Consider the following 144,179-nt stretch of genomic DNA (forward strand, 5'->3'; position numbering starts at 1 on the left):
AGGATGATCATGTGAGCAGGCACATGGTAGGAGGATGAGGGAGGGTTAAATGACATTTCAAGAAATGCTGCTCCCTTTCTGCAGATTTCTGGTGGGGGCCCTGCTGTACTGACCTATGGAAGCAGTATGAAATCAGAATCCCGACGTTCAGAATCCCGACGCCGGAATCCCGACCGCCGAAATCCCGACAAGGGGGGGACGTGGATCGCCCCCCCTTGCGGGCTCGCTGTGCTCGCCACGCAGCAGGCCCGGTGCCTCGCTACGCTTGGCACACTAATTTATTCTCCCTCCAGGGGTGTCGTGGACACCCACGGAGGGAGAAAGTGTCGGGATTTCGGCGGTCGGGATTCCGGCGTCGGGATTCTGAGCGCCGGGATTTTAACTGCATCCCTGACCTATCTGGTTACATTTGGTTTTGACCAGGTCAAATAACGCACAGCCTGGTGTGGTTCCAAAAAAGGAGTCCATGCCAGAGGCAAGTGGTTAAGAGTACTTTTTGCACCATAAAAAAGAAACTTTAACCCCTTCCCGACATATGACGTACATTTACGTCATATGTCGGTTGCGGGGGAATCAAGCCAGCTCACGGAGTGAGCTGGCTTGAAAGAGAGCAGGTAATGGCTGTATATTACAGCCAGGCACCTGCTCTCACGGCCACGAGCGGCGAGTTCGCCGATCGTGGCCGTTTAACCCTTTAAGCACCGCGGGCAAAGCGCCCGCAGTGCTTAAATAGCTGATCGGAGGGGGGGCGCCCCCCTCCGGCGCCGATCGCGGCGAGATCGGAGGGTGCCGATCGGTTGCCATGGTAGCCAGGGGTCTAATGTAGACCCCTGTGCTGGCCGTGTCAGCATTCCTATTACATCCTGCCTGAGGCAGGATGTAATAGAAAGTGCTGAAAATCACTATGTTCAGCCATAGAGCTCTATGGCTGAACCTAGTACAGGCGATCGCGCCCCCTAGTGGTCAAGTACACTAGGGGGCCTTGTAGAAAAAGTAAAAAAAATAAATAAATAAAGTTTAAAAATAAAAAATAAATAAAAAAATATTAAAAGTTCAAATCACCCCCCTTTCCCCATTTCACAAATAAAAATAAATAAAAAAAATAAACATATTTGGTATCGCCGCGTTCCTAAAAGTCCGATCTATTAAAATATAACATTAGTTATCCCGCACGGTTAAAGGCGTGAACGGAAAATAATTCCCAACGCCAAAACTACGTTTTTTGGTCGCATCGCCTACCCAAAAAAAAATAACTAAAAGAGATCAGAAAGTCGCCCATATCCCATAATGGTATTAATTAAAAAGTACACTTCAGCCCGCAAAAAATGAGCCCTCACCCAGGTCCGTAGGTGGAAAAATAAAAAAGTTATAAGCCGCAGAACATGGCGACGCGACGCAAATTAGAAAAACCGTAAAAGTTGCTATTTTTTTTTTTTGTGGTAAAACATAACGAAAACTATATAAGTTTGGTATCACCAGAATCGTAACGACCCATAGAATAAAGATAACCCATCATTTTAAACGAACTATGAACTCCAAAAAAAGCGTAACCAGCGCAAAATTGTGGAATGGCGTTTTTTTTTTTTTTTTTACCCCACATTGAATTATTTCCTGATTCCCCAGAATATTATACGGTATAGTAAATGGTACCATTACAAAGTACAACTTGTCCCGCAAAAAAAAAGCCCTCATGTGTCTATATAGCCGGAAAATTAAAAAAGTTACGCTTATTTGAACGCAAGGAGGAAAAAAAAAAAAAAATTAACAAAAAAGGCAATGTCGGGAAGGGGTTAAACAACCACCAGTCCAGCTCTACCCAGCAACTAATACTAGTATACACTATGTTGATTCTGTAAATTCTCTCCTGAGTATTCCTAAGGCTTGGCTGCTAAATAATGCACAGTATTTACAGTACATACAACATCGCATTTAGCACCAGCTCAGAGCACTTTTCTGTAAATTTAAGCTCAACCTATATCAATACACAATAAAACATCTACTAAAATTAATTGTAAAATAGTTTTAATTTGGAGACAAAATAAATCACAGATTAAACACTTAATGGGATACAATAGAATTGGAACACATTCATGGCTATAAGCCTGATATTCAGGATACATTAAAAAAAAAATTCACACAACTTAAGAGAATGTTTCAGGAATGTAAACAAATCATTTGCTTATTTTTAACTTTGCATATCAAAATCACGGTGCATTTATACAGTATGAAACACAAGGATAGGCATGACATTTTTACTGCATGTAGATTAAACATGGAACCCCACCCCTCACCAACTGGCTTACAGAAAATAGAGAGAAAAATATCTTTTTTTTGGCTTTTTCACCTGCCCTTTGAGTTCAAACATTCTGCAGAAAGTGTGTAAACGGTGGTAACAATCGTTGCATCTGAGATTCAGCAGTGTTCGAGTTGTCCCTGAGTGGTGTGAAGCTGTCCGCTTCCAGAAGACCTACTGTAGATTTGTTACTTCCAAATGGAACCCAGTTAACAGGTCAAATGTTCAGCAAACTGAATTCACTACATTATAAAAAGTGTGTAGAACAGGTTCAGAAAGTCATAATTCAGCAATGTAAATGCTCATGGTAAAAAAGGTGATTATGAAACATAACAATCTCAACCTACTGCACACTCCCTCACTCCACACAAAGCAATGAGGAAGCCATTCATAAAATTTAGATGGAACCTGTACCCATTGGGAAGAGTCTCTGTTTAAATGAATCAGTGAAATACGTGCTTTGGAGGGCTGAAACCATTTTGTCGGTTGAATCATTATTCAGAAATACTGCATTTATTATCATCTTCTTGATATAACTAACACAATCAGTGGTTGGTTATATTTTAGAGAACACTAGTTCAACCTACAAAATGGTTACTTCCACAGCTCTTAGGAATATTCATCATCACACAGTATACTTTCCCAAGTTTATTAGAATACATTAATCTTTTTTTGGCATAAACATATTATATTGGAAACCTCAGAACATGAAATACTTGATAGTCTATGTAAACTATTATAATATCAATTTAAAAAAAATGTGTTCGGCGCCTTCTAAATAAACTTGGATGATGATTTAATGATGAACTTGATGACCTACAAACTCAGCCAATGACGGAGGCTGTGATGGGTGTGTTTCAAAATAAGCAGTGCTAAGCTGGCAAATAAATGTAGGTTATGCTAAAAAGTTTTTTTTTGTAACCAGCATATTAAATAAAAGGGCAATAAAAAGTTGTTCGCATATTAATTAGGGAATTAACCATCTGCTGCATATAATGTCACTTTTTTACCCTCCATGCTGATGGTTTGAAATCCAGGAATATGGCAGTGTCCACTGAGAAACTAAGTATTTAAGCATTCGATTAAAGCAAGATATCAAATCAATGATATTATACTCAGCAAAATCATTTTTATAGTTTAGATCCACTTTAAAATACACACTTTAAAGGGGCGATCTAATTAGAACACCTGTGCTCCCCATTAAGCACTCGCTGAAATCATGAAAGACTTGTTATAGCAAGAGCAAACTGCAAAAATCACCACCACAGCGAGAAGGAATTCCATCCAAAGTACAGTAGGGAGACACAAATTGCCATTCCAGTTCAGAATATATAGTCATCCATTACTACATTAATGCTTTGATATTTCTGTGTCCATTCATTCTTTAACAGCTTACACAATGCCAATGTTATACTTAAGGTGCCCATACACCTTACAATTATTGTATACAATATCGCATCTCATTGCATCTTGGTTTTGCGATGAGATGAGATCTAGTACAAAAAGTATGTGCTGCACATACTTTTTATACTAGATCTTATCTCATCGCAAAACTGAGATGCGATATTGTATACAATAATTGATACAATAATTGTAAGGTGTATGGGCACCTTTAACTGATAATATACTTCTAAAGAACTGAATAACTCCCAACTGGACCCATTCCATACCTCCCAACTGTCCCACAGCTAATTTTCATATGTTACACCCTAATTAGCATAGACCACACCCCCTTTTCAGACGCACACACAGCTACGCCGCTCGAGTGTCCCAGTTTACAATCTTCAGAAGTTGGGAGGTATGCCATTCCAGGAGGGACAAACTGCTTTATTCCTAAAATCCCTCTTATTTTAAAATTGCGGTCACCTGCAGTGCACCACTTTTCTTATCAAGTAACTAGTTCAACACAGGTAGGGGCAATTGTACAATAAGAGGGAAGTCGAGGAACGAAGCATTTTGTCCCTCCTGTAATGGGTAATTTAGGGAGGTATGGAATTGTGACGTGGCAAGAACAGGGGGAAAAAAGTGGTTTGATTCTCCTTCAAAATATATATTTGACCCATACATCTATTTTATCTGAAATCCTAAGCGTATCTGTCATCTTCAGCAGGTGCTGTTCACGTGCTAGGGACCCGAAAGCCTAAAATCCTGGGATGGACCCCACAATGTCAGAGGCCTGGAAGCAGGAAGAATTTTCCTGGTGCACTGGGATGAGTAAACCAATTGGATATGTGTGCCCTGGAGGCATCCTGGATGTCGGTAACAGTGTAGAGTTGGACCCAGAGTCGACTTGTAAGCAGAATAGCCAGAGTACATTACGGGACCGCTGAATAAATTGGTCCTGGAGGCCGGTAACTGTGTGTGGAGTCTGGCCCAATGTTTGAGGCCTGGAAGCAGGGAGAATAGTCATGGCGCACTGAGAGGGCCAGGTCAGGTATCTTGGGCCTGGATGTCTGTCTTACTGCAGTGCACTGAAGGGAAAGGGTTACAGTTCTTCCTTCTTCTTCCCGAGCTTGACGTGGTCTTTTTCTCTGAGCGATCGTATGAAACCAACAAATCCTGACTCCTGATTTCACAGAAACAAAACAAGAATTACTGACCCTCCCCTCACAATTACCAGCTGTCCAAATGTTAAGCTGTGTACACACACACACACACACACACACACACACACTTCGATTTTTCCCTGTTTTCGATTCGATTTTGCTTATAGAAGCAAAATCGCAATGAAACCTAATCAAAATCGAATAGTTTTAGGACACTCTCGACTGGCATTCGATTTGATGCACGCTCCCGTTTTCTCTATATCGAAAATGCAGCCAAGGAAATATCGAATACAATCCAGTAAATCGAATGTGTACACTGAAATTGATATAGAATCGAATGTAAAAGAACAGATCTAATGGAAAGAACTAATGCCAGATCTAATAGAAAAACTAACCTAATATCGAATCTAAAGCAAATTGAAGTGTGTATACACAACTTTAACACTTACCGCTCGTTCTCCATTATATTTTTCAATAAATTTCCCATAGTTGTAGTAGTTAAAGGTGGGAAACCCTTCTACACCTTCCTGCTTGCACAGTTCCTGGTTCTTCTCTTTGGTGCAATCAACAGATCCATAAGCAATCTGCAAAACAACAAATGAGGGAAGGGTCAGAGGACTGCTATCCTGTCTCCAGTCCGACGTCAGCGTAAAGAAAGAGTCATTCACATCCTACAGTATTAAGAAAAATTGTCTGAATCTGCAAACACAACATCCATAAAATTTACTGGATCAAGGTTTCAGGGCTTGGCTGCTCCTTATTTCCAATCAATTTGCAGAGTAATAAATCATAAATATGGTATATTTGGACCAGTGGCAATGCATAGCAACAAGTGATATTTAAATCCATGCCCAGACATCTCGGAACATAATAGTGTATAATCTGGTATACAGATGGAGCCACACTCATCCATGAGATCACTCTTTACATAGGACTCGTGAGCCTAGGTCGCTATCACCAGATGTAGTAGGCTAGTGGATGAGTGTGCCGCTGTCCATGCTCGGAGACCCAGGTTTGATTCTCTAAGTGACAATGTGTTATATATATATATATATATATATATATATATATATATATATATATATATATATTTTTTTTTTTTTTTTTAATCCAGCATTCATACATACTACTTTACTGTACAGTACTGTATGTTAAATAGACATTTTTTTCTCAAAAAATGCTATTGCATAGGTTATGCATGTACTGTGTATGGGCACTTCTGTACATGCATCTCATTACAGTATTTAAAACACATAGTGGCTATGGGCATAGAGTGAGCAAACAGTCATCATACTGTCCTTAGCAGTCCAGATTCAAGCACCAAGCGGGTTAATAAAATAGTTACCAAGCCTAAACTAAGGCTTCGTTGAAGCCCACATCTATGGAGTGAGCAATGGCATAGGTTTTACATGTCTAAGGGGAATTCTGAAGGTGCATCTCATTATGCTAGTTAAAACACAGGGGCTGCTGACAAAAGGCACAGATGCTGCAGTGATCAACCCTTACCCACACCGCTGTCCAGTTTTGGACAAACCTGCTGTACAATAGGAAGCTGAGCACCTGCAAGCTGGATGGACAATTGGAGCCCCTGTGTGTTTTAAATAGCTTAATGTGTCGCACCTTCAGCATTCCGCTTAGGCATGTAAAACCTAGGAGGTCATTCTTGTTGATTCGAACAGTTTTGAATTTGCAACAGGGACTGATGGTGAAGGTCTTGGTGCAGGCAGCATTTAATTTGCTCGCACAGCAGCGAAATGAGCTGCTTTGAAAGTCAACCAGAATGACCTCCCGATGCCATTGCTCGCTCCATTGATGTGGCCTTTCGTGAAGCCCTGGTTCACTCTGGATAGCCATTTTGTTAACCCGCTCGTACTGTAGGTCATTCATACTGTAGCATAATTCTGTGTATAACCAGTGTAACATAATACTCACGTACAGCAGTGCCCTTACACAAGTGCCTATGCTTTCGATAGCTCCATAGATGTGGGCTACCATGAACCCTGGCTTAAACCCAGTAACCATTTTGTTAAGCTGCTCAAGTCTGCCCTGCTCATACTGTATGTCATTCATACTGTAGTGTAATTCTGTGTTTAACCAGTGAAGCATAATGAGATGCATGTACAGCAGTGCCCTTACACAAGTGGAACCTATACCGTTGCTAGCTCCATATTGTGGGCTCCCTCCCCCCATGAAGCCTTGAATGACACCCAGCAGCCATTTTGTTAACCCCCCTGGCGCTCGAGTCTAGCATGCTCGTACTGTATGACATTCTTACTGTAGCATAAATCTGTGTTTAACCAGTGTATTGTAGTAAGATGCACGGACAGCAGTGCCCTTACACAAGTGGAACCTACAATATGAATCCACAGGTGTCTCTGCTGCTTTTGCGCCGCAGTGACCCATCTCGGGGGAACCGTTTGCGGAGGATAGGAAGCACGAGCATCTCACATGCACCCCATTCTCTGCGAAATTGCTGTATGTATACTTGCTTACTTACAGTATGCCCATAGTCTGTTATAAATAGCATAATGAGATGGAAGTCTATGCAATAGTTTTTTTTGGGAAAAAAAGTGTCTGATATACTAAAATGTACAGTTATGTACAGTACAGTACTTCTTGCACTATATTGCATTTCAATGGACACCGCGCATGCACACGCATTCCGGATTCTTTCGCTATAGCTTTGCATTAGACATCGGACGTATGCGCAGTGGTGATTTTAAAAAGCGACATCGGGTGGATGATTACTGGTATTGCACTCATCCAGTAATGCCATATGCCAGCTGTGCTACTAGGTACAATGTGGCGAGTTAGTGGGCCAAACTGGGCAGGCTAGATGAGCGTGGCTGTTTGTACAGTGAAGCACGCTGGATTCTCCATATTTACAAAGAACAGCATATGGCTTGTGTGCTTGCAGCAAAATGTCTGCTTCAGACAATCACACACAAAAAGGCATTTATACACTCCGACACATTGCAAGATGGGTACAGCTCTGCAGGACCTCCACATGAGAAGCATATACTCCAGGTAATAGTAGAGCAAATCTTCAATTAATGCCAGAGGGTTAAATATCCCAGAAAAGAGGTACCAAGCTCTTCGCTCCTTTCAAACTGAGAGAGCTGATATAGGGGGATATTCAATCTTCAGGTCACGGCAGGCGAGCTTGCTCGCCCGTCGTGACCCAGTCCCGTTCTCGGTCAGCTCGACCGAGAACACGCAGGCGGGATTCAATGTCCCGCCTGCCGGGGAGCGAAAAGGGGGCGTGGCCGCGAGTTGCGGCCGGGAAGTGACGAGATGCAGCCGGCAGCTCCTCACTTCCCGGCTGTTCTCGGCAGAACGAGCCCGACAGCTAGAGATGTCGGGCTCGTTCTGCCAGGAAACCCTGTTCAATGCTGTCGGGGAAGACAGCATTGAATAGGGCCCGTCGAGCATCTCTCCACGGGAGATGCTCGACGGAGATTGAATATCCCCCATAGTCTTGGTGCAAGAAACGCACTTTCGACACTCTGAGACGGTGCCCAAATTTAGTAATCACTTTGTTCCTACCGCCTTTTATTATAACTACCCACACTCCAAGTCCAAGGGAGTGGCAATTCTTTGTACTAAACACCAGACCCCAGAGGTCTCCAAACTTACGATTTGGGAGGCACATAAATGCATTCTGAGGGGGAAGTGTATCCAATGAGCTCTTCATGAAACTGACAAAATTGCGGAGGCATTCTGCTCTTATTATTCTTCCCTATACAACCTCCCCTCTATGGGATGCTTTTACGATGTTACAGAGAAGCGACGTGTGGTTGGTGATTATCTCACTAAGATTGGGTTCCCAAAAAAACTTACCTCACTCGATATTGAGGTCCTAGAGAAGCCTTTAACAATGCCTGAGCTGGCCCAGATGGCTTCACCATTGCTAATTACAAGGCCTTTAAGGATAAGCTACTCCCTTTACTTTTGGAGGCCTTTAACTTGATCTCTGACCTGGCCCTATTTCTCTAGCCAGTCCTTAGAAGCCCACATTACAGTGATACCTAAGAAGGGCAAGGACCCTTCCCTCTGTCCCAGTTACCGCCCCATCTCACTCCTCAACTCGGATGTCAAACTGTTTGCCAAACGTTTGGCTAATAGACTGAAAACCTTCCTCCCGGCCATTATACACAGCGACCAGGTGGGGGTTATTCTGGGCCGCGAGGCTCGAGACAATACCTCTAAAGTCCTTGCCCTCATCCACCAGATATCCAAGACAAAGGCCCCTGCAATTCTATTCATCCACCGATGCTGAAAAAGCGTTCCATAGGATTGACTGGAGCTTCATGTCCAGTGTGCTACAACACATGGGACTAGGCCCTATCTACTATCAACATATTCTCTCCCTTTACCGCAAGCCATCAGCCAAAGTCAGAGTTAACGGCTCCCTCTCTAGCCCCTTCACCATTAGGAACGGCACCAGACAGGGTTGCCCCCTATTACCACTGATTTTTATCCTGTGTAAGGAAGCTCTATCCCTCTCTATTAGATCGAACCCGCATATTTCCGGCTATACCCTTCACAAACGGCAGTATAAACTGGCCCTCTTTGCCGATGATCTACTAGCCACTCTAACTTCCACGACCACTTCCCTCCCCAACCTGTTAGTAGAGTTCCGCTTGTTCGGAGACCTCTCTAATTTCAAGGTTAACTACTCAAAGTCAATTGCCCTCAATATCACTACTCCTCCCCAAATGCTTACTGGACTTAAATCTGCATTTTCCTTCACCTGGCATGACTCCCAACTGAAATACCTTGGTGTAGCCATCACTAGACACCCCACCCCGCGCAACTATTTGAGGCCAACTTCACCCCTCTCTTGACTAAGTTGTGAAACGACCTGCATTCTTGAAGAGCTCGGCTCTTTTCATGGTTTGGGAGACTGGGAGTCCTCAAAATGAACTTCCTTCCTAGAATCCTGTACCTTCTACAAACCTTGCCCATTAGGATCCCCAGTGTTGCTTCCGAGACGTTCAGATTATCATCCGGGATTTTGTATGGGGAGGTAAATGACCGCGCCTGAGACTAGATATACTGCATAGAACAACGTCCAGGGGAGGCCTTAGACTCCTAAATATCCAGGGGTACTACCAGGCATGCTCATTATCTAGAGTCCTTGAGTGGTAAAGGAGAGGTACGCTGAAGCAGTGGGTCCAGATTGAAAAACAGGAGGTGCCTATGCCGTCTACATAGCCCCATGGCTCCCCTCCTAGTCTGGAGCCCACCCTGAATTCCTGGAAGTCCCTGCAGAAATCCCCCTCATCTAGGTCCTCTCCGTATATGTCCTTTCTGGCACACAGTAGCTTCTCCCCTGGGTTGGATCTCAAGGCCTATAGATGTTGGCTGAATGGGGGCCTCTTCAGGGTCAGACAGCTGGTGAGTGGGGGACCAAATCTTGTCCTTTGCTAAGGTTCAGGCAGACTGGAACCTACCTGATGCTGAATATTGGCGTTAACTTCAGGTCTGCCCTATCTCCAATCCCTGGGCCCCTCCAGGTCTGCCCTATCTCCAATCCCTGGGCCCCTCCAGCACTTTCTCTAATTCCCTTACGCCCTTTGAACACCTCTGTGACTGCACATCCCTTCTCTCCCATACGATCTCCATACTTTACAATTTCCTCTTGGACACCAGCAGCAAAATCACCCACTTTACTGTTACTTGGGATCAGTATTTGGGTGAGAAAGTGAAACCAATTGGGAAAAAAAAATTCTGCCTGGCACATGCGTGCTTCCCTAGTGTGGGGGTACACGAGACTCAAAACAAATTACTGTCCCATTGGTACCGATGCCCGGATGTTCTCTCTAAGATGGGTATCGGGGTTCCCAATGTCTGCTGGTGATGCTCTGGGGCTCCGGGCAACCCATTCCACATATGGTGGCAATGTCCCTTCATACTACCCTTCTGGTCTCAGATTTTTAAACTCTGTAGGTCTATACTAGGAGACCCGGTTCCCACAGATCCACTGTTCTGGTTGTTCCACCTCTCCCCCACTCCTCTTTCAAGATACAAAAATCCCTGCGATGCCACTTAAATAATGCCGCTAAGTTGGTCATCGTCCTCCAACGATTAAGGACTGGTTTAAGAAAATAGACTTCTATATGGATATAATTTTGGTTTCTTAGTGCTGCGCTCTGCCTTTCTGAGTATATTGTAATAATTATTGTGCAGCTATATAAATGATATTTGTTGTGCAGTTATCAATAATGGTGCTGTTTATTTACACTAAATTGGAAATCAGGTAAAATACAGATAATTGGTCATAAAGCAAAAATCACAATCAAAATCAAAACAAGCGCTGTAAATTATCTGTATTTTACCTGATTTCCAATTTCCAAACAGCACCATTATTGATAACTGCACAGCAAATATAATTTATATAGCTGCACAATAATTATTACTATATACCCATAAAAGGCAGAGCCCAGCACTAAGAAACCAAAATTACATTTGACTGCACGGATTAGTCATCCGTAAGTGCGGCAGCTAGCCTATGCTAACTCAGTGCGCAGGTACAACAAACCAATACCTTCTATATGGATATGGAAGATATCCTATCCTCAGTGGACGATAGACACACCCAGTTCAGGGATACTTGGACCCGCTGCCTAGTCTTCCGGAACCTATAAAGATGTCATGGTGTCCCAATCCTTTTGAATCCTCCCTCTCCCTGTGACTTGCTAGTCCTTCTTCCCTCTGTTGTTTATTTGTTTATTTTCTATATGTATGTGGTATACTCACTCTATTCCCACCTAGAGCGATCCGGAGTGTTCCCTCCTCTACCCCCCGCCCCCTCCCTCTTCTCTTATCTATACTTTCATTTTACAAATTATTTTCAAATTATACTGGTACAATTTGGTACGCAGATATTTCGACTGCATGACAGTGAAACCAAAGAATGTTTATGTTCTTGTATTTAAAATTTAATTTGCAAAAAAAAGTAGAGCAAATCCAAAATATTAATGAAATACAAAACACTTGTTATTAGCCTCGTTCAGAACAAAATTAGATTATTTTCTATTGCAAAGAGACAGACGCAGCTTCATAAAACATTGCACACTAATAATGTAAGTAATATCAATTCACAAACACAGAACTTTCTTTCTTAATTATTGTTACTTGATTGGTTTCAGATAAGTACATAAAACTCATTTGTTCAGCAATTGCAATGTAACAAGTTGGATATAAATGTGTCAGTGGGTACATTTAAAGTTTTAGACGGTAAAAAAAAGCAATAGTTTTTGCATGTAATCGTCAGATCATATCACCCCAATAACTCAAAAGCTAATGTAATTAAACCTCCAACAAATGATCCTAAGAACACATTATTCTTGGCTATTTGCTGACTGAAATTAATTTCCAAAGCAGCCACTTATCAAAAGAGCAAACACAGATATTATTCTCTATACAGAAAAGTATGTTTGTATTTTATTTCAATTTGCCTGGAGAGGGAATTTACATTTAAAATATTGGTACTTGTGTATTATCAGGGCACCCATTACGTATTTTACCTAGTGGTGTATTGAGAATACCAATACAGCACTATGCTGGCTACATAAACTACGTAAGTGGCTCTGGAGCCCTAAAAATACACAATGCTTAATATCCCCACTATACAAGTCATACCCCCAGTATCAACGTTGGCGTGGAGCGGATTTTATAAAGTGTGGCGAGCGCAGCGAGCCCCGCTGACTCCCCAGCAGTCGCATTCAGTCCCCCTGCTCCAGCACTCGCCATGGACTCTGTATGCAATTAGTGTAGTGCCACTGGGGGGAGCAGGGAAACCATGTGATGTGGCACTACACTAAATTACGTACAGCGTCCGCTGCGAGTGCCAGAGCAGGGGGACTGAATGCGACTGCCGGGGAGTTACCGTGTATCCCGTAGATCGACGTGGTGCCCAGGCCGGAGTAAAGTAAGTATAAACCACACCACCCTGCTGCCTCACCACCCTGCTGCCTCACCACCCTGCTGCCTCATGTATTATCACAACGCCGGCTACGCTGACAACGTTGTTAAATGTTAAGATGATTCCAGATAATTGTACCCAGTTTGTGAGCCCATACTAAGGACCTACCTTTCGATCTTCTTTGAATTCCTCAGCTGCTGTAGTGAAATCAGGAATTGAGGTCTTGCAATGAGGACACCCTGCAAAGTAACAAGTGACGGACACGTCAGAAGATTTTCTACTTGCTGAATTCACATAATGGGAGGTCAGTATATTAATCAACTGTATTGCAACTTGTGGTATATAGAAGTAACCAAGATATATTAGATGGGAAGTGAAAACACATACATATAAAATATATATATATATATATTAGATATATATATATATATATATATATATATATATATATATATATATATATATATATCTATCTATCTATCTGAGTGCCGCTACACAAATGTATATTGTGTCTGGACGGCGGGGCACCGGGACCAAGTTAACCAGGCTTTGAAGAGTGCTGGCTCCATTTGTGTGTATATATATATATATATATATATATATATATATATATATATACAGTATATATCCCCACAAGATAGATTATATATATAGATTATATATATATATATATATATAGGCTGTCAAGACGATGTCTAGAAATCGTGGTGCCTTCCTTAAACAAGACTGTGACCATACAGCTTGTGTAATAGTGTGTGTTTGTAGCGGCAGCACTCACATAATAAATCAGTCAGGAGACTGAGCTGTGACCGTTCAGTCTCCTGACTGATTTATTGCGTGAGTGCCGCTGCTACAAACACATATATATATATATATACATACATACACACACATACATACATACATACATACATACATACACACACACACATACACATATATACACACACATACATATATACACACACATACATACATACATACATACATATATACACACACACTACGTACATCCGGCGCTGTTCAGTCAGCTTTATACATACAGTACTGTAGGCATTCTAACACATCACATAATGAAGTTCCTCATATGACAATTGTTCAGACTAAAAACCCCTCTGTAATATACATATACCAGTAAAGCCCCAAATAAACCAGAAGTGTTTGGGGATTTCAGTGTAATTGACATACTGAAATCACATAGGGGCTATAACAAATAACTAGATCCTGCCATTAATTTGTAAAAAAAAAAAAAAAAAAACCACCCAAATATATAGGTATATCCTGTAAAAATCCTCACTTGCCACAGCTGCAATTGGCAGTGAGGTTTGAATGTGTATCAGCTTTATGCAGGAGATTCCATACTCTTAACCCTTTGAGGGCAAAGTTGCAAAATATCATCTAAATATGCCAGGGTCATAGTTGAGGAATATGAATCACATTAGTTTATTGCCATAAAATGATCTGAAGTCAATATACAGTATTAAAGTTTAGTTAAATATTGTACCAAAAAAAGACCAAATCGTGGGAGCGACGCTAGCATTTTTAGTGGTGACAGCCCGGAAAATCCATTGGAGCTGAACGGGAGCCAGACCGACCGCGAGGAGAGGGTAAGTAGGAGGCTGTGAGTGAATAGAGAGGCAGGAGGGATCCCAGACAGTTTAAGTGGGACGGCACTTATGGCAATACTGTTAGCCAGAACACCCACTTCAGTAACCGGAGTCCCTGAAACCGCCGGAGATCAGCAGCGGTCGGCTCACGCAGTCTCCACACACGTGCAGCACCAGAGTAAAACATTTCTAAAATTGTTTCTCTCCCTTTCGTCTGTTTGCTAGCACAGGGTAACAATAAGACATCAGGGAGCACAATTTATTAAGGGACAGCATGCAGCCCGTTGCATGATCTCCATACCACATCTCTTCTGTTTCACACAATTAAGCTTCAATGTGAGATAAAGCTAGAAGATACTGTATGCAAACAGCAATGAATGATATATACAGATGGTGGAAGGATTATAGGGTCTGTGTTCAGATGTTTGGGATTTGCAGCAAAATGCAGTATATGGATTATGCAGTATAAGCAAATAAAAAGAGAAATAGGGGGTCCTAATGAAATGAGGAAACCAATGTAATCAGAAAGGAAATAAAAATATGTTGTTTGTGGAAAGCATGGAAAACTCCTTTAATGATCAACGTCATTTCTTATCAGACAACTTTAATTGGTTTGTATTTTGCCTCCTGTATACCAAAGATAGTTCAGGTCTATGAATGAAATAAATGTTTACAGTAAGGGCTGCCATCAGAAATGGTGGGGCGGGGAGTGACAAAATTGGCAAGCCCCCCTCCCCTTTCTCAACACCTGGAATGCCTGGTGAGACCTGTGTCGGCAGCACTGGTCGCACTACTCAACCTCCACATTGCTTCAAGGGACAAGTTAACTTTCTTTATGATAAAATATGCTTTGGGTCACCACCAAGTAGGTTGACAAGCATTAGGTCGACATGATTTTAGGTCGACATGGGTTAGGTTGACATGGGTCATTAGGGCGACATGGGTTTTATTTACTGTTTTTTTGAGCCAATATGTGCCGACAGGCAGTATTTCATGCTCTACCATCCACTAGGGCGTGGTGAGAGAATAAAACAGTGTGCCGAGCGTAGTGAGGCACCGTGCCCAAAGCATGGCGAGCGCAGCAAGCCATGCGAGGGGACGTGGTGGTACGTTTCGGTGTCCATGTGGACACAACATGTGCCGATAGGTGGTATTTCATGCCCTACCATCCACTAGGACATAAGGGGAAAAAAAAATGTAAACCCCATGCCCATGTCGACCTTATGACCCTGTCGACCTTACCCATGTCTACCTAGTGACTCTGTCGACCTAACCCATGTCGACCTTCCTGCATGTCGACTTAGACACATGTAAACCTAATGACTGTCTAACAACTTGCTGGTGACCAAATGATCCGACTGGAGTCCCCCCTGCGTACACTATTACAGAGCAGTTTTGTGATGTATCAGTAGGATACACACTGGCGGATATTTCTGGCTTTCAAATGAATGGCCGATATAAGATGCACATGTTGGCAGGGGCTAAACAATGTAATTCCCAGATACTGTAGAACGTATAGGTTCTGCAGCACGGCCAAAGGCTGATATATCTGCAGATATACGGGCAGACTTGCTGCAGAGATTTTCAGTGACTGACATCACAGCTGGGTGGGCACATGTATATGCCTGCCTAGATTGCGCCAATGATCAGTAAGTGTGTATGATTATCAGATGGGTCAGGGAATAGTCAGTACCATCAATCTGTTGTCCTATTGTGTGTCCAGCATAAGGGTAACATGCCTATACTAAAGTCATCTGAGCATGGAACCCTTATCTAGAAAAAAAGAGTTATGTTAGGCTTACCATGGTTAACACCTTTTCCTCTTGGTCCACAGAATTCAAATTCGGATGTTCGCATTAGGATGACCGAACACCAAAAGTTAATCTTCTTAGTCCTAGGATGCTCCGGTCCTACATCCCATTCTCTGACCCTAGGACTGCCGTTTTGTACAGACGCTCAAGGCAAGAGCCAGATAGGAGAAAAAGACTGGTATATAAGACTGGTATATAAAAGTACCAATTCTCACACCAACATAGAGATAGGAGAAGCTTGTGACTAAGAGGAACTGAACTACAGAAGCCAGGTGTGTTCATGGATCCTATGGACCTGGAGGAAAGGGGGTTAACCATGGTAAGTCTACCATAACTTCATTGTTCCTCAGCAGGGTCCATTGGAGGAATCCAAAGGATTCATATTGGGGATATCTCTAAGTAGTAATTTAGGCCAGGGTATGCTCCTTAGCAGAGAGGAGAACCATGTGACCACAGGACGCATCATGAGAAGAAAAGGCATAAAACCTTGAAATTTAGTAATCAAGGACTGAGTGGCAGTTTTACGGAGTGGTCCCACAGAAGCGCCATGGTGTGCTGCCTATAAAAGGACCTACAGATCGAGTGTGCAGAATCAAAATCCGGGACTGGAAGATTTGCTCTCCTATAGGACTTGGAAATAGACATGCGTAGCCATCTAACCTGGGTCTGTTTAGTGGCTGGCCATCTACGGCTATGGAGTCCAAACAGTACAAACAGGAAATCTGTACATCTAATAGAATGAGTGTGTTGTATGTAGATCTGAAGGGCCCATACAATAAGGAAGCTTCTCCATCCGAGATGCCAGAGGACTGAAAGGCCGGAACTACCTATTTCCTATTGGAGGTGGAATTTAGAGACAAATTTTGGATATCCCTGTTTAGTCAGAAGAACTAAATTAATGTTGTCCTTGATTTTAATGGAAAATCAAGGACAACGGCAGGTCAGATCGTCTAGATCTGAAACCATACGGGCAGAGGCAATAACCAACAGAAACAATGTTTTTGCTGTGAAACATTTTAAATCAACTCACTGCAAAGGCTGGAATGGTGGACTCTATAATGAGTTGTGTACCACACTAAGGGGCCCCATACAGGACTGATCCCTGGGCTGCGAATCTTCGGAGCCCAGCGATCAGGTAAACGCTGCCATGCACAGCCGAATTCCCACCCATGTGCATGCCCGTATTTTTTTTTGCAGCCATGCACATGATGGGAAAACCATTGGCAATCACTCACCATTTAATGGTTTTCACCTCTGTTCGCAGTACTGAGTAAGTCAGGGCTTAAGCGGCGCTGCAATGGCTATAAGGAGAAGAAAGCTACTGCTGACGTCAGCGGCCCTCCCTCCCAAAGGCTGGGAATGCTTGAGTTTTATGGGGCACTTCCAGAAACTGCTGGGATACCGCTCCCAAACAGTCGCAGGGATGGCTCACACATGCGCAAACCTTCCCACCCTGGTCTCATCTGCAGCCCTGAGTTCAGATGTACAAAAAGGAAAAAGAACTGACTGCGCTTACATAAATACTGTGGTGATAAATTTCTAATTCTAAAGAATGGTGAAAGTAACCTTCAAAAGATATTAAACATATTTTTTTATAATTTGAGAGTGAATATACTAAAATACATTAGCAGCACATATTAAAAAAGGTTTTGTAACCTGAAAATCATGGCAAAACATTATAAAGGGAAAATTAGTTAGAAGAAATAAGTAAAGTGACTGAAAAAAAAAAAGTGTCCATACGGTACCATATAAAAAATTACCAGCTGGATGTATGATCTATTGTGAGCCGTTTGGATCCGTTCCTATTATGCCTCAATTTGAAATGACCTGGATGGCAGGGAGGTATTCCAGCTTGGCTTTGTGGAGTATTAGGCCTCCTGCTGTTCCTTGACGCCAAATGTATTTATCATGGGCTGGAGTGGAGTGGTCTCCCAGTATAGTGGCCAATGTTCGGTCTGGAGGCTGGTCCGGTCTCTCAGGGCATCAAGCAGCTTTTTAGTAGGAGTCTGGTACAGTTCCGATGTAAATTGGGTCATAAGATGCCACAGTCACAGGAGGAACAAACAGAGGCTGTATGCGAAGCTCGGCAAGAAAGTGTGCACATCTGGAAAAGAGGCGTTTTGATGTTGGAGTGGGGAGTGTGGAAACCGGGACTTTTAGTGAGGCCAAACACAGGACCTTATTCTAGTTCACTCTTAGAAGCAAATTCCTTCTTAGCTGGACAAAACCATGTGCACTGTAGGTGGGGCAGATGTAACATGTGCAGAGAGAATTAGATTTGGGTGGGGTTTTAGTTCAAAGTGAGATCTATATTGCAGTGTAAAAATAAAGCAGTCAGTATTTTCCCTGCACAGAAACAAAATAGCTCACCCAAATCTAATTCTCTCTGCACATGTTACATCTGCCCCCCTGCAGTGCACATGGTTTTGTCCATCTAAGAAGGATTTTGTGAGAAAGCGTGAACTAGAATAAGGCCCATAGTCCCAAGTCCAAACCGGAAGTGAAGCCAAATGTGGGTATTGAATGTTCTGGCAGTAGGCATACCATATTCGATAGTAAAGACAGGAAACAACAGGTTCTTTACCTAATCATTGTCCGAACAACCACCGTAGAGACACCCTTAGACAGTCAAGCTAGATCTGGGTGTAGACAAGGCCCTTGAGTTAGTAGGTCTGGACATAGAGGCAGTGGAAAAAGGATGGTCTACTGCGAGTCTCTGCAGGTCTGCGTAACAAAATGTACCTGGGCCAACCGTCTCTATGAGAATCAGCAGTCCGCCATAATGTTTGAATCTGCGGATGACACTGGGTAGCAGAGAACACGGAGGGAAGAGATATGCCAGCCTGAAGTTTCATTTAATTTTAGAGTATCTGCAAATGCTTTTTGGGGGTTTCTTGTTCTGTATGCGAACATGGAACCTTTTTGTTGTGACTTGAGGACATGAGGTCCACATATAAAAGGCCCCTATCACCACTCATTCCTCATTGTGCTGCTGGGACAGGAATGATGCCCCCTGCGGTTAGAAAAGTCTGGACTGTGGCTTTAAGGCCCCTGCTTTGCCAGAAACTGTAGCGAGTCCTGTGCAAAAGAATTGTTAAGGAGGAATCTACGGAAGGTGATGGCGTACCCGCAGGACACCCGTTCTTGAACCTATGCCTCTGTGGTGAATTGGGTCCATTGAGCTACAAATTGAAGAAGTCTGTCTCCCATCTTGAGATCCCCCAAGGAGAGACCCGATCCTTTAGGCAAAGGGTTTGTCATCAGAATATTGAGCTGGAGGTCAAGCAGACAAGGATAGCTTGGGCTTGGATGCCTTGCCAGAAGACTGCTGTCTAGAAAAGGATGGTACCTTTGCCTTGCCCTGGGAGTGGAAAGACCGAAAGGAACCGTGTCTTTTTTTCGTTTAGAAGGCAAGAAAGCATATTTGGATGCCGCTACTGTGGCCACCATTTTGTCCAACTAAGAGCCAAACAAGATCTCTACCCCAAAGGGCAAGCCCTCCAGAGCCTTCTTAGAACTGGTGTCTGCCTTCCAGTCTGGTGCACCACTATTACACTGCAATACACAATTGAGCTAGGGAGGTGCCCCTTCAAAAGTCTAAATTGGTCCACATAATAATTTTACTGCTGCTCCAGTACATTATAGACTGTACATAGATACATACATACATACATACATACATACATTTTACCAAGATTAAAAAAAAAATCTACCTCTTAACCAAACTAGTTGCACCTTATTTTTTACCTGAGCCTTATAGTGGAATTCAATCAAAAGCTGGAAATGGAAAAAACACTGCTGTGCAGGGCTTTTCCCACAACGGTACATGCTCTGGCACACCAACTAAAGTTTCCAATTACTGTAGCTTAATTAGTCGGTAATTACTCACCTTCCGAAGTTGTGCTTTCTGCAGCTTCGGAAGATGATCTTCTGCAGCAGTGGTGAGTATGGGAGTATTGCATGTTTGTGCTTCCCTCGTGTGTGGGTGTGAAGGAGAACATAATTTCCCAGCACCCCCCTCCCAGTGTGAATGTGGAGGGAAGACCACCAGCAGCCCCGGGGACTAATGGATAAGTACCATTATTATTTCTTTACTTGCGTCGCTGAGTTTTCAGAGCTAAAATACCAATTTAGTTTTTAATTATATATTCGTGCTCCCAATACCCATAGTAATCCAAATAAGGCCAACAAAGTTTTTACCTTGCAAAACCTTGCCCACAATTAAACTTCCTCTTTCATTTTTTTCACCCATTGGTAACATCAGACCCTTGGTATTGCCTTCCACACACAAGTCAACAGCAAAATAAAAAGTTATCTATCATTACATGTTCTGGAGGGAGCACAAGTAATGTAAGCCAGTAGAGCTATACAAGTAGGTTCCCAAGTTTACAACACGCTCTACTAGCACTCCCCATCCCTTCAGTACGTGAGAAGCTCAGTTAACCGCTGTATTTGCTATGTACATCTAACTAATCCAGTACACTTATCTTCCATGAGACCACATGCCAATGCTTTTTACTCACACCTCTTCCAGCTCTGAAAGATTGCTCACATTATAATGCAGTCAAAAAGTTAGCATGGGGATAACCATCCTGGTTCTTTGTGGGTTAAACTCTCCAGTGCTTTCTCTTCCAATCACAAAAATGTTGTCTTAATCACCAAATAATCAGGTTTGGCTCATTAATTAAATGCCACTTTCCCAATCACTTCTGACAGTTAATAGTAACACAAATTGTGCTGTATGGTTTATCTTGTGACAGTGTCTAATATACCAGAAGCCACCATACAGGAGCCATCACAATTCATTAGGAACTGTCGTAATTAATTGCCAAAACTGCAGCCTTCATGCCACAATTAAATGTAATTACACTGCTGTTGGTCTACAGTGAAAGAAGGACTTAAACACTAATTGGAAATATATCAGCGAACAAAAGGGAAATTCAAGCCGCATGTTTTTGTACATTAAGTTTATGTAATTACATTGTTTATTAGAAGAGAAGTAGGTGCCAGGGGGCTTGGGGCCACTGTAAGGTTAATAAACTTTTGTATATGGAATAAATTACCATAAAGGGTATTGAACAGTCACAAATAACACTCAGTTCTATTAAATATCAAAATAAAGAGAACAAGAGCTTAGAGAGAACTATTATCTTCTTCAACATTTAGATTTCCTTGAACGAAAACCAAAAAGGACTCACAATCCAATGTTTAAAAATAAGCCAAATAATATATTGCACCTTGGGACTTAAAAACCAAATGCATGTATATATAACTTATAAATATAACTTTCAATATGGGTTATTAACCCATTAATCATCCAGTTTCACATGTGCAAACTGGGCTGCCTAATCTCCACTTCAAAGCAGATGAAATGGTTTAATCATAACTCAGGATAAAGAACACTGCCACAAATTCGCTTTACCAGAAAAGGGGCAACTAGATTAAACAACAAGGTACAGAAAAGCATTTGCACAAGCCTTGGAGATGCAGCACAGACTGTCGGAAGAGCTACTGTCACACAGTTGGTTCCACAGTTTCTTCCTTGCTTTGCTTGAGGTTTTTAATCTGCTTTTCAAAAATCCTTTGGCAGATGTGTGATGAATATATGTGGAATGCCATTTGCTAAGTCAGATCAAAAGTGAATCCATAAAGAAGTACAACAAACTCAACATGTTACAAGAAGCCATAACCACTTGTCAGGAACTGGAGTAGTAGGTCTTCCCGGCTGTGACCTTGGCGAACCAGTGGAGGGCACTGGGACCAGGAACTTGGGGTTTTGATTTAACTGGAGTTCATGCACAGGAATGAGCAGTAACTGGACACAAGGGCACAGATGAAACAGGGTATTGACCAATATCAGGAGCATAGGCATGGTGCATAACGCGGCATTGGTCTTCGCAATGGAACCACGCAAAGAGCTTTGCACCCGACAAACAGGTCACAGCCCTCTGTCACAGTCCCCTGATCTAAGCTTTTATTGACTGAGGATCTCTACACGCAGTGAATGATTATTGCAGGTAGGAAGATTTGGAATAAACGTGATAACTAACCATGATTGGAAACTGATGGTGGCAGCTATTGGTCAGGTAAGTGATGCTGGTAATTATCAGTCTGGGAGCGGATGCTGGTGACTGTAGATTCTAGAAACATATGTTGATATTCCGGCCTGGGAGCCGATGCTGGGAGTTATCATTCTGGGAAACGCTGCAGGTCTGGGTACCGATGGTGAGGTTCTTCGTCTTGGGAGCCCGTAGTAGAGGTAATTGGTTTGGGAACCAATGGTGCGGCCTGGGAGGCGATAGTAGAGTCGGACTGGGAACCAATGACATGGCCTGGGAGCCGATACCAGAGATCGTCTGGGAACCAATGGAGGGATCTAGCCTCGGAGCTGCTAATAGGCTTTTGGCCTGGAAGCCAATGGTGACCTCTGCTGAAGATATCCTGGACCGAGCGCAGACTACTTCAGGTAGAACACTGGAGCTGGTATAGCTTGAAGAGAATCTGGTAGCCTTAGAACGCTGGCTCTGGAGAGTATTACAGGGAACAGACTAGTTGTTCAGGGATATTTGGAATGCTGTGAGCCTAGCTTATATCCCTCAAGATAGCTGGTGATTGGCTACCTGCTGCAGAAGCAATTAGGTTAGAACCAGGAAGTGGAATTACATGGATTAACCAGGATCATGTGACCTATGCTGGAGTCAGAGTGTCAGGAATCACCTGATGGTCTTCAACATGGATGAGCCCAGTATGCAGACAACCCAAAGTAGTTTGTCCGCTGCAGGGGTTAAGACTCGCCGCGAGTGGCGGCCAGTCTTAACCACATTGAATAGTGGTAGCAGGAGTGGCAGCGAGCCCTCCGGAATAGGGCGAGTGCATGGCGAGAGAAAAAATCTCTGAGAATTATTCTTATTTAATACTGCCCTTAATGTCAGGTTTCAGTTAGGCCTGTCAAAACCACTCCAAAACGGGAAAACTTTTGTATTTGTAGTGTCTTTTATTGAAATGCAATGCTCAGGTCACATGCATATGATTTATGCATTATGACAAGGTGAGTAATGCATGTATGGGATTGGGTTAACAGAAAATAGTGTGGTGGTAACGTCTGCTCAAATGTATAGAGTGAAGGTGCCCATACACTGGTGAGAAGTATCTCAGCAATTGGTTGCATGCAATTTGCTTGCAATGTGGGTGGGACCTTCCGTGGACGGGATCGCATAGGATACATTGTATGAGGTCCTTTTGCATACAATATATATCATGCGATCCTATTAGAGTTGAACGGGCTGCAATAGATCTTTGCGGCAGCCTGTGAGATCTGCAATTGAGATGTGAGGCTCACGGGAGCGCGCATTGCAATTGCACCAAAACCACCTGCGATGTGCCAGTTTTCATGGCATCCGTCACAGTCGCATGAAAACTGGCCATATCGGACCAGTGTATGGGCACCTTGAGTCTTAAATAGTATAGTAAAAGTTTCTTAGGACTCTTCTGAAGTGTCTTGTTCTGGGATGCCGACAATACAACCTGCCAGGTACAATAACAATAACCAATGCAGAGTTATGTTTCTCACCTCCAGGCGAGTGTCATAGTGTGTGCTTTTTCCTTGCCACAGCTCCATGCCACTGTCCCTGACAGTGGCGATCTAAAATATGTTGGTATTGGTCACTTGCGGATTACCATGGAGCATGGTCCCATGCCAACAGAGAAGCAGCACTTCTGGTGAGGTTACACTACTGAGCAAAAAAACACCTTTTGTTCCGCACAGGATTAATCCACCGCAAATGGTCATGTATTGTAAGTTTTGGGGTCAGAATAATGTATTCTCTGTGTGTGAATTCTCTGAACTAAATGACAGTCACTTTTATCACTGAAAGATTTTATCTATCCATGTAGAGGTAGAGACAAATTATAGCAACAGGGAAAGGAAAGAATGTCACTATGCGGTGCACAAAGAGGTTGACTTAATCTAAAATCTAACTTTTATTAGGAATTTCTAAAATAGTAGCGAAGTATGAGACATAAACATCACAGAACATGAAACATAGAGTGACTTTAAAAAGGATAATATATCCTAATAGGTGTGACTGCAATACTTTTCTCCCCTTATTGGACTGGTTTATTTGATATCAGTCCCCACGTCTGTATAAATTCAATCGGTGACTGGAGACTGTTATAGCCGAGTCTGCCCACTCACTCCAAGCTGTAATTAGCTGTATGGAGTGTGCGCCCGCTTGTCAATCAGTGGCGGGTCCCGGGTTGGGGATCTGCTCTCCAGTGCTGGTATGCGGGCGGTGTCCGATGTGAGCTGCCACTATCACATTCAGACCACCATTTTGCTGCAACTGCACGGAGCCGCGGATCGCCTCCCAATGTGGTACAGGTTAAGCCGCGGCGTCTAGGAGTAGTACGCCGGGGGTTAGAGCCCGTTTGAGCAGTACCAGGATAGTGCTGACGTCAGGCACTGCGTTCCTGGCCGGGCGTGTCCAGTGGCGACTGGCACACGCTGGTGAGGCAGAGATGCGGCTGTAGATAAATTACAATAATATATACATTGGTATGGGGGAAGGGAGTAGGGAGTCACAACAAGTTGCTGACGGGTCAGCGTACGCTTCGCTTATGGGAGCTTCATCAGGACCCACCTGGTCTGCACCGGTTAGGCCCCTTTTATACCTGTTTCTCATACATATTCATAAGAATTGCCGGATGTAGGCGTGTGCATCCTATTATTCCCTAGGTTAATTGGATCATCCTGAAAGGAGAAAAATTACGGGCATGGTGCCATATGTAAGCCTCCCCGCCTGCCCCAGAATTTTTGTGGGGGAGAAGGAGGGCTTAAGGGGACACAGGCAGCAGAAGCTGCCCCCCCCCCCCCCCGATAGCTGGCAGGGGACATTCAGCGAATATCATTCAGCGGGGCATTTGCCGAAAAAATACCCGTGAATCAGGAGCATTGAATACTGGCCAAGGCAATGAAAACTTTACATTAAAGATTATATATACTGTATTTAATGTAATGTACCCACTAATAAACCATAGACCCGAGTCCAGCTACAGTTTCCAGATTATAGACGGTTGGTAAAATGAAAAGCATATCAGGAGATAATTTCAGGGGGGGGGTTATGGGGATGCAAAGACTTCAAGTGCCTAGGAGACTACACAGGGTTTAATCTAGCAATGCAGGTAAGGGAGGTGGGAACACAATACATTTATAGAGACATAGGTTGTGGTTTAATGGAAATTTGCAACTCAAAGATGTAATAAAGATGTTAAGTGGGAGCAGGAGAAATTTGGTGAGCCCAATTGTTGTGGGTATGGATCATTGGACAGACAGCAACTAACTCGACAAGCATTAGGTCGACATGCATGAAGGTCTCGACCTTCCCATAACCCCCGTCGACCTAGTGGTGTTGACCTAATGTTTGTGTTTGTCGACCCAATGCTTGTAGACATAGTGACTGTATCCCATTGTTGTTGCACCAGGAAGTGTCACATCAAATCTACCTTTTGCAGCTAATAACTTCTGCAGTGCAGTGACCACTATAGACATTTCTGTGAAAAGCTCTTAGCGAGTCTTTACCATCACTTCAATTTACTGCAACTTTAATGGACAAGTGCGTTGGAAGGAGAGGACAGCTGCGACCAGACATTTTCTCTGAAGCTCCAAGCTGTAGCTTCTTTTTGTCACTAGAGTTCCTAGACACTGCCAGACAAATTACTGTATAACCGTAGCCCAAAGCCCTTCTTCCTAACTGCAAGCTATTAGCAAATCATTGCAAACTGCAAGGTCAGGAGAACACTTAAAACCAAAATGAATAAAGTAACAGGATTATTAGGAGTAACTAAAGTACCTGCAATTTATTGTAGCCAGTTTATTATGGAAAATGTTATGGCTATATACAAATGATTACCTTACCAGAATGTACCGTTTATGAAATTTAATTGTATTGTTATTTAATATTTTGCTGCAACATATAAAAGTTCAAATGAGACAGACTATTCCCATCTGCAACATGAGTCCACACAGCCCAGGATATGAATGCATTATCTGTGATGACTTAAAGAATCACTAAAACCTTAAATTGAAGCTTTAAATTAGAAAAAAAAACGCTAGTAAAGATAAAGGTTTACAAGATGTTCACGTACATCTAGCCTCCTTTTGTATTAAACTGCCCTTCTAGTAGCACCATGACTCAGTAGCTATATTCAGTGTGTGAATCCGGCTGTATCTGCATACAAAATGCTACGTTACATGGTTTTCCAGGTAAACACTGTAACTAGGGCTAATCCTAGATATTTTTCCATCCTGGGATTCCTAAAATACCTGGGATTGACTCCTCCCCCCCCACACCCCACAGTTTTACTTGGAGCAGCCTGGTCCAGAGCAGTGCAGGAGCCAGGAGTGTGGAGAGGGGCAACCGGCATGTGAAGAGGGGCAGTAAGGTGTGGGAGGAGAAGGGCTGCCAGGCAGAGATGTGCGGCTGAGCTCTAATCCCAGTAATGAAATCCCGGTAATTTTGGGCACTGATCCCGCCTATTTTGGGATTGACCACCCTAACTGTAACATTCCATTTCCTATGCAAATACAGCCGCAGTCACACACTAAATATAGGCATGTAGCATAGTGTTCATTCTGACACCCGCTATCTTTGAAAACCCATGCAGTTCCTCCTCCCTGCCTGGGGTGTCACTGTCTGCTGTAGTGCTTCTAGCACTGTGTGGTCTGTATATCAGCACTGATAAGCAAACCAGACCTGTGCTAGAAACACCACAGTAGACAGCGACACCCCAGGCAGGGAGGAGGAACTGCATGGGTTATCAAAGATAACGGGTGCTAGAATGAACACTATATTGTATCATTTTAATCAACAGAAGCTGCTTATTTTGCTAATAGTACACTCCATTTTGCATATAGTATGCTATTTAATGTAAAAAGATGCTACTGAGTCACACAGAGCTCACGCGTTATGTATAACGTGACATTTATCACATGGAGGATAGATGTTTGTGGACACATCTGTATGACAAGATGGAGGAAAGCCTAGCCAGTAAGGTGAAACATTCCAAAACAGAAATGAAACCAGAGAACAGCAGCTTGCTTGTAAGAAGGTAATAGGTTATGTACTTGTCACACATTTTATACACACCTCACAACTTTACCTGGTCCCCCCAGGGACAAAATTAGGTGGCATCACCTTGTGGAAAGTGCAAGCTATGCCCCGCTTCACCAATGTGCAGGCTTCTAGTCGCTGCTGCTCTGCATAGAAGTGCAGCAAGTGAGAGGGGGCCTACCAAAAGCAGGTCACTGTGGCCTGTCGGCAGGAGAGTGCTCAACAAAAATGGGACTGTCCTGCCAGTTGGGAGGTATGTGTTACCACCTGTGTGTGTGTCATAAAACCTCTTTTCATATTGGTACAACTTTAGTTATCTTTGCAACTATTAAAAATTTAACAGAAAAAGTGGAGGAACTTACAAGGGGCGTAGAACATGATCAGTGCATGTTTCTTCTTCTTTAGGGTCTCCCGAAAATCATCACCCAGGAGGTGGAGTACGCTGGATGGTTTCTCTTCCCACGAAGGTTCTGGGGGTGGTGGGGCCTCGGGACTGTAAGAGGAGGAGTACGTGGGTAAACGGAAGGTTACATGGTTACAGTGGCTGCATTAGGTACAATGCTTACTTGTGCATCCACTCCACAATCTTCTGTTCGGAACGCAGGTGAGGCAAAGTGTACTTTTCCTCTCCATTCTCAAAATACTTCAAAGTTGGGAACCCAGAGATTTGGAACTTTTCTGACAGTGCTCTGTGTACTGTTCCATCCACTGCTGCAAGGACCCCCACATCCTGAAACATCAAATAAGAATGCTCAGCACTGAAAATCTTGGGCCAGAGAAGGAGTGTTGAGGCCCATACACACTATGCCATTTTGAGATCAAAAGTAGCTCAGGTTTCCCATTTTTAGCTACTTTCGGTTTAAAATCTTCAAGTATGTATGGCCGGGTGATGAGTGTTGAGTGCTGATGCATCATCGCCGGACATGGCCCTGTTTTACTGTGGAAAGCGGTTACCCACCAGTGAAAAACACTGGGCCGGATGAAAATCGCTTAGCAGGGGCAATGTTGCAGCCAGCAATTTTCACATGATCGCTCGACATATACACTGGGCAAAAACGCCTAGTGTGTATGCACCATTATTTGTGCTTCAATAAGTCTCTGTACCCTATTACAGCCCCAGTCATTCTTTCTGCATAAATATAAAAACAATAATCATCAGCAGTGATCTGTCCACTGTAGCCATCCTGTTTTGCAGCAATCAAACTCAAATATCAAAGAATAGAAATCAGAGAAAGCAAGTAAAGCATATTTATACTGAGATACTGTACAATAAAGCATATGCAAAAATGTATCTGAGGACGTTACTGGCCAATCCTGATATTCTAATTATTATTTTTTTTTTAATTAATGGAATAAGATATCCCTTTCTTCTCTGCTTACCACTAACTGCATTTCTGTCCTACTTCCCCACCCCCAATATTTGTCTCACCTGGTCTCTCAATTTTGTATGTGCTTCATCTGGTATCCCCTGAATATCACAAATACCCCTACCTGTTCTTAGTGGAGCCCAGAAAACATCCCAGACATTGTTACACCCGCAGATAGCAACCACTTCTGTCCCGGTTACAGATGTAACAATTGATATAGATGGGTGCCAGATTTAAGCCCCAGACACACGGGGTGACAGGAGCCCCATGCTGAGTGAGGTACTTAAGCACAGATCGCTCAGCACACATGCGATTCTCCTGCGATGTGTGCTGAGCAACGTTTTGCCTATGCGTATAGGAAATCTTAGCAGGATAGACAATGCATGCACTGTCTATCTGAGCAGGCTATGCCGATGCATGGGACCATCACTATAGGGTGTACACACTAAGTGATCCGTGCTTACTTTTTAGACTATCTAAACCAGCCATGTCAAACTCGCGGCCCGCGGGCAGCATGCGGCCCCGGCTGCCTACTTTTGTGGCCCACAGGATCAAAGGCAAAGCCCCTTTCCAAATGCTGAAGCCAGGAGCGGTAATACTGCACATTTTCTTCTGAAGCCTCTCCTGGCTTCAGCGTTCCCAGTAGTGCATTGCGCGGGTGCACGTGTGACGTCACCGCCCAGTGCAGGATTAAGGTGCTTGGAGGCGGGAAGGCAGGGTAGCGGAGGGTGGCGAGCGGCTGCAGTGAGGGGGCAGAGCAGCCTGCAGTTACCCCCTGCCAGAGGCAGCAACAGGGAGCAGAGCAGTGCCTCCCCGTCAGCACGGGAATGAAGTAACCCTCCATGTGCCTGCCAGCGGTAAGATGCCTTTTTTGTGTGTGTTATCTGGCACCGTGGGGGCATATGTGTTATCTGGCACCGTGGGGGCATGTGTGTTATCTGGCACCGTGGGGGCATGTGTGTTATCTGGCACCGTGGGTCAGAATGTGAATTTTTACTCATTCCCTGTGTCACAATGTGAATTTTGGCTTATTTTCTGTGTCAGAACTTGAATGTCGGCTTATTTCTGTGTCAGAATGTGAATTTGCAGTTGTGTGATCAGTTCTGAATATAACCCTTATTTTAGAGTGTCACGTGCCCACAGAATGATTTATTGAAACTTTCAAGTTAAACCTTATTCTAAAGTTTTGAGCCAGACCGGATTTCAATAAACAGATACAGTATTAAAGGCTTATACTACTCAAATGATCTCATATTGGGCAATTGTTTTCACATGGAGAACAGATATTTATACAAAAGACATGGGAGGATCTGGGTCTGAAATGCAGTAGCAGAATGACGGTGCAATCAGTGCATTGCAGCAGGGCTTGCAGCTGGTGCTTTTATAATAAGTCAGCCTGACTCAATAGTACCATGACACTTCACCATAAGAAAATGCGGTATGGCCTAGAGAGGAGATGTATACCCTTCACCTCTTCCTGACTCCTCCTCGTTGATTCAGAGTGACTAGGGCTGGGTACTGGGGGAGAGACGGTCCTGCTCATGCCTCCGGGAATATTATCATAATGTCATGACCTTTTTCAGTCCAAAAACTTTGGTATGGCAGATATGGAGGCCCTCTGTCTCTGCCTGCAGTGCTAGTCATCTCAGACTGAGCCGAGTCAGCCATTTTGCGCTGGCATGAGCCCTGGCCCCCAGCAGTAAGCAAACCTAACAGAGTGGCTCTGTTTGCCAGCCTCCTCACAGCAAAGCCACTCATGCAGTTCTGGCAAGTTACCACCATCATCTCCCATTGCTCTAGGAAATGAGCCCTCCTAATTCATTCAACCCATAATAATGGGACTGGAAACATATAGATGGTAGTTTAATCTAATGGGACTAGATAGATTACAGCTAGCACTAGTTATGGTGACCCACTGCCACCGTTTGCCTCCCTAGACTTACCCCTGCCTTTCCTCAACACCCACTGCCTCTTCCCAGTCACTGCTTGCCTCCATGTTTCCCCTGGTCTCTTTCCAGGGGGCGGAGGAGGGGGAGAACAAAGCATATTTTTTAATCTGGGCCCACCACTTGCACATTCCACCACTGCCACATAGCGACATTAGGTAAAATGATTTACCCTTTGTTTAAAACTAAATGAAATTGGGTCAACATTTTTTCAAATATCTTACCCACAGTCTACACACTTTCAGTTCTCCTGGGGCCCGCCGACGGTCTGTACATGCGGGCCTCTTCTGGAGGGATTGCGCAACCTCCTCTAGCTGCAGGCTCTCAGTGAAGCTAGGAGAGTGTCCGTGTGAGTACTTCTAAACGGTGCCCGGCTTCTAAGCTCCTGCAGCACACCTGATCCGGCTACAGGACCAGTACTGCACTTACAATCTAGCTACCACAATACGTTTGTAAATGTTATCTTCTATTTGTATGTGTTTGTGTGACCAGTATATGCATTTGTGTAGGTGTTCAATGTATTATGTGTGGAAACCACCCCCCCCCCCCCCCCGACACCCACTCCACGATCCTCTGAGTTTGCCCCTTCTCTCCCTCCCACTATGTCTTCTGCTATAAACTCTCCCTTCCTCAAGTTAGTCCCCACTTTCCTCATTTCTGTGACACTAGTATCATTATACAGTATATACTTTTCTGATAGTCTAGAGTCCTGGGTATGTTTTTTCATATGGGGACCAATATGTTTTTTATTTTTAACCTCTCGTGCCAGAAGGGTGAGGGTGCGGGGCCTCTTAAGATTTTGCTATGGGGCCCTCAAAGTTCTAGTTACGCCCTGCCTACTGCAGCTCTCCTTGCTCTGTATTTTCCAGTGTGCGGTGGTCACCAGGTGTATGGTAGGAAGGAAAATGCGGCACCTGGGAGGACCCATGTGTGTATCAGTTTAGACAATGAGAGAATAGATAATGTGCATCAGTGGTGGGTGTGCGCAAAAATAAGATTTATGAGTATTTTCCAATATGGAAAGCAGACCTGGTCCCGACTGTGCCCCAGGAAATGCCATACTTCTACAGCCTCCAGAGTGCCACTCGCGTCTTTCTCCGGCTCCCCGCTATGTACAAGTTTTCTGTGCTGCTATGCGAAAATGGCTGCTCGGTAATTTTTTATAAGATTCCCCAACCCATTTTTTTCAATTTAATACCGCAGATATCGGGAGCGCACAAACCCGTGGTATTTCAAACTTGGTTGAGATACCCAAGTTATTTTCACTCTGGAAAACTAGGCGCCTATTTGAATTTGGCCCAATAATTTATAGTTATTTACAGTAAAAAGAAAACCGACATGTATGTTATAACATTAGTAAAAGGAATATTGTATTAATATAACAGTTGTTGTGCACTAATAATGTATATACTAAAGCAATAGACTGATGTTTGCAGTTTGGAAAGATGTTCGCTATCTTTTTGAACTACAACGCCAGCTATCCTTAAATGTGCACCAAGAATCTCATGGCTTAGGATCATTTTTAAAACATCGTGACCAACTGTGTTAATGCAGTAGAGTCTCATAAATTATTTATTGCTCTGATTAGAATTTATGTGATTAACGCTGGAATGTATATCACCGCAGAGAGTGGAATATCATAAAAAAATTATGCTATTTTCCGATAAAACAGCATATTTCTCTGTTTTCTTTAAACATGACAAGTTTAATTAATCCTAATGGTAAACACTTCTCCTAATAAACAAGTCTCTCAGGCTGTCACTGTAATGTTCTTAGACAGAGTGCTTGGGCTTTGGCAAGAAGCGTGAATTAGCAATCAGTCTGTTCTCAGACGAAACTCCTTGGGGACCAGTAGAAGACAACGCGTTTTGTTTTCATTACACACTCTGCATTAGTATTAGAATTCCACCATGCCCCAAAAATACAATAAACATTATTACATGTTTATGCAACATTACAGAAGATTTGGAATAATGTAGAGAGCAGACTCAAGGTGCGTACACCCAGCATTGCCTAGAGCAAGGAGTTTCAAACTTTTTCAACTTGTGGTACACCAAACAAAATTAAAAAAAATGCTAAGGCACACCATTAGACCCCCACAGGGAAAACAACCCAAACCCATTGGCCCCCAAATGAAAAATCAATCACACTGGTCCCCACAGGTGACAAAAATAAGATACATTGCCCAGACCCCCTTTTCTCATACCTTCTTACCCATCTTTCCCCCTTTGTTGCTTACCCTAACTGGTCTGGCAACTCGCTCTAGACCCTTTTCTTTCACAGTTGCGATTAAAATCTGAATATGTCTTTATTATTTACAGGTTAGTACACCTATACCTAACAAATATTCAACTGCTATGTCTAGTAAAGAATCGGTTATGAACTTTCTTATGCAAAGCCCGACTGCGTTGGTTGTTTTTTTTTTTATCATTCAACCCGTAATAATGGGACTGGAAACATATTGATGGTAGTTTAATCTAATGGGACTAGATAGATTAGAGCTAGCACTAGTTATGGTGACCCACTGCCACTGTTTGCCTCCCCAGACTTACCCCTGCCAACCACTGCCTTTCCTCAACACCCAACAATGCAAGAAATTAAGATACATTGACCCTCACATGAATGCTGTCATTTTTATTAGAGAAAAATGTAGACCGGAGATGTAGATGGCGAATGAGGTCTTCACTTTAGTATATTTAACAGAGGAGACCAGAGGTTAGTAAGATAATATTGGAAGAAGCCAACAGAACAAAGAAAACCTAATCATTGGTACTGTACTCACGCTTTTTGCATGCAGTGTTTCAGCTGCCTTCTCATAGTCCGGCTTCATTTTCTTACAGTGTCCACACCCTGTGCAGAATTGAATATACCAGTCATCATAAACACAGATCTTATAAATAGGTTTCAATTACCTTAAATCTGTGGTGACTTCATTGAATGGAACTCATCAGTATCAACATTAAAACACAAGGATGTTATAAACCATTTGCTGTTGATTGGGCCTCGTAGTGAAAAAAAAGGGTACTTGTTTCCTAGAATGGCCACTATCGGGGGTAATCGTGTACCTTAACTTAAGGTACACGATTACCCCCGATGGACCAGATTTCCCTTGAAATCAGGTCCATTTTGCCGGCAAAGGCAAAATCGGGTCCATAGCGTCGGTCGGGTGCATTAACATGGCACACGACGCGACCGACGCGATGCACCCGATTTTGCCATAGGGTCCAATGTTAAAATATTTTTAACATCGTAATCGGGAAAAAAATGGGAAATGGGCCAATATGGCCCATTTCTCATTGTATATGCCCCCCCCCCCATTGTGAACGTCACCCCACGATTGACGCCAACCCGAAGCGTGGCAAGCGTAGCGAGCCCGCGAGGGGCGGTGGTACGCGTCCTCCGACCTCTTCTTACCCCTACTATCCACGTCGGCGTGGAGTTGAGAATATAAAGTGTGGTGAGCGCATCGAGCCACCGAGCCCGAAGCGTGGCGAGCCCCGCGAGGGGACGCGTATACCTGTGAAGTTATACGCGTCCGCTCGCCACGCTTCGGTGACTCGCTGCACTCGCCACACTTTATATTCTTAACTCCACGCTGACGTGGATAGTAGGGGTATGAAAAGGTCGGAGGACGCGGACTCGCTACGCTCGCCACGCTTCGGGTTGGCGTCAATTGTGGGGTGCCGTTGAGGGGGTTAAAATTGGGGTCTGGGGAGACTTTTACATTGAATCCAATGTAAAATAGGGTCCCAGGGACCCTATTCACATTTCAATCAATGTAAAAATCGGGACCATTGCGTCGGTCGCATCGCATGCGATTTGGTCGCATGCGATGCAATGCGACCGACCCGATCAACATCGGTGTGGCCATTCTAGGAAACAAGTACCACAAAAAGACTTTGGTCCCTTTCACAAGTGACTAGGCCAGGGATAACCAACTCCAGTCCTCGAGAGCTACTAACAGTTAACGTTTTCCAGGTTTCCTCACAGAATCATAAGTGAAGTAATTAGCTCCACTTGTGGATCATTTATAATGTGTCAGTCAGTAATGAGTGCATCTGTGCCCCAGCCAGGTGATCCAGAAAACGTGAACTGTTGGTAGCTATCAAGGACTGGAGTTGGCAACCACTGGACTAGGCAGTAGGTAATGCTCAATGCTCAGTCTCTGCAATGGGAGTGTCATGCACTGACTGAGAGCTAATGATCAGCGTTCTTAGCAAACTTTTTTTGTACCTGAGCCCAAGTGGAATGATTTTTTTTCTTTCTTTGTATGAAGTTTTTTACCCTCTCTAAAATTCATAGAGGGCAGTTTAAACCAGTTTTTTTTACAAAGATAACGTATACTGTAAATGCAAAATAGTTTTAACAAGAAAAACATTTATACACAAATTAAAACAAAGTTGTATAAATATTTTCCTACATTAGCAATACAGGAGTATCACATGACTGTTGTATGCTGCTGGCAGACCATACTCCTTCCATTATATAGAACTCTCAGGCTGTGGATTCCTGCTAGTTTCATGTCCCTCCAAATATCATGCAACTGTAGCCCTATCTTCATTAACACGCCCCTCATCTAAATGATATATGTGCTGCTTGAGAAGCCTGATCCTACTACTATAATATCAGTCTGTGTACAGTATTCCTGCTGCCTCAATACCCCGCCTTAAATCTTGACACAACCCCTGTCTCATGCAACGTGGTCTTCTCGAACAAGTCAGTCATCTGCTAATATACTCTGTGCTGCTCCGGCCCCTATATAATGCTTGATCTGTGGCTTTCTGCTGTCCTTACAAACACATCGCTCACCTAATGATAGACAATACTCCTTCCAGTTTAACCTTCTTGTCAGCTTCTTTCTGCGGCCTCCATTCCCCTCTAACACATCACTCATCTACTGATAGATGTGCTGCTGAAGACCCTACGCCTTTCTCTAGAACACTCTTGTTCTACTGGTCACACAGAATTTCCTCATGTACACTGTGCTACTGTGAGCATTCCAATGATCTAACTGGCAACAGGTTCCCATCTCCTTTAAAACTTTGGAGATCCAGATAAGTGGGAGAGGATAACTGATAGTATGAGGCTATTTCACCCTCAACAAAATAAACTGTTTTTCTACTATGACAATAAGAGGAAGAGGAGTAATTAACCTGAGAGGCCCTGGAAAGCTGAATATGGGTGAAAGGTACAGAGACAATGACAAAAAAAATGAAATGACAAGAATAAGCTCTTCTGACAGTCTCATGTAGGTCACTGCCTCCTACTGTGACAGTTACCTGAATCCGTCACTTCTTCTTACAGAGAAATCTTTCATTACACAGAATGATCTGGCGGCAGAGAGCAAAGCTAGTGGGACGCCAGGAGCAGGAGGACGCCTGGGAGCAGCATAATGCTGTCTCTTGTGGATACACAATCTCCTGCAGTTTACAGACACACAACGCCTACATTTCCTACGGTGCTTTAGATGACTTTCATGGAGTCAACTTTAGGGTGGAATATCAGCAGTATAAATGTAGTTAAATTACAATTAGCATAATTATTGTTCTCCTAGACCAGTGGGGAAGGTGCACCAATTTAATTCCACAGAAAGCGGAAGGCTGGCTTTAATAATTTCATTCAGTCTATCCCCTGTACAGAAACTGATCTAAAAACTGCGACCACATGCCAGGCTATTCTCCAGCATACCATTTCCCAGAACAAAATGATGCTTTAAATCAATGAAATAAATAGTGTGTCCAATTCTAGAGCTCCGCTTGGAGATGTGCGATTGCTGCAAAATCAACTGTCAGTTGTAGGTACAGCTGTGCAGCAGGCTGGGTCTCCAATCACATTTACACTTTTTGCTCCAACTATAAATTAATGATGAAGCATTTCAAGGGTACAATACATCAGCAATGTGCCAGTCACTGGGGCTCAAAACCCTCTGAAGGGAGGAGTTAGGTCTTGCCTTTTCCCAGGTGACAGCATCTATTTCCCTAGTGTTACACAACAAAGGGCAAAAATATTTAATGACGGCTCAATGCAGATTACCTAATTTACTATTCTTACTTTATTCTTTTATTTATTAAATGTTGTGTACACACGATGAGATTTGACATTAGATTTTGACTAATGCAAATCTAATGCAGATTGTATGAATTGTATGTAAATAGTACAGAGTTAGCAAAGATTGCATAGCACTCTAATCTTAAGTTGAATAGCAAGGGAATCTCACACATGACAGGCATACAAGCATGGCTTTGTTCCGCTACTGGACAGGCACTGAGTTGCCTAGTTACCAATCACCCTATACTGTACTCTGCCCAGTAGACCCTGTGACAGTTCGCAGGAAGCTGAGGGGATGGTGGTGCGTTCCAGAAGTCGCATACAGGGGAACGTCTACTGCAGGGTCCCGCAGCTTGTTGTGGATGCCTGGGACTCTGCATGCATTTAGGATGGCCACGAGTGACAGGCTGCAGGGGAGGCTGAGTGTCTACATGATGGAGCTTGTTGCTGGTGTTAACGCTGTGACAGCGGACAGATGATACCGGAAGAGCGTTCCACATGCGTCTAAAGACACACTTTCCTGTGGCCAAACATTTCTGCAGCCCAGGACACAATCAGGATCATATGAAAGTGATTATACTAAAAGGAAATTTCAAATCACAAAGAGACAGGAGGGTCTGGGAATACAAATTAATGACAACGTTTGACACCCTTAACACAGGACTGAATCTATCCGAGGGATTTATGGCCCACTACAACATCTGAGGAATCTGGCCCAGAGAGAGTGAGGGCATCGGAGCTCTAACTCTGGTCTGTCATCAACTTAGAGACAATAAAACTTTCACACTACTTATCTACAAACCAATTAAGGACTCAATTTACAAGCTCATTCTGTTATTTTGTTTTGTTTTGATCTTAAGAATGTCCATCTATCACATCTTGTTCCTACTCTGCTGTGTATATATATGTGGTTCTTCACACACCTTGTTATACCATGCCTGAGGAAGAGACCTAAGAAGTCTCGAAAGCTTGCATTTTAACAACATTTATTTTTGTTAGCCATTAAAAGGTATCATATTTGCTAGATTGCTATTTTGTTTTTCTCACTGAGGAACAATAAAACTTTTCACATGCGTCTAAATGCATACCTGAGTCACTGAGGTAATACCGCATAGGGATTGGTCTATGTACATGTAAGATGTTTTACATTTGATTTTGGCGGGCATCCGGGTCCCGATTTAGATAGCATATTCTGTCCGTATGTGTAAGTGCTCTTGATGAAGGTGGTCACATATATATACACACACACACACACACACACACACTAGTATGCCCGCTCAAAGCAAAAGCTTGAAAAGCTAGTCTGCTACCTTCTGTGTTTGTGCATGTGTAATATAGAGATGTAGTGTCACTCTCTGCCAGCAGATGGCTGTGTAGTGTCCGTGAGTCTCCAAAACACTTATATACATATATATGGCAGACTATATCTGCCACAATAACATATCCCAATTAAAGGCAGCCATTTATGGGCAGAGCAAGTATGCAATATATAAACTTGCTAGCAAGTGACATCGTTCATGAGGTACTGGTTCCCAGCTAGATTGTTATATTCACTAATCCCAGAAATGTTGGCTTCTCCAGTTGACAGGTCCTCTTTAAAAAAAAAAAAAAAAAGCTCATAAAGACTGGAACTTACATGGAGCATAGAACATAACAAGCACAGATGGGTGATTCTTTACAAAAAGGTCGAAATCAGCATCAGTCAGATGATGGACTGCACTTTCCTGCTCAGCCCACGCCACCTCCGGTGCTTCAGCGGCTGGTGCCTGGGGGCTGATATCAAAAGAGACCACATGATAACACAGACTTAGGGTATCATACATGGCAGGTACTGTATATATTTGTGTTTATTACAAATTTATGAAGGAAGAGAGCAGTTATGTATCCTCTTGAGATGTGCTTGGTTGCAACAATGGATAGAAAGTCTGTAAAAAATGTTGGTACCCCTGGTGGCTGATTGAGATATGGTTGAAGGTGCAGCGTACAGAACATAGCACAAGTACCTCTATGTTCAGTACTTTGCACGTGCAGCAGACCTGTAATGCACAATGCAATAAGTGGCCAGCATCATAGAGTGCAAAACAGCTGCAGGTTGCAGTGTTTCAAAATCGCGACGTGTCGCCTCTGTTTTGGGGGAATGGAAAGGCCAGGATCTCCATCAGAAGATGGAGCATTCCCGGCCTCTTTGTAAGAATTAAGGTGGGTCATGCAGCTGGCCAATGGTGTAGCAGATGTTTAGATGCTGCTGGGATGCAGCAGAGATTACCAATGCAAGCAGGAGCATCGACTTAGATCAGACACCTCAGGTTGCATTAACATACTAATGTAGCTCCAACCACATACAGTATGAAGCAGGCCCCTGATGCATGTATGCTACAGTACACAAAACGGAGTGCATTTTGGTGGAGTATGAGGAATTGAGCTTGTACTAAGTCTACGGTGAACCCACAACCACTCAAAAATCAGATGATGGTTTGCCATATGAAGCTGGACACTTACATGTCATAGTTACATTGGAGTTGGGGAAACTGAGGGCATATTAAACTTGTGGTGCAAAATTAGAATCAGCACTACTACAATGATATGTAACAGTTATAAATCCACACAACTAACATTAACTAATTTGCATGTGTTCATCATCATGTTATACAGTGTCCATGTAGGATAACCAATAAAAACACTACTACCACTACTACTACTGTTCTCTGCCTAAGACAGGTCACCTCTGAGCTCCTTAATAATGGACGGTATAATACAGTACAGAGCCTTCCCGATGGACAGGACAGAGTTGTACACAATGCAGCTGGCTGGAATTCCTTATGGGTTTAAAGAAACCTTTTGAAGGCTGTCCTGCATTAGGTAATTTAAACAATCTGATTTTTTACAAACAGGGAACAGGGTACAGCTGTACATACAGTACACAAGATGGCCAATGTAATGCCCCTTTTGCACTGCCATAAATATCCTGGGTTATTGTACATGAACACACAGCAGCCCTGGATATTGTGCAGTGCAAAAGCACCCTATTGAAATTACCTGGAGCAAGTGAACTGGCATTTCCACCCAGGTAGCAAGCAGGGTTGAACATTTATTCGACCCAGTTTGCGGGTTACACAGGTCAATGTACCCCAGGAGCTGTTCACAGAAATAAATCAGCCAACCCTGGAAGATAATCTCATCTCCAAGTGCCAGCTCGGTACCCACCTTCAGTGACATCACCCACCTGGCATCATAGGGCCGCCAGGATAAAAGGAGCCTCAAGCCGGGTACGAAACCCTGGATGTGACCCAGCTCAGCAGTATAAAAGTGGTACAGTATGTGTGTCATAGTGGTGGGGCTCATGTTACACTACTCACTTCTCCAACCATTCTGCAATGTCTTTGGCGGTTGCTCCATATTTCTCAAAATTGAACATATACTTTCCTTTCCTGAAAAAAAACAACAAAAAAAAATGAATTTTATTACAAGAAAAATGAAAAAAAAAAAAAAAAAACTTCAGCAACATAAAAGTTAAATCATATATAACATATATATAAAAAAAGCATCAATGGCACAGTGGCTCACCTTTGAGACTACTACAGAGATTTGGGAATACTCACTCAAAGTACAGAATGGTGGGATAACCCTTCACGTTGTACTGCTCCTTCAATCTCTCAAACTCTGGAGGATAAACATTCATTCCAGCGAGGACCTGAGGGGGGAATCTAATTAGTATGAAAACCTCCATTTCATACTAATACTAAACAGATACATTGGAACAAGATTGTTCCATTTCACATTATGATCTCTTAACTTATATGGCTCCAAAAGGGTACTGCAGCGTCCTACACAGTACTTTGGCGAACAGAAAGGACAGTTGCACACCAGTCAATAATTTCACAAATACACAATTATATTAAGTTACAGAATTGTGTTGTAACCACATTAGAGCAAGCCCTACTCACAAGATCTTACATTGTAGAGTGGATATGTTTAGACACTTTAGAGTATAGCAGAGTTGGGTAATGCAAAGACTGTAATGATAGATGGTGGGACAGTAGTCTTGGGTGAAAAGAAGACTTTGGCAGTGTGGTTCAAGGCTGGGGAAATGTCTGACTGAGCGTTAGAGGGCATTCTAGCAGTCATTGGATGAGTGAATAGGGAGTTAAGCCGTGTATGTGAGAATTAATCTGGAGATGTAGGGAGAGGGGAATGGCTGATTACGAGCATGACCATAAATTGTGTTCCACAAAAATGGTGGCAAGCTGGGGGTTTTTTGTTACTCTGATTTTATTATGCATTTTTTTTTGAAAAATATTTTTTATTCAGCACTTTCATGTACATTATGAAATGTTTTGTTGTATCAATTAAATAACAATTCAATAAAAAGAACTTTGACATCACATTTTGACATTGTCTTGTTGATTTTACATTATTCGGTTTTCCTTTTTCCCAACGCAGTTGGGGTGTATGAATAGTTGCTTTTGTTCAGGTCTTACAGTTAAGCCTAATATAACATAGTGATGTGCTGGTAGTTTCTTTGATTTTAACAACATTATGAATTAATTATGCGTACAAAATATTGTAATAAAAATAAAAAAACTCAAAGATCAAAAAGAAAAAAGATATAAATAATAAAGTCCAGATGTGGACCTGTAAAATCAAAAAGGTGTGCTCCTCTCTCTCCCGCCCCCCCATCCCACCCCCGCTAACCCCCGAAGGGGAAAAATAGTGTGAATAGTAAAAAAGAACAGAAGATGCCGAATTGGGGGGACTATGTCACAGCCACAGGGTGGTCTTCGGCTATTATGCGTAGTAGATACCAGGATGTGTCCTTTAGACTTTTGTGGATTTGTTGTCTCACTTCTAAAGATAAAGTTGCTATGTAGCTTTCCCACATTGAGAAGAATTTTTTTACCTTGGATTCTTTACTTAAAGTGGTCTCAACCCAATCCATTCTAAAAAGATGGAAAAGTTTATGTTTAAATAAGGGGAAGGTTGGGGAGGACGTTGATGTCCATTCTTGCAATATGGTTTTTCTTGCGGCTGCACTAATGGCGAGTAATAGGTCTCTACAACCTTTTGTTACTCTTAGATCTGGGGGGATTACGCCCAACACTGCCCAGTCATCTACGAATGGGACGTAGTTTACTAAGTGTGTTTCTGCATACCTTTTTACTTGGAGCCAAAAGCTTCTGACCATTGGGCATGACCAGAAGCAATGGTAAAGGTCTGCCTCAAGTTCCCCACATCTATAGCACGCGCTCGAATTTGTTCGGCCCATTAAATGGCTTCGGTGGGGTGATAGGTAGGCTCTGTGATATATGTTAAGGAACATCTCGACATATGAAGATGAGGGCAGTGTTTTGCAGGATTTTAAGAGGAATTTCATTAGGTCATCTGTGTCATATTGTGGGAATTTTTTTGTCCATTGGGCTATACCTTGTTTGCTGGTTGTGTAGTCTATAATGATTCGGAAGTGTTGATAATAACAGGATATGGCTTTTTTCTCGAGGGGTGGTTGTAATAGGAGTGTATCAATGGTATTGTTCCAGTCTTTGTCTGAGAAGTTACGAACTACCGTGGAGACATAATGTTGGGCTTGTAGGAAGGCCAGAGGGTGTCCCGTTAGGCAGGGGAATTTTTCTTTTGCCTCTGAGAAAGTTAGGGGTCTACGTGCTGCTCTGTCAACCAGTGATCCGATGCCTGTGATGCCCCCTACCCTCCATATATTGAACGGGTATGTGGCTGTCCCTTCCTGGAAATCTGGGTTGTTTATGAATGGAAGATGTATTGATTTGTGGGAGTTTAGGCCCGCTTGGCCTCTGACCCAGTGCCATGTTTTTTTTGTACTCCATAGCAAGGGGTTTTCTTGTGACTGTTTGGGAACCTCCTGGTCATGGAGGTGTAAAAATGACAGCAGGCATTTTCCCGGTACCATCTCTCTTTCCAAGGGAGTGCACGTGTAATATTCTGTCCCGGCTAGCCAGTCTGAAAGGTAACGGAACATTGTGGCTTTGTTGTATTGCCTAATATCTGGTAGGCCCAAGCCACCGTTCCATTTAGGCTGTTGTAGCTTTATTAGGCCTATTTTGGGTCTGCCATTGTTCCATATAAACTCTCTGACATTTTTATTGAAGGTTTTAATGTCTTTTGGGGAGATATACAAGGGTAGTCCCTGCAGGAGGTACATTATTCGTGGGAAAGTTACCATTTTGATTAAATTTATTCTCCCGATGTAGGAGATGGGCAGATTTTTCCAGTTTTTTAGCTCTTCGTAGGTTTGTTGGAATATGGGGGCGTAGTTTAATTTATAAAGTTGTCCTAATTGTCTGGGGATTTGTGTGCCTAGATAAGTGAATGAATTAGTGGCCCAAACAAATGGTACACTTTTGGTGAAGTCAGTGGGTAAAGGATGTGGTGTTAGGGAAAGCGCCTTGGATTTTTGCATGTTGATTGCGAAGCCCGATTTTTCTTTGAAGTGTTTGAATAGCTGTATAATGTGATGAAGAGACTCAGTCGGGTTAGAAATATACAGTAGGATGTCATCCGCAAAGGCGGTGAGCTTCACTACCCTGGATCCGATCGATATGCCCTTGAAGATGGGGTCGGCTTCTAGGAGGCGTAGAAATGGGTCCAGAGCCAAATTGAATAATAGGGGTGATAAAGGGCAACCCTGACGGGTGCCCCTGTGCATCACTATTGGGTCACCAAGGGTGCCGTTCACCATGATTCTAGTTGTGGGGGAGTTATATAAATATTTAATAAAATCTATCAGTGTTGTGTTGAAGCCTCTTTGTTCTAATGTTTGAAAGAGGTGGGGCCATAGAACTGTGTCAAAGGCTTTTATGGTGTCCAGACTTAGTAGCATGTTAGAGTGAGTGTTGGTTAGGGAAGACGATGCCACCGCCGCTATGGCGGTTCTTATGCCCTTCACTGAGTGTCTTCCACGGATAAATCCTAGTTGCGCTGGTGTGAGGAGGTCCGGGAGTACTGTTTGCATCCTGTCCGCTATGATTTTGGCTAATAATTTGATGTCTGTGTTTATTAGACTAATGGGCCTGTAGGATTCTACTAATTGGGGGTCTTTTTGTGGCTTGGGTAACAATATGGTGGTCGTGTTTGTTAGATGTGGAAAAGGGGTGTGGTGTGTGAGGAGGTTGTTAAACAGGTCTGTGAGTGCCGGGGCTAGTTGGTGTTGAAGGATTTTGAAGTATTCATTTGTTAGGCCGTCTGGGCCAGGGGATTTTCCCAGATGAGAAGAAGTGATTGCTTTTAAAACCTCTTCTAGGCGTATGGGTTCTGTTAGTATGTCACTTTGTGATGGGGTTAGTTTTGGGAGGTGTAATTGGTGGAATAAGTCTACTTGGTTTGTTGAGTCTGCTGTGTGGTCTCTATATAGCGTTATGAAGTACCTTTCGAATTCTGCGAGTATGTCGGAAGTGTTTGTAGATAGTTGTCCGGACTGTGGGTTGCGTATTGCGGTGACGTATGTGCGTTTATGTTTGGGTCTGGACATGTTGGCCAGCAGTTTGCCTGCCTTGTTGCCCCACCTAAAAAATTTTTGTTTCGTGTAGAGTACGTCTTTTTTGGCCTGTTCCAGTAGGTGGGTGTCTAGGAGTTGTTTTGTTTCCTGGTATTTAAGTAATAGAGATGGTGTGGGATTATTTTTATAGTTTTGCAGGGCAGAGTTCATTGAACTTGATAGGTGTTTGTAAGCGGCTGTAGCTGTTTTACGCTGTCTTGATACATAATCTATGATTTGGCCCCTTAGTACTGCTTTGGAGGCGCCCCAGAAGGTTGTAGGGGTGTCCCAGGAATCAATGTTATCATCCTGGTAGTTCATCCAGGATGCCAACAAGAACTCCCTGAATTTGTCTGAGTTGTACAGGTATGCCGGGAAGCGCCATTGCCTGCTGCCTCCATAATTAAATGATGGCGTTACTTGGAGTGTGATAGGGGCATGGTCTGATATTAGTATAGGGTGAATGTCTGCCTTTACCACTTTGGAGGTTAAATGATCTGCTAAGTAGAGTGTGTCTATGCGTGACCATGTGCTATGAGCCGCTGAATAAAAAGTATATGTGTTATCTGTAGGATTAAGTAAACGCCATATGTCGGTGAGATGCAATGTTGTCTTGAGAGACTGGTATTGGGTCCATATAGTCTGGTTGGTTCGTTGGGCAGGTTGCCTATCTCTGGTTGGATCCTCTACTGAGTTAAAGTCTCCGGCCAATATTATGGAGTGGTTTGAGCGTTGTGATAGCAGGCCTATTATCTTTCCTAAGAAGTCTTGCTGGTTTGTGTTTGGCGCGTATATATTCACTAGTGTGTATTTGTTGCCCCAGATTTCCACGTCCATTATGATATATCTACCATTGGGGTCAGTCGTGGTTGACAGAATAGTGTAGTTTACATTTTTACGGAATAATATAGCCACCCCTCTGACCTTCCTACTGAAATTAGCCGTAATGCATTGGTCTATCCACGGGGCGCGTAGAGTGGCGATTTCTCCCTCTTTCCAATGTGTCTCCTGTAAAAGGACGACATCGGGGTTAAATCTTTTTAGGTGTGTGGTGACGCGTTTACGCTTGACCGCAGAGTTCAGCCCCCCTACGTTCCATGATAGGAATTTTAGGGTATTGGGCGTGCTTGCTGTGGTGTTGGTGTTATTGGGGTCTATCATTATGTTAGCCTATGCCCATCCGGGCGTGATTATGTGGTAAAGGTTGATCCTGTTTTTGTGCACCAGTCCCCGTCCCAGCAAGCGGGGTAAGTGCGAAAAGTAAGTGGGGTATTTCGCTTGGATGAGGAAGGAGAGGCCAAGAGAGAGAGCAAAACACAGCAAAACTTAAACAAAGCATTTTGATAAACAAACAGTGCTGTAACCTCCAATTTCTAACTTTTCCTACCGGAAAACAACCTGTGACAGGCATCCTCTTCTTTGAGGTGCGTGTCTAATACATTCAAAAATATTACATGTAACTAAATGAACTTAACTAAAAGGTATGATGGGATTCCACTCCCATGTGGGGTCATCTATCTGCTTATTCCCATATATCTCTTTTTTATTTTATTTTTATTTATTTTTTCCCTCTATCATCTATCTATTTTAGAATAAATTCTCTCCATTTTACATGACGTTAGTATTTTGGTGTCATCTATTCGGAGGGTGGGCTTCGTCGGCTGGTATAGCAAAATGGGCTTTGGCTTGTTGGGGGTCAATAAAGTATCGTGCTTGCCCCCCATCCTCTACCCTTAATTTTGCAGGATATAATAATGCAAATTTTACATTGTGGTTGTGTAGCCATCTACAGACTTCTGCAAAATCCCGTCTCTTTTGCGTCACTGTGGCTGAAAAGTCCTGAAAGATCAGGATCTTAAAGCCGTTTACCTCCAGCGAGGGGATTCTGCGGTATGCCGTAAGAATTTTATCTTTCATTCTGTAGTCTAGAAATTTAGCAATGACTGGCCTTGATCTGGCATTTTGGGCTGCTCTGTCCGGGCCTATCCTGTGCGCCCTCTCCACATATGGAAGTATTGTCGGGTCTGAGATCTGCAACTTTTCCGGAATAGTTACTGTGATTAGGTCTACAAGAGATTGACCCGTGATCTGTTCGGGTATCCCTACATATCTCAAGTTGCTCCGTCTATTACGGTTTTCCAAATCATCTATTTTGGCCAGTAAAGATTGTACAGTGTCTGATTGGGATGTAATGTCCCTTTGCATGCCATGAGTTTGGTCTTCCAGGTCACTAACCCTACCTTCCACTGTGTTCAGTCTAGCAGAGTTAGTATCAATTTTGGCCAATGCGGCATCAAATGAGGACTGGAGAGTGTCCAGTTTTTTCTCTAGTTGTGGCATGAGGATTTTGGAGATTTCATGGGCCATGTCCACTACCGCTGATGGGGTTTGCAATGTAGAGAGGGCTGCAGGTGGGCTCTCAATGTTATCCTCCGGGTCGTCACTGTGAGACGGGGATGGAAGGGCTTGTTTTCCCTGTTGTTGGGTTTTTTTGCCCATTTTTTTTGGTGTGGGGTTTGTATCAGGAGTGGAATTGATTACCTTGCGAAGGTATCTTTCCATGCCCTGGAGGGCTACTCAGAGATAGGGGTTTGTCTCGTTAGGACTCGAGAGATTGTATGGTAAGCAGGGGATATTTTATGTACGGTGTTGTGGGAGTGGTCTTCCCATGTGGTCTGCCGTGGTTTACTGCATTTTATGACCCAGCAGCATAGTTAGTATGCTGTGGATATTGGTGCAGTAGTAAATTGTGGCTTCGAAGAGCTTCAAATTTTGTATATTTAATACTGTAAATTCAGCTATATTGTGCGTTTTGCTATGCTAAGGGTCTCGCTGAGATGGTATTGGAAGGGGGCCACCTCTTGTTCAGACTTTAACGTGCTATATTTATCAGTGGTTTGTTAGGTAGTATAAGTAAACAGATATTATAATACTAGATCCAGCTAAAGGTTGCCTGCAGTTTCAGGCAAACCCTGCAACGTGTAAGAAAAACAGAACAGAACACACAATTCTTAAAGATATGCAAATATAACCATATGTGATCTACCTTGTTTCAGTCTCAATTGTTGTATTACTTTGAGCAGTTGCAATGTGAGTAAATTCCCCTAGAGGGCGGCAAAGCTTAGGTTATGTTCAGATATGGTCCCTTTATGAGAAAGAAAAAGCATAAGAATACACTGCTCTAACAAGCACCTCTGTGACTTATCTTTGTAGATTATGCAGGAGAAAAAGTTCAGTTACTGTACTCGTATTAGTCACAAAGATGTGCCCGCAGATTTGGTGCAGTGATTAGGTTGATGAAGTACAGGTTACCAGATATGGTGAACCGTGTATCCTTAGTTCAATTCGGGTGCATTGGTTGGTTCTGTATGCTCAGAGAAGCTTCTCATACACAGTTCCGTCACCTTCTGTGGGGTAAGGGTAGTTTATATGGGGCTTCTTGGAGTGTAGTAGGGGTCTCAGCCCTCAGTGGTAGTTGGAGTCCAGGGTGCCAGTTATTTCTCTGGGGGGAGGTGTTATGGGTGCGGGATTGAGGGGTATGCGGGTCAGATGTCAGCTTCTGTCAGCTGATGGGTAAATGTTCCTTTGACCCTTTAACGTTGTGGGCTGCTGTTTGGAGTGGTGGGGGTGTAGAGTTAACGGGGGGGTAGCTGCTTTGGGTTTGTCCAGGCTGCAGCGATTGGTGTAGCTGTGCTACATTCGTATGGCTGCACAGGCTATGTGGCAACTTGGTAGCAGGAGCAGGGGCAGGAGCGGGGGGGGGGGTGGGGAGCGGGCGGGTGAGCTAGCGGGCAAGAGAGGTTTAGGCAGTGGTTGTGGGGTCAGAGTTCTGGCTGCGCCTGTTTACCTTCTCTATGTCGCTGCTCCCGCTGTCTCCGGCGTTGGTGTCTCGTCTCGCTGCGGCTTCTCGGTCCACGCGGCTCGTTCCCTCTGAGCTTCCGCAGCACAGGACTTCTCCGACGGAGCGGGGATGTCTTTGGTTTCGTCCCGTCGGCGTCTCTGCTCTCGCCGCGTGCGTTCTTCGCTGCCGTCTTCCGGGTAAGTCTCTCTCTTTGCCCGCTTTGGTGCTTCAGCTGGAGGGGCCTGGAGGATTGCTTGCTGTGGCTCGGCTTCGCCCGGCTGGGTCTCTGCAGTGCCGCAGGTTGTTCTTCAGAGGAGGGGTGTCGATTCTCGGTCAGACGGTGAGGCTGTCTGCTTTAGGGTGGAGGATGTTTACCCGCCTGTGTCCCGGTCTGTTGTCTGTGCGGGTGGAGGGAGTACTGTTCTTTGGAGCGGGTAGGGTTCGATCTCCGCAGCTTGATCCGTCCCCCAGGCTATGGTCTGTAGTGGGGCGAGCTTCCTTTGTTGAGGGGGAAGCTGTCTGGAGCTGTCTTCCGTAGCTGGCTGGCTGACTGGTTTGTCAGCACGCCATATTTCGCGCCCAAACTTGGGCGGTCATGCAGGCCTCTCTCTGTTAAGGCCGGACTCCGGTGGCAGAGTGGTTTTTAGCTCCCTGAAGGGTATATTTAGGATCGCTGCAGCTTCAGCTTTCCAGATCTGTTGTTTAATTTCTCCGATAATCTTTTAGTTTGATGATGGGAATGGATGCAGTTTTTCCCTTCAGAGGAGCTGGTTAAGATGCGGCCGCTCTTGGCGCCCCGCCCACCGGAAGTCCTTTTTTATGCATTTTAAAAACCAACACACTGCTATATTACAATATTTTAAACTGTTTACAGAGGATACCAATGATTCCAATGCCATAGTAAGTGTGTTGTACATTTATACATTACAATACATAAATTACAACACATACATTGATTACATTTTGGACAGTTCTAATGTACGGAACCAGTGAGGCGCCAGTTCGCTTAATTCTCTTAGCTGCACAGTTTGGGGACGGGAGACCCACCCCTGTGTGGGTAACACATTGCATACTACTCACGTAAGGTCTGCTTTATCGCGCATCCATTTACATCTAACATTATAGACAATTTATTACCAATCAATCTAGGGGTATCAAATGGCCCAAACAAGGATTTATAGGAATGCTTCTTAAATTATACTCTACTGAACGTGTACTAAGGTTGTGCCTCTTTACTTGGTGTTTATTTACCAGGGTGTGGTATGGGACTCTGACAGTTTGGATCCCGACAGTCATTATCCCGACTGCCCGGAGTCAGACAGCATGGCGAGCGCAAAAAAGCCCCTTGTGGGGTCGCTGTGTTCGCCACGCTGCGGGCACGGTGGCTCGCCACCTATTCTATTCTCCCTCTATATGGGTCATGGACCCCCATGAGGGAAAATAGCGGGTGGCCGTCGGGCACCCCGGCTTTCGGCATTTTGACAGTCGGGATCCTGACGTTGGGATCCCGACTGTCGGGAACCCGTCTGGCACCCATTTACCGTGATATAACAAATAACTAAGACCTATTACTGTGAATTACAAGAATATTTTTTGCCTCATCATGACTTGTGATAGATATATTACACTCTTTATCATTTTACGTTAGTGATACGCCTGTTAACATATAACCGGAGTCTTGCCATCTGTGCCAAATCTTTGTATGTTTATTGATATTATTTCTACTTAAGTAAATACATTTCTCATGTGAGTTAACCATATTTATCCAAGCTGCGAATTCTGGGCCATCTTTTGACATCCATGTTCTAGCTACAAGCATCTTAGCCAGTGCGCACATATTAAAGATTTATTTAACTTGTTTAGTGAACCATCTACACATATACCCAATATACAACTTTCTGTCACTGTCAAGGGTCCAACATCCACTGACCACTTTATGCTAAGCTCGTGTAGCTTCTCCTCATACAATGCTCCAAACAATTGATTATAAAGCCTTGAAACTCCTTTCTTTCTACCCCCCTCCTGCAGAGCTTTTTTAACCGGAGATATTGAAAAATTGGGTACTTCATTTTTAAATTGAGCCTCGAGGGCACTTCTTAGTTGTAAAAATCTAAAGAAAAAGGAACTTGGAAGTGTAAATTCCTCTACCAACTGCATGAAGGACTTTAATCCATCTAAACCGGCAATCTGGTTTTTAAAACAGTCTTAATAAATTACATTTGTATTTAAAAATCAAAGTGATTAAACAGCATGACACTGTAGGAATTAAGATAAAGATTTAAGATATAACAAGTCAATATTTACAGGAACCACTGTCTTTTTGATAGCTGCATATATTCAAATGCGGTCTTGTGTGATGCCTTATAGAATGGAAAATAAAGCTAAAAAAAAAAATCAAGATAAATGTAAAAAAGTAAAATTATAAATAGGAAGGCGCTCAAACTGCTGCAGAAGAATGGAATGGACAACATGGCATTTAAAGTTGGGTTATTGATAAATTTACTATCTGTCCTGTGATACCGTGTATGTTTCACCTTCTAGAAATGGAACTTTTGAATTTATTTGGATGTGCGGCTTCATTTTTCTTATACAGTAGATCAGCGGTTCTCAAACTGTGGGTCCTGACCTTCTCAGCATGGGGTCGCGACTCCATGTTGCTGACCATCAGGCTGATGACTTCTCTAATCTCAGTCAGTGGTTCAAAGAGTCTGAAACATCTATTAAATTGTCTGTTATTTCAGACTCCTCACATCATTTTGTGCCTCCACAATGCTGCCATGTAAGTGCTGTCTGCTGACTACACTTGATGCAATGACCTTCTGTAGTAACTTGCTGGGGTCCTGTAATTAACTTTATGGTCTGATGGGGTCTCAGAGCAAATTCGTTTGAGGACCCCTGCAGTAGATTATTAGATGCACACACTTTTCTCTGCAAATTAAACGATTCAGGTGTATGCTGAGTGACATATGTAGATGTATTTTTTTAAACATACATGCACACACACACACACACCTTACTTAACCGAAAATATAGAGATAAGCATAATCACATTTCACTGGTGTCACGGTCATTTTGTGTTACACTTTATACTTCATTCTGTGCACCAGTCACAAGATCAAACTCTATATGCAGCATCCGATGGGCATTCCGGTATGTCCAATAATACCCCTTTCCACTAGCAAAAATAACCCGGGATGCGCATCGGCCAGGGTTATTTGCTAGTGGAAATGCGTCATGGTAAAAATCCAGAGTCGAGTGTCCCAGCAATCCAACCCAGGTAATAACAAGTTCCTAATAAGGTGTATGGATGAAATTGGCCCCGTCTTTGCAAAAATTGTTCAATACTCTTTGCAAACAGGAATATTTCCTCAACCCCTAAAGGAAGCAATTGTTAGACCTCTTTTTAAAAACCTAATTTAGATCCAGACTACATGACCAACTACCGACCGTTATCAAACCTTCCTTTTCTAGGAAAAGTCATTGAAAAAGTGGTTGCGAATCAACTGTAAACCCGCCTGATAACTCATGATGATATGTATGATCCATTCCGATCAGGATTCAGGAGAAGACATAGCACTGAAACAGCCTTGAAATATGTGCTAAACTATCTTCTGATGGCAAGAGACAGAGGTGACTGTTCAATCGTAATCCTTCTGGACCTCTCTGCATCATTTGATAGTGTGGACCATGGGCTTTGAATTGAGCGGCTGAAAAATTTCTGTGGACTGGATGGCACAGTATTAAGCTGGTTCAAATCATTTCTCGCTGGCAGGTCACAGCGAGTGTCACCTGGATTATAGTCATCTTCATCTGTGCCACAGCCATGCGGTGTCGCACAAAGTTCTATATTATCCCCCATGCTTTTTGCAGTGTACATGCTGCCATTGGGTGAAATAATTAGGAGCCATGGCCTGGTCTACCACTGCTATGCAGATGATACACAACTGTACTTGTCCTTTGCTCCGGGCACTGAAAACCCAATAGCAAACCTAAATGGCTGCCTAGCTGAGCTCCAGGAATGGATGAGTGCCAGTTGGCTGAAACTGAATTCTGATAAAACAGAGGTCCTTAGGTTAGGACCTCAATATCAAAAGGACAAGACTGCAGCATAGCCACCCAACTGGACTGACACTTGGGGGTACAGAATTACAAAACTCTCATCATGTGAGGAATCTTGGCTTGACATTTATATCAGATATCAGCCACAATCAAATTCTCATTCTTACATCTGAGGAACCAGAATCAAACACTTAATCCCCTCTGAAGATCTGCCAAAAGTCAAACATGCATTTGTATCATCTCGTTTGGAGTACAGCAATGCCCTCTACCTTGGTCTACCAGCAAAAGAACTGCACCGATTACAGCTGGTACAAAACACAACTGCCCGGCTGTTAATCAATGAGCCCTGTTCTAGCCACATAACTCCCATTCTATGCTCCCTTCACTGGCTGCCCATAAACTGTTAAATCATTTTCAAGATCAACTTACTGAGTTTCAAAGTCCTATATGACTAAGACCCAAAGTACCTGAAGCAGCTTCTGATTCCATACTGTCCCACCCCATTACTATGATCTGTAGATGAAGGACTTTTAGCAGTACCCAGGATCTCCCGTAATTCATCTGGGAGAAATAGAAGGGACGCTGTCTATGTCTAGCGTCCCTTCTATTTCTTTATCTTTGGTCATCCTTTATATTTTATGTGCCATTGGTTAGCCGACGGTGGACCCGGACCGGAAGTGCGTGTAACAGAGGCTTCTTGCGTTCCAGGGTCCCGCTGTTACTTAACGGGCACAGGTGAGATCTAGCAGGTGAGGTATGTTTGTTTGATTTTGGCACCTCTATTTGGCAACATATGTAGTTTGTCTTATACCCTTGATAAAGGTGGTAGCACCACCGAAACAGGCTGTCGGGTACCCTGTTGGAAGTTGGTGACGGGTGTCCTAACAACACTTTTTCTACAGTGATGGACCAGTGATAAGTAACCTGTACCTTCCATATAACTTCTCTAATATGTTGCCAGGTGCTTTGGATTTTTGCAGTTTTTCAATAAGGATTTTTGCAAATTGGTGTGTGGATCACTTTCTACCTAGTGTAGATACGTGATATATGCAATTGTTTATGTGTTCTGGCACCCGAATGATCATAGCGTGCTGTTTTTCAGATGAAAAAATAATAATAATATATATATATATATATCTTAATATCTTATATATTTGGCTACATCTGTCACTCAAAGTGTGTGAGTGTGTGTATAACTAACAGGAGGGACACATTGCTCTGTTTCTGGACTTCTCCCTTAATTAATGATTGCCAGCACCTGTGTTGAAGTGTTGAAGCACCTTTCTAATCAATTAATAACATGTGTGAAACAGGTGATGGCAATCATACATTATGAGGGAAGTCCAGAAACAGAGCAATGTGTCCCTCCTGGAGAGGGTCATGTTGGGAGGTATGTGACTGGCTGACTCACATGACAGAGAACCAGCCCAGTGAGCCCACAGTGCCAGACATCCTCTGCCTCCCCATGTTACCCAGCAAAGACACTGCACCAGGTGAGCGCCCCCCGCCGCCCCACCCACGATTCGCGCCCCCCTGTGACCCCCCTCCCGCGATTTGCGGCACCCCCCGCGATTCGCGGCAAAACACCTCCCGCGATTCGCGGCAAACCCCCCCCCCCCTCCCCATGGCTATGGTCGACAATGAAAAAGGTTGACATGAGATTTTTCATGTTCTCATATCCATTCTCATGTGTCGACATGGACACCAATGAAATGCCACACTTATGTCAACATTTACATGTGTTGACCTTTCTGTGTTAATTTTTTCTTGTGGCGATTCGTGGCACCCCCCCTCCCCCGCGACCCCTCCCGTGATTCACGGCACCCCCCCTGCGACCACCCCCTCCCGTGATTCGCGGCACCACCCCACCCTGTGACCTCCCCCCCCTCCCGCGATTCGCCGCCAACCCCCCCTCCCACAATTCGCGGCAACCCCCCGCGCCCTCCCTCCTGTGATTCGCGGCAACCCCCCTGCCCCCGCGACCCCCCCTCCTGCAATTTACTGCAACCCCCCTCCCGCGATTCGCAGCACCCACCCCCGCGACCACCCCTCCCACAATTCACAACCCCCACGACCCCCCCTCCCGCAATTCGCAACCCCCCCCTTGCGCGATTCATGCCCCACTCCTGCGCTTTGCGGACCCCCGCCCCCTCCCGAGATTCACCGACACCTCCACCCCCCCTCCCGCAATTCTGCCCCTCCCTCGATTCACGGCACCCAACGTGCCCCTCCCACAATTCACGGCACCCCTGCTCCCCTCTTTAGTCCCCCGTATGCCCACACACCCCTATCACTACCCAACTTCCTGCTCTCCTGAACCATAACTTCCACCGCTGGGGAGTCGCTGATGCTGTGTTGCCCACATACCCCTATCATGCCTCATAGCCCAGCCTCCTGCTCTCATGCACCCTAACTCCCACCCAGTAGGAGGAGACACTGACTCAGGGCCACCGTCCTGTACTCCTGTACTGCCACACTGGACCCTCACCCACTGGCAGAAGCTGCACTGTGTCTCCCACCCTCCTCTTTAGTCCCCCTTATGCCCACACACCCCTATCACTACCCAGCCTCCTGTTTTCCTGTGTTGTGACCTCCGCCAGTGGGGAGTCGCGGACTCAAAAACACCCTACTATACTATTGCGCACACACACACCCACCCACCCACAAATGTCACTGTACCATCCACACTATCAATGTACATGTTACTCTGTAACTGCTTTTTAATTAAAAACAATACACACCCCCTTCCAAATCATATGCTCTCTATTTAACACATTTCACCTATAACTCAAGTTGCAATACAGGGTATCTTTCATACAATTCTAACCATATTTCTCACAATACAAACGTTCACAAATTAAGGGGGCGCAGCCCCTTACGACGGTGTGAAGAGCGCCCATAGGGCGCGATGAATCACTAATATATATATATATATATATATATATATATATATATTTATATATTACCTCCAACAGGGACAGTGCCTCTGTAAGGAGCCCATCTATGCCATGTGTAAGAAGGGATGTGATCATTAATGGTCCAGATGGAGACTGCACATGGGCCGCCTTCTCACTTGACACATCCAGGTATTTTGCATTTGACATGGATAATGCACATTTTACAGATTTGCAGTAAGGCCATATGCCCCAGTTTGGAAAGAAACAACTCTCAATCCTGTGTATAGATGATTAGGTCATCTAGCTATGCAGTAACTATGCGGGTATTAATAGCTTATCCATCCAGAATGTGGCAGATACAGGCCAAAAGGCAATACCTTTATTGTAATAAGCCCTCGGGTAATGAATACAGTCATGGGCTTGACAGAGGCTGTCAGGGTATCTGCCAATATCCCTTTGTGATGTCTACACCGGACAAATATGAATTTCCGGCTAAGTTCTCCACCGGGTTTATATTTTTGTCCAACATGATATGTATCGACATACTACATTGGTTTTCAGCAGTGTTAATTTTGACAAGGATTTTCAATTAAGTTTAGTCTAAGGGTGCATACACACTGTACAATTTTTTTGACCAATTTGGTTGAAAGACATTTCCATTGAACCCAGTGTCCTGGACTAAAGATGTTGACGAAAGATATTGACGACAGACGAAAGAAGAAAGATCTAGCTACAGTGTATAGGCTCTTTTTGAAAGATATTCAAATTGAGCTGCGTGCACAGTTGACGAACAATCTTGATGAACAACTGGCGGGTATGCGCATCATCATTCATCGTTTGTTTGTTGACAATATCTTTTGTCAACATCTTTCGTCCAGGACACTGGGTTCAATGGAAATGTCTTTCAACCAAATTGGTCAAAAAAATTGTACAGTGTGTATGCACCTTAAGTCACTTTCTTAAAAATTTGACTAAATTTAATGTCACATTTTAGTAAATTTTTATTTTCGTCTTAGTCAAGATTTAGTCAGTAGATCTCATAACATTTTTGTCTAATTTTAGTCAATGATTTAGTCATAGCTTTGCAGTTTAATGATACTGCAATGGATTTTGAAGATCATTTCGCTATCATTCCCTTGAATACTTTGTATACCTTTCACTATGGGTGGTATACAATACCGCAGCAAGGGGGTTTTGTATGGTGAGGATGGCTTCTTTTTGGCGAAAAATGAGAAAAAACACGTCATTAAGGAATTTTTAACTTGTCACTCTTTTAATGTTATTTATGCAATTGAATGTGCATGCAATAAGTTTTATATTGGAAGAACCAGTAGACCTTTTAAAATAAGAATAGGCGAACACCTTAGGAACGTTCGCAAAGGCTTAGAGAATCATGCCCTATCCATGCATTTTAAAAGTGAACACCAATGTAACCCCGATTTTATTAAAAATTTTTACATTCTCAAAAAAGTAAAAGGCAACTGCAGAGGAGGTAATATTGCCGCTGCACTTGCCAAGAATGAGATGATGATGATTTTTAACCATCAAACATTAATTCCGGGGGGCTTAAACAAAGACTTTGAGCTTAAGTGGTTCATTTGACGTGATTTGCAATTTTATCTGTTTTTATTCCATTTTTTAAATACCTTTTATTACTGTAATACTAATAACCTATCTATTCATGCTGCTATTTTTTTGATGCTGCTATAAATTTTCATGATATGCTGCCAAAATCATTGTGCTGCTATTAGATGAAATCTATGCTATTATTTTCATAAAATGCTGCTAATTCTATCTGTGTGAGGTCTCAAAATATTAATCGTTTTTATCTTCTCTGTTAACTCCAATAAAATGGCGGACGGAGAGCTGATATAAACAAAAAGCTGAACAATTGAACTTGAAAATCGCTATAATATGGAGCGCAAACATAGGAAGTATCTATCCCGCTATGGAACGCAGGAAAACGTCACTTCCGCCATACAGGAGCTCCGTCACAAGACCTGGAACGCAAATATAGAAGATACGTCCCGCTCTGGAACGCAACTCGTCACTTCCGCTTCCGTCGGGAGACGGAACGCGGAAGTAAAGGAAGAAACGCCGATTCTGACAGCTGTGTCTATATCGCGGCGGGAGTTGTGCGCATAACATGAAATGGATTTTAGTATGTATGTTGTTCTAGCATAGGGGACTTAGTTGGTAGCTAAACCCATGTCTGGAAATAGGTCATACCCATTAGGGGTATAAAGGTAGGATTAGGATGCTATCTCCACATGCCTTGATAAAGGAACCATTTGGGTTCAGAAACGCGTTGGCCGTGGAGAGAAGGTGGAGAATCTTTTGGACTCTGACTGGTTTGGACTGTGGGCTCCGGGGACGCCTGGGAATTCTATCTATGCCTATTTGTCTGCATTGTTTTTGTAGACCAATCCATCCGGTGAGAGGCTGATGTTTTACACCTATTGTTTTTACTGTGTTTATATGTCAAATAAACAAAGCGGTATCACACTATACCAGCTTTTTAAAACTTTTTTGCATGTACACTTGATTACAATTGGACATCCTTGATGACGATTCGGTGACGTTACCGCCCCTGCATGAGCGCTATTGTCTGCCTATTCAAAGCAGACCACTCTAAAGGGTACGAGTCTAAACGTCTCAGAAACATCATATAATTTTTATCTATAACTTGTGTTTGTTTAAAACAATATTATACTATTGTGTGTCCCCCCCCTCTGTTTTATTTTTCGGTTAAACATCCTGAAAAAGGGGAGAATCTGTGGGGATCACTACGATCAGCGCCCAGGATTAAGTTGGTATTTTTTCTTCTTTTTGGCGAAGTTCGCTGCAAATGCAGCAAGCCAGCTGCATTTTGTGGTGAGCCCCGTCATTTTAATTGCCACATTAAGGGGAACCAGCAAGGTGGAAATAGAGAGTGAAGGGGAGGGAGTTGAATACTTTGACAGTGAGCTATTGGCACTTCCCGCCATCATTGCTCGCCTTCATGGGCCTCTGTGTTTAGTTATCGGTATCAAACAAGTGCAACACAAATGTTATTTCCTTTATTTATTTTCATTTTCTGTAAATATCCGTTCAAGAATACAATTGTTTTTAAATTAAAAATATTAATTTTAAATAATTAAATAATACAATAAATGACTAGAAAAATACAACCTGCCTGATACAAGTAAGTAGTAGGAGTAGTAGTACAGGTTCAGTATATCCCTTATCCAAATTATTCTGAAAACCATACTGTACATTCCAGAAAGTGAAGAAACATTTTTTTTTTCTTGCTATGGGGACATCTGTAACAGCATTGCTGAGGATATGATATGTAACTGGCTCTAAATACTGTATGTGCAAGAAAAGGATTGCTAATGCTGGCCATACATCAGACCAATTTTCTTCCAACCATCCAACTAGTTGCTTGGATGGAATAAAAATATGTTACTGGAGGGGAGCAAATGTAATATTTACTTTGTTCCCAAAATTTTCCATTTTCCTTGGTTTGTGAGCAAATATCTAATTGTCCTTTGCTCCCATACAGTACCATATTTTTATTCCATCCAAGCAACTAGTTGGATGTTTGGAGGAAAGTTGGTCTGATGTATGGCCAGCATTAGCATTCAAATTCAGTATCCGAAATAGTACACAAACTTTGTTTCATGTTTTGAAACCTTGTTTTATGTACAAATAAAATAGATTTAATGTGTATTTCATGTGTTTTATGTGTTTGTACAACATAAATGCAAGATACCTCAAGATACATCATTGAAATATTCTGAAATATTTATCCAAAATTATTCTGGTCCTGAGCATTTTGGATGAGGGATACTCAACCTGTAGTAATATATTATTAGTCTATTGCAAAAAATGAAGCTGTAAGAATGCATATTATAATATTTAGCTAAAGCTAACGAAATAGCTAGCTACATAAACTGAGTGATTCTAATGAGGTTGTGCAGCCCCCAGTGCAAGTCAGTAAATCTAGTGCCAGAGAGGATGGATAAAATACTGTATAAAATACAATATTATTAATTAAAGAATCCAATAAATCAATCACTTGAAAAATACAACCTGGAGGTGTCTAGACAAAAATGATACAGCATTTTAGTCTAATCAATTTTCGTCATGATGACATGGACTAATATTTAGTCAACATTTTAATTAAGAAATTCCTAATTTCGGACTGGCCACAATGTCATTCCTGCTGTGGCTCCCCAGGATTAAGCGTCCTTATGCGACACTTTCCCACCCCGGTGGTCTCTAATACACTAGCCGTCTGGGATTTTGTACATAAAAGTCTAAAGGTGGGTACACACAGGGAGAGATATATTGTTAGCAATATATTGCTCAGTGTCTCCTTTTCATCAAGCGACCAGAGATGGTCGCTGATGAAAACAAACCTCTGCTGTTGGTGCCACAGAGGTAATTAGCTGGTCACAGGAGCAAGCTCCTGCGACCAGCGATTACAATGGGGCCGAAAACGGGAGCGTGCACCCGGCGATTTATCGCCGGGGCACACTCCCAATCACTGACAATATGGTCGCCTGCGACCATATTCCCAGCGATTATAGCCCCTATCTCCCCCGTGTGTACACAGCATGGTTTAGCTCCAAACCCATTGCTTCTGATTCCATTGTTTCATAACCCAGATTTCCCTCTGGTCTTTGTACATCTTCCTATACTACATGGTTACTTGAGAACATTTATTATCTTAACAATATAGCCAGTGATACTAATTTTCCCTAGTTTTCAGACATGCGTGATGGAACAGCAATCCCAACCACAGATTTCTTCAAATTCGGCACTTTCACTCAAAAACTACAACAGTTCTCAGTGCTCAACCCTTAACTTCTTTTAAATATATATGCTAGAAACGATCAGCCACTATTACTACGCGATTCATTGCGCCCTATGGGCACTCTGCAAACCGTCTTCAGGGGCTCCGCCCCCCCTTAACCTGTGAACGCCTTTATTGCATGAAATATGGTTAGTATTATATGGAGGATTCCCTGGTGTGGGAGTGGGGGTGATGTGAGGAGGGGAGGAAGGGAAGGATGGATGCGTTGGTACTGCGGGTGGGGGATGGGCAGGTGCGGTGTTGCCGTGGCAGGGTGCAGGGGTACTGCGGGTTGAGGAGGTCTGGGTGTGGGGGTGCCGTGGGTGGGTGTATTAGTACCATGGGGTGAGTGGAAGTTGCGAGGTTGCCGCAGGTAGGGGAGGGTGTCCGTTGGTGCTGTGGGAGGGTCGGTGCGAGGGTGCTGCAGTTGGGTGGAGGATGGTCAGAGTGGTGGTGCTGCCAGTGTTGGAGGGGCAGGGGGATTGGGGTGAGTGAGAAATGGGGTCTGGGCATTATGTGAATTGGGGGGGGAGAGGGGAGGCTTGGTGCGCTGTGGGTGGGGGAGGCGTGGGTGTGGGTGTACTAAGGGTGGGTAACCGCAAGTGGACGCGGGGGTGGTGCGGATGGGTGTGGCAGTGGAGTGTGTGGGTGAGGGTGCGGTGATACATGCGTGGTCACCACGTGTGGGTGCGGGATGGATGGGTGGGGGGTGGGATGCGACAGTGTTGGGGCAGCTGGGTGCTGGGGTTCTGCAGGTTTAGATGGTCCGGGATTGGGGAGTGCATTAGTCCCGCAGGTGGGGGTGTGGCGGATGCGGGGTGGCTGCAGATGGGGGAGGGCCTGGTGTGGGTGGACTTGCAAGTCTCTGAGTGATGCTTTTTTTCCTGATGAGAGATTGGGGAGGGGTAATCTCGGCAAGTGCTGCGCTGATAGGCTATTAGCCCTGATCTGTCACTCTATGACAGCGTTATACACACAGTCACAGAGTGACAGATCTGGGCTATTATATAGGAGGTTTACATTTATTTATACTTTTGGGAGAGGACTTGGGATCTTCTCGAGATCCGCATGAGCTAGCATAAGAATGAGACCTGGGACACCCTATAGATTCTGAAGAATACAGATGGAGTCGGGCTCATCTTTGCAGGGGCTGGTGAAGTTATCGCCAGCCACCAGGGGGCGCACGCACACGAGATGCTCATGTACCCCGTGGCAATGGAGCTCCCCCCAGGTCCCCGCCGCCTCTTCTGAGGGTTCCCCCGACCTCCCCCTAACCCTGCCCGTCTACCTGAAGCGGAGATGGGCAGGATCCCCGCGCCCAGCCGCCGAGAGACTGTTTAATGGCATTCCTGTGCGCCAGTGCTCGCCAGAGTGGGCGTTCTGGCGAGCACTCAGCAAGGACAAAGGGCGCTACATATGTAGGCTGAAATTTGTTACAATGCGACTACCAGCTCAATATGTGTAAGGATTAAGGAAAATGCATATAAACTGCTATATTGCTGGTATTATGTGCCTTCTCATATTAAAACTTTGTTCCCGGACACTTCAGATAGGTGCTGGAGGAGTTGCGTGGCTGAGGGCACATTTGTACATCTGGTGGTCCTGTCTAATAATTACCAATACTTACAGGGAAGTTATCACCCTATTCTCGATTTGATGTTACTATTCCCTCTGATCCCAAACACTTCCTGCTTCCCTTAACTCTTTCCACTCTTACTCACCACCAGAAAAAACTATTCCATCATATATCTGCTATGACATGTCAAACTGCTGCCGATTGGAAAAAGCCCTCCCCAACCCCCTTGCAAGAGATTATGTCCCGTATTTTGTAGGTTTATAAAATTGAGTATATAACGGCTATTATATGGAATTCCTTTAAAACATTTAATAAAACCTAGTCCCCTTGGTTGACCTCTCAAGTCCCTCCTCTAAATTTAATGTTTTACAACTTTCTTTATCCACTTTTTTTTTTGTGCAATCCTGGTCGGAGGTCAACCCTTCTTGCTCTCTTTCTCCTTTCTATCTTACTATTCTCTCTACTTTTCCATTACTCTCTCTCTCTCTGTTCTCTTAATCACCCCACTGGAACATTCCTACGGGCAGTCTGCCACACCGCTGTTGCAAGGTTCCTTTTCTCTTCTCTCTTAATTTAAACTTTTGGATCACTATTATTGAAAGCGAACATCTCTGACTTGTAATTGTTAATGTGTTTTGTTATACATGTTTATGTGAATCATTCAATAACCGTGTTTAAAAAGAAAAATACAATTCCTAATTTCATTATCGTTACATTTTAGTCACAGAAAAAAACCTTAGTCGACGAATAATTCTTCTAAATGTTAGTTGACAAAATGAACACTGGGTTTCAGAACTAGTATAACAGGATTATTCCACTTACTGGTGGAATCCTCCACAACGCCAAGTCGAATCATATTAATAAATTTAGCTTTACAGCAGTCCATCTAACCTTGTGTTTTCCAAGATTGAGTGTAAGGAATAGGATCAATGAGAAATCTAAGTGTCTATGAAACCAACACGGATAACAGTATCAACATTTCATCAGCAGCTCCCCCTAAAACGTTGGATATCCTACATCTACCAGAGCTTGATTGGGGTAAAAGCTTAAAAGGAACAAGAGCTTAATTTCAAAAATACATTTACCTGCATACAGGTATGGTGCTGTAGATTAATATGAAATAAATATATTTTCCATTTAAGTCAGAGAGGTAGAGAGGTAGAGCATTCCTCTTCTGAGTCTAACTTTGGAAATTGCCGCGAATTAGCTTTAAAGGAATAACACAAGAAAGATGTCAAAATATTTTATTAATGTTTTAATTGTAGGTTTTGTGCTATTTATGTTATTTCATCTAATTTATTATAAAATTTTAAAGTGTAATCAGCTTAGTGCGCTCTTAATTGATTAAAATTTTAGTTTATAGATTTCCAGCATTATTCTGGGAGCAGCATATTTTAAACAAAATTGAAGCATTCTAATAACCATTATTATTGCCGAATTGATTTAAGTTGCGCTATACACAAACCGATATTTGTGTATAGAGTTTTTAAAAGAGAAAGCTTAACCATGCTGGAAGAGGTGAGATCCAAGCTGCTACATCAGGTCTGGTGTGCAGTCCCATTTTAACTACTTTGCCCCTGAAACTGTCCGAGCACCTGGGCAGAGCAACCCTACAATGCAATTTGGGGTGGGGCACATTGCTAGACGATGTACAGTAGGACACAAGCGTGCCTACACCAATGACGGACGCCATTCCTCCAGACCGAAACCTGCCACATTACAAGCGGCAAGCATAGAGCACCGCCTGCTCATAGCTAACACAGGGCTAAGATACTCCGCACACTGTGTTCTCCCGGGGTGCCATCCCATCCACATGCCATGCCGAGAAGGTGACTTACACCATACCATACCATACAAAAGCATACCATACACACGAAAAAAAACCTTCTCTGCTACAGAAGGGGAGGAACACCGTTATATAACCAGAGTGGGTAATCCTGCAAATAAAAGAAAAGGTACTTGTGGAGTATCACGGCTCCCACGACCTTGATCGTATGCTGATCGTATGCTAAAAAATCGCATCGCATACGATCAAATTGCATGCGATGCGATGGCACCCGATTTTGCACTGAAATGCATCAAAATGCATTGAAATGTGTAGTAAACTTGTGAAATGCCCCCAAATGCCATTTTTCACAGTGTACCACCCCCACTATCAACCCGAAGTGTGGCGAGCGCAGCGAGCCCGCGAGGGGCGGCGGTACGTGTCCTACGACCTTTTCATACCCCCACTATCCACGTCGGCGTGGAGTTGAGAATAGAAAGTGTGGCGAGCGCGAAGGGTGGCGAGCGCAGCGAGCCCCGCGAGGGGACGCGGATACCTTCACAGCTATACGCGTCCCCTCGCGGGCTTCACAGGTATCCGCGTCCGCTCGCCACGCTTCGGGCTCGGTGGCTCGCTGCGCTCGCCACACTTTCTATTCTCAACTCCACGCCGACGTGGATAGTGGGGGTATGAAAAGGTCGTAGGACGCGTACCGCCGCCGCTCGCCACGCTTCGGGTTGGCGTTGATAGTGGGGGTGGTACAGTCAAAAATGACAGTTGGGGGCCAATTAACATGTTTCATACTAATTTTAATGCATTTGGATGCATTTAAGATTAAAAACGTATGCCATTGCATCGCATCGTATGCCATCCGATGCGATCGCATACGATTTTTGACCAAAAATGCTCAAAAAAAAAAAATCAGTAAAAATCGCCTTGCATCTTATACCATCGTATGCCACTACATATGGCATACGATGCCATACGATGGGAGCCGCGATACTCCACAAGTACCAAAGAAAAACCTTCCTATCTACATTAGAGGAAATAAGATAGATATTGATTCCTACTTCAAATCAATGAGAGTTGGACAGTTTCCTCTAAGATTGGACATTCAGCTGATGTATCAGTTTCAGACATGACCAATTGATACTATTCAGCAATTACATCCACGAACAGGGAAAAGCCTTGACCCAGGATAAGGGAGAATGGTAGATGTGAGGCTAAAGCTGCCACTACCTAAACTGTTTCACTTTTTAATATGAGTGGTAGGCAAACCCTCTCATATACCTTTGTAAACTGAAGTCAAGCCCACGGATACAGTGGCAAGAATCTTTATCATACTGCCAGGAGAAGTCATTTTTGGCTGCAACCTGCTCTTTAACAGCTTGGAGAGTTGTGTTTTGGAGGAAACTGACCAAGGGCAATGAAGAGTTGAATCCAAATACGTAACTCTCACATCCGTTAGGTTTTCATATGGATGTTTAATATGGAAAAATAAATAAAAGTAGCAATGTGTAGGATATACGGATTTAAAAAGATTTCAGAACACATAGGAATTTGTACCCCGATGCGTACCCTCAACATCCATATAAAAACCTAGCGGATGTGAGAGTTACATATGTGGATTCAACTCTTCATCGCCCTTGGACCATTTCCTCCAAAACTCAACAGACACAGGGATTGAGTGGTAATCCCTATTTTCAGGACTTGGCTGAAGAAGAGTGTTTGCGCCTTGGGACTGATATATTTGTTTATAACTTGGAGAGTTGTGTTAGCTGCTTTACCTTTTGCTAAAACACCTATCATGGAAGAACTGAGCTTTCCCTGGTCCCATCACTCCAAAATCTATTTACCAAGTGATAATTAGAAGCCGGTTTGTCAGAAAATGCAATATCGTCCCATTGTGCTTCATCGCTCAAACACAGTATCAAACCTTTCCACCCAGACATTTAAGCCTTGTGGCAGGTCTTTCAAATGGCTAAAGGGTAAAACATATGCTTTCACATAATCCGAGGTGAAAATTTCCTGCAAGACATTTGCTCCACATGCTCCATATCTCCGGCCCTGCTTGAACCAGCGCTTCAAGCATTGTAAGCACCCTAATGGGTGCTTACAATGTTAAATGCACACCCACTATGAACGCCAACCCAAAACGTGGCGAGCGGCGGCGGTACGCGTCCTCCGACCTTTTCATACCCCCACTATCCACATCAGCGTGGAGTTGATTTTAGATAGTGTGGTGAGCGCAGCGAGCCACCGAGCCCGAAGCGTGGTGAGCGCAGCGAGCCCCGCGTATTACTTTACATGTATTCCGCGTCCCTTCATGGGGCTCGCTGCGCTCGCCAGGCTTCGGGCTCAGTGGCTCACTGCGCTCGCCACACTATCTAAAATCAACTCCACGCCGACGTGGATAGTGGGGGTATGAAGAGGTCGGAGGACGCGTACTGCTGCGCTCGCCACGCTCCAGGTTGGCGTTGATACTGGGGGTGGCGTGGGGGTGCTTTTAACATTGTAAGCACCCATTACGGTGCTTATACAATTAATAATCTTATAGGGGGCCATGTAACATTGAAAACACCCATTAAGGTGCTTACACAATTTAAAAATCGTATACCATCACATTGTATGCCATATACAATGGTATACGATTTTAAATTGTATAACATCGGGTGTCATCGCGTAACATCGCATCGCATACCATTGTAAGGCTTATAGTATACGATGCGATGCAATGGGAGCCGTGCTAGGAAACAAGTACCGTATTTTTTTTTTTACCTGTAACACCTTTTGTTTTGAAAAATAATTCTAAATGCAGCAAATACATGCTTACTACAACCAACATTAAATCAAGAACTGTCTCTTCAAGTTGCCAAAATAACAAGTCTTGGGCTTCCAGCAGGAAAAAACATTTTCTCTAACCCTCCTGTGCTGCAACAATTTTCATAAACATTTGCTATGGTTTTAAGAAACGCTTGTATAAATACTTATTTCTCTCCAAAGACAAGACAAGGATCTGGCAGTCCTTTAGACTCTCATGAGGACACAGTTTTTGACAAACACAAATTTTTTTTCTCTTCAAATAGTGATGCCCACGCTGGTCTTGTTGAAACTGTGCACTGCCTTTTATTAAGATGCCAAGATGGTAGATGGCTAAAGGGAGCTGGGCACATTAAGACGTTAGAATAGGCTCCTCCCCCTCTATTCCGCGGCAGCCCCACAGTCAGAAAAATGGAGGCCGAGAGGAGATAAAGAAATCACAGGAGAACAGAAGGTCACACAGACCAGAACAGTAAAAAGAGACACAACAATGTACAAGAAGGCAGGTGAAGGCAGTGCTGTGGAGAGCCTCCAGTGTCCCCTGTTGAATCAGAGAAAAGGATTTACCAGTAAGTACCAAAATTCCATTTTCTCTATCGCCCACTAGGGAAGACTGGAAATTAGTACACTAGGGGTGTCCCAAAGTTTCCTCCATGGGCAGGAGAAGTAATGTGGCCAAAGTTGAAGCGGATGCTGCAAACATGTCAAAGTTATAAAATAAAAAAAAAGGTATTTACCATGGACCAAGTAGCCAAACGACAAAGTTGCAAGGTATAGACAATGATCCATGCGCCCAAGATGTGCCCACTAAATGGCTGGAGTGCGCCAAAATAGATTAAAGAGGATATCTATCATTGCTGAAATAAGCCTGATGGGTAGTTACATATGTGCATCAAGCTAATGTGTTCTCTGAAGCAGGCCAACTCCTTCAAACTGCATCATATAGCATGAACATTGCATTGGATTATGCATTGATGCTGTCCGGGCCACATAGATGCGTAAGACCTGAACGATATACAAGGTGGAGGGTTCACCAGACTTCTCAGTCAGAGAAGCCACCACAATAGGCTGCTTTATGGGGAATGCCAACATGACCTTAGTGAGGAAAAACAGCCCGCATCCAAAGCTCATCTCGATAGTCATGAAAAGTAAGGTATGGGAGCTTACATGACACTGCATCCAACTCTGAAACATGACAAGCCAAGGCCAGGGCCAGAAAGAGAACCATCTTCCAAGACAAATATTTTATATCCACCTCTTTCTGCGGTTCAAACATGGAAGATTGTGCAACCTGAATTTGGTGTGGACGTATCTACAGAGCCATGGGTAGATCAAAAATTTGGCTGTACATGGTGAACTCTCTGAATGAAGGCCTGAACTTCAGGTATCAGAGTCAGTCTGCGCTGAAAGAAAATTGATAAGGAAAACTTATCTGAACAAACTGAACTTTAAAAGGATCCCAAGCATAAGCCCATGTTGAGAAACATCTTCAGAAATAGCAATATTCAAGACAATAAAAAAGGCAAAAATGGATAAACCCGACTCTCACCATGCCACATAAGAACGCCAAATGCGGTGGTAATGAGAAGCTATAACAGGGTTCCTAGCTTAAAGTATAGTGGGAATGGCTAACTCTGGAATACCCTTGCATCTTGAGATAGTGGCCTTAACAGCCACCAAGGTAAACACGCACTGGCCCTGCTGGAGAAGATACAGGGCCATGGTTCATAGTGGCTTGGGTATTCACTGCCTCTGCTGCTGGATTTTGTGTCCTTGACCCAAATCTCGGTAGCTGATTGTTCAGCTGAGATGCCATAAGGTCTATTTGAGGACACCCTCAATGCTGAACTAAGGCCTGGAATATGTATGGATGCACAGTGGAACGCACAGCGATTCCAGTATTTGGGCAGTGCTGCTGATATTATGCCACTTGAAAGCTTTGTTTGGGTGTAAACATTTTCACTGTGTCCTATTAGAGCTATACTGTACTCATTTTATTTTGTATATACTGAGGGAAGTTATGTTGATACTCCTGTTTTCTGTATGGTTGATTATTATGATCGGAATGTGTTCCCCCAAACATAATTGAATTTGCTTCCAAGGAGACAATTATAGACTAGTATTTAAGCCAGACCAGCTCTTTTCCTCTGGTTGCAGCTATTCTGTACTTATTATTGCTGCTACAGGCATGTCCAGAAGATGGTCCTGATCAGACCATAAACGTCAACCACTATGCATGTCACCTGTGAGTGAAAGATTTCCTGCTGGATCTTTAACAATATAATTAAGGAGTACCCATTCTTCCTGGACTGTTTTCGATCTTCTTAAATGTAAGTGCGGCCATACATCTACAGATGATCGATTGTCAGATTGGACTGGTTGGAACAAAAACCTGGTAATGGATGAGAGTAAATGACAGTTAACCATTTGCTTTGAAATGCGGGAAAACTGGCAAAAACTGTCACTCATCTATTACCAGGGTTTTGTTCCAACAATCTGACAATTGATCTGTAGATGTATGGCCACCTTTACAGTCTTTACTCATGTGGCTATTCGACCGACAAAATTACTCTTTTGTGTGCTAAAGTAAAAGCAATTTTTGTAGTAGGGACGCTGGTCAGTTTCACGATATGGAGAGAGGAAGATGTGAAGATGGAGATTGGAAGTAGGAGCAGATAGGGACTGGGGTGGGTGGACAGTTTGTGGGAGATATATATATTACACGTACATACACACACACACACACACACACACACACACACAATGATTTTGGTGCATTAATGATTGGTCCTTTTAGATGACATCTACTGATTTAGATTGTCGGATTCATTCATTCTGACCAGTGCCTTCTTTTCCGCTTTGTAAATAGTGTGTGCTCTCTAGGTTTGTATGTCCGTTTTTGGTGTGGTGTAATTTATATTATTGTATGTAGACAGTGGGTTAATTTATCTCCCACTACACACATTATGATGTATGGGCTGGCTATATTATTATGCTTATTGCCATAACAACATTTATTTGTTACTATAGTGACCACCAGACATCCGGCCCGAGCGTGGTTGCCCGTCCCCCCGGCTGGCTTGGTGCATAGTGAGACGGCGTCTGACCTCACACTCCGGCGCCGGACGCGATGCGACACCGCTCGGACCATACAGGTACATATGGCAGTGACATCCTTATTTAAACACCAGAGGATGTGCACTCTAGTTATGCCTATATCCCTTTTCAGAAAGGTGCGTGAGCGCACCGAAACGGCAGCCATCAAGGGACGACTGGCTAGGAAGCCTGTACAGTACAGTATACTGTTTATTGCCTAAAGGATGCTCTAATATTTTTTGTCATGCCATTCTCTACTGCATACTATGCCTCAAGAGGCTTGGACGTTGCTATTTTAATACACTAATTTTTGCAAGCTACAATTGCGTCCTGTGCTGATTTTATCTATAAGGAGGAGGAGTTTCCCCCGGCCTTTTGGATGTACATCTTCTATAATATTGTTGACTGGGCATGGACATTTCATATATAAGTGTTGTGCAGTATAGCTGGATAGAGATATATATATATATATATATATATATATACATACATACATACATACATACACACACACACACACACACACACACACACACACACACACAATATAGAGACATGAAGCTGCTGTTATAATTACTCACATAAGTGCCTTTCAGTTCAGTGGCAGCTTGTTGGTAAGCTGGCATCATCTTCTTACACACACCGCACCCTGAGGGAAAGGAGATCGTGAGACATCGAGTGATGGGAGGCACATACAGGAGATGGCCAGTGGGAGGGAAGTGAAGAATGAGGTGGGTATAGAAAGAAGTAGATAAAGCAGAAGCAGTAAGAAGGTAGAACAGGACATGGTTGGGTAAATACAATAAACGGACAGTGAGAGGTAGACATGGAGGAATTGGTAGATTGATAGACTAATGAATTGGACAGTGAGGAGGAGTAGACAGAGGTGGTTGACAAAACAGAGATGGTAGAGAGTAGATGGAGGTGGTGTAAAGAGATGAAGATGGTAGTAAGATAGTAAGACAGAGGTGGATGATAGTGAGGAAAGTATACAAAAAGGCACATAGTATGTGTGGATGAGTGGGGTTTATCAAGGATGAAGGCAGGCACCAAGGAAGGAGAGACAAAGGAGGGCATTTAGAAACAGGGGGCCAAATGTAATAGGGTGAGAGTTTCAGAAAGTGAGAGATTTTGGGAGGGTTTTCCCATGTTTTTTAAAGCAGCAATCAATTACATGGCAAAATCAACCTGGTTTTGCAGTGTAATTGATTGCGGCTTTAAAAAAAAGGGTAAAACTCTCTCAAAATCTCTCACATTCTGAAACTCTCACCCTATTACATTTGGCCCAGAGTGTAGAGAGTTAGGTTACATGGAGGTTGACAGATAGGATGGGAATATAAAAGATGCACAGTGGGAATATGGACAGTGAAGGGCATAATCAGAAAAGTGGTAGGGCAGTGAAGTATAGTAGGCAGAATATAAGGAGGTGTGCGAGATGGTGGAGGCAGGCAATGGGCGGTATTCAATGAGCCTGATTCGCCATGTTTTTATGGCGAATTTGTGCTGTTTGGCGAATTTTTGACAAAAACGGTGAATCACCCTATTCAATGACCACATGGCGAATACATTTGAAGGTTTTTTTTGCCATGATTCACCGAGTAGCAATCGCTATCTTTTTATGGTGAAGTGGAATGTGAACTTAAAATAAAGTGTTTTGTTTTTTACATTTGGTGTCAAAAAATCAGGAATTTTCTTCTGAGGAGGGGCATGCTATTTTTATTCATGTGCTGTAAGCACATGAATATATATTAAATTTTTAAAAAAATATTATTATTTTTTTACACAGCAGCCAGCAGGGGGCGCCGGAGCCGAGCCGCTCATTACATATTCATATATTCACTGCACCCGATGTTACGATCGGGTATAGTGAATATATGCGGCCCCCTGCTGGCACCCCCGGGGGGGGGGGGGGGGCAGCCTGTGCTGCCTGGCACCCGGGGAGCCCACCTGCCCCCCACAAACGTTCAGGGACAGGCAGAGAGACTTCCATCTCTCTGCCTGGCACCCTCCTCAGGCTCCCTGCGGCATTCGCCGCAGGAGCTCATATTTCGCCTGTCAGGGGCAGCGAGCCCCTGACACGTTGAATACCGGAGCCGGCTGGCTCCGGAACGTGGCGAATGTGCAGCGAATCCTAAAAAGGATTCGCTGCACCTCGCAGGTATTCACATTGAATACCGCCCAATGAGTACACATAAATGACATGGGGCACTACTGATATAGTTAACTATATCGGCGGTGCCATTGGTCACGCATACAGTATTAAGTGTACACACTAAACAATATCATTCAGTGACGTCAGTGGGACCCGCTGACCATGTGGGTCGTTAACTACTTAGCCAAAGTCAACCTGCATGTTCAGCAGACTATGTTGGCAAGTTTGAGTTTGAAGAAACTCAGGGAGCCCGAGGTGTGCTCCCACCACCACCAGTGCTGTGCCTAAACACGTGCAAAGGGGGCAGCCGTACGAACGTTTGGACCCTCTCCCAAAGGAGAAAGGCCCCATGGTTCCCCTAACCCCCCTCAACCATAAGGCCGAGGAAGGGAAAAAAGGGATCGGTGGGTCCTCTTCGCCGAAGCTCAGAGAGACCCGCTTTTCCTCCACCCCCGGAAGGGTTTTGGACGGTGGGTCCTCCGCACCCGAAGGTTTGGAGAGACCCGCTTAGGCTTCCCTCCGCCTTGCGGCTCGGGGTTGCCCTCGAGGGGACCGGGACTCTCCCCAAAAGGTGAAGAGTCCCAGCCACGTTTGGGGAACGGAAGGCCCGTTAGGGACAGCCGCACTACCCAAATCAAAAAAACGTGACAAAACTAACGAAAAACGTGAAGTGCAAAAAGTGCAAATCAAAGAAATAAATAAAAGAGGCCCTAGCCAGAAGGCCGGGGTGGGGGTGTAAAAAATTGTCCTACCCCATCCAAAAGGACGAGGTAAGGACGTGTAGCCTAACCTAGAGGGAAGTGCGCAGTGTGTGTGCCATTCAGTGCATGGTGCTGGACATCACCAGTGCAAATCAGGCACCCCCGAGTTTCCCCGGGGGCACAGTGCAGCCTCGGGCTCCAGGCAGCCGACCCTTCAGCGTCCGACCAAGCTTTTCTCTGTCTCACCAGCAGGCATTTTCCAGCCCCCGGCATGGGAATGGGTACTCCACTGGGCTTTTCGAAAGACTCCCTTAGGGGCTGCACCCCCCTCGGAAGAGCAATCTACTCAGTCCCAGTGTTTCTCCGCTCCCAGGGTTAAGATACTAGGCTGAGCTTTTCGCTGTGCCCAGGCTGGTGGTTAGCCAACCTGGACCAATCTACTCGGTCTCAGCTTTTCTCCGCTCCCTGGGAATGGATACTAGACTGAGCCTTTCGCTGACTCATCCTTCGGGGGCTACGAACCCCGTCAAGAGAGTCAATCTACTAGGCCCAGTGTTTCTCCCCCCCTCTTACCAGTGGATTTACGGAAACAACACCTCCTACCAAAGGCAGAGGTGAAGATACTTAGTGAGACTTTTCACTACTCCCGGGAAAAAACAGAGGGGTCCCACACCCTCCGCCCATCAGAGCAGCTACTCAGTCCCACCTTTCTCTATTCTCTGCCAGAGGCCAGTCCATACCCAACTGATAAGAACAGATACTACACTTGATCTTAGCCAAAAGGCCGAGAAGCGATTAAGTGTACACACTAAACAATATCATTCAGTGACGTCAGTGGGACCCGCTGACCATGTGGGTCGTTAACTACTTAGCCAAAGTCAACCTGCATGTTCAGCAGACTATGTTGGCAAGTGTGCATCATTAACAATATTGAGTGTGCACATTATACTGTTTTTTACAAGATATTGCTCACTTCTGAGTGAAACTGATAGAGGAGGTGACCTGAGGAGAATAGAAGATAAGATTGACTGCAAGGAAGAAGACATTGGGGAGAGTATAAATCAGGCATGTCCAAACTGTGATCATCCAGCTGTTGTAAAACTACATATCCCAGCATGCCTTGCCATCGTTTTAGCATTCCCTAACAGCAAGATTTTGGCAAGGCATGATGGGACTTGTAGTTTCACAACAGCTGGAGGGCCAAAGTTTGGACATGCCTGGTATAGATGGAAGAGGCAGATTTTAAGGACAGTAGACAAAAAAAGCAGACAATGATGAGTGTCACTGACACATAAAACAGACAGTGAGGTGGGTAGTAGGTAGAGGAGGTGGGAAGAGAAGAAGGGTAGATAAAAGCGAGGAGGAGTACAGATGAAGATGGGCAGCAAAAGATAATAGATGAGTTGGGCAGTGAGGTAGGTTACATCATGTTAGGATAGAGGACATTGTGGAAAGGTTAGTCAAAGTAGGCAAATAGTTAAGGGGTTAAAAAAAGAATGGACATTGAAAAGGCAGAGATAGAGAAGGGGAGCAGTACGGAAGGGTAATTTAAGGAGGACAGTTAGGGGATGTAGACCAAGGCGGTCAACAGCTAAGAAGGTAGACATCGTTGGCAGAAAGGAGAAGGTGAACAGAAAGGAGGGGTTTAGATGGAAAATTGTGGCAGTGGAGGGGCAGACGGAAGGGGGACAGTTATGCTCAGTTGGGCAAGTAGAGAAGAAAAAGATCATTATGGAACATTGTAAGTAAAAAGATGACATTTAAAAGGAGAGGCGAAAAAAAAAAAGAGCAAGGAGGATGGGATGAAAGAAAAGTCAGACAGACAACTGAAAAAGTCTGAAACTACAGAAGCTGTGACCAAAGACAGCCGCAAGGTGAAGGAGAACCAGGTAATTACATTTGTGTAGGTCCTTCATAATGTGTGTCACTGTTCTGCAGACAGCACAATAGCCTCCAGACTCTCAGAGGTGCTCATTGGAACACTACATGATGTATTAGGTGTCCTGTGTTTGGCTTTGTGTGCTTCAGATAACCACAGACACTGATTAATAAGGCAAGAATATTCTCCCTAAAAGTTAAGCTTTAACCCTATACTACAATAAATGAATATATGAAGAACTGCCCAGTGTTACAGGCACAGTGGTTACAAAGGGTTAAAAAGCAAAATGCACTGTAGTTTATTTGAGCTGAAAGCATGTACACATTTCCCAATTTTTCCAGGTCAATTCACATTTGTGGAAGTTGCAACAATACCCAGGAGCCATTGTCAGTTCAGAAGGTCACTCACATGGTGCATAAAACATCATGAGCAGCGGGCGGTCTTCTTTCTTCAAGAGCTTCAGGAAATCCTGCAACAAGCCAGGCAGAGGTTATGAGTGTGAACCTCAAAAATTAGCTCTATGTTTCAATATGTGACCTGCTCATTTAAAATCCTTCTTATTGTAAAGATAGTTTACAGCAATAGATGCACATTACAAGAGATAACAAGCACATTACACATTCACCCTAGATATCCCATACAAGCCAAAGAGCATAACAGAACTCTTCTATTCTGCAGTAATGTGTGCATTATTTATATATCCTACATTAAGGGAATAGTATCCTGGATATATTATACTAATGTTGGCAGGATGTTGTTCAACATATATTTAGAATCTCGGTGGAGTGCAATACATTGTCAAAATGCCCCAGTACTGACCTTTTCACTATCAATATGAACAATGTCTTTGGCTTCAGGATTCTCCTCCCACAGCGGTGCTCCCTCAGGATCTTTTAGAAATGCCACCATAGACTGCGGATAAAAGTGAATCAGGGGAAAGGAACGTCCATAAGCAAAAAAGTTTTCCTCATTTGGCGTATCCACATACATCTAGCATCCTTGAACTTTAAACAGCCCTTTTATTTGTGCCATGCCATAGCAAAGAATAACTTGGTAGCACCATGCATTTTTTTGTGCGACAATACTTTAAAATGCTTCTTATTGGCATTGCTATACATACAAGATGCACAAGCAGACCTAGATGACTAAAAGGATATGCTCATATTCTGTGTGTGATTGCAGTTGTATCTGCATAAGAAATGCTACATTACAATGTTTTCCATGAGAACATAGCATTTCATATGCAGATACGACTGCAGTCACACACAGAATATAGGAATAAAGCATATCATTTTAATCAGTAGAAACTGCTTGTGAATAGCCACACATCTTGTGGTTCATGGCGCATTGAGGCTAGATGTATGAGGACACATCTGTAGTGTAGGAATTAGGCTAGGACATCAAAACAGAAAAAATGACCATACAGTAGGTCACACTGAAGCGCTGGTCCTAGCATTGATGGGAAGACCTTTTAATTATCCTGAGTGCAGTTTCAGCCTCTTATTCAGAGGAATTGTGAGCCTCCACACAGACAAATAGAGTGGATTGTGATATCCGAAGATATCACCTATAAAAGTAGCGTAGCTGTACCCAATGTGTAAAGAATAAAACAAATAAAAAAATGTTTCAAATTGTGCTAGCACCTAAGACAGTGGTTCCCAACCCTGGTCCTCAAGTACCCCCAACAATGCACGGTTTCCATGTCCCCCAGCAGGTGCACTCATTATTCAGACACATTTTAAAAGATCCACAGGTGGAGCTTATTATGTCACTTGTGATTTTGTGTGGAGACCTGAAAAGCGTGCACTGTTGGGGGTACTTGACGACCATTGTTGGGAACCACTGACCTGCATTCATATTTCCCAGGTCTATGTGGTGGTTATTACAGATCCCAGTGTAATACTGTATAGGGCAGTGGGGGTGGGTTTGGCCGCAATGAAGCTTATTATTGTTCCTCCACAAAACAGATGCTGTAGGGCAAGTCCCAGGCTTTGTCTAGGTGAATAGCCAGTTTTGAATGACTGTACATGTACAGTAGGTGGAAGTGCAGCCTTAACTTACACATAACTTTCTCAAACACTAACAGTTAAATAAATGTATCTAAAGCAGAAACAAACTCATACAGTTATACTGTAGATCCATTAATATGCTGCACCCCTGAAACTAGTTATTATAAATGTTCTTCATAGTGTAAGATTCACCTACATAATATGGAGCTTCTCAATAGTTGTAAATACTGTATATATTCGAGTATAAGAGTTTTTCAGCACATTTGCTATGCTGAAAAAGTCCCCCTCGGCTTACAGTATAGTCAAGTGAGCTGTGGAGGAGGGGACTGGCGCGGTTGCAGGAGACTCAGCAATGACGATGATGCGGGAGGAGGGGACCCTGTGTGGCCGGAAGCTACCTCTGCTCTCCCCCATCCATCCATGAAGCTGAGGCTCCTCTCCCCCTGGCCCCTGGAAACACTCCCCCCTGCCTGACGGAGACGCAGCGCTACCCCCTCCTCGCCCAGGGGCACCCACAGGGCAGAGCAGCAGATACTGTTCCTGTTCAGAGGGAGGTGTCCGGCCTTTACAATAAGTGTGTGTATGTCAGTGTGTGTCTATAAAGTGTGTGCGTCAGTGTGCCCCTATACCCTGTAAAGTGTGTGTGTGTGTGTGTGTGTGTATATATATGTCAGTGTGCCCCAATACCCTGTACAGTGTGTGTGTGTGTGTGTGTGTGTGTGTGTGTGTCGGTGTGCACCTATACCCTGTACAGTGTTTCTCAGTGTGCCCCTAGAGTCAATAAGTTTTCCCAGTTTTTTGTGGTAAAATTAGGTGCCTCGGCTTATCTATGGGCCGACTTATGCTCGAGTATATACACAGTAGTTTTAAATAATTGTTAGTTGTAAGCTATGCTTTAAGCCGCAGCTTAATAGCTGCCAGGTATACATATTCTAAGAAAAGCCTCTCTTTCTCTGATCATTTCAGAATTTACAGTATAAAGAAAATATACCTTGTGCGTGTTCGGCCTGTTATACTCTGTATGAAATGTTCCATCCCTACAAGAAGACATCACATAAATATTTTATTTAAGTGCAAACTGCAGAATCCCCTCAATCTCTTATCTTTATTAGAATAATTACAGGTCCTGGGATGGGAGTTAAACACATCAATGCAAACATAAAACAAAGAATAAGAAATCTAATTGCCTTAATTTGTACAGGGATATATTGCAATAAAATAAAATGTATCCTAAAAGAAAGATTAAACTGCATGCAAAAAAGAACTCTCATTACAAAGCAGAAGGAAACCCTGAAAGCTCAGCAACTTGTCCGCTTGTGTCTTGTACAGAGCACGGTTTCACCAGACATCTAATAATCCATTCACAGACACTAATCAGGCACAGGGTCTGGAGCTGGTGTTGGTCACTTACTTGTAGTGCAACAGCTCTATGCCGTTTGTCTTCTTACTGGGGTCCACCTTCATCTTCTTACAGAGCTTCCTGCTCTCAGAGTCTCTGGTAATAATATAAACAGAGTAATTACACAAGAAGACCAAAACACATTCCTGCATCATTTAAACGTTTAATGTGTTATAACCAAATAAACCATAATCCTCAGACCTGGATTGAATTACAAAAGCTACAAACATTACTTAAAAAGCTTAAAATGTCAAAATAATTCAGAGCAATTCAACTAGTGATGGCAGCAAGGCTGAAAAGACATGGTCAGAATGCCAACATATTGCGGCCACCAACATTTTACTACGCACAGATTACTGTAAAGCATCATAGTTATTGGTGATGTGGACAAATGCATATTTTATATAACTGAACTCCTCCATAGTATATTTTCTGTGGCAACCGAGGTGTACTATAGAAGTATTTCATCATTTGAAAACACACACAATTTTATGGATTATTAGGCTTGACTGCACTGCACTTCCTCTCACTCAGGGGTAGATTTATTAAGCTCGGTGAAGTGATAAACTGTCTGGTTATTATCACTGGCCAATCAGCTCCTACCTGTCATTTTTCAAACCAAGCCTGTAACTTCACACAGGTAGCAGCTGATTGGCCGGTGATAAAAATCTGACACTATCACTTCACGAGCTTAATAAATCAACCCCACAATCCCAGAGAAATAAACCAACCCACTCAACATTCTAAAAGTCGCATTGTATATATCAGGGTTGGAAAGAAAAAAATAAAAGCTTGCAGCATTGCGCTGTATTAGAAACCTTGATCAACCATGTTTTTTTTTGTTTTTTTAAAATAAGGTTTTTATGAAGGCTTTGCGAAATGAACGGTACAGCGTTGCAAATACATGCAAGTAGAAAAAAGACATTGTTACAGTTGTATGATTGTACAAAGAATTAAGGTGTGTATTATTTGTTACAATACAGAAAGTTCACAAAATCTTTAAGAGTTTAATAAAATATGTAAAACATAATGAACCATGTCAAATTTATATTATTACACCGGGGATTAAGAAGTACACTGTTGGATTTGGTAGTTCGTAAAGACTCATGAGCTGTACATAAAGATAAGAGTTGGAAAGCGTACGCTTTCGCAAAAGCTTTTTCAGGGTCCTGAAGAAGCTTTTGCGAAAGCGTACGCTTGACTGCACACCTAGTGTGCCAAACCCCACATTCCCTTCCCCCCACATCATTGTATTTTGAATTGTTTAGGCCGGTGGCGACACAGGGTATCCGTAGGACACGGTTCCTTGCAGTACAGTGACACGGACTCTGCCGCCAGAGCCGTGCACACTCCTGTCTCTCCTGACACGCAAGAGCGAGGCAGTGCACGTTGGCACAACTCAGACTTAGCCTTGCGGTCATCATACAGGCTGTGGAACTAGTGGCTCCAGCCAGCTAGCGGTGGCGCTGAAGCAGGATCACACCCGTGTTCAGGCGCTTATCGCTGCTGCATAGTGAGCCCCAGGAGGAAAGCTATACATTGTTTCCGATAAATTGCAACAATCCTGGATAGTATACACACTGTAAACTGTCATTACTTGACACAATTCTCTCACTCTCAATTTCAACCACAATGCCTTATAAAGTAATAATGATTCAGGGACAGACTGAAGTGGGGTCCCACTAGGTGAGGATATATATTATATCCTTTTTAAATCACTAAATGTTGTCTCATGTATTGGTCGTGTTTTTCTTTTATATCTTCGCAACTATTTTAATGAAACTAATAAAAGTCATGTTTTATTATTAAATTCTCTTCTGGTGCACCAACCAAAGACACCCTTTCTCTGTCCTCCCCAAATATACTTATTTCGTGTCCATGGTAGCACACCCTCGCATTATCAAGATATTAAATAAAAACAGTGCATAAGGAGGGTCCACCCGAATAATTTATATGTGATTTCTGTGCGACTGGCAGAGTTCTCCCCCAATCTCCTGATTCACACAGTGGAGCACTCTCTGCATGAGCCTGAATTTGGAGTGACTGTACATATCTTGCAATCAAACCCCTACTGGGAAACCTTGGAAGAAGCCCATTCGGTACAGTACTTGTGTATTATCAGGGCGCCCGTTAAGTAGTTAACGTAGTGTCCTATTCAGCATAGTAGGATTGCATCGTATCGAATTCGATTTGCGTACAATGCGATGGTACTTGTGCAGTTTCACGGCACCCCTGCCCGCACCGCACGTGATTTGATTTAGCACACCCCCACTATCCACGTCACCCCAAAGCGTGGCGAGCGCATCGAGCCCCGCGAGGGGATGCGGTATGCGTCCTCCCGACCTGTTCATACCCCCATTATCCAGACGTGGAGTTGATTTTCTAAAGTGTGGAGAGTGCAGCGATCCATGAGCCCTAAGTGTGGCGAGCGCAGCAAGCCCCGCAAGGAGCCGTGGATAGCTTGATGTGTATTCCGCGTCCCCTCGTGGGGTTTGCCACGCTTTGGGCTCGTTTTCCACGGCAGCTCGGGAGTTTATTTTCTAAAGTGTGGAGAGTGCAGCGATCCACGAGCCCTAAGCGTGGCGAGCGCAGCATGCCCCGCCAGTGGCCGCGGAAATTGAGCCCAAAGTGTGGTGAGCGCAGCAAGCCCCGCTAGGGACCGTGGATTACTTGATGTGTATTCCGCGGGGCTCGCCACGCTTTGGGCTCGTTTTCCACGGCTGCTCGCCACGCTTCGGACTCAGTGCCTCGCTCACCACACTTTATAAAATCAACTCCATGCCGACGTGGATAGTGGGTGTATGAACAGGTTGGGAGGACGCAAACCGCTGCACTCGCCACGCTTTAAGGTGACGTGGATAGTGGGGGTGTGCTAAGTAATAGTGGGGGTGTGCTAAAGTGCATCGCATCGCATGCAATTTGCACGCGATCCGAAAACTACACAAGTACAAATCGCATTCAAAACGCATTTCTTGCGTGTGATAATACACAAGTACCGCCCATTCAAAATGAAGTTAGGAGTAGAAAACATTTCTAAAACTGAGGCTAGGAGGGGCATAGAGGGGGGATTTCTACATTTAAAGTGCCTGCTCCACTTATCTATACCCCACTGTATTAGCACCTGTGTTCCCTAGTAGATAAATGAGAATACATTTTACTTTCTCTTTAAAAGACCAGGTTTAGTACATAGACCCTAATTACCCAACCCCTTTAAAATTAGGGTATCAAGATTACAGCAATATATAGTAGGAAAGGTATCTTTCATGTGGATACCCTACATTCGTTTGATGTTGGCACTAGCCTAGGGAATGTGAAGGTAGCCTTAACATTCTTATACAGATTAAATTTATCAGAGTGCAGCAAAGACAGCCCTGTGCTTAAACATGTACAATAAAATGATATTCTTAAATTTATCTGTAAGAAAACGGAGAGAAGAGACTACTGAGCGAACAGAAGCGTAAAGGATGAAGTCAACCTAGGGCAGCACCATATCTTACAGCACCTGGACTGTCCAGCCATTTGTGCAAAGGTCCTATTTGTCGACTTCAGCTCAGCATTCAACACAATCGTCCCCTATATCCTGCAGCACAAACTTCTCTCCTTAGGAGTTCCAGAATCAACATGCTCCTGGATCACTGATTTCCTGACAGCAAGAAAACAGGTGATGACAACCAGAGCATACTCAACTACCGTGCCCGCCAAGGATGTGTATTCTCCCCTCTGCTCCTCCTCTTATACACAACAACTACACCTCGGCTAAGGAATTAGTAAAAATTATGAAATTCGCAGATGACACTACAGTCATCGGTCTAATCAAGGACGAAGACAAGTTTGCATACAGACGTGAAGTGGACCCACTAACATAGTGGTGCGACCGGAACAACCTTGACCTCAACACCCTTCAAGATAGTGGAGATGGTGGTGGAAACCAAATGCTATACACCCACTCATAATAACTGACGAGAGGTGTCGCAGGTCGACTACGTAAAATTCCTAGGGACAAAAATTTCCCAAGACCTCAAATGGAGGCCCAACATACAGATGGAGCAGCCGTCAGCCAGCCTGCCCAATCGCCAGATTTCATGTGCTTGTGCAAGCTGTCGGACTGGCCAACTGGGATGCATGGCAGAGATTGATGGCTTCCCTGCCCATCTCCGCTTCAGGGAGCGTGGGCAGGCTGGGGGCAGAGCGGCGAGACGGGCAAAGGGCTCCCAACAGAACGGGGAGTGCGCACCCCCTTCTGTCGGGGGACATCGGCTGGCGGCGATTGAATCGCCAGGAGCAGCTCCAATGAGAGGCAATTCAGGAAATTCAACATCCAGCAGAAGCGGCTGCTCATCTTTTACACTGCCATCATAATCTGCTCTATGCTTCACAAAAATGCTGGGTGCACTCAGGAAAACGCTGGGCGTGTCAATGCAGGAGGGTACCTACCTGCCAGGGGCGGACGGCTAAAGTCCCAGGACATCAGCCACCCGCCCAGTCCTTGGACCAGGCACAGTATGTATCGTTCGATGGTCGGTGACCATCAAATGATTTCAGGCCCGCATGCTACCCTGCTAATGGATGTTTATGCAAAACATCCTTTCCCAGTGCTACGGTCATATTTGTTGGGCGATGGGCATTCGCACACCCAGCATTACATGGTTCGCTAAGCAGCAAATTAGCTAACCAGAATCAGGCCCATAATGTATGTGTAATTTATGTAATGTGTTTGTTTTTTTTTACCCCTCTGTGTTCTTGCTTGGTTGCAATGTACGGCAAAAAAATTCTAGTATACTCAAGTATAGCTGGTTAATAAAGCCGATTCTGATCATAATGAATTCAATACAATTATCACAAATAAGGGACAATAAATTCAGCACATTCTGTTAGGCTATTGGTAGAGTGATCCCAATGGCTCGAATTCAGATTTAAAGGGATAATTCAGTTGAAACATGCTTGATAAGATAGCTGTTGGTCCTTAATGCTTGGAGGTAAATTACAACAGCTGGAAAGTAAAAGGTTGTTTGCAAAGCAAAAGAGTTGTGGGACATAAATGCTAAGTGGCAAATGGAACCAGCCTAGACCTCACAAACACCAACACTGTAGCATTACCAGCCAGAAACATACCCGCAGTCAATCCATGATACAGTAGCCCTTCCCTTCACATCTTGAGCCACATCCGAAAGTAGTTTCAGCTGACGCTCTGCAGCTTGAGCTAAAAATGAACAACAGAAATAGTCTCAGAAAGAATTGTAAGGAAAAGATTTCAGTGGGATAAAATAGGTTGAACAAGAATACTGAATATCATTTGTCTAGATCCTACAATGTATGGAATAATCTAGTTGGTTAGTAGGGCAGGCAGCAATCATGTCAATGAATCACCTCCATGGATTTGCCATTTGAATAAATGGCTCATTCATCAAAAACAGTTTTTGACAAGAGGCAAGTCGCAGCATAAAAAACAACAACAAAAACGGAAAGTGTGGACCCATCAGACCGGTAATATTCTGTAATGTGCATGAAGAAATTTAATTGTATCCAACATTTTGGTGAGACTTTGGTCCTTATTCAGATCTGATCGCAGAACAAACATGTATAGAGAGAGTTAAATTTGGGTTGGGTGTGTTGAAACTGAAATCTAAATTGCAGTGTAAAAATAAGCAGCCAGTATTTACCCGGCACAGAAACAAAATAACTCACACAAATCTCTCTCTCTCTATACATGTTACATTTGCCCCACCTGCAGTGAACATGGTTTTGCCCATTTTGAGAAAAAAATTGTACTGCGATCCGAATAAGGGCCATTATCATTTGCTGCTGAACTGCATTTCAATTGACACACCCAACACGGAAATAGGTTCAGCTGTGCATAGTATATATTTGATGCATAAGCCACAATGGGAGAATTGGCATGCTCTTTAATTAATTAGATACGCTTGAAAATGTGACACTTATAGAGGATAACGTATCCTGTGCTATGGTTAAAGATATATATCTTCATAGAGGTCACAGCTTTCCTTTAGATTAATATATTTTATATCCTAATGGAAACTAAAGAATATATAAGACTAAACTAAAAGAAACGGCCTACCAAATGCAGAGAATAAACCAAACTGGATTTGAAATGGTTCTATAACAACAATTTACCTGACTTGGAGTACAGAACCAGTACATTGTTACGAGTTCGTAACAGCTTCTTAAAATCCTTATGGTCGCTGATTTTTTCAATGAGTGGAGATATTCTGAGCGAGAAGATTAAGGATGGAAGAATGATCTGGAAAAGGAGTGAGGTTGTGATACATACAATACTTAAAATAAAATAATCTGACTGTAAATATTTGTAGGTCTGTACTAGATTATATTTTTGTTAAGTTATTGCAAAGAAACACTTCCTATGGCTTGCATTCTGGATGTTCTTAATACCTGTAAATATTTAGTAAAAGTTAAATTGTATCTCAGATTCATTAGTTCTACATGTTCATTTATTTTATCAAATTGTCTTATTGTTTACCATCATTCAAATCAGTGGCGTAACAATAGCCCCGCAGACCCCACGGTGGCTGGGAGGCGCTGAGTGAGTGTGGAGGCCGGGGATCTGTGGGGCTATCGCTGCACTGCAGTCGGGAGCTGCCTCACCCGCCCTGCTTGTCGCTGCTGCCAGGACCCGCATATCTGCTTGCCTGCGGTTTCTGTGCTCCTCCTGGCCTCTGCTCCTAATGAAAAATGTCCTTCACAAAATGTCCACTCCATACAGCAGACACCTTAAAAATTGTCTGCTTTTAGGGGCAGCCATTTTGTGAAGTTCATTTTTCATTAGCAGGAGCCATGAGGAGCGCAGGGACTGCAGACAAGTAGACCTGCAGATACCAGCAAGCTGAGGGGTAAGGCAAGGCTGGAGGGGGGAATTTTGTAGTTAAGCCACTCTTAGTACGTGGCATCCTCCTGCCCCCATTCCCCTCATAACATTACACAAAGCCAGTCACATTTAGCCCGATCCTCAATAACATAGCACTCATCTCCTGCTACAATATGCTGCAGGGGACTCTGCTGTTCAGTCATACAACCATCAGTCTGTGGCTTACTGCTGCCATCCTCCTCCTTACATCATGTCACTGCCCCATCACAAGCAGCCCCGTCTTCACTAAAACAATCACAAGTCGACAAGGCACTACTGCCCAGAGGGGATTTTAACAGAGGATCGTTGCAGCTCTGTGAACCTGGCACCATTTTATGGAAATTTGGGAGGCTGAGCGCTTCATTCTAATGGGTACTGGTGTGTTAAAAAGCAGCTGGACCCTTCAGAAGTACCCTACCGCTATAACAGTAACAAAGTGATACAGTTAAAATTGGGATCAGCACTAATCAGGATGTGTGCTAGATAAATTGTGTAAGATATAGGTGTTTTTGACACCAAATATATTCACATCGTCTTGTGAATACAAAAGTATTTATTAACAGTTTCTTATATAGCGCACACAGATTCCGCAGCGCTTTACAGAGCATAGTTATAATCAAAAAACGCATAACAAATTACAGTACAAGACAGTTTAGGACAAGTACATGGTTAATATGGATAGTTGCACACAGGACACTGAAGCAATTATCAGGGTGGCAGAGGTTTATATATTCAAGAATGGCACATAAGGAGAGAGGGCCCTGCTCGTGAGAGCTTATATTCTAAAGTGGAGGGTTAGACAGACTGGGGTGACACAGAAGGCGAAGAAGTGAGCTTAAACAGGTTAGGTTGAGAGATTGTCAGGTTTTATGCAGGATAGTGGGAAGAGGTCAGCTTAAGGCCCCCATACATTATGCGATTTGGGCCCGATTTCACCTGATTCGGATGAATCGAGCTGCGAAATCGTCCCAAATCGCATGTTTTGACACCCTATCCGACCTGATGCGCGGTCCCGTGCGCATCGGATCGGAGTCGGGCAGTCGCACCGGCTGCACATAAGATTTCCTAAATCTTATGTGCAGTCTCCGGGCGGGGGATGCCGGGGAACTGCAGGGAACAGCCGGCGGGGGACGCCGGTCATGGGGAGAGGCTGGCAGGGGCAGCTAACACACAGACGGCGGGCTGGGGGACACCGGTGAACCGGCGAGGGGAACAGCTCACGTGCTGGGCAGGAGGACCAGGCAGCCGCAGCTTCAATACAAACGAATGGGGAGGCAGTGATTGGCTGAGAGCTCTTTCAGCAATTGGCTGAGAGGGCTCTCAGCCAATCACTGGCTCCCCATTCTTGTATTGGGTTTTTCTTCCTTGCAGTTGCGGCTGCCGCCCTGGTTCTCCTGCCCAACACGTGAGCTGTTCCCCTCGCTGGTTCACCGGCGTCCCCTCGCCCGCTGCCTATGTGTAAGCTGCCCCTGCCAGCCTCTCCCCATGCCCGGATCACAGTGTCCCCAGCCTGCTGACTATTTGTCAGCTTACCCTGCAGCTCCCCAGCGTCCCCCACCCGGCTCTCCCCCTGCAGCTCCCCGGGGACTGCATATGATAAATCCATGAGATTTATCATATGCAAAATTTGGCACATCAAGTGCCTAATCGTGTGTCCCCCTCCCGGGGAGCTGCAGGGGAAATCATGTCTGACTTGTCCCTAGGACAAGTCGGACTAATGTATGGGGGCCTTAAGTCTTAAATATTTTAAGTCTTAAAAAGCGCTGGGTCATCCAAGAGAAGTTAGCAGAGAGACAGTTGGAGATATGAGTGAGGATAGAGGGAGAGAGATCAGGAAAGGATCGGTAGATTTTAGTATTATCAGCATAGAGGTGATAGTGGAAGTTAAGTGAGCAAATAAGCTCGACCAGAGGGGACATGTAGAGATAGAGAGAGGGCCAAGAATAAAATGTTGGGGGACTCCTATTATCAATGGAAGAGCAGGAGAGGTGAAGTCATTAGAGGTACAGCTGTGCATTTTCAAAACAGACAGTGCATAAAATCAAATTATGTTTAAGCAATAGACTTTGGGCAGTTTTTTATGAATGTAATGATTTTATCTTAAACATGTAAAGACTAGTAAGCCCGCTCGAAGCTAATAGCTAGTCTGCTACCTTGTGATTGCCTCTGTGTTTGTGCATGTGTGTCCGGATCCGATCATGTGATGGTTTGAATAAATCATGCCTCCTGTTATTATTTGTGAAATCAATGTATTTCTTTTATTCTGCGTGTAAACTTAATGTGACCCAGGGAGCATACGAGGAGGTTGGTTCTGTATTCCCTCAGAGTGACAATCTCTAGAGTTCTCTGAAGTTAGGGTCTGAGACCCCTCATAAATCAGATTGGCCTGCTCTGGACCATGTTGATCTAACCTCAAAAGGTGCTCCTCCCCCCTCCAGTACAGATCTATTATCACACTTGGCCGTTGTATTCCACTGAATAAGGAATTTGTACAAATCACTTAAAATCAGTGGACTAGTCCTTCATGTAGGAAGATCAATTATTTAGGGAGATTCATTATTGTCCAGCAAGAAAATGGTCAAAATCCCAAAAGGTGGGAGGGAATGTGGAATCTGCAGGTATAATTGCACTCGTGTCCCTACAACCTGTGTACTTCTTGTGGAACAGCAAGCTGACTGGAAGCGACCCGATGTTTCATGTGAAATCCCCTCACTACAGAATCAGTACTTTTGTAGTGTTCATTCTAGCACCCGCTATCTTTGAAAACCCCTGCAGTACCTGTTCCCTGCCTGGGGTGTCTGTCTGCTGTGGTGTTTCTAGCACAGGTCTGGTTTGCACATCAGTGATGATATACAGACCGCACTGTGCTAGAAGCACTACAGCAGACAGCGACACCCCAGGCAGGGAAGAGGAACTGCATGGGTTTTCAAAAATAGTGGGTGCTAGAATGAACACTTCTTGTGTGTAAGATACAGTTCTTTAATCCCTTTTATTTTGTTTGAGTTGTATTTCTTCTGTGTGTACTTTTAAAATATTTCCAATCATCTTTGTAACCAATTTTATCACCAAGCCCTGAAGTATTTCTTGGAATAAAGAATACATAATTCCAGTTCTGAATTTTGTGTTCTTAGGACTTACGCAAAAAGGGCGGTTTAGGCTACAACCTTTTTATATCTTATTTTGTGTATCCGAACGTATGCAAGCGTTCTTTCAAACTTGCATTGGTGGCAGTGACCTTATATAGGGGACCCGTGTGTCCCAGTTATGGCCGGAGCTGCTCAGGTTGACATATCTGGAGGAGAGACCAGTGGGTCCGTGACAATGGGCCTTATTCTGGTTGGAGCGTCCGGGCCGTACGCGTACGTCCCGGGGTTTTTTACGATCTGCGCATGTGCAGATACGCTAATGCGCCGGCGCGAACACTCCACAACGCTTACGGCCGGTGTCTCAACGTGCGAAAAAACCTGTACGCGAGCGTACGGGTAATGGGGCGGCATAGGGGCGTGTTGATGGGAGCGGCCGAAATAATGAGGGAAAATGGGCGTAAATATGGGCGTACACGGGGGTGTGCACAAAAAATGAGCGGTGCTACTACCGCACGATCGACTAAGGCACCGTTCGTTTCGGACACCAAACAGGCGGCCGCCAACCGCCAGCTAAAACCACCCCTACAGATACCGCATGCCAGCGTGCGCCTGAGTTGGCTAATTAACGCTGATTACTACTCAAACACATACACCTGAATGTAATAAGCAATGCTGCAGTCTATTAACTCCAAACCATGATTTCACTGCCTGCAAGCCACACATGCAGCACGCAAACACATTGGAAGCTTATGTTTCTATACTTCTCCACATTTAAAGGTTTGTTTAATTTAAGGTAAGAATCTTTTTATACGCTAAGGTAGGTATTTTCTAAACAGACACATTCACTACGTGCTTTCATAGACTTTACGCAGTAGCACACTCAATCTACACAAGTCGACATGTGTCAACGTGTTCACTCTAATACTAACATAGGTTTTGTATTTAGGATACAATAACATAAACAACATCTAAACACCTACAAAGGATGTTTCAGCAATGTTTGAAGCCCATGACCACTATTTTCCACACAATCTTTGTATAGTACCCAAAATTATGACCTGTACCACTATCTCATCTGCTAGGATTTGGATTTCACTACACTCTGGATGTAAGATGCCACCAATCACATTATTGCACTCTCATCTCTCTAACAAAGGATTCCTACATCTGCTTATGACACTGTCAAATCATATATATTTTAAAAGTTATGCATGTTTGTTCACAAGCTAATTTATCATGTTTGGCCCATTCACACATCTTTTTTTAGGGAGGACACATATGCATTCCTACAGAAATTTACCTTTTCACCCTTGTTTGTCTGCCTCACCCACTCCATGAGGAAAGCATTGTTCTGGACCTGCTTTTACCTACTACTGTAGGAGCTACCTCACCTGCACACAAACTGCTTTCTCACCTATTGTGCTGACACAAACGAATTAGCAGGGAAAAGTTGGATAGGAACATGGGAATGGCCATGGAGAGGGTTACACATGGGAAACTTCCACCACACTTCAACAAATGTTCAAAAATACCCTGGTCAGTAAGTACACATAAATCTAGTATTTGTTTCACACAAGAAATTACACATACCACAATTTTGTTTTAATTTGTAAAATAAATTTATTTGCTGTTCAGCATCACAGCTTGACACTTTAATGTGAGAAATCAAATAAACAAATAAAATAGACACACAAATAATAAAACAGCCAGAACAAGAGGTTGCATATCTCCAAACATGTGTTACCCTGCAAATGCAATGGTGAAAGAAATGGGGACACCAGAATACGTACTGCAACAACCAGGGTGAATACTAAGCAAGATACACACCACCAAAAAAAAATATCCTGCATTTGTAGAGGTCAAAATACGAACTTTCATGCCCATGGCACGCAAATGGATCGATGGGCAACTGAGGAAGCGGATGTCCAGTGCAATTTAAACCTTTGGCCTCCAACCACAGAGGAAGTGAACCAGGTCTCATTTGGGCCCTTTTTTGCCCCTTTTAGATGGGGCCTTGGGGACAGGGGCCTTTGGCTCAGCTGGCTTTCGGTGTCTTCCCCTAGTCGACACAGGAGGGTCAGCCGAGGTGGAAGGTTGGGGGAGCAGCTTGGGGTGGGGCAGCAGATGGGGGATTGTCCCTTAGGGACCTGGCGGTGGACAGCTGCTCCGCAATAAGTTCATTCTGGCGGCTGAGGTGTTGGCCAATGCTTAGCATGCCAGCCGCCAGAGTTTCATTAATGCGGTTCAACGCCTCAACCTGCAGCTGGTTTGTGGCCTTCCACTCCGCCAGAAAATCCGCCACCTGCTGCTGACGGATCGCAGCATCCACCCCTTGCTGCTCGATCCTGTCCAGCGTCACCAACAGGCTCTCACTCAATGTCTCCTGTGGCTGGGGCTGGGGGCGACGTCTTGGTGGAGGCTGGACCACCTGCTCCACCTGTGGCTCTGCAGAGGAAGATGCTGCCGGTACATCCTGACTTTCTGCTTCTGCTAGGATAAGAATTGAAAACAATGTCACCATCACATACGCAATAAAAAATATCTTTCTAAATACAATGCATTACTGTGACTTACCATCAAAAGCAGCAGCAAAGACCTCCGCCGGGAGCTCACTGTCCATATTGGAGATCCCCCTGATCTCCCCCACATCGATGACGTCACAGGAGTCCAGCTCCAGGGGGGTATACTCCAAATGGTCAGGCATAGGACCGCTCCCGGTGGACATGCTGTGGTTGTACCGGTCAGTCATCTTCCTCTTCAGGGCACTTTTGAAGTCAGTCCACCTACAAGTTTAAAAATACAAATATCACCATGAGATATGTGCACCACTGTGCTACGTGTAGGGTTACCACCTAGTCCTTTTAATTCCGGACACATGTTACTTACACAGGTTCTGTGGCAGTTTAAAATTAGGTGAAGTGGAGTCTTGAAGTCAGCCAGCCACAGAACCTGTGTAATTAATATGTGTCCGGAATTAAAGGGACTATGTGGTACCCCTAGCTACGTGACATTTCCTAGTGTGGGTGATCTTATGTTTTTTTGCCATGTGTGGCCAAATATTTCTTTGATGGACAAAACCATGTACACTGCAGGTGAGGCAGGTGTAAAACCCACCCAAATCTGATTATTTCTGCACAAGTAACACCTGCCTCACCTGCAGTGCACATGGTTTTGTCCATCTAAGAAATATTTGGGCAGAAAGAGTGAACTAGAATAAGGTCCTCAGTTCCTGCTGGAGACTGCTGAAAAATTGCCCTGACAAACACACTAACCTTTTCTTCACCGCGTCCCAAGTTCTGACCACTGGTGACACCTGGTTCACTTCCTCTGTGATCTTCTCCCAAAGGTTTCTCCTTGCACTGGCACCCGGCTTCCTGGTTGCCAATTCAATCCATTCGCGTGCCCTGGGCACTAGAATTCGCATTTCGGCCTCTACAAATGCAGGGTTTCTCCTTTTGGAGGTGGTATCCTGCTCAGTCCTCACCCTAGATGTTGCAGCTCGTTTTCTGGTGGCCCCAGTTCTCTCACCATGCACCTGCTGGGTCACACCTGTTTGGAGAGATGCAACCTCTTGTTCTGGCTGGTTGCTTGGCCCTTGTGGAGCTGGTGGAGGTTCACCAGGGCCTGTTACTGAGGGGCCCGCTTGATCTTGCAGGCTACTCCTCTCTTGGGCCCTCCTTCTCCGCTCCTGTTCCCTCTTCTGTAATGCTTCAAGCAGGGATTCTGCTTGTGCTCTCTGCAGAGCGTCCTCTGCTGCTGAATCGTCAGAGTCAGACATGTTTGCAGCAATTGTGGGCTGCATCTGACTGAATATTTATATGTTAATCTCCCGCCACGAACAAGGGGGCGTATATTTTTCCCCGCAAGGTAGATGCAAATTTACGCCGATATTTCCCGCCGATAATTGCCGCTTAAATTACGCAGGTCTCAATGCACCTGATCAATCACCCGTATATGTATATACACAGGTTGTGGAGCATTGTGGGCTACATCGTGAAATGTGTGCACCTGTCATTCCAATGATGAGTGTTGTCAGCTGGTATCTGTTGGAGTTCGTGTATGCTTTGTGAGTCACATTTCAAAACATCACGTTATAATGCTTGCCTTGCATATGTAATGTCTATGCAATTGTCATACAGCAACATGTTGCATTGTGGCCCTTTAAGCAGCGTAGTTCTAAGTAGACGGTTGCGTGTATTAATTTCCGCATACTATATATACAGTACTTTTCTCTTCATGGCAATCGGTGTATTGAGCCCCCTTTAAGCAGCGTAGTTCTAAGTAGACGGTTGCGTGTATTAATTTCCGCATACTATATATACACAGTACTTTTCTCTTCATGGCAATCGGTGTATTGAGCCCCCTTTAAGCAGCGTAGTTATGAGTAGACGGGGTGCGTGTATTATTTTCCGCACACTGTATATATACAGTTCCTCTCTATACATTGAATGCATGCTGTTGGTTGTGGTGTGTATATCGGAACGGTCCTCGTAAGTTTCTATTCGCATCCAGTTTGTTAATGTAAGAGGGATTAATAAAGTTAATACCAAACAAACAATTTTTTCAACCAATCAGCAAGCACCAAAAGTGATATATGTACCTGCAATTAATAACTGCGCCATTGCCACCATGACAGCAAACAGAGCTAGGCCATTCTCGAACTCTGAGCTGTTGGCCCTGGTCCACGTCATGGACCGTCACCTGGGGCCCAGGGGCCCATATGTTTCGAATGCGGACAAGCGGCGGGCGTATAATGCTGCCCGCCGCCTGATATTTTCCACGACCGGCGTCCGCAGAAGCCTGGGGCAGGTTGAGCGGCGCTGGTCAGACCTGCGCCGGCGGCAGCCCGTTCTACTGTGCAGCCTTCGCCGCCATATTGCCCGATGTAAGTTTTGATTACTAGTATGTCTGCGTTTTTTAGCAATGTTGTGTGTACTTTTTAAAAATAGGTTGCTGAGTATGGGGGTGTATATGGGTGTATATGGGGTGTATATGGGGTGTATATGGGGGTGTATATGGGTGTATATGGGGGGTATAGGGGGGTGTATATGGGTGTATATGGGGTGTATATGGGGGGTGTATATGGGTGTATATGGGGTGTATATGGGGGGTATAGGGGGGTGTATATGGGTGTATATGGGGGTGTATATGGGTGTATATGGGGTGTATATGGGGGGTATATATGGGTGTATATGGGGGGTATAGGGGGGTGTATATGGGTGTATATGGGGTGTATATGGGGGGTATAGGGGGGTGTATATGGGTGTATATGGGGGGTATAGGGGGGTGTATATGGGGTGTATATGGGGTGTATATGGGGGGTATAGGGGGGTGTATATGGGGGGTATAGGGGGGGGTTTAAGTAGTTGCTCAGTTTTTTGGTGTAGGATATCAAATAGTTAGCATGATAAATGTCTGAAATATCACAGCAATGATCATTTGGAAGGTTATGAGCATGACTAATGTGAATTTTTCTTTCCCCCTTTTTTATGAATCCCAATCTTCGATTTCTATGCCATCAACATGAACATTGCAGCACGGGCAAGAGCCGCCAGAGAAGCCCGGGAGCAGGCACGCCGGGACCAGGCAGCCCCAGAGCAGCCAGAGGAGGAGGAAGAGGAAGAGGAGGAGGAGGAAGAGGAGGAGGAGGAGGAGGAAGAGGAAGAGGAGGAGAAGAAAGAGGAGGAGAAGAAAGAGGAGGAGAAGAAAGAGGAGGAGGAGGAAGAGGAGGAGGAGGAAGAGGAAGAGACACAGGGTGCTGTTTGGACCCACACAATTTCCCCATCCCCTTCCCCCTCCACAACCCCCACCCCCACCACCTCCCCAACCCCCACCCCCCCCCCTCCCCACTTCCAACCCCCCTATACCTCTCCACCACCCACCCCCAAACCTCTCCACTCCCCAGTAACAGCCACTACCGTGGTCCAGACTCCGGGACCATCATTGTCGTTGCTCCAGACCCCCCCAACCACCGCACAGCCAACCAGCGGTGACCAGGATGGCTCAAGTAGCCGTAAGTAAATAATTTGTCTAATGTTTACCTACACATTTCTACACATCAACAATCACAACAACCACATATGTGTATCCAACATCAACATTAGTTGCAACATATCACTGCAGGGCGACCATGAGGTGTGTCCTGTCCTTCTCCAGGAACAAGGGTCCCCTTGGTGGTTTTTTTGAGTGTGGCCATACCTCACCCCTTGAATAATTGACATAACAGTACATCCAATGAGATATCCGACATTAGTGGTGTGGTAGTTATGTGGCTCCAGGTGTTGGGTAACTCCAGTTCCCAGCATGATGTGCAACTGTTGCACTGCAACTTAAATGTAGAGATTGTTTTGGTAATAGTGTGTGAGGCCATGCGGATGCATGCTTTACAAACATAGCTGTAGGCCTATAATTTGTACAGCAATGTCCTAAATTTAAAATACTAAGGAGTGCTTAAGCCACAACAATGTCATAACCCTTAAATAGCACAGGCTAATTGTGAGGTTAGAGGAGAGTCCCCCAAAACCAAAGTACCAATTGGGATACAGCATACATTCATTGATGAAGGAGTAATTGAATTAATGTTATTTACTATGTACAGTATGTGTGTGTTAACATATTTTTTTTTAGTACTGTGTTTACAGCAGACCCATCTTCAATGTAGTTTCTAAATGTATGTGGCCTTCACACAACTCTGAACTTTTTATTATGTACAAATACAACAAACATTTGTGTATGTTATATATTAATTTTTTGTTTTATCCCTTCATTACAGACACTGAACAGCAGCAGGAGGAGGTGGCAGCAATAATGAGGGAAATAATGCTGACCCTTGTCTACCTCCAGCTCCTTTTTGGGCTTCTGGAGGCCCGCCTTTAATTTTTTATTTATCCCCCCCCCCTTTTTTTTGGGGTATAAAATAAAAGTTTGATTACAGTTCGAAATTGCCTGTGTTTTTACTAATAAATATGTTAGAGGGCGTGTAAGGGTAGGTACATACAGATGTGTACTGTAAGTTATACTTGTAATTTGAGGTGAGGGGTAATGATTGATGTGTGAATGTGTGTGTTTTTGAGTAAAATAACACATAGTGAAAATGCATGAATGTTTAATGTTGTTCGATTAAAACATCACACATAACATCAGGGTAGGTATACATGTTACACATTTTGGACAAAGTAATTACGTACATAATTTAGTACATATACAGAAACACCAACATAACTTGATTTAAAAGTAACAGCAATATGGGGACACATAGATAGTGATTAAAATGCCACATTAGAACATAACAAATATACATGTAATGAGGGTTCAAATGTAGTTTTATTAGGTCTTTATTAAGGTAGACAATTGAGTTAATAGAAAACAATAAGTGAATAACAAATAGATTAATTAATCAATTGTCAGATTAGTAGTTGAGAGGCAAGATTTGCAGGTCCATATATGTGAAGGGTATGCCAGCGTGCACGGACGTACGCTCACTCTCACGAGCGTTGACATAAGCTGAGTTTTCCATTGAAAACAATAGGGACCCGTCCGTGCAAACTGGCGTACGCTCAGATCTCCGCAAGAAGTCGGTGGGGAGACGGAGGAAAGACGGCCGTACGCTCAGTTGTACGCCTGTTGTCGGAGTGCAAGGGCTGGGCCGTCCGCGTACGTTGCCGTACGCTCATTTGTACGCCACTCCCCTTCTACGGTATTTCTGCCCGTACGTAAGCGGCTGATTTGTGGGTGGCCTTAACCCCAACGGCCGCGTACGGCTAGCGTGCGGTAATGGCGAACGTACGCACGTTTGGCCGCTCCGAGCAGAATAATGCCCAATGTGTGAAAGAGAAAGATATGTAGTTTTACTCACTGCCAACTAAATAAAGTTTTAACCATTGAAATGTGAGAGCAAGCCATGAATGAAACCACACAAGTTTCTACCTTGGAATAGGTGCAGTCTGTTGATAACTAGAATAAGAGGTACATCTATAGAATGACAAGAAAAATTATGCCAATATAAAAATAATAATAATAATAATAATAATAATAATAATAATAATAATAATAATAATAATAATGAGGTAGCTATGGTAGTGAGGATAAAGAAACAGTTCCATACACCTTGTATTACAGGGAAAGTTAAGTAACCATTTGAGTGTCAACATCGTGTGAAAGATGTTTAAAATATCCACAAATAAATGTCAGTGTAGCTCACATTTGTTATACAAATTCAAATTATAAATGTTGTGTAATAAAAGATTATATTTATTTCCTATATAAGGTAAACATTACAGGTCATTATGATGAATACAAAGGTTTGCTTGCCAATTGTCACACCTATTTTGACAAATTCACTTGGCACTCAAAGGTTTTTTTTTGAGCCGACGTGCCGAGAGGCGGGATTTCATGCCCTACCATCCACTAGGGCGTGGTGGGAGAATAAAATAGTGTGCCGAGGGTACCAAGGCACCATACCCGAAGTATGGTGAGCACAGCAAGCCATGAGAGGGTATGCGGTGCACTTAAAACTGTGTCCATTGTCTCGACATTCGGGCCAAAAAAACCCATGTCAACCTAACCCATGTTGACCTTCCAGTATGTCGACCAACATTTGGTCGACCTAGTGATCCTACTCCAGAAATGTTTGGTGGGGTACAGGGTTCTGAAGGGACAAGTAGGGAAACTGTAATAGGATCTTAGAATGTTTGAGTAAGTGCTGTGTTTGAGTGGATTATGGAGAAACCGGATGTTACTGTCACGGGCAATGATCTTTCTAGATATGCCAACAGAGGCAGTTACAGCCCAGTTGCCTTTTATTGAAGTAAATAGACAAGTTATGTTTTTGTGCCAATTCTTATTCAGAGCATTCTGTGTTTGCCAGGATGATCCAGGCATGCGTATATTAACAGAGTTATAAAGATATTCAGTCACTTTAGATGAGAGAATGGGCATGACAAACAACTGAAATCACTCACAATATGTGCAAAGGACAGTTACTGTAAGAAGAACATTATATTGAATTTTTAACAATTGCCTATATTGCCCAAATAGAGGAGCCAAGAGCAGAACAAAATTCCTCCTCTGAAACAGGAAGACTATACTAGATCGGATCTCATTATGGTATAAGCCAAAGCCACGGTTATAGGATCTTTTCATCAAGTATCATTTTGATATTAACACCTTTATTACCTAGTAAACCCTACCACCACAGCACTTTGCTTTAAACACTAAAATCATGTTTTGATTATGTGCACAGTACTTCACAATAAACAAATCATCATCACAGCTAGCGTCCAACATTAGCAAGTGCGCTATTTATTTACAAATTCTTTAAACTATACAGATATATTTATACAAATCTAAAAAACAGACTGTTACTCAACTTGTATATCCCTTATCCAAAATGCTCGGGACCTGAAGAAATTTGGATAATGGATTATTCTGTATTTTGGAATATTTTTATATTTGAATGAGGTATCTTGTATTTAGGTTGTTAAAAACACACCACGCACATGAAATACACATAAATACAGTGATCACAAAAAAAAAAAATAGTGGGTCCCTGGGACCCCTCACTTACAAAAATTGGGGTCCTACCTTTTCTGGGTCCCAATGAAATAAAGCCAATTCTCCCCTTCCCCCTAGCATGGCACATACAGAAGCCAAGAAGGGGAGAGGATGCCAGTCGCCCAGGACTAATATTAACAATTGTGGACCCTCCTTTAGGTATTAAGATATGTACTCAATGCTCAAGTGAGGGTGTGCGACCATCGGACATATGGAGAATTAAAGCAAACAAACAGAAATAGTGATGTCCTTTTGGGGGTGCACCAAACAATATTAAAATGTAACTTTTATTAAACAATTTTAAGAACTGCGAAATTATTAAAAAACAGATAGACAATTAATGGGAATCAGACAATACAGGTGTTTAAAACAAAGCTGGCAGGCAGGTAGCACACTAGTTTTAATTTATAATCAGTTGCAGGTGTGTCACTCTAACAGCGTTGTGCGCGATTCCAAAATGTAGGTATTATTGTTGAAAATGTGTTCGATATAAATCAGTCACAATAGTCCCTCTTAAATAAGTGCCTCCGTATCCTTGGGGTCTCCTCTCAGGTATGGAAGATGTTTTACACTTGCGCTGCTGAATATATATTGTTATGCCTATGAGCTTTGCTGAACAAAAGGACAACCGGAGACACTCAGTAATAATGTAACAAAATTTTATGCATATAAAAAGAATTTGTAAAAAGGTATATATTCTTAAATTTATACAAATATGTTATTAAAATCAAGTACAAGTATAATAAAGCATGCTCAATAGGTATATAGGGCAGAAAACGCTCTCCACTTAGATCACAAATAGATGTTTTTAAATGCTTAATAGCAAGGAGCAAAGATTATGCAAGAATTGCAGCCAGTCTTGTTAGTTAGCAGAAATAAGCTGTTAAATGGTGGGGGGGGGAAGGTTGCGGGAAACACAAGCCAATGCCGATGGAAGTAGGCAGATAGAATATGCACAGAGGACAAGTAGCGTAGCACCTTTTAGCGTATGTAGCGCAGATGGAATAAATCAGGAGACGCACAGAGGACAAGTAGCGTAGCACCTTTTAGCGTATGTAGCGCAGATGGAATAAATCAGGAGACGCACTTATGTCCTGGACCGTATGCTCACTCTCCTTGAGATGGATAGCCGGAGGGGCCGGAGAGCACGATGGTGAATGCAGCTCAACCCGGTGCACGTGGTGGTACTGTGTCTGTAGCTCTGAGGGGGAACCCAAAAGTGTCGAGGGCTCAACCCAGAGCAAAGGCTTCGTGACGTCCGCCGGAGAGGGGGGAGGAGCTGCCGGCTGGAATGGGAAGCCGTAGGCAGTGTTGGACGGTGGGAGATGTAGTATGCTGGCTTGTAGTTGGGCTCAATTGGTAGCGTGAGCCGGCTCCAAGATGGTGAGACTGTGATCTCAAACAGTGGGTGGTTTCTGCAGAGTAGCGGAAGTAGGCGTCAACGCGTTTCGTACCCTTGGAAACGGGAACTTTCTCAAGACAAAGTTCCCCCACCATTTAACTGCTTATTTCTGCTAACTAACAAGACTGGCTGCAATTCTTGCATAATCTTTGCTCCTTGCTATTAAGCATTTAAAAACATCTATTTGTGATCTAAATGGAGAGCGTTTTCTGCCCTATATACCTATTGAGCATGCTTTATTATACTTGTACTTGATTTTAATAACATATTTGAATAAATTTAAGAATATATACCTTTTTACAAATTCTTTTTATATGCATAAAATTTTGTTACATTATTACTGAGTGTCTCCGGTTGTCCTTTTGTTCAGCAAAGCTCATAGGCATAACAATATATATTCAGCAGCGCAAGTGTAAAACATCTTCCTCCTTTTGAATTCCCTGTGAGACCTAGCATGCTCAATTACACTTTGCGGCAGCTATTAATCCAGTTTATATACATTTTTTCAACATATCATTTTTGATATTTTGGTTAAGCTTTTTGCTTTCCCTAAACAGCGCCAGGATCTGTGAACAGAAGAGGCTCTCCTTTGGATCCTCCTACGTCCACAGAAACCCCCCTCCTCTCAGGTATATCTAAATAATAGCTGAGTGATCACCAGTATTTTCCAAGATAATGATTACCTCTCTGGGATATATCTCAGGTATATTCTGGTGCTAATGCCTCTCGCTAAATCCCAAGGTGTCTCACTGTAAGCCTGTGTGTGATCGACCACAGTGGGCAATGATACTGAATAGTTATCACCTAACAATGCTATTGTGCAAGGTGCCAATACAATTCAGAGGGAGGTGATTCATAGAGGGTACAGAGTGACCACCCCCCCCCCCCACCCACCATATCTGAGACTGGCCAATAAAGAGAAAGGATTAATATGTGCAAAAGACATTTGACAGAGGAAGATTGGAAAAAAGTGCTATGTACAAAAATAAAATCAAAGTTTGAGGTGTTTAGATTACACCGAAGAACATTTGTGAGACACAGAACAAGTGAAAAGATGCCTGGAAGAGTGCCTGACACCATCTGTCAAGCATGGTGGAGGTAATGTGATGGTCTGGGTCTGCTTTGATGCTGGTGAAGTGGGAGATTTTTACAAGGTAAAAAGGGATTAACAGCTAGAATGCCAAATGTCTGCAATGCTGTCAGGGGTGTCCAAACTTTTTGAAAAGAGGGCCAGATATGGTGACGTGAAAATGTGTGGGGGCCGACCATTCAGCCTGACATTCTTAGAACCATTAATCACATCAGAATGGTCCCCCCGTCTGACCCTCCTTCCCTGTATGTCCCCCAGCGTGCCCCTCCTTCCCTGAATGCCCCCCCAGCGTGGCCCTCCTTCCCTGAATGCCCCCCCAGCGTGGCCCTCCTTCCCTGAATGCCCCCCCAGCGTGGCCCTCCTTCCCTGAATGCCCCCCCAGCGTGGCCCTCCTTCCCTGAATGCCCCCCAACGTGGCCCTCCGTCACCGAATGCCCCCCAGCGTGGCCCTCCGTCAACGAATGCCCCCCAGCGTGGCCCTCCGTCAACGAATGCCCCCCAGCGTGGCCCTCCGTCAACGAATGCCCCCCAGCGTGGCCCTCCGTCAACGAATGCCCCCCAGCGTGGCCCTCCGTCAACGAATGCCCCCCAGCGTGGCCCTCCGTCAACGAATGCCCCCCAGCGTGGCCCTCCGTCAACGAATGCCCCCCAGCGTGGCCCTCCGTCAACGAATGCCCCCCAGCGTGGCCCTCCGTCAACGAATGCCCCCCAGCGTGGCCCTCCGTCAACGAATGCCCCCCAGCGTGGCCCTCCGTCAACGAATGCCCCCCAGCGTGGCCCTCCGTCAACGAATGCCCCCCAGCGTGGCCCTCCGTCAACGAATGCCCCCCAGCGTGGCCCTCCGTCAACGAATGCCCCCCAGCGTGGCCCTCCGTCAACGAATGCCCCCCAGCGTGGCCCTCCGTCAACGAATGCCCCCCAGCGTGGCCCTCCGTCAACGAATGCCCCCCAGCGTGGCCCTCCGTCAACGAATGCCCCCCAGCGTGGCCCTCCGTCAACGAATGCCCCCCAGCGTGGCCCTCCGTCACCGAATGCCCCCCAGCGTGGCCCTCCTTCACCGAATGTCCCCCAGCGTGGCCCCATTCACTGAATGTCCCCAGCATGGCGCCATTCACTGTATTCAATACAATTCAGAGGGAGGTGATTCATAGAGGGTACAGAGTGACCACCCCCCCCCCCCCCACCCACCATATCTGAGACTGGCCAATAAAGAGAAAGGATTAATATGTGCAAAAGACATTTGACAGAGGAATATTGGAAAAAAGTGCTATGGACAAAAATAAAATCAAAGTTTGAGGTGGTTAGATTACACCGAAGAACATTTGTGAGACACAGAACAAGTGAAAAGATGCCTGGAAGAGTGCCTGACACCATCTGTCAAGCATGGTGGAGGTAATGTGATGGTCTGGGTCTGCTTTGATGCTGGTAAAGTGGAAGATTTTCACAAGGTAAAAAGGGATTAACAGCTAGAATGCCAAATGTCTGCAAAGCTGTCAGGGGTGTCCAAACTTTTTGAAAAGAGGGCCAGATATGGTGACGTGAAAATGTGTCCGACCATTCAGCCTGACATTCTTTGAACCATTAATCACATCAGAATGGTCCCCCCCATCTGATCCCCCTTCTCTGTATGCCCCCCACTCTGCCCCCTTCTCTGTATGCCCCCCACTCCGCCCGTATGTCCCCCAGCGTGCCCCCACCTTCACTGAATGTCCCCCAGCGTGCCACCACCTTCACTGAATGTCCCCCAGCGTGCCCCCACCTTCACTGAATGTCCCCCAGCGTGCCCCCACCTTCACTGAATGTCCCCCAGCGTGCCCCCACCTTCACTGAATGTCCCCCAGCGTGCCCCCACCTTCACTGAATGTCCCCCAGCGTGCCCCCACCTTCACTGAATGTCCCCCAGCGTGCCCCCACCTTCACTGAATGTCCCCCAGCGTGCCCCCACCTTCACTGAATGTCCCCCAGCATGGCCCCATTCACTGTATGTCCCCAGCATGGCCCCATTCACTGTATGTCCCCCACTTTCCCCCCATTCATTATGTACCACACATTGCCTCCCTTCACTGTATATTCCCCTGCAGGAGACAGATACTTGGGCGCCCGCAGCCACCCTTCTCTGCTCAGCATATTACTGGAGCAAGCTTCCCCTTTGCTGCTCCCCTCTCCCCGCACACTGCTGTCACTGTGACGCGGAATACATGTAAAGTAATATGCGTGCGCTCGCCACACTTCGGGCTCGGTACACTATATAAAATCAACTCCACGCCGACGTGGATAGTGGGGGTATGAAAAGGTCGCAGGAAGCGTACCGCTGTGCTCGCCACGCTTCGGGTTCACGTTCATACGGAGGGTGGCGTGGGGGTGCATTTAACATTGTAAGCACCCATTAGGGTGCTTATACAATTTAAAATCGTATAGGGGGCTTAAATCGCATCGCTGTGCACCGGGTGTATGGCATGTGATGCGATGAAAAATCGTGCGACTTAATATCGGGGGCACCGTGATAATACAAGTATCCCACTTTATAAGCTAGACCAGTGGATCGCGGCTCAACAACACTAATCCAGCCAATAGGCACACAGCGAGAAACCAATCAATGCAGAAAGGTTGTGATATTGTAACTTTAATTCATACCCCCTGGGTGACATAGTTCCCAGGGTACATATCCAAAGGTTAATAAGTTTGTTATGGATATTGTCACCTCTATTATCTAAAACAACATGTTCTACTGTTTTAAAATAAAAAAAAGTTATTTAACTCTGACCTACAGCATTGGAAAAAGTGTCTGGGAACGCTATGGTGGAAGACATTATTACTTATATGCTCCAAAATACAAATCTTAAGTTGACGTTTAGTAGCGCTTCCAGCATTTACACTAGTGGTTGTACAGCACATCGGCCCAGGAATCAGACTGTAGGGACGTTCTGACAGGCGGAATTCCATTTTGAATACCCTACCCGCCCACCCGAGACTGCGCCTCCGCCAACTCCACAATCAGGAATAACACTAGTATCTGCACAAATAGAGTTCCGCGTTTCTAGAAACATGGTTTGAATGAGCAGTATGGATGGTGTAAGGGTTAGCATTACTGCCTCACAGCCATGAGGTCATGGGTGCGATTCCCACCATGGCACTAATTGTGTTCTCCCCGTATTTGCGTGGGTTTCCCCTCACATTCCAAAAATATATTGGGCTCCTAACAAAAATTAACCCTAGAGTGAATGTGTTTGCGTGTACCTGTGGCAGGGAATATAAATTGCAAGCTCCACTGGGGCAGCGGCTGATGTTCAAATATTCTCTGTACAGCTCTGCGGAATATGTGTGCGCTATACAAGAAACTGTTAAAAAATAATTAATGGTTTCAGCAAGTATCACATGGAATATGACAAGTAATCTCTATACTACAAGGAGTGAAGGGTGTAACCAAACACAAGCCAAAGTGCACTGCATAATTCTACATTATACAAAGTGTAAAGAAACAGGAAGAACAAGCTGGTACAACAGCTAAGGATACATTATATACCATGAGCACTCGGAAGACACGAAATGCTACAAGTATGATGTCAGTGTAATAGGGTTAAACTAAACGTAGTTCATGGCCACTGACATACAACATCCACATATTCTGTTTTGTTGAGTATTCAATGGTTTTTTTTTCTCCATGTACAGCGAATCCGGTTTAGGATTCACTGCACATTCGCAGGGTTCAGGAGGAATGCAGCATTCGCTGCCAGCCCTCCCTGTCACCCTATTCAATGCCGCAGGGGCTCGCTGCCCCTGATGGCGAATTTTAACCCCTGCAGCGAATGCCGCAGGGATCCGGGGGACTGAGGCAGGCAGGGAGATGTAAGCCTCCCTGTCTGCCCCAGAATTTGTGGGGGAGGGCTCCCGGGGACACAGGCAGCAGAAGCTGCCCCCCCCCCCGGAGAGCTGGCAGGGGACAGGGGTAGGGAGCCGCTTCACTGGTCCCGCTCGTAAGAAGCCGGGACCAGTGTGCAGTGAATATATGAATTTCTAATGAGCGGCTCCCTGCTGGTGAATGTGTAAAAAAAAAAAAAAAAATTAAATATATATTATGAATATTATGAATGCCCCTTCACTGATTTTTTGACACACAAAAAAAAAAAAACCTTTATTTTAAAAGATCACTTTCCAGTTTACCTTAAAAAGATGTCGGATGCAAAACGGTGAATCATGGCAAAAATCAGGGAGAAAGCAACTCGCCATCCTAGCATTGAATACACTCTAGGGAATCCCAGTGAAAACCCCATTGAAATACACCAGCCAATTGCAGCGAGCACGAAATGGAGAACTGGCCGGCATTCACTGTTCGCTTTCGGCGAACAGTAAACATTGAATAGGGTGAATCACATTTTCAGTGAAAAAGATTCACTGCAAGGAGTGAGAACGGTGAATCGGGAGCATTGAATACTGGCCTTTGGCATAAGCTCTTTCACATTTTAAGAGACTGCGGTGAGCATGGAGCAAGAGAGAATTTAGTTTTTGCCAGTGAACCAGAATCAGTCCCTATATCTCTCCACTGAAAGGCCCTAATACACTTTTGCGATTTGGGACGATTTCAACCACTTCCGACAATTGGAGTGTGAAATCGTCCCAAATTGCATGCGTTTGAAATCCCATCTGACCCGTTGCACACTCTCGTGCGCATCTGACCGGCTTACACGTTCCACCACAGAGGCGGAACTCCTCCCGGCAGTGGGGAACGGGGTTGCACGAGATAAATCACATGTCAAAAGGACTGCATGTTATGTATGCCATGCGATCCTGCCGCCCAGGAAGGTCCCGAATTGCTCAAGGGGGATCGGATGGCCCATACACTACTGCAAGAAGTCGCAGCAGTGTATGACCACCTCTAGTGTTAATGTGTGTGACTACAGGTGGACCCATTCTCTTGTTACACTGGCATGACTTTAGTTCAGTACTGTAAGGTAAGTTTGTCACCTGCAGCTATTATTATTCCTGTTCCAGGTAAAGCTTATAAATCAATATTTGTTTTGGAGGCAGTTTGTACAGAACACGAAATGGATGAATGGCAGCCAGAAAGTCAGATTTTGATTCAGGAGACAATTGTCTTTGCTGCATTGTATGTATTTCCAATGAGAGCACCACCCCCAGCACAAAAGGTTTAGCAGGATACTGACTAGTGGTTAAACTGGACAAACAATAATGAAGCAGCTCCACACAATCCTGTAGAAGTGCTAGATCTTCTCTGAATAGGAGGGCACGGGGACATGCATACCTATAGCGACAACTACTGGCAGGAATGACTAAACAAGGAGACGAATCAATTTAGCAGAACTAACCCCAACACTTAAATGTCCAGTTTAAATTTGCTGTGCAGTGTTATCCTGGCATTCCACTGCAGCTTCAGTAATATCTATTACCTCCATACTCCTCCACTACAGACAACTGAAGTTCCTCTCATACCTTCATGACATGTCCAAATGTTAAAATAGGTGATAAAATACAAACAGAAAAAAATGTGATGGAATTGCAGGGACATCTCTAATACTGCCATGGAACAAGGAACACATACAGCAAGACCTAGTAGATAAGGGCGTAACGCCCCGAGGCAATGGAAGCACCTGCCTCAGGGCCCCAGGCTCTGAAGGGGCACCTGCATGTACAGCAACACTTGTATGCTTCACAATGGGAACAAAGTGTGCTCTTCCAACAGAGCTCTGCGGCAGCCCCGCTGCTGCTGCAGAGTTAAAAGGGTCTGTCCCGGGAGCCCTGCTGACACATGCAATAGGGGACAGAATGGGTGCCGGACGGCTCCCCGACAGTCAGTACTCCGACGTCGGAATCCCGACTGCTCCCTCGTGGGGGTCCACGACCCCCATAGAGGGAGAATAAAAAAGGTGGCGAGCGCAGCTCACCACCGTGCCCGCAAGGGGCTTCATTGCTCTCCCCACGCTGTGCAGTCGGGATTCCGACGTCCGAGTACTGACTGTCGGAATCCCGACTGTCAGGGTATTATACCACACCCGACAGAATGACCCATGCCTTTTACCACTCAGCCTGTGATGCAGCATGAAAGCAGTGCACACACCACTGCTGATGAACTGTGAGATGGGACCCACTGGTAAATGCTCATTCTGAACAGCAAGTTTGAGCTGCATTTAGCTCAAAGCTTCCCAGTACGTATGCCCCGGAGATGAGCGGTGAGAGGATATGCGCACTCCCACATCATCGCCGAAAAAGCTGCTCACCTGCTGGTATTATCAGCAGATGAGCAGCTTTGAGGACGGCTTTGCATAGCTGCCCACCTCCACTGACAGCGCTGGGCAGGGGGAAAGCCTCTCCGTGTGTATGCACTGAGCAGTTTTCTAACCAGCAATGACTGCGGTCATCGCTGTCCATACACGCTGGGCATAATCGCTGACATACTGACCGTTGTCACGTAGCATAGCTAGAGCCCTGACAATTCACTGTGGTGTTCGTCCCTGTAGACCGGCTGGGAGCAATATCTACACAACACATTAATACAGAACAAAATTTGTTTTCCCTTGTTTAAGGATTGGTAGGCACTTTATCATTCTCTACTTTTTCTCTCCATACTATACATTTCCCCTTCTGTGTCTCCCCAAATGAAGAAATTACTGCCTCATAACTGTATTGATAGATAATCAGAAGCACAAGAATTCATACCTCCCAAAAGCTCCAATGTAAGCCATCCTGAAGACATGACTTTAGTATAAAAGGTCATCCAACTCAGCAATGTGCTTGGTGTAAATGACAAACTGAAGATAGCAAACCTAATTTTCATCAGACAATGGCCCAATTTAGATCTTATTGCACGGCTGCTAAATTTCGGAGCCCAGTGATCAGTTATATGCCACTCATACCCCTTTCACATCGCACCTAAGTACAGGTTACATGCCGGTTTCTTGCCGTTTTGACCCGGTAATTAGTGCAATGTGAAAGGGGTTACCGGTTACAGCAGGGGTGGCCAAACCGGTCCTCCAGATCTACCAACGGTCCACGTTTTCCAGGTTACCTAGCTGGTGCACAGCTGTAGTCATTAGTAACTGTCACATTTTAAAACATGCAGCACTCATTCCTACTATAGATCCACAGGTTGCCTGGAAAACATGCACCGTTGGTAGATCTTGAGGACAGGTTTGGCCACCCCTGGGTTACAGCTAACCGGTAGCATCCGAACTGGGTGAAGCAGATTTCTTACCGGTTCGTTGCCGTGCACTGTGAACGGGATAAACAGGTCTAGCGACCCATTTCCCATTCACACTATGGTGGAAGCAGCGCCAGCTCTAAGCGCTGCCTCCACCACCACCCCTGTTGACGCGCCCCCTCATGACGTCAGCGAACCGGTAATAATTACGGTTCACTGTGGCAATCGGAACAGACTACACATGCAGGGTCCCACCGGGACTGAACCGGTCTAGGTGCGACCCTGCATTTGCAGTCGGAAGGCAGTATCAGAATTAAATCCTGCCTTGTGCAAGGCTGCGAATATTGCAGGCCTGCGAATAGCTGCAAATCTATTCACAAGCCGCTAACCATCAAATTATTTTTTCACTGTGCAGTCTGTACATAGCCCAGGACTTAGTGACTGTGAAAAAAAACAGGCTGCTCACGGCTGAAGCCCACGTGCCTGGGCAGGTCTGAGTTTTCCCTAACTCTCCAAAAAAAGAAAAAGAAAAGCTGCCAGGTACCACTCCAAATGCCAGCTTCCTGTCAATTACTTTGCGTACAGTCAGGGATAAAAAAGTAGCAGACTTATCACAGGGCCAGATGTATGCCATGCAATCAGGACTGAATCAGCCATAACAATATCTTTAATGATATTATTGTACATATCAGCTAATGTGTACGCACTATATCATTAATGATACTTAAGCACTATTAATTGGCAGATAACCACTTGGTCCATCTAGTCAGTGCATGTACAGTATACACAGACACTAGGGCAGGGCTTGACAAATTTTTAAAAAATCTAGGAGCCAGGATGAAAATGTAGGAGCCAGAAAAAAAATAGTGACAGTGTGCGCCAAAAAGTGACACCATTATGCCTATTACACATGTCACATACCCATTACACATACCCACATGCCACAATGCCCATTACACATTATGCCACACACTGAAAAACCTTTTGCGTACTATACCACACACAATAATGCCCATTACATATACCCCACAAACCGTAATGCCCATTACACGGTAAACCAAACACCACACCACGGTAAACCAAACACCCATTACATATATTACCACATGCCATAATGCCCATGGCATATTATGTCACAGTGCTGCTCACCTACATGGTCAATGCTATAGGTTTGTGGCTTGATGCCAGGCAGGGGCAGACTGAGAAAAAAATATGGGGGGGGGGGGCTCTGTTATCTGGTGCCTCTGTTCTCTGGTGCCTCCCTTTGCGCAAGCAGCGGGTCCCCATGGTGGGTTATAATGTTCAATACAACAGCCAGCATAGTGGCAGCCCGGTAAAACACGGGAGATGGACAGGGAGAGGCAGGGAGCTGGCAGCAGCGGGTCCCCGTGGCTTGCTATCCTATCAACACTTACAGCAGCTTTGGGTGCCCGTTTGAGATATGTAAAAAGATGGTGCCGCAGTGGGTTAAATTCAATATAACAGCCAGCACGGTGGCAGCCCGGCAGAGCGGTGCAGAACTCTCCCGGCTGTTGCTGCATCAGAGCAGGTCAGCAGCGCGCCTATTACACGAGCTAATCGGGAGCCGTGTTTGAGCTTTAAAATAGGCGCGCTGCTGACCTGGTCTGATACAGCGGCAGCCGGGAGAGTTCTGCACCGCTCTGCCGCCGTGCTGGCTGTTATATTGAACATAACCCACTGTGGCGCCATCTTTTTACGTGTGTGAAACGGGCACCCAAGGCTGCTGTAAGTGTTGATAGTATAACCAGCCACGGGGACCCGCTGCTTACAGAGACGCTGCTGCCAGCTCCCTGCCTCTCCCTGTCCATCTCCCGGCAGCCGGGAGAGTTGTGAACTGCGCTGCCCGCTGCTATGAAGCCAGCCACCACTCTTCCCGGGGGTTCTGCTTCCTGGCAAATCTGGTCGCCAGTAAGCAGAATCTGGTCGCCATGGCGACCTGGCCCCCGGGTTTTGTCGAGCCCTGCACTAGGGTTTATTTTGTGGGAAGCCAATTATTCTACCAGTAGATTTTTATTATTATGGATGGAAACCAGAGACCCAGGAGGAAACCTATACAAGCTAGGAGAGAATATACAACCACCACATAGGGTCAAGGTGACAATCTCAATCTATAATATCAAATATTTTAGCTATGTGCCAGTGTAATGAACAGTGATGCCATTATCTTCATCAGCACTGTACTAATCACCTGCAATCCATATTTTTCATTGAGATAGGAGAACAATGAATTAAATGCTACAGGATTCACTATGCAATGTTATGTCATGAAGGTGGAAAGTAGTACTGTAAAAAAAAAAATTAGTTCCCTTTAAGACTTAGGAGAACATACTTCAAAAAGGGGCTAAGTAGGACTACTAGGCAAACAGGTCCAGCTCATGCTAAGAACATAAAGCCCAGTACACACTAGACGACTAGGGGCACCATCGATGTAGATAACTATATCGGTGGTGTTACAGGCTAGTCAGACAGAATTGAGTTTACACAGTATCATTCAGTGATGTCACCGGGACCCGCTGAACATGTGGGTTGTGGCTTTAAAGCCAAAGTTCACCTGCATGTTCAGAAGACAGGGGGTCGTTTATGATGTGGGAGCCTAATGTTTACACTAGAGTCTAGACTTAAAAAAATAAATAAATATATATATATATATATATATATATATATATTTATTTACAGTTTCTTATATAGCGCAGCATATTCCGTTGCGCTTTACAATAGCAAACAGTGATACAACAAAACAGGGTATTTACAGACAGTCAACATGTAGGAGGGCCCTGCTCGCAAGCTTACAATCTATAGGGAAATAGGCATTGATACATAATATATATAACCATATAGCTTGTATGGGGCTTAAAATAGAGTTGACTATTTTAAGACCAGCAACATACAGTAACATCCAACCCATAGGCGAATCTAGAATTATGGTAATGGGTGGTCCCAGATCTAGACATAACAGAAGGTGGACCTTTGCGCGGCGTAGCCGCGCGGCAAAAAGGGGGCGTGGCCTCATGGGAAGGAGGCGTGGTATCACAAAAAGGGGTGTGGTATTACATGTTAGACCATACATAGTAATGCCCATTACACATTTTAGCAAACTCCGTAATACCCATTACACATAAAGCCACACACCGTAATGCCAATTACACATTGTGCCACACATCATGATGCCCATTACATACTATATAACAAACCGTAATGCCCATTACATATTTGCCTCATAAGTGCTGCTTACCTACGTGCTCATTGCTAGGGGGTGCTTGCTTGATGGCACCATAGTACCCATTACACATGATGCCGCACACCATAGTACCCATTACACATAATGCCGCACACCATAGTACCCATTACACATGATGCCGCGCACACCATAGTACCCATTACACATGATGCTGCACACATAATGTCCCTTACACATGATGCTGCACACATAATGCCGCTTACACATGATGCTGCACACCGTAATGCCCCTTACACATTAAGCCACACATTATGCGTAATGCCCCCACATACCGCCACTTGTAGCGTCCCTTAAGCAATGCCCCCAAATGTGCCACTTACTGTAAATTTTTATATGAGCCTTCGCTGCTGCTGCAGGGAGAGATGGAGAGTGGTGCAGCTGCTTCTATGGGGAGAGGAGGGCACGCTCCCACTCCCCTCCTGGTGCCCCCTCTAGCCGAGTGGACATTTGAAATATTGTGCGTGCTGTTGTTGTGCATGACGTCGGGGGAGCACGCCGGGGCGCCGGCATCACATGATTAAGGGGGGGGGGGCGGGCTGAGGTGAAAGCGGGGAGAAGAATTGGAGCGGAAGCTGCAGGGGTGACAGTCATTGACAGCTGGGCAGAGAGCAGGGGGCTGCCCGGCTGTATTCAGAGCACTGCAGGTCACGGCTGTTTGAAATAATACCCCTTTCACAACAGAAAATGCAGGGATTTACCCGGGAATATGGTCCCAGGATCATGCAGGGACATTCCCAGGCTGACCCCTTATACACCAGCCTAGTCCCTGCATTTTCAGGTGTGAGGAGGAGAGACAACCACTCCCCTCTCCCTACCCCCCTTTAACCAACCAGCTATATCTTCGGAACCAACTGACCCATTTACATGAGACCAGTATCATATTTAGGAACTTTTGAGTTGGTTTTGAATGCTTTTGGTCCCGTGAAACTGGGCTGTTTGGTTCCAGAGAAATCTGCCCTCAAAGAACATAAACAGTCATGAAACTACATTTAAGAAATGAAAAAAACGGTTTAACCTCAATATCCCTGGAACCAAATAACCCATATGGATCCAGCCTGGTATCAGATTGAAGGCCCAGCGATTTTAGGTTCGACTGAGATCAACCTCCAGCTTCAGTGATGCCGAAGGGGGAAATGGCAGCCGTTGAACTGGGTGGGGGTCGGAATTAGCGGGTCCCATGTTATCCTATGGGGAAAACGTTCCAGCTTTGCCTGGCCGTATCTCCGGTTCCCAGGGGGCTAGAGACATGGGGCTGGGCTCGTTGGAAAGCCCTGGTCCTCAGCTACAAAATGGGCTATTGGGTGGTCCTGTGCACTCCCGGACCACCCCCTAGATTCGCCTATGATCCAACCCCCTTAGGTCCTATCACAGTCACATTTACTTACTGGTTTGTCCAAATCAGAAATGCAAATAGTAAGAAACAGGTTTTCCTTGCTTGTCCAAAAGAAACAAAATAATCAGGAAAGGACACATTCTGGACAGGTGTGGAGATTACACGTAAGACAAAATTGATAATACCAGGAAGCCAGAGTAATAACTGGCACAGTAACTGAAGCTGGTGAATTCACATTCATGTGACCTAAATTAATAATGGGGCACACCTTCAGGTATATCTTTATATAAGATTATTAGGAGATATCCTTAGAAATTGGGGTACTGTCACTATTTAGGGATATTACCTATATATTAGAAATATTGTACCTCTGGAATTTGAGTACTGTCACTATATAAAGGTACAGCATATTAGAACCTACTCTATGGATTTGGGTACAGTCACTATAAAAGGCGATTACTGTATATTAGGAGTACCTGTGGAATAGTGGTACAGTCAGCTTTAGCAATGACCTGGCCACGCTCCCAGCACCTGTTTAGATCACGCTAGTCCCGAGTAAAGGGGTCCATACACATGTCCGTTTTTAACCGTTCGGGACAATATATTGGGTGAAATTTAGCCAAATCTAGTGCTGGGTACACACCAGGAGGACAATGGTCCGATCACATCAATCTAGAACCAATTCAGACCGATTGGATGTAGATTGTGTGGTGATTGGGCCCTTTTCTGTCCTGTTGTGATCCAATTCTGATCGGATGCGCGGCCGTTAAGCAGATCCTACCTGCAGCAGGTAGCATCTGGACACGACCATACACCCGGGTGCGGGTCACGATCGGAACGGTACCGCTCACGGTGCACATCTTGAGCGGGTCGGATGCTCTGGTGAGCATTCCCGTGCACATCGGATTCAGTAGATCATACATATCGCAGTATGACAGACCTGCAATCTTCCATAAACTCCCCGGAGTCCTTTTACATGGGATATATCAAATACGATTTAACGCATGTTAAAAAATGGCGCAACAAGTGCCAAATTGAATGTATGGTAGCTCTCCGGGGAAGCTAAAGGGAAATCAGGTCCAACTTGTCCCTCGGACAAGTTGGACCTAAAGGTGTGCACACATGGTGCAATTATCGTGTGCGATTTGAACTTGTTCATTTAAATTGTATCTTGTCTAGTTCAAATTGCACTGTGTTTATTTTGTCCATGCAGGTATTTTTAGCTAGATTGCATGTACCCTGTAATAGACATTTGTAGTGTAGTTAAGTGTCTTTATAATTTTTTTTTTTATTCTGCCACCGCTCGCTGCAGCCCGAAAGTCCGATCAGCGCTTCCTGGCCACTGCAGACTGCCCGCCCAGCTGCATGGTCACCCACACTCCCCTGACCCTGCCGCTGTCTGCCCCTGCACATAGATGTGTGTGCCAGCGGTGCTTCACCGCTGGCACACATCTACTGATCGTACCCAACGCATCGTGGGTGCTGAAAACCACCCGCGATGTGTTGCTGATGGGTCCAATACGATACATTGAGCAGGTACAGTAGCAGGTTCAATCTGTAGAGCAGGCATTCCCAACCACGGTCCTCAAGGCACACCAACAGAGCAGGTTTTAGTGATATCCAGGCTTCAGCAGGGAAGGCTTAATCAGAATCCTTCAGATACTAATTAAGTCACCTGTGCTCAAGCGTGGATATCTACAAAACCTGCACTGTTGGTGTGCCTTGAGGACCGTGGTTGGGAATGCCTGCTGTAGAGTCTGAACCAATGCAATGGGATGTCAAACACATCCGATTTGACCCAATTTCTTGGCCCGATCTATCTGGATCGGGTGGAATCGTCCCAAATCGGATAAGTGTATGGACACCTTAAGGAACTGGGTACAGTCACTGTATAATAGAAGACATTGGTGTATTAGTCAATACCCATATACAATCAGTATTTTAAACTTAATTACTGTACATTAGAAGACATTCTCTGGAACTGGGTATAGGGTACAGTGAGAGAGTATGTAATAAGAAACAACTGTATTTTAGGATACACTGTCAAACTGGGTACAATCTCTGCTGAAGGACAGTGCTGTATAGTAGGAGGCAAAAGTCCTGGGTCACACTTAAACACACTCTGGAATAGAAGTGCAGTCACTGCATAAGGATGATACTGTTTATTAAGATCTGGGACTAGTTACAGTGAATGTAGAAGGCTATTACTGTATATAAGGAGAAACTATCTTTAAGTCTGAGGTAATTGTTCCCAAAACCTGGAACTTTCCTCTCCCCTTGCATCCCTCCTAAACTGAGCACCGCTGCCCCCGGGGGCCCGGCCAGGGGGTCTCTACTACTCACCAGGACGTGGAGCAGCAGCATTCTCGTTCCCCAGCAGCGACAGGCAGGAGCCACCATCACACGGCTGCCACGTCTGGCGGCGCAGGCGTAGTGAAGAGACAGAGGCATGCCGGGATTTGTAGTTTATTGACTATGTGCAGGATGGAGACTTTGAGCTCTCCCGTCACGGCCGGCCAGGCACAGAGTGCTAGTGAACTACTATTCCCAACATGCAATGACGTCGTTTTAGTCGTGTTTATACAGCCTCAGTCTTACCGGTCAGTGACGGAGCTTGCTGGTACCAATAGTTCCACAGGAGCTTGTGATTGCATGTTACCAAACCTTGACTCACAACTTTGAGTAACTTGGAACCTTATTACGGTCCCCCATTAGTGTTTGAATCAGTGTTGCCTATCCTCCCGCATTTAGCGGGAGTCTCCCGTTTTTGAATGAGTCTCCCACTGCCCCGCAAATCCTTCAGGTTCTCCCGGTTTTACTGTATGCTCCCCAAAAAATGTGGACTGCGCATGTGCAAGTCCATAATGCCGGGGAGCGGTGCCTGAACTGACAGCATCAGGCTATGTAAATGCTGGCCACTGCGGGGTTGTGAGAAGTGCATTACCACTCGGAAGTGGTAATGCAGAGCGGCAGCCATTACCAGTGCAGGAGCAGTGAAGCGCCGTGGGCAGAACAGTTGACAGCAGTACAGGCAGCAGCTGGGATGCGGAGGGGCCAGCGACAGTGTGACGGGTGGACCAGCCCGGCGGCACTACTGGCAGCAGGTGGGATGTGGAGGGGGCCAACGGCATTGTGATGGGCGGACCGGTTGACAGCGTGACTGTCGGACCGGCCTGCAGCAGAACAGGCAGCTGGCAGTGAGATGGGTTAACCAGCCGGCAAAATGGATTGAGACAAAATTCACATAATGCCACACGGATTGAGCCAGAATTCACATAATGCCACACAGTACTCTTCATAAACAGGGACATTGTCCACCAAAAGCGTGCTGTAAACATTTACACCATAATGTCCATTACACGTTAAGTTACACTCCATTATGTCCATTATGTATTATGCCAAACACCATAATGACTATTAAAAATTATGCTACATAAGTGCTGCTTATCTACATGCTCATTGCCAAGGGTTCCATGCTCATTGCCAGAGGTTCCATGCTTGTTGCCATGTGGGATTACATACTCATTGCCAAGGGGGAATACATGCTTGCGGTAAATGGGGGACAGCCGCCACCAGGCAGAAGTGATAGCCATTGACAGAGCCTGGCTGTATTCAGAGCACTGCAGGTCCCGGCTATTTGACACTTTCACACCAGAAAATGTATTCCCAGGTTGGCACCTTTTACACCAGCCTAGTCCCTGCATTTTCTGGTGTGAGGGGGAGAGAAAACCACCCCTCCCCCATTTAACCAACTATATCTTCGGAACCAACTGACCCATTTACATGAGACAAGTATCATATTGAAGAACTTTTGAGTGGGCTTTGAATGATTTTGGGATGGAGCGATTTGTTGTACTCTGCGCAAGACTATACATATGCCGAAAAAAAACACACTATACTACTTAAAGTGTTTAAAATAATATCAGTTTTATTTTATAGATAAATATAGCAATTCAAAATCAATATAAAAATTCAAATGACATTTAACTAATACCGGTATACACACTGGGGGATGGTTTGACAATACAGGACAAACATACACAAAACGTCAATTTTCAAGCAACGGGGTAAAAACCTCCTTTTTTAAGTGATGTGTGCAAGTGTCCTTTTAGGGGTTGTTCGTTTTCCTTTTTAGGGTAGATTTAACCTTAGGTCCTTTTGTGCACAAAGTTCAAATTGTATCCATAAAGGTGGTTGCTTACCAGGATGTTGTGAATGGCTGAGGGTCTGCCGGCAGACTTCCCAGATGGACTGTGTGGTAACCTGCACAGGTCCAAAGGTTACCACACAGTCCATCTGGGAAGTCTCTCTTGGTACACGGTCTCTCTCTCCCTGGCACGCTGTCTCTTTCCTATCTCTTTCTCTCTCTCTGTCCCTTTTGCCTTGTCTCTCTCTCTCTGGTCCCTTGCGTACTCTTTCCCTGGGATGCAGTCTCTCTCTCCCTGGCACGCTTTCTCTTGTTGTCCATTATACACTGTCTCTCTCTCTCCATCCCCCTGGTGCACGTTCTCCCTAGCATGCATTCTCTCATCCCTGGTGCGCTGTCTCTCTTTCTCTGTCCCTGGGGTATTCTCTCCCTCCCTGGGGCATTGTCTCTCTCTCTGTGTGTAAGAAAAAAGAGGAAAGAAATGGAGACTATATGGGTGCACACAACAGATAATTACATAGGGCGTCCAACTGATATAATCAGTTGGACGCCCTATGTAATTATCTGTTGTGTGCACCCATATAGTCTCCATTTCTTTCCTCTTTTTTCTTACACTATCTAACGATAGGAGACGGGTAGCACCATTTCCACTTTTGAATAATAAAAAACATTACTTCAATTCATAAACATAAAAAATGAAGAGAATACAGATATATAAATTATCATAGGACGAACTAAAGGATTTCAGTGCGGAACACACTCCACTTCCCCTTTTCCCTCTTTCATTAATTCTCTCTCTCTGTGTCCCTGGCACCCTGTCTCTCTCTGCCCCTGGTGCCCTCTGAGTCTCTCTGTCCCTCACGCACACTCTTTCTGTGTCCTTGGCGCAATTTCTCTTTTTCTATCCCTGGCATGCTGTCTCTCTCTACATCCCTAGCACACTGTCTCTCTATCTCTCCCTCTCCTTTACATGTGCACTGTATCTCTTGTCTATCTCCCATCTTTATCCCCCCCTACCCCTCTCCCTCTTTCTCTCCCCCTCGTTTTTATTCCTCTTTCTCTCTTTTCCCCTTCTCTTTCTACCTCCTTCTGCCCCCCCCCCCCTCCTTTTCTCTGTCCTCCCCTCTCTCTCTCTTTCTATCCTCTCCCACCCTCTCTCTCCCTCCCTCTCTCTCTCTTTCTTCACCCTTTCTCCCTCTCTCTTTCCCTGTCTCTTTCCTCTCCTCCCTCTTTCTCTCAAAGGTGCTATTGCTATTGGAAGAGCTTGAATCAGAACTCTAGAAGAAAACCTATGGGAGTAGGTAGCCTGGAGTGAATCCACCGCCTGTTCTAATCATGTTAGTGTTGGGGCTTCTTGCTGCAAGTGGCTGTTGCTAGATCACACATTATTCTTAATATAAGCAGAAGAGGTGGAAAATAGCATTTGCGTATTATCGCTCCTGTGATTTCAGCAACAGGAGGTAGAGGGGGAAATTTACCAATATTTCGTATTGGTATTTCCACTACGGCTGCATACGACTGTTTTAGTCGTATGCAAAGTCGTGTTCCGGAGGGGAAATTACAAAGCAGTCATATACGACTGCTTTGTAACACTCCGATGGTGTAACAATTCGTATTAGCTGGCCATATATACGGCCGCTAATACAAATTTTTCTAGCAGTCTGCACGGATCAATCAGATCCGTGCAGGCTGCAGTGTGTAAAAATAAATAGAAAAATAACTAAATATTTAAAAAAAAACGGCGTGAATTCTATTGGCCGCCTAGCGGCCAATCAGGAGCCGAGAAAGTCGGCTCCTGATTGGCCGCTAGGCGGCCATTAGAATTCATCCTGAGGAGAGGCGCCGAGTATGAAATATCTCAGCATCTCTCCTCAGCACGATGCGGAGACAGCGGGGACCGGCGACAGCTTCAACATTACCTGGATTACGTCGGACCAAGAGAAGACTTCTTCAGCGCAGGACCAGGTGAGTAGGATTTCCTTCCACAGCTCCAACATGGATTTCTTCGGACCCGGACGCCGACATGGACCTGGAGTACGACGCGGACAGCCGACATGGACCTGGAGGACGACTCAGGACCAGGGCTACCTACGGGATCAAGAAAGGTAAGTATCAGTATGTGTGTAATGTATGTATTAAACTTTTATTTTCATTGTGTCAGTGTGTTTATTGTACTATTTTTTTAACTGTGGAACTACAAGTCCCAGCGGGCCCTTTAATGCCCAGCAGGCTGCGACTTGTGGTTCTCCAAGTCCCAGCTTGCTGGCACTTGTAGTGCTACAGTAAAAAACAATAGTTTAATCTTTTTTTTTACACCATAATCAGCCCGATGCCCACCGCCCAGGGGCATCGGGGACAGTACCAGGCTTCAGCCTGGTCAGGTAAGTCCTGGAGGGGGGGGGACCCCTTCATTGGGGGGGTCCCCACTCCCCCAGGGCCCCTGGCCAGGCTGACTGGTCGGTAGGGATGAATGCTTTGGCCGGGGGGACTTTTATAAAAAGTCTCCCCCCGGCTGTGGCATTACCCTGCTGGCTGTTTTTGCCTGGGGCTGGTTCTTAAAATACGGGGGACCCCTAGTCATTTTGTCCCCCGTATTTTGGGAACCAGCCCCAGAGCAGGAGCCTGGGGCTGGTTGTTAAAAATCGGGGAACCCCTATTTGTCGGGTTCCCTGATTTTTAATTACCGGCCCCGGCTCCGTCAGCCTGGTGCTGGTTATGGCTGTGGGTGGGACCCCACGCCGTTTTTTTTATTTTATTTTACTATTTTTTTACACTAAAGCCTGCACGGATCTGACAGATCCGTGCAGGCTTAAAGCAAATACGACAGGGAAAGCAAGGTGTATTTTCCTGTCGTATTTGCGTGGGTGTTTTACACCACTTAGCAGCCGTATTATCCATACGGCTGCTTAGTAAATCAGGAATCACCATTCTTTTGAATGGTGATTTCTGTCGTATCCTATCGATGGTGTAGGACATTCGTATTTGTAAATACAAATACGAATGTTCCATCTTTAGGAATACGAATTGTTGTATTTTTGGGATTGTAAATCCCGAAAATACAAATTCGTAAAAAAAAGGTGTATTTCTGCCTACGAATACACCTTTTTTCTACGAATCCATTTTGGTAAATGTCCCCCAGAGCAACATCCATCTATGAATTAGGCCAAAGGTTTTCCCCTGCCTGTGAAGGACACACCACTTAGTGCGATACATCTATAGGTGGAGTTACACACGCAATTTTGGGGGGAGCATGCCACGCCCTCACAGCGGTGTGGCACATTCTGCTACCAGCTAAAATCTTCCTGAAAATAGTTTTCAGAAGTAGGCAAGTATGGTTTGAATGAATGTTTAGCATAAACATCCATTTGCAGCTTGCATGCGGGGTGGAAATCATTTGAATGGGCGCCGACCATCAAATGATTTCTACTGTGCTTGCAGATGTAAGTATGGTGTCTTACTTTTGCGGGCCCCTGAACGCGAAGCAGGAGGGCAGCTGACATCAGCTGCCAGCCCCACCGCACCGCATCACGGGCACATTTACATGGGAACACCCAGCCTTTTTATCAGGATGAGCATGAAACGTTGGGCGTTCTTATGGGCTCAGCACACTAACCCGCCCACACTGCTAGCTGCGAACGGGATGGTGAACAAGTAGTTCTCAATTCCCATTCCCGCTCACACCAAGCAGCTGTACATGCCCATAAATGCTTATGCACATTCTCTAAACATCGATCCCCGTGCATACTAATTAGAATTACCTCCTTAGTATCTATATTCACAGGCAGAACATGGGACCCTCCATTAAACTTGTACATAATAATTATTGCACTGACACCACTTCTTCCCATGTATGAAAGAGAATGTCCGCTATGTACCCCTGTCATTATTGGTGCTGCTATCTTTAAGATAGCAAGCCGATACTGGTTGCAATATATGAATGGCAGGGGCGTCTCATAAGAGAGGAGGTGGACCGCGTGCAGCCCCCTCTGCCGGTCCTCTCTGCTGGGAGCATGTGTGAACCGCTGCTGCCCTGAGGAGTCTGAGCCCTAGACATCAACAAAACAACAGACATTGTGAAGTGAGGGGAAAGGGGCCACGGTACCAAAGTCTTATACAACAGTCCAAACAAGGGGAGAGGACCAGAAGAAGGGGGGGTTTAGTCCTCTTCTTCCTCAGGGCTATCCCGAATGGAATAGTCTCTGAGCAGGCTGTGAACCAGCCTATGGCAGTCCTGAACGGACATTCTCTCCCTCCGTAGGATGAGGCAATTTCTGGCAAACCACAAACCGTCTTTAACACAGTTTACAATGCGCCAGGCTTCCTGGGTCGCCCCATATGTGTGGGTGCCTGGGAACAGTCCATACAGTACCGAAAGGTACAGTTCCTGGGCACAGAGTCTTTAAATTCAGTCTCTAGGGCATCCAACAACAACTGTGCGTAGGCGCAGTCCCAGAAGATGTGCATGGAGGTTTCCTCATGCACAAAGCACCAGGGACTATGTCTATACCTACACAAGTTTCCGGAGTGCACGAATTACTGGTTAGGCCACCCCCCCTGAATGGCCATCCATGATATGTCCTTGTGTTTATTTGTAAGCCATTTGGAGGCCACATACTCCCAGTCAAACTTGACTGTTGCTGAAGGCAGCCCTGAAATCGGTTCCATGACATCTTTGGCTCTGATGAGCGGAAGTTTAGGGTTTCAATCCCTCCATTTGGTGTTCCCTCACAAACTTGGACACATTCAGGTAGAACCATGGAGTAGTCCAGTTGTAAGGGATAGAGTTTTCCCACTTGTCCCATTTAAGGGTCCTCCACAAGAGGAAGAAGCTCTACATGGAGTTCCTCGCAGAGCCGGCACAATTGTCTATCAAAGTTCTGTGGATACAGTTACATGCAAAGAAAGCTCTCAGCATAGTTGGAATGTCTGGAATGCCTTGCTGCCTTTGAGGGCATCTTTGTACGCAACAATCTGCTTCACTTTGTCCATTTTGGAGCCCCAGATGAAGTGGAAAACGGCCCATGTGATGGCCTTGCAGATCGTGTCCAGAGGTGGCCAGGCCTGGGCAGTTTACTGAAGAACGGGAAGGATATCATTCCTAAGGTCTCTGAGGCTCCACAGTCCAAGCTTCTGATGCATCGTCGCAAGTCTTTCATCCCAGCACTTTAGGGCCGCTCCATCTCCCCCAAACCAGACCCCCAGGATTTTTATGAGGTCTGGCTTGACGGTGAATGGGAATGGGGCTGAGGACGACTGGTGCCACTTTCCAAAGAGCATAGCGTCTGACTTCCCAAGGTTGACCTTTGGTCCTGAAGCACGGCCAAAGTCTTCGCAGGTCTGGACGAGGGCCATCACCGATCTCTGGTCTGCACAGAACACAGTGACGTCATCCATGTACAGCAAACACTCTGGGTGGTCTGGACCCGCTGCGGTGATCCCTCTGATCTCTGGATTTTATCTGATGGATACATCAAAGAGCTCTATAACACAAACAAAAAGAAGAGGTGAAAGAGGGCAACCTTGTCTGACCCCAGAGAGGACAGGAAAGGGGTCAGTCATCCAGCCATTCACCAACACCAAGCTGTGGATATCAAGGTACATCAGGTTAACACATGGGTCCTCAAACTGCGGCCCTCCAGATGTTGTGAAACTACAAATCCCAACATGCCTTGCCACAGTTTTGCTATAAGGAGTGTTAAACCTGTGGCATGGCATGCTGGGATTTGTAGTTTCACAACATCTGGAGGGCCGCAGTTTGAGGACCCATGGGTTAACATAAGAACAGAATAGCTCACCAAGACCAAATTTACGCAGTACCTCTGACCGTTCTGACAACTGCTACTGACCGTTCCAACACCTGCAACTATCAGGTGTAGTAGCTTCATTTACAGCCAGTGTAGTAGAGGAGAGCTCGTCATAGTTCAGGGCTCCAGCGCATGCACACTGGAGCCAGTAGGGGGAAGACTGCATATTAGTACTAGAGAAATGCATTGTGTGTGCTGACAGAAGTTTTCACTTCCCCTCACCAGCAGCTAAGGTGTTAATAAATCTGGGTGCTAGTTCTTGCCACTTCACCTCTTTTCCAAGGAGCCATACTAACACGTTATGTGCTTCTTTAATACATTTACCCCTGAGTAGTCAGTGGCTTCCTAAGACATAATTACTTCCATAGTGCTTAGGGTTGTTTTGGAACCATAGTGGGGTCTCAGATCTGCGAGCTGCTGCTGGTGGGCTGGTTGTTCCTCACATATAGATCGGCTGGTAGCTCTGCTCCCATCCAGCAAAAGTGCTTTTCCAGCTCCTGCTCAGATCAACTTTCCTCCAACCATCCAACTAGTTGCTTGGATAGAATAAAAGTATGGTACTGGATGGTAGCAAAGGACAATCAGAAATGTGCTCACAAACCCAGGACAAAATCATTCAGTCAAATTGTTTAAATCAAACAGATTAAACTACAGTACCGTGTCTGGGCGACAGTTGTCCTTTTCCAGATTTTGGGAGCAAATTTCTAAAGTAAAGATTACATTTGCTCCCATACAGTACCAAGCAACTAATTGGATGGTTGGAGAAAAGTTGGTCTGATGTGTGGCCAGCATAAGGTGGCTGGGTGCAGGGCTGGGGTACAGGTGTGTGAGAAAGATGACTTGGCACAAGGCCAGGGTACAGTTGTGTGAGGGCGGTGGCTGGATGCAAGGCTGGGGTATAGGTGTTTTTTACGGAGGTTGCTGGGTGCAGAGCTGTGGTGCATGTGTGTTATTGAGGTGGCTGGGGTACAGGTGTGTTATTGCAGTTGCTGGGGTAAAGTTGTGTTACGGAGATGGCTGAGGTACAGGTGCACTACTAAGTTGGCTGGGATACAGGTGTGTTACTGTAGTGGCTGGGGTACAGCTGTGTTACTGAGGTGGTTGGGGTACAGGTGTATTACTGAAGTGGCTGGGGTACAGTTGTGTGTGGGAGGTGGCTGAGCGCAAGGCCAGGGTACAGGTGTGTGAAGGTGGTGGCAGGGTGCTGGCCACCTATTCAGTGCTATGGAAGGGGAAAGATGTTCTACTTTTGATGCTGCCTGGAGCAAATGAGGGGGCACACGGAGCAGCTCCCCCAATGCCTCACCAAGCAATGACGTCACTGCATGCCACTGGTGTTAGTTGTCTGTTGAGATTCTCATGCAGATTTCAGGCTAATAGCCCTAGTAATCTTCTTAACCTTGGGGACTACAGCAAGAGCATAGGAGAATCGAAGGGGTGGTCCGGGGGTGCACCGGACCACCCATTAGACCGCCAGCTGCATAAAATTTAAGAAATTACAGGCGGGCAGAGAGAGCTGTGCCCGGCCCGGCTGTAGTCTAAGCCAATTTGTGGCCTGCCACCTGCAGTATGCTGAGGAGGGAGATAGGATGCAGCGGCGTGTCCCAGCTCCTGCCTGCCTAAGCCACCTCCTCTCTCCCCTCCCTCCCCCTGCGCCGCCGGATGCTGAGCTGCCTCATCGAGCTTTAGCTCTGTACGCGGCTTCCGTGCTCCCAGGTCTCACAGAGAGACTGGACACTGCTGTGCAGCCAGGTAAGCCCATCTACTTGCGGCTTCCTCCCTTCCCACACGTGCCGGAGATCCCCTGCTCTACCCGGCGGTGGGGGTGGCAGTTATAGCGCTGCTCCGCTATTTGCTGCAGCTGTGTGCCCTTCTTCTGTGTAGGGATCTCCTGCACATCGGCAGCTGCTGGCTCCGGATGTGGGGAGACAGGTGGCTGGAGGGGAAGCCCAGGCCACATGTAACACAATTGTAGTACAAAGGTGTGTTATATAGTATGTAATTGGCATCACAGTGTGTTATATAGTATGTAATGGGCATTACGGTGTCACCCGATTCCTTAAAAAGTGCTCTCGCACTGCTGAGCGCTTCTGGAAGAAATCACGCTCCCTTGCTCTCCCCTCCCTAACTCCTTGCTCTCCCCCCCTCCTCCAGCTCTTCCGTCCTCCATCGTAGCCGCTGATTTTGCTACCTACTTTTCAGCAAAAATCTCCTCTCTCAGGACTGCCATCACTGCTGCCATGACCCCACCCTCTACCTCCTCCCCTCCTACATCTCCACTCCCCTCCTTCCAACCCCTGTCCTCATTTTACCCCACCACTGCTGCTGAAGTCCACTCTATCCTTCAATCCGCTTCTCCCTCCACCTGCCCGCTCGATCCTATCCCCTCCAATATTATCCGTCGTCTCAGTCCGTCAGTCTGCTCTCACCTGGCTCACCTCTTTAATCTTTCCCTATCCTCTGGGATCTTCCCTTCCTCCTTCAAACACGCTCTTGTCTCCCCAATTCTCAAAAAACAAATCTGGACCCCAACTCTCCATCCAACTACAGGCCCATCTCCCTCCTCCCTTTTGCCTCCAAGCTCCTAGAACGTCTGACCTATAATCGTCTCCTAAGCCACCTTACTGCTAACTCCATTCTAGACCCCCTCCAATCCGGGTTCCGCCCTTTACATTCCACTGAAACTGCCCTGACCAAAGTCACTAACGATATACTATCGGCTAAATCCAAAGGCCTCTTCTCTATCCTCATCCAGCTTGATCTGTCGGCTGCCTTTGACACTGTTGACCACCCTCTCCTGCTTAACACCCTCCGCTCCTTTGGCATCACTGGCACGGTCTTCTCCTGGTTCACCTCATACCTCTCCGATCGCTCCTTCTCCGTCTCCACTCCAAGCTCCTCCTCTCCTACTACCCCACAGCCAGTCAGTGTTCCCCAAGGGTTAGTCCTTGGCCCTCTCCTCTTCTCCCTCTACACCACCTCTCTGGGCACCCTCATCAGCTCCTATGGTTTCCATTACCACCTTTATGCTGATGATACCCTAATCTATCTCTCCTCCCCCGACCTATCCCCATCACTCCTGTCCAAGGTCTCCGAATGCCTCACGGCCATCTCAGCCTGGATGACCCAACGCTTCCTGAAACTAAACATGGCTAAAACTGAACTTCTAATCTTCCATCCCCCGAACATCCCCTCTTCTCCCACTATCTCCATCAGCATTGGTGAAACCGAGATCACCTCCATCAACCGAACGCGCTGCCTCGGTGTCATCATTGACTCCTCCCTCTCTTTCACCCCCCACATTTGTGCTCTCTCACAGTCTTGCCGATTTCACCTACGCAACATCTCACGCATCAGACCATTCCTCTCCACTGACGCGACCAAAATTCTCATTCACTCTCTTGTCATCTCCCGCCTTGACTACTGCAACATCCTTCTCTCTGGGCTACCTCTCACCCGCCTCGCACCTCTCCAATCCATTCTTAACGCTGCTGCTAGGCTCATCTTCCTCTCCCGCCGCTCTACCTCTGCCTCCCCCCTTTGTCTATCTCTTCACTGGCTCCCCATTCCTTTCCGAGTTCTCTTTAAACTCCTTACCACCACCTACAAGGCTCTCTCCTCCTCCACCGCTCCTTACCTCTCTTCACTGATCTCTATCCACACTCCCTCCCGTCCTCTTCGCTCCATCGTTGACCGCCGACTGACCTCTCACCTAATTACCTCCTCCCACTCCCGTGTCCAAGACTTCTCTCGCACTGCCCCCCTGCACTGGAACAACCTCCCGCCACCCATCAGGCTTTCTGATTCCCTTACCTCCTTCAAGCGCTCCCTCAAAACCCACTTTTTTCGACTAGCCTATCCCTCCTCCTAACCTCTTTTGATCCTCCTATCCTGCCTCCGTTCCCCTCCGTTCCTACTTATCCTGTTGTTTTTCGTTCGTCCACCCACCTATTTAACTCTTATGAGTAGGGTCCTCCTGCCTCACGTACTTACCCTACCTCTTTACCTCACCTGTCCTCCTGTCCTGTTCTTCCCTTCCTCTACTTCATCTTCAGTCTCCTCGACAATTTTGACACCTACTTCTGAGCTGATTTTATTTCTACCAGCTATACCCCTATTTATACTGTATTATTCAACACACCCTGTACGTTACCTTGTCATTTGTTTGCTATGTACGGCGCTGCGGACACTTTGCGGCGCCTTATAAATAAACGTACTACTACTACTACTAGTAGCAACGATGAAGCTGCCTGCGACATTTGCCTCCCCCTTCAGAAAGTTTAGGTCGCGGGTTAGACCAGAAGTTCCGACCAGATGCAGGAGGTGAAAGTTCACCTGAAGAGAGTAGCAGATGCTTCCTTGGTTTACATAAGCGGTTAAGATTGTCTCAGTTTCAACTGAGACTAGAGGGGAGGATTGTTTTAATATTTCAAGAGGGTCACCAAGAAGTGGGAAATATTTTGGTCAATTCTGAAGAGAAGGTCTTGTAACTGCTCCAAATCATTGACTAAAGGCCCCCATACACTAGCCGATTTTGGTCAGATTTCAGCCAGATTAGTCGGATCTGGCCGAAATCGGACCAAAATCGGCTAGTTTTGATGTCCCCTCAGATCCGATGCGCGGTCCCGTGCGCATCGGATCTGCGTCGGGTGGTCGGACCTGCTGCACGTCCGACCACCCGACTTGGGACCTAGTGGGGCGGCGAGGCGGTAGAGGGAGCAGGGGGGGCTGGGGACGCTGCGGGGGACACAGGCGGCATAGAGCCGGGCAGGGGGAGCCGGCGGGAGCTGTCAGTATTGAATAAAAAAAAAAAAGCCCATACAATGCATGGGCGGCCTGTGATTGGCTGAGCGCTCTCTCAGCCAGTCAGCAATTGGCTGAGAGAGCGCTCAGCCAATCACAGGCTGCCCATTCATTGTATAGGCTTTTTTTTCTAGCACTGACAGCTCCCGCCGGCTCCCCCTGCCCGGCTCTATGACGCCTGTGTCCCCCGCAGCGTCCCCAGCCCCCCCTGCTCCCTCTACCGTCTTGCCGCACAGACGCTGTCCCCCGCAGCGTCCCCAGCAGCGGGGGACACAGACGTGTCCCCCGCAGCGTCCCCAGCCCCCCCTGCTCCCTCTACCGCCTCGCCGCACAGACGCTGTCCCCCGCAGCGTCCCCAGCAGCGGGCGTCCCCAGCCCCCCTGCTCCCACCTCTGTAGCCCCCCCCCCCTGCTCCCCGGGTTTTTTACATGTGATAAATCGAGACGATTTATCACATGTAAAAAATGGCACATCAAGTGCCAATCTAATCAAGCTCCCCCGGGGAGCAGCCGGGGAAGCTCAGGGGGAAGTCGGGGGCGACTTGTCCTAAGGACAAGTCGCCCTAGTGTATGGGGGCCTTAAGAGTCTTTAGCTGATCAAATTTATTGGACATAGTATTCCGCGTAGGTAGAATATATAATCAAACAAAAGAGTTAACCTCTCAGAAGGAATGCTTCTAATATCAAGATATAGTTCTCTCAGATTGGGGGTGACATTTAATAGGATGCGATTTGTGTTTTTTTTTGTGAATTTTAGGCAACAATATGGCATTATCGCATTTTTTGCTGAAATCGCATACTTAATAGGGTGCGCTAAAGCCCGTAATTCACACATTTTGTGCTATCAATCGCACTTTCTAACTTGCTGGTTTTGATTCGCATTTTTATCGCTTCCAGATGTTTTCCCATACAAAAGTGAACAGATCGCTTAATTAATGGGATGCACAAACGGAATTTGCATTTTTAAAGTGTCTAAAAATCTTAAAATCTAAATCTAAAAAAGTTTCAGACCAGGTCCTGATGGGTGAATTGACCCTGAAGCAATGTTGATCAAGTGCACAAATGGTTAATTTTCACACAGGTGTCCTCATTTTTACTCATAAACTCCCCTACATATACCCCAACATCATTAAGGACACCTGTGAGGGTTTTAGAGATGGAGATTGTGCAGAGTGGTTTGGAGTTGGCTGTTTGTGATTTTGACCATTTGGAGGAGCTGCGCAGGAGGAGGGAGGAAGCTGCACGCCACATCCAGGTACCCAGAGTACTAATAGGAGCAGGTGAGAGATGATTTGGACCCTTACAGGGGTGCAAACTATGCAGTGTCTGGGCTTCAGAAATTAATGTGTGCCCTCTACTTCTTGGCCGCAGGCTCCACTCAGTCTGTGACCTCATGGTCGTTGGGGGGTCTCACAAGCCACTTTCTCTAAGCATTTCACTCAAGTGTTACTTGCATTCAAGAAGTTGTGGCGCACATATATCTAATTCCCACGTTGTGAGTCTGAGTGGCAGGATCTTAAGGTGGCTTTCTATCGGCTCTCAGCATTCCCAAACGTGCTGGGAGCCATAGATTTCACCCACATTGGGCTTTGGGCACTGCACGTGAGGGGACACGTCTACGTCAATAGGCGTGACGGTCACTCTGAACGTGCAGGTGGTATGTGATGTCAACCGAAAATTCTCAGTGTGGTTGCAGGCTACCCAGGGAAATGCCATGACGCCTATATTCTGCGGCACTCAGCCCTCTGGGACCGATTCCAGGTTCACCAAATGCAGGAGGGCTGGCAACTTGGTAAGTATATGAAATGAGGGAAATTGCGAGACTAATGAGGGAGAAAGGGAGATTACTGTTATTTCAGGGACTCTCCTGCAGAATGCAGGAGGGTAGGCAGCTATGATATAGTGATTTACATTAAACAAGAGGAATGTTGAACTACAAATGAAGGTTCAGGTAATAAATGGCTAAACAGAGTATGTAAAAGTTTATTCCTGGGATAAGAGATAGCAACGATCCAAGTATCTGTCATATGTCAATTATCAGTTTACCTTCATATTCTGCCATTCCGATAATAATACCTCACATAGAACATACATGGATAATGTATTCCGAACACGGAAATAACCCCTTATCACTGCAAGCGGATTATACCTTTACTTCTCAGCAAATCCTGTTTTCTCCATCTCAGCACAGTGTAAAATGAAAGAGGCTGAAATTTGTTTGTGAAATTCCCCTCAGACTTACATTCAAGGTTAAATGCCCAATAGTAATATAGCAGAATGCCCTTTCTCTAATATATCTAATCCTCTCTTTATGAATGTTTGTAACCCACCTTTTCCACTTGTATGTAATATCAGAGATGTCTTCTTTCCTTGCAGCGGTAATGAGTAATGTCTAGTCATCAAGTGATACAACAAAGCCCCCTCCCAAATATATGTAATGCAGACAACCCACTTTGTTGTATCTGTACTTAGCAGAGTTCCTTCTCCAGTACATGTAATACAGATAACCCTCTTTCCTATACCTGTAACATAGCATAGCCCCCACATTGTCATATCAGGAGAACCTAGTGTCCCCAAGGTTGATGACAATATTTCAGTGTTGGCACTGCAGGGCTCTAGAAAACCTTATATAGTTCTTTTGAATGTGGCTTAAAAGGTCTACAGTGTGTAGGTAGACAACAAAATGTCGTCATGCACTAGGTCAACGCAGATAAAAGGTTGACATGCAATGGTTTGGCATGGTAAAAATATTTATTTTCAATGTTTGTGTCGTTACTTTTGTCACTGTCGGAGTGATGCATGTCTAACTTTTGTCAATTTCTAACCAATGCATGTCTAACTTTTGTCAATGTCTAACTAATGCAGGTCTAACTTTTGGTGTCTGACTAGATGTTGTCTGTGAGCTATACCACACTCCTGAATTAGGCCCATTCACTGTCTACCTAGACACTGTGGGGGAAATTTAGTAAAGGAAATTTGTAAAAAAAATAGGTGTATTTGTATCCAGAAATATACTTATTTTTGACATTTACTATACCGAAAATACGGCAATTTGTATTCTTATTCTTAGTGCTATCAATACGAATACGAATTGCCGTATTTTCGGGATAGTAAATGTCAAAAATAAGTATATTTCTGGATACAAATACACCTATGTTTTACAAATTTCCTTTAGTAAATTTCCCCCTGTATGTAGATCTTTTAACCACTTCACAGTTCTAGCACATGAGCAGGGCCGGATTAACAATGGGCCTGATGGAGCTACAGCTCCAGGCCCACTCTCCAAATAGGCCCATTTTATAGCTGAGGGCTAGGGCTTTCCAATGAGCCCAGCCCCGTGTCGCTAGCCCCTCGGGAACCGGAAATACCGCCAGGCCATCCTGGAACGTTTTCCCCATAAGATAACATGGGACCCGCTAATTCCGACCTCCACCCGGTTCCGACGGCTGCCAGTTCCCCATTCGCAATCACAGAAGCTCGAGGTTGATCTCAGTCTAACTCAAATCGCTGGGCCTTCAATATGATACCTGGTCCCTATGGGTTCATTGGTTCTAGAGATATTGCGGGTAAACCATTTTTTTTCATTTCTGAAATGTAATTTCATGGCTGTTCATGTTGTTTGAGGACAGATTTCTCTGGAACCAAACGGCCCAGTTTCACGTGACCAAAATCATTCGAAGCCTACATGTAAATGGGTCAGTTGGTTCCCGAAGATATAGCTGGTTGTTTAAAGGGGGGGCGGGGGTGGGCTCTCCCCCTCACACCAGAAAATGCAGGGACTAGGCTGGTGTAAAAGGGGTCAGTCCGGGAATGTCCCTGCATGATCCTGGGACCATATTCCCGAGTAAGTCCCTGCATTTTCTGGTGTGAAGGAGCCCCCTGCTCTCTGCCCGGCTGTCAATGGCTGTCATTTCTGCCCAGAGGTGGCTGTCCCCCAGTTACCATGGGCATGTATTCCCCCTTGGCAATGAGCATGTAATCCCACATGACAACGAGCATGGAACCCCTGGCAATGAGCATGGCACCCCTAGCAATGAACATGTAGGTAAGCAACACTTACAGTATGTAGCATAAATTTTAATAGGCATTATGATGTTTGGCATAATACGTAATGGAAATTATGGTGTGTGTCTTAACATGTAATGGGCATTATGGTGTAAATTTTTAATGCGTGCCAATGCCCCTATTTATGAAGCATATTGTGCATTATTGCTCAATCTGTTTGGTATAGTACAGGCATGTCCAAACAGTGGCCCTCTAGCTGTTGTGAAACTACAAGTCCCATCATGCATTGCCACAGTTTTGCTATTAGGGAATGCTAAAACTATGTCAAGGCATGCTGGAATGTGTAGCTTCACAACAGCTGGAGGGCCACTGTTCAGATATGCCTGGTGTAGTGAGTATTTTGGCTCAATCCATGTGGCACAATGTGAATTTTGCCTTAATCTGTGTGGTATAACGTGAATTGTGACTCAATCTGTGTGCTTAGTGTGAATTTTGGCTCTGTCGGTGTGAATTTTGGCTCATTCCATGTGGCATAATGTGTAAGAGGCAAGTACAGTATAAGGGGGTTACTATTGTGTTGCATGATTTGTATAAAGGGTATATGGTGTGGTAAACTTAGGTGACCACATAAAAGGTGCTGAAATGTTGTCTACCAAGTTTCGGCCTTCAGTATTTTTTTTATGACTGCAGTGCCACCTCACCCCGCAAGTATATTAGGACATTGACATCCTGCGGGTGCACCCGCCAATATATCTCCCTGCATTTTTCTTATGCCAGCCCCCTGCCTTTTCCAGGCATATATAATTACCGTATATACTCGAGTATAAGTCGACACGAATATAAGCCGATGCACCTAATTTTACAACAAAAAACTGGGAAAACTTATTGACTCAAGTGGGACCCTCACTCGAATATAAGCCGAGGGGGGCTTTTTCAGCATAAAAAATGTTCTGAAAAAGTAGGCTTATACTCGAGTATATATGGTAGTTGAAAGTATTTACACAAATACAGGCACACCCATGAGCAGACCACCCAACCAGAACACTGGTCCCCCCCCCCCACATTATTAGGTGCTGACCACAACCCCTATTATTGCACATAATAGGCCCTTGATCATTCAGCTCCAGGCCCATTTAGACCTTAATCTGGCTCTGCCTTTTGTAGCGAAATCTTTTTAAAAATTAGTGTGTATGCTCTATATCGTTAACGATGAAGGGCCCGCACATTGTTAATAACCCCTTCACCCCTTTCCCTATGTTTGTACTGCATGGTCGACGTTGACTATATCATAAATGAGCCATGCTAGCAGCAGGGGCCGGGTGACGTCACTGATGATATTGTTTACCAAGTTTACCGAGTGTTTAGGCACAATATAATTTGATATTGGCGGTAAAGCCTGTAGTCTAGTGTGTACAGGGTTTTAATACTTTTTTGGGGCAAATATACGAGCCCACCTACCACTTCAGGTGTTTCCCTAACCTCCCTAATAAGGACATATATACATGTACTGTATCTAGGTAAATGCAGATGAATAACAAAGTCGCGAATGCAGTGAATAAAAAGGTCTGTAAAAGCTGATTATTGCAAATAACACAGGATATTTATTAATAGTGCCCTCAGATTACATTATGCAAGGTGCCCTCCCAAGGAGATCATACATTTTATATATATATATATATATATATATATATATATATATATATATATATATATATATATATATATATATATTAGAGATGGGCAGGCTCTGATGTACTCTGATGTACTCTGATTTCAAAGCCTGATCTTATTGGCTATCAAGCCAATAATATCCTGCTTTGAAATCAGAGTAAATCAGAGTAAATCAGAACCTGTACATCTCTAATATATATATATATATATATATATATATATATATATATATATATATACATACATATGTATATATAATTATGAAGGGTGGGGCTTAGTTGTTGGGGCTATTAGGTGGTGTTTCTGGGTCATCTGGTCACCACCAGTGACCCACATATTGACCCTTAATGCCTTTCACTGTTAATAGAAACTTCCACTTCTGTCCAAGATCCTGTAAAATCCTTCTGACGGCGTTCGGTCTATCTTGGTGGCAAATTGTGAGATGTGCTCTCTGTGGGAGAAGTGCTCTCTGTAGTCCGCGCCACAAGTCTCTGCAGTTTGTTGGGGTAAGCTCCTCATAGGATATATAATCCTTCATAGCACTAATATGCCTGACTGTTTGCCAAACATCCAAAGATCTGACCAGATGTTTTACTGCATGTAGCAGGATTGGCTTAAGCAGATGTTTCTTCGCCAGCTTACGATAAATCGCCTGTATGTATCTGGAGTCCTGCCAGTTGCTGCCCTCTTCCAGCCTCATGGTCTTGCAGCCCAGGTGAGGAAGGCATTGATTGATGCAAACCACTGCAGCAGACACAACGTCCGTGTCCTGGCTCTGAACTTGGATCATTAGTGAGTGGAGCTGTTCTGTAATCAGCCTCTTGATGGGACTCCATGGGAACACACTGTATCTGTCAACTATCTCCCCAAACAGTATAGTTGAATACAGCTTGATGTCACGGTGGGGAAAGTCCATAAGTCTTATGATGTGGGGGAGGACTTCGTCATACGCCTTCCGTGTCTTATGATGACTCAGCCGTACTACTGCCAGTAATGTGTTTAGCAGCGTGGGGAGCAGTTTCTTCTTCCCCAAATAGATTTTTTGCAGAATAGCTGTTATGAATATATCTCTGTATCTGCGGGCTTCATCTGGCGATCCTCTGGTGGAATTTGTGATGCCTTCAAGTATTTTCATGCAAATGTTGGTATCAATCAAGTTGTTTAGCATCTCTTTAAGGACCACATCATAAACATGTCCAGTGACACAATCTGGACAGGCCAGTAGGGCTGCACAAATACTGGCGATGGTCATTTTATTGTGGATGCTGTTAGATTTCCACAAAGGCATAAGATGATCTAACATGTCCTTCCAGTGCCCGGTCTGCACAAGCCTTTTAACATAGTCATCAGCAGACTGGCATTGTGCATCAGTAAGAGCTGGCGGATGGATTTTGCCTGGTCCATAAGGAAGAAGTGGTGGTCTTCCTTTCTTTGTACCCATAGATGTACTGCATGGGTCCTTCAGCATAGACTCTAATTGGACTATGGCAGACAGTATTATATCCTGATAATAAGGGATATTCCTGCTTTGTGTTTCCCAGGTGTTCAGTAGGACACAGGCTCTGGTGAAATGTTCCTTTATTCCTGGTTCTAACACAGCAATACACTCCATGGTCAGTGCAGCATTGTGAATTATTATAGCCAAAATTCTCTGGGTGCGGAGATCAGTTGCAGATTCCATGAAAGTACATATCTCCGGCAACATATAACCCAGGAAGCCGAGCGGCACGCTTGTGTATGATAGTATAGCGGCCAGTGTGGTAAGTGCTGAAATTGGAGGGAAGCATGAGGACTTCTGTATACAGGTCTGCACTTCCCAGATGGTAATCAGCGTGTAATTATTGGCTAAATGGTAGAGGACCTTACTTGCTGTAATCCAAGTGTCATCTCTGCCTGTCTGGTCAGCCTCCAGCATGGTGCTTAGGACGATGGGCACTGTATGTTCTGTAAACAGCTGGGCTGTGTCCTTCCTTGTTTTCAAAATGTGGCAGAAAAAGTCCAAGATTATGTGTGTCTCATAACTGGACAGGTCCTTGTAACGTAGGGCATCACTTAGCTGATCGATGGTGGAGATCAGTTTTTCAGATGCCATCTTGTCAATGATCTCAGGCAAACTTTCCCTTAGCAGTGGGGAATAGAAGATCTTAAGCAGCTGAAGATCATTCTCCATCTTTTGGGTGAATTCCCCGGAGGGTGACCCGATGGGTAAGTTATTTGTGTGTTTAAAATAAGGGTAAGATAGACTTACCAGTTGTAATGCAACAATATAGTCACGAAATACTCAGAGAGTAGCGCTGTGGTTCAAAATATCACCACAAATGACTTGCCACTGACTAGCTGGCCTGTATATAGGGCAGTGTGCCCTTGTGACATCACAATAGCGGGGCCCCTGCCCCCCTTACAGTCTGCCTTATACAATGTGATGTTAGTAGAACATGCTGATTGTGACATCACAGTGAGTGGCACTGGGCTGGGGCCCCTGCCCCCCTTACAGTCTGCCTTATACAATGTGATGTTAGTGGAACGTGCTGATTGGAGCATCTATTTTATCAGCACTGGTTAGAACACATGTTTATGCTTAATCACAAACTAACAGAACACCATTCAGGTTTGCAGCACATATAAGAAAACGCACCAAAATTAGGACATCAGACTTTTTTTTTTATTTTGAGTGGTAGAGTTTCAGCAGTTTTCATAAATGTCAGATCATATACAGCAGCCTGACTCTCTACTTTATTTAGATTTGGTCTTTCATCAGGATCTACTGTTACTTTCAACAGTTTCTCAAGCTGTAAACTTAATGAATTATATTAGAATTATATTATATATGCAATTCCTGTATGTGTGCAACTTACACCTCTGATACTGTTAAATATGTTTGCTGAGACACATTTTAGCTCAAAACGCATTGTGTTCTTGTCAGGGCCGCCACTTGAAATGCTGGGGCCCAGGACTGACCTACAGTCCGGGCCCCGAGTGGCACAGTGCCATACCTCCGAACCCCCCCCCCCCCCCGAGTGCACCCACTCACCCACCCCCGCCTGTCAGCTCACCCCCGCCTGCCAGCACCATGCCTCCCCATTACTTACCATCATTTTGCAGCCAAGTCCTCCTCGCTCCTTCAGTCTCCACGGTCCGAGGCCGAGCGCACACTGCACAGTGCAGCCTGCAGAGCGCCGAGCCCCTCTGTGTCCTAGGCTTGGTGCTCTGCAGTCTGCACTGTGTTAATGTGCGTGCCTGACTGCCAGGTGAGGGTCGCTGGGTGCGGGTGAGCGGGGGAAGGGGAAGTAGGGCTTGCTGCCGGGTGAGAAACGCTGGGTGCGGGGGTAAGGGGGCTGTGGGCAGCTGCCCGGGCCCCTCCAGAGGCCGGAGCCCGGGACAGCTGTACCCAGGGCACCCCCCTGTTGGCGGCCCTGGTTCTTGCTGTCTTCTATAGCTATGCATTCTTGGAACTTTCATACAGTGCCTGGGACTTATAGTACCTTGGTGTTGCTATAACTGGGTTCTGTTGTTCCTGGGCTCATAACCATATGGGAATGTGTGTGTTCTCTTGTTGTGAGTGAAACACTGTACATGCCAGGAGTTAATTGTGTATGTAATGACTGATAAATGTGGATTTCTCACAGTTGTACTGATTGGTTCAGTGATGAAGAACTGGGTTAAATACAGCTCACCAGCCAGTGACTCTCTTCTCTCTTAGGATAGTGGTGCAGGGATCTGGAACAGCAGATATTGTGGGATCAAAGTTGTGGGTCTCAGTAGCTAAGGGGAGGATAACAAGACCAATCACGCCAAGGCGCGTGAGCAGCGCTAAGAAAAGGGTGACACACACTGAAAGATACAATATAAATTTTACTGAATAAAATTGAACATATAATAAATCACAATATAAATCACAATATAAAAACAATTAAAGGTACCATGTAAAACAGGTTCTTCACATCACAAGAGGGAGTGGGTGTATTTATATAAGTCCAGATTGGACGGTGGATGAAGATGATGGGGTGGATTGGGGGGGAGGGAATGATAATCAACAATCGCAGGTAAGTGCACTTTACCAAATGGTGGAGGATCTGGATATCCAATGATGTCCACTGGGTGATTGTTGGAGTCCTCACCGTGGTGTATGATTTATGAGTGGATATTGTCGGTCGGCTTCCGCTTGAGAAGATGCCCCTCGTATATTGATGGTAACTGGAGGGGTGGATTACCCCAATGAATTCCAATAAACGGTGTCCGCCAAACACGACCAAAGTGGATGGAAAGGTGGTATCGGTTCACTTGACAGTGTCCTCCTTTATTGGCAAGCTGGAATTATGCCGCTGAATTGTTTGGGAGGAACCGTAACCACCAGTCACAGTGGGAGAGGGAGGATGGGTAAACCAGGTGAATCCGTAGGTGATAATGCACCAGAAGCAAGTGGGTCCAATCTGGATGGGGAGTCCCACACTTGGAGTACTTGGAGTGAAGAACCAGCAGTCCACCTGACACGTTTCACTGCCAACTGCAGCTTTATCAAAGGTGTCAGGGGAGGATGTCCGCTCCACCATGTTGCTCATAAACAGTAAAAAAAAATTTTGCGGCCCCCTGCTCTGATCCTCTGGTAGTAGCTCGCTGGTGCCAAGGACACTGGACTGGGAAATCTCTATTGTCTCTATTTCTGGTCTCCTCTGGCAGGAGTGTTAGATGGGATGGTCTCTACTCCTGGTCTCCTCTGGCAGGAGTGTTAGATGGGATGGTCTCTACTCCTGGTCTCCTCTGGCAGGAGTGTTAGATGGGATGGTCTCTACTCCTGGTCTCCTCTGGCAGGAGTGTTAGATGGTTATAGTGTCTAACACTTTTATTGGCAAGCTGCTCAATCAGAGGTAATGTCATTCAGGTGCCAACAGGGAGGGGTCAATCTGGTTAGGAAAAAAACTGTTTGTATCCCTATTGCACACTGAATGAGAAATATACACATAATAATCAGATAATACAGAGATCTTGGTTGCATATATCTGCAGATATAGGGCTAAGCCCCCAGGCCGTACGTCAAGGCATCTCTGTCACTGGGGGTCCCTAACACTGGGTATGGGTCTGGGGTGTGGGCCCCCAATATGCCGGCACAGGCTGACTACTCCAGGGCAGCACACAAATGAAAATGAATAGGTGTTAATAAGAAGCACATAAGTGCTATGTAAGGGAGTGAAGGTGTGGTTAAAATAATACATACAATGTGATAGGGAAAAACATAAATGTTAATAAAGTGTTAGGGTGTGCTACCCTGGAGCAGACCAGCCATACCAACAAAGAGGGAATCACACTCCCAAACCCATCCCATGCACAATAACAAATTTTATATAAAATATGTATACCATTAAAGGATGTTTTGCAAAACAAAGTTAAAAAGGTTACATACACCTGTCACCTGACACAGAGCACACGTATGACACAAAACCTATGTGTCTGATGGTATCGCCAGCAGCAGCATAGCGCAGCACAGTGCAAGGTCATTGTGCTACTTGTAGTAGGGAAACCAGTATAAATTTTTTTTGGGGTGGACTTCATCTTGTCACTTGTAGTTCCACAGTCCAAATTACACGGGCGGCAGGCAAACCGAAGAAGGATGCGTCTGCAGCCTAGTCATTTTGCAGACGCATGGGGCGTATAGTTGTAGTGGGGTGTGGGGGTGCAGCGTTTGATGGGTGCAGCGTTTGATGGGTGCAGGTGGGGAGATGGTGGGTGGGTGCTGTCCATGATGGGTTTGCATACTATATAACACACCATAATGCACATTACACATTTGACACATAAGTGCCACTGTACCCCGCCCTATATAGTGGAGCTTTTACACTATATGCCACTGACCATAGTACCCCTTACCCCTGTAATGACACATCTCACGTGTGTGTGTGTGTGTGTGTGTGTGTGTGTGTGTAAAATTGGATGGGGGGGTCACAAGTACACATGAGGAGGTCGCAGATGTACAGATGGGGAAAGGAAGAGGGGTTCTTTAAGGGAAAAATGGAGATTGTGGCAGAGGTAAAGATGGCATGGAGAGCAGGGACACAGAGGAGGAGGAAGTATCAGAGGCACATCTCTATAGCAGCCGGCAGGAAAGTGACTGGGTAGTCCAGTCGCTTTCCGCATCTCTATAGCAGCCGGCAGGGTAACTAGGAAAGTGACTGGGTAGTCCAGTCGCTTTCCGCATCTCTATAGCAGCCGGCAGGGTAACTAGGGACAGATACGGCAAAGTGACTGGGTAGTCCAGTGACCAGTCGCTTTCCGCATCTCTATAGCAGCCGGCAGGGTAACTAGGGACAGATACGGCAAAGTAACTGGGTAGTCCAGTGACCAGTCGCTTTCTGCATCTCTATAGCAGCCGGCAGGAAAGTGCCTGGGTAGTCCAGTCGCTTTCCGCATCTCTATAGCAGCCGGCAGGGTAACTAGGAAAGTGACTGGGTAGTCCAGTGACCAGTCGCTTTCCGCATCTCTATAGCAGCCGGCAGGAAAGTGCCTGGGTAGTCCAGTCGCTTTCCGCATCTCTATAGCAGCCGGCAGGGTAACTAGGAAAGTAACTGGGTAGTACAGTGACCAGTCGCTTTCCGCATCTCTATAGCAGCCGGCAGGAAAGTGACTGGGTAGTCCAGTCGCTTTCCGCATCTCTATAGCAGCCGGCAGGGTAACTAGGAAAGTGACTGGGTAGTCCAGTCGCTTTCCGCATCTCTATAGCAGCCGGCAGGAAAGTGACTGGGTAGTCCAGTCGCTTTCCGCATCTCTATAGCAGCCGGCAGGGTGACTAGGGACAGATATCCAAAGTGACTGGGTAGTGACTTTCCGCATCTTTATAGCAGTTTGCGGTATATGTCCATATGCCCATAAATTCACCTCCCCCATAAACAGGTGAGGTGGGGGGAGGTGAGTGCTTCTTGTGCTGAACCATAAACATGGGGGCGGGGAGGTGAATGCTAGGAGAGATCATGTAGCTATGGAACGCCCACATGGGCGTTCCAGCTTTGGCAGTGTAATCGCAAGGACGGCAGCATATCGGTCGCGAACGTGCGTACAACTGCACTTTTACCCACAATACAGTGGATTAGCTCTGCAGGAGATGTTGTGGTGTAATGTCCTGTATTAGCCGACCCCCTACACCCCTGGGGGGGAGGGGAGGAGTTTGATGGGTGCAGCGTTTGATGGGTGCAGGTGGGGAGATGGTGGGTGGGTGCTGTCCATGATGGGTTTGCATACTATATAACACACCATAATGCACATTACACATTTGACACATAAGTGCCACTGTACCCCGCCCTATATAGTGGAGCTTTTACACTATATGCCACTGACCATAGTACCCCTTACCCCTGTAATGACACATCTCACGTGTGTGTGTGTGTGTGTGTGTGTGTGTGTAAAATTGGATGGGGGGGGTCACAAGTACACATGAGGAGGTCGCAGATGTACAGATGGGGAAAGGAAGAGGGGTTCTTTAAGGGAAAAATGGAGATTGTGGCAGAGGTAAAGATGGCATGGAGAGCAGGGACACAGAGGAGGAGGAAGTATCAGAGGCACATCTCTATAGCAGCCGGCAGGAAAGTGACTGGGTAGTCCAGTCGCTTTCCGCATCTCTATAGCAGCCGGCAGGGTAACTAGGAAAGTGACTGGGTAGTCCAGTCGCTTTCCGCATCTCTATAGCAGCCGGCAGGGTAACTAGGGACAGATACGGCAAAGTGACTGGGTAGTCCAGTGACCAGTCGCTTTCCGCATCTCTATAGCAGCCGGCAGGGTAACTAGGGACAGATACGGCAAAGTGACTGGGTAGTCCAGTGACCAGTCGCTTTCCGCATCTCTATAGCAGCCGGCAGGAAAGTGCCTGGGTAGTCCAGTCGCTTTCCGCATCTCTATAGCAGCCGGCAGGGTAACTAGGAAAGTGACTGGGTAGTCCAGTGACCAGTCGCTTTCCGCATCTCTATAGCAGCCGGCAGGAAAGTGCCTGGGTAGTCCAGTCGCTTTCCGCATCTCTATAGCAGCCGGCAGGGTAACTAGGAAAGTGACTGGGTAGTCCAGTGACCAGTCGCTTTCCGCATCTCTATAGCAGCCTGCAGGAAAGTGACTGGGTAGTCCAGTCGCTTTCCGCATCTCTATAGCAGCCGGCAGGGTAACTAGGAAAGTGACTGGGTAGTCCAGTCGCTTTCCGCATCTCTATAGCAGCCGGCAGGGTAACTAGGGACAGATACGGCAAAGTGACTGGGTAGTCCAGTGACCAGTCGCTTTCCGCATCTCTATAGCAGCCGGCAGGGTAACTAGGGACAGATACGGCAAAGTGACTGGGTAGTCCAGTGACCAGTCGCTTTCCGCATCTCTATAGCAGCCGGCAGGAAAGTGCCTGGGTAGTCCAGTCGCTTTCCGCATCTCTATAGCAGCCGGCAGGGTAACTAGGAAAGTGACTGGGTAGTCCAGTGACCAGTCGCTTTCCGCATCTCTATAGCAGCCGGCAGGAAAGTGACTGGGTAGTCCAGTCGCTTTCCGCATCTCTATAGCAGCCGGCAGGGTAACTAGGAAAGTGACTGGGTAGTCCAGTCGCTTTCCGCATCTCTATAGCAGCCGGCAGGAAAGTGACTGGGTAGTCCAGTCGCTTTCCGCATCTCTATAGCAGCCGGCAGGGTGACTAGGGACAGATATCCAAAGTGACTGGGTAGTGACTTTCCGCATCTTTATAGCAGTTTGCGGTATATGTCCATATGCCCATAAATTCACCTCCCCCATAAACAGGTGAGGTGGGGGGAGGTGAGTGCTTCTTGTGCTGAACCATAAACATGGGGGCGGGGAGGTGAATGCTAGGAGAGATCATGTAGCTATGGAACGCCCACATGGGCGTTCCAGCTTTGGCAGTATAATCGCAAGGACGGCAGCATATCAGTCGCGAACGTGCGTACAAACTGCACTTTTACCCACAATACAGTGGATTAGCTCTGCAGGAGATGTGGTGTAATGTCCTGTATTAGCCGACCCCCTACACCCCTGGGGGGGAGGGGAGGAGGCGCTTGACTTCAGTTGCATAGACATCACTCCTTGCAAGAGACAACACTAGTGCAATGGTACTGTAGCCAAATCAAGTCCTCTTACTGTACAGTATACCAACACTTCATGAACACCCACAGTACAGTAGCTGGGACACTGGTGTACTCGTTACTGACTGACACATTTATTTTTTTACAGTTTCTTATATAGCGCAGCAGATTCCGTTGCGCTTTACAATTGTAGACAGTGATAAAACAAACTGGGTACTGTAGCAACAGACAGACTTGGAGGTAGGAGGGCCCTGCTGCAAGCTTACAATCTATAGGGACACATTATAAATGTATAATAACACTTTTACGTTAAATGGTCTGGTTTTATTAAATATCACTCTACAAAATATTGGAATGGAAGGGAAAAAAAAGATGTCACTGTAATCGAACCCATGTCTCCAAGCATGAAGAACCGCGCAGCTAACCACTAACCTACGCAGCACATTGATATGTACAGGCTGTGGAGTGCTGCTCATACAGTCAGTGGCATCTGCAGCCCTAGCAGCGAAACACGAATCCCTGCATCCCTTACATGGATTAGCGCTGTAATATAATGTATTGTACTTTTGTGTACTGTAGGTCAAGTCTGGAAGGGGAGGAGGCGGTTGCCTTCAGCTGCATACTGTACACATTACACATTACTGTTACACATTACGGCTACGTGAACAGCTTGTAGCCCTTTTGCTCACTCCTACGGCCACGAGCGTCTCATTTCCTACGAGCGGCTCATTGTGCACGAGCGTCTCATACTGTAAGTGCGCTGTTTACGGCGAATAGCGGGATACCACTGGCACATCACTCCGACTGTAGCTTGATGGAGCATTAGCCACCCAGTGGTGGCGGATTGTATTACATGGCATGCTCCCACACCCCTTGGCGGACGCCAGCGCCAGGAGAATATCGATGCGCCAGAGCCTTCGCCATGACGGCCTGGCGGCAAAGATGAGACCCGGTACATCTGTACCCCTACTATCCAAGTGGGCATGGAGTTGGATATAAACCTGTGGCAAGCGTAGCGAGCCACCGAGCCCAAAGCGTGGCGAGCGTAGTGAGCCCCGCGAGGGGACACAGAATACCGTCCACTCGCGGGGCTCGCTTCGCTCGCCACGCTTCGGGCTCGGTGGCTCGCTACGCTCGACACAGGTTTATATCCAACTCCATGCCCACTTGGATAGTAGGGGTATGAAAAGGACCCCTTTTTCCCATTGAATTCCATGTTAAAATGGACTCAGTCCATTTTAACATTAAATCCTATGGAAAAATCGGGTCATCGCATCGCATCGCATGCGATATGGTCGTATGCGATGCGATGCGATATCGCATCGCATCTGATTGTATGCCTTAAGTTAAGGCATACAATCAAAAAATCGGCAGCCCAGATAATACATAAGTACCATCCCCTCTTGTTATGCCATATATTAGAATCTCTGGGCCAGATGTATCAAGCTTCAAAAAGTGATAAAGCCAAGAGTGAAAAACAACCAGCCAATCAGCTCCTACCTGTCATGTTACAGGCTGGGTTTGAAAAAATGACAGGTAGGAGCTGATTGGCTGGTGGGGGTAGATTTAGGCAGTGAGGGTTGGGGTTAGTCATGATCAGGGAGGGTTAGGGTCAGGCTGCTAGGGCAGGGGTGGCCAACCGGTCAGAGGTAAAGAGCCAAAAAATATCAGTCGTCAAGCCAAAGAGCCAACATCATGCGCGCGCCGAAGGCGTGCGCTCCAAAAAGGGGCGTGATCGGGGGAGTGGTCAGGGGCGTGGTCATATGACACAAGGAGAGTGGCCATATGACAAAACTTTATGCCCCCAGTGCCAGATATGCCCACCACAGTGCCAAACATCATATGCCCCCCACAGTGCCAAACATCACATGCCCCCCACAGTGCCAAACATCACATGCCCCCCACAGTGCCAAACATCACATGCCCCCCACAGTGCCAAACATCATATGCCCCCCACAGTGCCAAACATCATATGCCCCCCACAGTGCCAAACATCACATGCCCCTCAAAGTGCCAAACATCACATGCCCCTCAAAGTGCCAAACATCATATGCCCCTCAAAGTGCCAAACATCATATGCCCCTCAAAGTGCCAAACATATGCCCCCCACAGTGCCAAACGTCATATGACCCCACAGTTAGGAAGCTGGGCCCTCCAGCACAGGTGTTGCCCACAGTGCAACACCTATGCTGGAGGGCCCAGCTTCCTAACTAAAGGGCCCACCTAGAGGGCCAGGAGGGCCCAACAAACAAATGAGCCACGGGCCAAGAGGGCCCGACTAATGCGCACACAGGCCAGAAGGGCCTGAATTTGCCCACGGGCCTAGTGCCCGACACCCGGTGGTCTAGGGTGGATGGAGGGTAGGAGGCCAAAGGCCCCTACCTGGTGTTGGGAGAGGCCGCTGGGGGGAGCTTCGTCAGCTCTTTTGCTTCCCACCCCCGCTTGCCTCTCCGGGAGCCATCTTCTTTTTTCTTGCAGAAGGCGCCGGAGATCTTCTGTCTTGATCCCGGCGTATTCTGCGGCGCCGGAACTCTTCTCCCCGCCGCCGTCTTCTGCGCCATCCTCCGGTGGCTTCGCGCGTCTTCAGGAGCGCTCCTGCGCTCCGCCGGCGTGGAGAAGACTTTTCGCCCTCCTGCTGGCGTCTGATGTCAGACGCCGGGGGCAGGGCGGAAACGGCGCGGCGAGTGCTGATTGGCTCGCCGCGGTCGTTTCCTAATGGCCGCCGATGCGGCGTTTTGAATTTGGCAGCCGAATTGGCGCCAAATTCAAAACCCCGCTTTGCAGACGGGAGGCAAATCCTGTTTTCTCCATCTCAGCACAGTGTAAAATGAAAGAGGCTGAAATTTGTTTGTGAAATTCCCCTCAGACTTACATTCAAGGTTAAATGCCCAATAGTAATATAGCAGAATGCCCTTTCTCTAATATATCTAATCCTCTCTTTATGAATGTTTGTAACCCACCTTTTCCACTTGTATGTAATATCAGAGATGTCTTCTTTCCTTGCAGCGGTAATGAGTAATGTCTAGTCATCAAGTGATACAACAAAGCCCTCTCCCAAATATATGTAATGCAGACAACCCACTTTGTTGTATCTGTACTTAGCAGAGTTCCTTCTCCAGTACATGTAATACAGATAACCCTCTTTCCTATACCTGTAACATAGCATAGCCCCCACATTGTCATATCAGGAGAACCTAGTGTCCCCAAGGTTGATGACAATATTTCAGTGTTGGCACTGCAGGGCTCTAGAAAACCTTATATAGTTCTTTTGAATGTGGCTTAAAAGGTCTACAGTGTGTAGGTAGACAACAAAATGTCGTCATGCACTAGGTCAACGCAGATAAAAGGTTGACATGCAATGGTTTGGCATGGTAAAAATATTTATTTTCAATGTTTGTGTCGTTACTTTTGTCACTGTCGGAGTGATGCATGTCTAACTTTTGTCAATTTCTAACCAATGCATGTCTAACTTTTGTCAATGTCTAACTAATGCAGGTCTAACTTTTGGTGTCTGACTAGATGTTGTCTGTGAGCTATACCACACTCCTGAATTAGGCCCATTCACTGTCTACCTAGACACTGTGGGGGAAATTTAGTAAAGGAAATTTGTAAAAAAAATAGGTGTATTTGTATCCAGAAATATACTTATTTTTGACATTTACTATACCGAAAATACGGCAATTCGTATTCTTATTCTTAGTGCTATCAATACGAATACGAATTGCCGTATTTTCGGGATAGTAAATGTCAAAAA

The 144,179-nt window shown here is 45.1% G+C and overlaps 1 protein-coding gene and 1 pseudogene across 1 annotated transcript; both read right to left on the reverse strand.

Moving 5' to 3' along the window:
* Positions 1–2,005: 2,005 nt before the first annotated feature.
* On the reverse strand, positions 2,006–113,446 carry PDIA5 (protein disulfide isomerase family A member 5). Its single transcript, XM_083153602.1, has 17 exons — positions 113,293–113,446; positions 83,327–83,453; positions 82,307–82,394; positions 77,207–77,290; positions 76,787–76,832; positions 74,606–74,698; positions 74,195–74,255; positions 69,636–69,703; positions 40,256–40,347; positions 40,013–40,084; positions 38,293–38,429; positions 33,391–33,458; positions 27,862–28,025; positions 27,658–27,788; positions 12,938–13,008; positions 5,289–5,423; positions 2,006–4,859 (listed from the first exon to the last, which is right to left on the reverse strand). The coding sequence occupies exons 1-17, from the start codon at positions 113,398–113,400 to the stop codon at positions 4,779–4,781; spliced, it is 1,626 nt and encodes a 541-aa protein (XP_083009728.1). The 5' UTR covers positions 113,401–113,446; the 3' UTR covers positions 2,006–4,778.
* Positions 72,567–72,703, reverse strand: LOC146025449 (U2 spliceosomal RNA; annotated as a pseudogene).
* Positions 113,447–144,179: the final 30,733 nt, after the last annotated feature.

Source organism: Crinia signifera, chromosome 7, assembly GCF_055691185.1.
Source record: "Crinia signifera chromosome 7, ASM5569118v1, whole genome shotgun sequence".
Taxonomy (NCBI): domain Eukaryota; kingdom Metazoa; phylum Chordata; class Amphibia; order Anura; family Myobatrachidae; genus Crinia; species Crinia signifera.

What these genes read in the sequence shown, in the direction of transcription:
- PDIA5 (XM_083153602.1), bottom strand. Translation starts at nt 113,400, where the DNA reads ATGCCTCTGTCTCTTCACTACGCCTGCGCCGCCAGACGTGGCAGCCGT. An exon ending in CCCACCATTCTGTACTTTGA is followed by an intron (nt 40,085 to 40,255) that starts GTGAGTATTCCC and finishes GTTTTTTTTCAG; the next exon opens with GAAAGGAAAGTATATGTTCA. An exon ending in AATTCAAAGAAGATCGAAAG is followed by an intron (nt 5,424 to 12,937) that starts GTAGGTCCTTAG and finishes GTTGTTTTGCAG; the next exon opens with ATTGCTTATGGATCTGTTGA.